General features: G+C 45.8%; 2 protein-coding genes across 5 annotated transcripts; one reads left to right on the top strand and one right to left on the bottom strand.

Annotated features, from left to right (window-relative positions):
- Window positions 1–4,747: 4,747 nt before the first annotated feature.
- Window positions 4,748–10,160, bottom strand: RPL6 (ribosomal protein L6). 3 transcript variants are annotated; one of them, XM_036277137.1, is made up of 7 exons: window positions 10,136–10,160; window positions 8,948–9,205; window positions 8,745–8,843; window positions 7,283–7,426; window positions 6,870–6,918; window positions 5,651–5,835; window positions 4,748–4,932 (listed from the first exon to the last, which is right to left on the bottom strand). In XM_036277137.1, the coding sequence occupies exons 2-7, from the start codon at window positions 9,203–9,205 to the stop codon at window positions 4,780–4,782; spliced, it is 888 nt and encodes a 295-aa protein (XP_036133030.1). In that variant the 5' UTR covers window positions 10,136–10,160; the 3' UTR covers window positions 4,748–4,779. The 3 variants fall into 3 exon arrangements, with proteins under 3 accessions (XP_036133030.1, XP_036133032.1, XP_036133031.1); XM_036277139.1 differs by lacking the exon at window positions 10,136–10,160 and adding an exon at window positions 10,042–10,059; XM_036277138.1 differs by lacking the exon at window positions 10,136–10,160 and adding an exon at window positions 9,960–9,976.
- Window positions 10,161–14,540: 4,380 nt separating this feature from the next.
- PTPN11 (protein tyrosine phosphatase non-receptor type 11) lies at window positions 14,541–79,564 on the top strand. Of its 2 annotated transcripts, none has more exons than XM_036276476.1 (16): window positions 14,541–14,754; window positions 31,331–31,453; window positions 37,289–37,483; window positions 40,070–40,262; window positions 44,067–44,183; window positions 44,858–44,971; window positions 54,578–54,674; window positions 58,646–58,725; window positions 58,840–58,998; window positions 62,831–62,962; window positions 67,222–67,376; window positions 68,255–68,322; window positions 69,759–69,910; window positions 72,768–72,880; window positions 74,606–74,705; window positions 75,638–79,564. In XM_036276476.1, exons 1-15 carry the CDS (start codon window positions 14,741–14,743, stop codon window positions 74,673–74,675), a joined length of 1,782 nt encoding a protein of 593 aa, XP_036132369.1. In that variant the 5' UTR covers window positions 14,541–14,740; the 3' UTR covers window positions 74,676–74,705; window positions 75,638–79,564. The 2 variants fall into 2 exon arrangements, with proteins under 2 accessions (XP_036132369.1, XP_036132368.1); XM_036276475.1 differs by having other exon boundaries at window positions 14,586–14,754; window positions 67,210–67,376.
- The last annotated feature ends 42,332 nt before the right edge of the window (window positions 79,565–121,896 follow it).

Genomic DNA, 121,896 nt, shown 5'->3' with positions numbered 1-121,896 from the left:
AGGGAGACCGTCTCCTTGGAGCTTTTGAATTACCATAACTAAGAGAAAAGGCTCCACGTTGATGAAAAGCCTCAAGAAGGCGGCATTAAGAGCTTCTCTCCACGGGGAAATCAGCACCAAGGAGCTTCGAAAGCTGCCTTGTTCTTCCGCACCCCCTTGTGGGCATAAGGGGACTTGCTGCACCAGAATTTCCAGTTCGAATTTGCAAATTTGCAAACACTGCGGGGCTGCAAAAACATGTTAAGAATCAGAAAACTCTGCCGGGCTGGTGTTGCTCAGTGGATTGAGCGTGGTTCCATGGACTGAGGGGTCCCTGTTCAATAGCCGGTCAGGGCACGTGCCTGGGTTTCAGGCTTGTTCCCCAGTGGGGGGCGTGCAGGAGGCAACCTAATGATGTTTCTCTCACACTGATGTTTCCATCTCTCTCTCTAGAAAATCAGTAAAAACATTTAAAAAAAAAGAAAGAAAGAAAAGAATCGAAAAACTCCACAAAGAATAAGTGGGCAAAAGACAATCGTGGAGTTTGCACCAGAGGAAAAAGCAAACACTGTTTTCATTCATTCAACACTTACTGTGCCTACTTTGTGCAAACTGACAGTTCAACTCCTAGGAGACAGGCAGCTTCCCTGCTTCAAGAAGCTTAGGATGGGGAAGTGACTTAAAGCAACTGATTCCAAAGGGGATGAAAAGTCCCGGGACCTGGTCTGAAAAGTGGGGAACATTCCCAGAGGATGTCACATTTAATGCTGGTAACGGAGGTATATGAGTTAGCTAAACAAACATGGGGATGGTGGGGGAAATTTAGTAACCAAAAGAAAAGCATTTACATGAAATACAGTGTGGGTGGTGCTCAAATCATGGACTACCTGGGTTTGGGTCTCAGTTCCTCTGTGTGTTACCTCGGAAAAGTTATTTGAACCCAGGATGGCGAAGGCTGGGGTAAACACGTCTGTTGCTGGTGGCACTTTAAGTCAGCATGATCTTTTTGGTAGGGCATGTTGGCTACACATATGCAAAAGCCATGAAAGGACTATGCCTTTTGGTCCATCATTCCACTCCTAGATATTTACCTATGGAAACCTTTCAACCAACAAGGAGTTATTAAATTCTACTCTCTTCTGGGCTCTTATAACTGAGTCATAGCTCCTATCCTCAAGAAGCTTAAAATTCTAATAGGGGAGAAGACAAATAATCAGGATATTATGCTGCAGTGCATAAATTCTGTGATGGGGACTTTCAGAGCAGAGGCACCTGATTCATGCTTGGGGGACCAGGAGCTTAAGGGCAGTTTTAACTGGGGGTGATTTTACCTACAAGGAGACATTTGGCATTGTCTGAAGATTATTTTTATCATCTAGACTGGCGATTGGGTGCCACTGGCATCTAGTGGGTAGAGGCCACGGATGCTGCTAAACATCCTACAATGCACAGAACAGCAAACCACCCTCCCAACAAAAATTTGTCCAGCCCCACATGTCAATAGAGCTGATGCAAAGGGATGATTGAAGTCAGTCAAGTGGAGGAAGGACAGTAGCAGAGAGGAACATCCCAGGCCTTTTGCATGTGCAAATTCAACTGGTGAGAGAGAAAAGTATGGATTCAAGACCAGAGTAATAACAAATCATATTTGTTACTATGTGTTAGTGATGCTCTTGGCTGTCCACATCCACTTACCACAACCCAAGAGGGTAGGCACTAATGTTATCCCATTTTATGGATGGGGTCATAAAGGCACAGAATGAAGATCTCACAGGTAGGTGGAGGCAGAGCTGAGATCTGAACCCAGGGAAGATAGTTCTGAAGCCAGTCCTTTGAACCACACAGCAGTACCGGAAGCTGCCCTTTCTAGCTGAAGAGTTGGAGGGCAGATTGGCGTTGGGGTGTATGTGCATTGAAAGTAGCTTGTAGATCGGCCCTGGCCGGTTTGGCTCAGCGGTTAGAGCGTCGACCTGCGGTCCGGAGAGACCCGGGTTCGGTTCCCGCTAAGGGCACGTACTTCGGTTGCAGTTTGTCCCCGGCCCTGGTTGGTCGTGCGGGTGGCAGCCACTCGATGTGTCCCTTCACGTCGATGTTTCTCTCTCTCTCTCCCTCCCACTCTATCTGTACAAAATATGGAAAAATATCCTCAGGTGAGGATAAAAAAAAAAAAAAAAAAAAAAAAAAAAAAAAAGAAAGTAGCTTGTAGATCGGATAAACCACAAAACCTTATCTTTCTGTATATCCATCTGCCAAGTGACAGGTGCTTGCACTGACCTGAGCATGGTTTTCCCGCTCCTGGGTAAGCTCCCTAGAAGTCAAATGATCATTACTGTTTAGTTAACACAGTCACATGGTGGGGAAGGGAGATGAGTGGATAGGCGTGGAGGGCGGTTCTACAGAGCATACAGCACAAACGAGTTTTGAAGCAGAAACAGTCCAATTTGAGAAATTAAAAGGGGCATAGTGGAAGAGTAGGCTGGAGACATGGGCCTTGTGACCATGATAATTTGGAACAGAAACTGTGATAAGGAGCCACTAAAAGGCCATAGTTGGAAGTGATGTTTGGACTTGTTTCAAAAATGCATCAGCCCAAAGAGGGGACATCTGTAATACTTGCAACAGTGAATTAAAAAAAAAAAGCATCAGCCCAGTCAGTGTGGCTCAGTGGATTGAGCATCGCCCCTGGACTGAGGGGTCCCAGTTCGATTGCCAGTCAGGGCACATGCCTGGGTTTCAGGCACATGTCTCTCGCTCTCACAATGATGCTTCTCTAAGAAATCAGTAAAGACATATTTTTTTAAAAAAGCATCAGCCCTGGCTAGGTGGCTCAGTTGGTTGGACCATTGTCCTGTACACCAAAATGTTGTGGGTTCAACCCGTCAGGGAGCATATGGGAGGTAACTGGTTGGTTTCTCTCACTTGATTCTCTCTCCCTTCTTCTCTAAAATCAATTTAAAAAGATCTTCATGAGAATTAAAAAAAAAAAATCCACCAGAGCCTATCACTATATACCTATCGGAATGGCCAGAATATAAAAAAGGAAACGTGGGGATATAATGTACAGCATTATGACTGTAGTTTATTCTCACACAAGAGAGATGAAAACAAATGTCCACACAAAAACCTGTATGCAGCTGTTTAGTGGCTTTATTCATAAGCTCCAATAATTGTAGGCGGCCAATGTCTTTTGATGAGTGAATTTTAGAATAGTAACACATTGATACAATGGCATACTGATTGACAATAAGAAGCCCCACTGAACCATGAACATGAACAAATCTCAAAGATGTTATGCTAAGATTTAACATGTTGTACGATGCTCTGGAAAAGGCAGGAACAAAACTGCTGACAGTGGTCGCCTGGAGTGGGAGCTGACTTCAGGAGCATACAAATACTGTGAGATGTCATTTATGTATGTGGAACATAACAAAATGACAAATCAAACAAACCAAACAGGAAAGGATTGATAAACACCGAGAACAAGTCGATGGCATCAAAGGGGTGGGTGGAAACATTTGTTTAAAAGAGCAAACCTTGCCTGGCAGTGGTGCTCGGAAAACTATGGATGTCACGAGACTGCACACTAAACATCATGACATTTCACCAGATGTAAATATGTATCAGTAAAACAAACTTCAAAATGAAAACCTATCAGCCTTTTTTCTTTCTTTCGTTTATTATTTTTATCCTCACCCGAGGACATTTTTCCATTTTTTGTTCAGGTAGAGTAGGAGGGAGAAAAACAGAGAGAGAGGAGAGAGAGAGAGAGAAGAGAGAGAGAGAGAGAAACATTGACGTGAAAGGGACACATCGAGTGGTTGCCACCCGCACGACTGACCAGGGCTGGGGACAAACTGCAACCGAGGTACGTGCCCTTCGTGGGAACCGAACCCGGATCTCTCTGGACCACAGGCCGACGCTCTAACCACTGAGCCAAACCAGCCAGGGCCTATCAGCCTTTTTTCACTTCTCTGTCGCACAAAACCTGACGTTGATGACCCATTGTTCAGGGAGCCTGTGGGGAGAGGCACTCTTCTCGAGTATAAAGTTATAACCTTTATAGGGCAGTTTGGCATTTTGACAAGAAATTCAAATGCCTAAATCCTGTAATTTGGCAACAAAATCCTCCTTACCTACTTGACTGTGTACACTTAATGCTCTTTACTACAGTTTATAATTACAAATTATAGAAACCTAAATATCCAGACTAGAATGCCACACAGTAGTCCTTACCGTCTGGTTTTCCACGGTTCTAGGAACCCAGGTCTTGGACCACATCCCCCATGGACAAGATGGGGCAGGGGGACTACTGTACTATGTAGCAGTCAAGATGGACACTAGTGACCTATAAATCTATAACAGTATATATAATATAACAGGATTTTGGTTAGGAAAAGGGAGGGTAACTAGACTCACTTGCTGTGTATGCTTCAATAAACTAGCAAGTGATTCTGGGTGGGGCTGAGAATTTGGTGGGGAAGAAATGGATGTCAAGTCATCGAATGAGGTTAAGTGTGTGACCCGAAGAGACATTTTTCATCCATGTGCATTTCAGTGCTAACTTGTTCAGTGATGACAGGGAAATGCTAACTTATACTGGTAGGTGCTACGTGAGAGCTGAGAAGCCAGACCCCAAGGAGGCTAAGAACGCTGCCCACGCCGCTGAGTTCCCGCCGCTGTTTCCGCCCCTCCAGACCCACTGCTCCGGCTGCTGAGTCAAACCATATATCCAGCCAGATGAGAAAAAAGACACAAAGGAAACAATAGATCAGTTATTTAATTAGGTTCTTTGTAAGAAATTTAGAACACCATTTTGTGAGGATAAAGCCCATTTGTGAGAGCAAACACAGAGCGTAGGTAGCCCTGCAGCTGAGGAACAGCTTTGATTTTTGGCAGAATTTGCGAGTCCACGGCTTTCTGGTCAACCTTGCGCTGCTCTGTAATCTCGTATTTCTAAAGAAGAGAAAAAGAACAAACAAACACGTAAAAGTAGGGCACAAATACCAAGCTCCCGGATTGGATTAACCATCTCAAGCACCCCATATCTCGGGGATGTTTAGAAGGCAATTTTGGCATCGCTTTCCTCGGAGGGCTGGAAAGTATAACCTGTTCTTTTTTTTTTTTAATCCTCACCCGAGGACATTTTTTCCATTTTTTTGTTCAGAGAGTGGGAGGGAGAGAGAGAAAGGGAAACATCGACGTGAAAGGGACACACTGAGTGGTTGCCACCCGCATGACCCAACCAGGGCTGGGGACAAACTACAACTGAGGTACGTGCCCTTAGTGGGAACCGAACCCGGGTCTCTCTGGACCACAGGCCAATGCTCTAATCGCTGAGCCAAACTGGCCAGGGCTAACCTATTCTTAACAAAATAGCATCTCTTATCTTTTTGTCCACTGCAACCGCACATCAGAAACACACAGGATGAATTCACAACAGAACAGTGTCATTAACTCGGAGTTCTGCCCAAACTTCAGGATTCTGAGCTGAGCTCCTACTTGCCCTTAAGAACTGTTGTCAGCAGAATCGGAAACAATATTATTCTCCAGATATTCCTCATTATTTACAACTTTTATTTGTCTTCTTTTTGTTCAACAACTTAACCTTGTGTATTTTCACCGAGCTGGGGACACAGGGCTATCCAAGGCAAAGGCAGAAGTAGCAGCTTACCTCTTTTTCTGTGTCGAAGATCTCACCCTCCTGGTGCCTGGGCTTGCGTAGCTTCTTCTTCTTAAAGTAAGCATCAGTGAGATGTTTGGGGATTTTCACACCACTGATATCAATTTTGGTGGAGGTGGCAATGACAAATTTCTGATGTGTTCTACGCAGAGGAACTCGATTAAGGGACAGAGGTCCTAAGGGGAGAAAATCAAAATAATGAGGGAAAGGGGAAGCAAAGATAGAAGAACTGACTTTGGATTTGGTGAAATCAGGTGAGTTGAATTTCTAATGTATCTCTGGATCTGAAGAAATTCCAGACTGCTCTTATTTTTTGGAGAGTGGGGGTGGGGAGAGAGAAAGAGACACATTGATTGGTAGCCTCCCACATGACCTCAACCAGGGCTGGTGATGGAACTTGCTACCCAGGTATGTGCCCTTGACCGGGAATCGAAACGAGACCTTTGCTCCGAGGGCTGACGCTCTAACCACTGAACCTAACCGGCCAGGGGCTAGACTACTCTTTCTACTGACAGCATTAAGACTTTTTCACTGTCTTCGAAGCTGCAGATCACTGTGAAGACCCTGACTGGCAAGACCATCACCCTCAAGGTTGAGCCCAGTGACACAGCTGAGAACATCCAAGCTAAAATCCAAGATGAGGAGGGCATTCTACTTGACCAGCAGCGGTTGGATTCTTGCGGGCACACAGCTGGAGGATGGCCGCACTTTCTCAGACCACAGCATCCAGAAAGAATCCACCCTGCACTTGGTGCTTGGTCTGCAGAGCAGCACGGAGCAGGCCTTTGCCAGCTCACCCTGAAGCACAACTGGGACAAGACGATCTGCCGCAGGTGCTACATCCACCTGCCACCCTGCCAACTGCTCCCAGTGTGGCCACACCAACAACCTGCGCCCCAAGAAGTTTCCCTTACCCATTCAGGAACTCCATTCTATCGCCAAGTGGCAGACCAATTACAAGTTTTGGAAAGGATGCATTCCTTGGGGCTAGTAGCCAACCATTCTGCATTTTAGGTGACAGTCACTTGATAATATGTTGCCACATAAAATGTAAATACATGCTTCCTTAGAACTCGTGTATATAAGGCAATGAAATGGGGCTCAGCGTCTCATGGCACTAAAACTTCCTTGTAGGTGGCAGTGAAAGTGTACACTGCCAGCATTTAAAAAGACACATTTCAGAGAATATAAAATCCAAGGGTTTTCTTACCAGTCACAAGTAGCAAGCCACTGCTCAGCTGCTTCAGGAAAATCACCCTCTGTAAATTAAATAGATAACACTAGATGTTTCTGCAATTAGAAACTAGGTTCTGAGTTAATCAAATCTCACAGGTTTCTAAATTTGGTCAAGGAAAGGTCTACGTATGTACACACGAAGCGGTTCTGGAAGCAACTGTACCAAAGCCTAACAGGCGGCGCTAGGACCGGAGCCGTACTCTGTGTGCTCGTTCTCTTTTTAAAAAAATGAGCAGCCATCACTTTCCACAGTATAAAATTAATATCCTTTCACTCAGTAATTCCACCCCTGCAAATCTAATAGAAGAAAGTAACTCAAATACATAAGTAAAGAAACCCCAGCATGCACGCACACTACGACCCAGCACCTCAGGCACCTGTGCTCACCTTGCCTCTGTGGCGCCCAGTGAGGACGATCAGAATGGTCCCGGGAGTGATGCTGGTCCGCAATTTTCTCACGTGCTGACTGAAGGGTTTCTTGCCATGGCTCAGCAGCTTCCGAGGCACATCTTCAGTAGGATAGTATCTAGGCTGGAGAGAACCCACACGTCCAACTTTATTTAAATAAGCTAATCAGGTTGGTAGAGCTGACTGTCAGCGAAACCTTTGCTATAACTCTTTTACTTATTTGAAATGCTTTATTTACATAACTGCATTTTCATTTTCAAGATTTTTAATTTGGAAGAGATTGACAGTTTTTTTTATCCTTTGTGTAAGAAACAGGGAGGAATCCATTTAATTGAAGCTTCGTGTTCAAGCCAAGACAGAGAGCAATGAGCAAGTTACATTTGCAAACTTGAGTTTTGCACATTCCAAATGAGGAATGGCTTATTTTCCAATTCAAATTAAATGTGTTCACACCTGGCCCATTAACACAATTCCTCCCATTTTATCCACAAAGGAAAACAATTGGTACAAAACCAGACGGTTTAGACCAGGACTGCCCGTTCAATTATAAAAATAAGACCCCACGCAAATACTATTAAGAATATAAGTAAATCACAACAACCTATTTATAACTAGGCTGTATCATTTTAGTAGACAGTTTTGCTTTTACCACAGACAATAACACCTGACAGAAAAACCAGCCACAAAATTTGTAACAAAGAATAAAAAAAAGAAGGAATCAAAGTGTCACTTCCCTTTCTGGCGCAGTGATCTTCAACTGTGAAGAGTGTAATAAATCTGGGGATATTTCTACAGTGGAAATTACAGAGCAAACTTTAAAAGGCTGGGTCTTGCCCTGGCCGGTGCTCAGTGGTTAGAGCATCGGCCGGCAGACCAGAGTCCCAGGTCCGGTTCCGCTAAGGGCATGTACCTCGGTTGCAGTTTGTCCCCAGCCCCAGTTGGGGTCGGGGTCGTGCGGGTGGCAACCAGATGTCTCTCACATCGATGTTTCTCTCTCTCTCTCTCTCTCCCCCTTCAGCTCTATCTAAAGGTAAATGCAAGAAAATGTCCTCAGGTGAGGATTAAAAATAATAATAGAATAAATAAAATAAAAGGCTGGGTCTTGTACATGGTATAGAGGAGCCAAGAAACATTGCTGTAGTGGCTCAGTATTCTGCAGGCAGGCCTGGCACTGAGTGTCCTAGGTTCTATTCTTTAACTCTCACAACCACTCTGTGTGACAAACCTTTGTTTTACAAGCGAACTAAAGCACAGAATAGTAACTCTACTTAATACCAAACACTACACGATAAAGTCAAGTTGCAAACCCAGAACCCGTTTTCCTCCATGAGTAATTCTCTGGTCAACCTAAACTTCTGAAAACTGAGCACACATTAAAAGCCTAACAGTATTCAAGCTTCAATTAAACACTCAAGTTCCAGTGTCCTCCTCCAAAGCTTACCATTTTGCGAAGTTTAACCACTCGGGTACCACCATTCTTGTCGCCACCAACTGGTTTTGTGACAGTAGCAAGAACTTTCTCCTTCTTTTTCTTTTCAATCTATCAGGACACAAATGTAACCAAGAGTCAGAGGCAGACACAAACTTCTAAGGTTAAAAAGTAATGTACATAATTAATGGCCAGTGGTTCCCCTCATCCCTTACCCTGGATTTAGCTGCGGAATACTTCCTCTTGTACATGGCCTTTCGGGAATACATAGCCGACCGGGAATACCTGCCAATTCCTCTGACTAGGACAGGGTTTCGGCTGCAGTGGGGCTTCCCCTTCTTAGGGGTCTTGGCCTTGAGGTTACCCTTCTTAACCTTGCCACCAGCATCAGCCTTCTGAGCTCCAGGTTTCTTCTCCTTAGTATCAGGTTTCTTCTCCTTAGTATCCGGCTTCTCAGGTTTTTCCCCCGCCATCTAACAATACAATTTTTAAAAAGCCATTCACCAATTATCCTGAAACAAGACGATCTAAACTGTACAAGGACGGGTTCCCAGACGACGTGCCCACCCTCTCCAAGTAACTATAACATCCTTGACATCCCTTCTCTTAAGATACAGGTTCTGAACCCCAAACACGTGCAACCATCTCAGAATGGTTAATTTTGGGGGCTGTCTTCCCAATACACTAGCCTTTTAAGGATGTGAAGGTAGCTTAGTCTTTAGGTGCCTGCTAAATATTTAGTGGTCAAAAGCCCCTATTTCATTATTCCTAGTTTGCGAACTATACATCTTAGACACAGCCTTAAAAAACCTCCACAGCTTAGCCGCAGCGAGGAAGAAATTAGGAACCTTTTGCTTCCCGGGCTTTTGCTATTAGTACACTACCGATGGTCTCAAGAAATCAGCTTAGGAAGCGAGCACATATACACAAATAGCCCGAACTCTGGCCAGATTTAAAAGAGCCAAAGCCCAAGAGGCGACTTCCGTCGCGGACGTGGAGAGACGGGAAAGGAGCATTGGGCCTCAGCCCCAAATCCCAACGTGACACTAGCTCAGTGGCGCCTTTTGGATGCCAGACCCTGGATTCCGTAGCGCGCGCCACTGCCCTAGGGCCTACTCCCTGCAGGCCCATTAGCCTGCTACGGATCCCCGGAGGCTCCCCGTTCCCCCAGCTCAGGAGGGTGGCGAGCAGCCGGAGACCTGGAGCCTCTACGGCATTCCACCTCACCCTCTTCGTGCCCCACTGCAAACCCGAGCGAGACAAATAAGGCGTCCAGGAGGTGTCTTAGTTGGCCCCGGGCATGTCTGACCCTTGCAGGTGTCGACTTGATACCCTCCTGGTTCGGATGGCGAAGGATTGGGGTCCTGAAATCAAGTGTTGCAAAAGAGTGCCGCCATTCTTACCTTGCAAGATGGGAAAAAGAACTAAGGTCCTGGCTTCCGGTCTATGAGCAATCACGGAAGGGGTCGAGTCTCACTTCCTTCCGGGTCCAGGACATCATGGGAAATGTAGTTTTCCTTGCTTTGAAAGAACTAGATTGCTGTTTGGAGAGCTGTTTTCCTAATAAGAGGTGAAGGCAAAGAACTTGTCTGAAACTGTTTCATGTTATAGACCAATAAAATTCTCACAAAATAAAGTTTCAACCTAAAAAAATAATAATAAAATTTAAACCTTTTATTTTGCTTAGTGAGGACATTACAGAGCACTGCCATTATCAATATCAAGGAATAGATGAAGAATCTAATCCTCAAGTAAATTGAAATCTTTTCTGTGCAAGGTTAGCCGGGAACCTTCCATGGACATTTTCTCCACAGTTGGCTTAATGCCTACATCACCTATTCAGACTATAGATTGTGCTCAATGACAGGGGGTTAGAAAAGCTAGAATTTCAAATGAATAAAATATATTCTTGCGCTCAAAGAATACAAGGGAAAAAGATAAAATGAATAATTATAAGTTCTTTCTTCTGGGAAATTTAGGATTGTTTTGTGGTGTTTTGTTTGTTTGTTTAAGATCTGGAAGAGTAAGTACAAATTTGGTCCTGGCTAGGCAGCTCAGTTGGTCAGTGTTGTCCTGACCTGCCAAGGGTGCGGTTGGATCCGGTCAGGGCCCACACAAGAGGCAACCAATGAAAGCATTAATAAGTGGAACAAGAATCAATGTTTTTCTCTCTCTTCCTTCCTCTCTCTCTCTCTCTCTAAAAAAAAAATCAAATTAAAAAATGCAAATTTGGCAGATTAAAGTGGCAATTAAAACAAAGTGGCAGGTCAGCAGCTTTGTTTAACTTTCTGAGCAAAGCATCTTCTAGAACCACCTATTCCAGAAAATGTATAAGAATAAATGAAGCGCACAGTTGATTTATTGAGCCCCTTAAAAATTCTGATCATCTTAGCCCTGGCCAGTTTGGCTCAGCGGTTAGAGCGTCGGCCTGCGGTCCGGAGAGACCCGGGTTCGGTTCCCACTAAGGGCACGTACTTCGGTTGCAGTTTGTCCCTGGCCCTGGTTGGTCGTGCGGGTGGCAGCCACTTGATGTGTCCCTTCATGTTGATGTTTCTCTTTCTCTCTCTCTTCCTCTCTCTCCCTCCCACTCTATCTGTACAAAAAATGGAAAAATGTCCTCGGGTGAGGATAAAAAAAAAAAAATTCTGACCCTCTTAGACTTTCACATTGTAAATGCCCCAAAATATTTGTTAAATGACCTACTATTGAGATAGTATAAAGACCTCCCTCTTCTGTTATGCTGTGGTATTGCAAAACTCAATGTTCATTCATTGGGCAAAATATAATCAATATACTGTATTAGTTATAAACATTAAGCACCTGGTTGTGCCATATAAAAAACGCTCTTAAATCTGTGCAGTGTTTGCCCAGCTGGTGTGGCTCAGTGGTTGAACGACAACTCATGCACCAAGAGGTCGCCGGTTTGATTCCTGGTCAGGGCACATGCCCAGGTTGTGGGCCCGATCCCCAGTAGGGGTATGCAGGAGGCAGCCAATCTGATGTTCCCTCTCATCAATGTTTCTATCTCTCTCTCTCCCTTACTCTCTCTCTCTAATCAATAAAGAAAAAAAATTAGCCCTGGTTGGTAGAGTGTTGGCCCGAGGATCAATGAGTCGCGAGTTTGATTTGGGTCAAGGGCACATACCTCGGTTGTGGTTAGTCCCCGGTCCTGATTGGGGTCCTGCGGGAGGCAACCAGTCGATGTGACTCTCTTGAGTTGATGTTTCTCTTTCTCTCCCTCTTTTCCTCTCTCTCCCTCCCACTCTATCTGAACAAAAATGGAAAAATAGCCTCCGGTGAGGATTAAAAAAGAAAATTAAAAAAAAAATTTATACAGTGCCTTATTAATTATAAGACAGACATTTTTGCAGACATTAAATCATTTTAAGTCTCAATGAAGCGTCCCTGTGAAGTAGAAATTTAAGATGAAAAAGCCGAGGCTCAATTTCAATAAATGACTTCTCCAAGGTCACACATTCACTTACATTAAATCATGTCTCTTTGTGCCACAAAAAGACAGAAAACCTGTAGGCAGTTGTGCTGTAGGAACTTAACTCTTGTTTTTGTAAATTAGCCTATGGTTAAATTGGTTTTGTTGTATGTTATTTTGCTTAAAGTCACAGTTTCCAAGAACTTACCTAAGACATTAGGTAAGAACTTACCATACTTTACAAACACTAACCCTTTTATTCTTTGCAACCTACCCTATGGGGTAGGTAGTGTTTTGATTAATCTATTTTATAGAGAAGGACACTGAGACATGGAGTTAAGTGACTTACCTATGCCTCCCAGGCTGAGCTTTGAGGATCAGTAACTTAACCCTCATATGATACTGAGTGTTAGAGTTTATACTGGGGAGTGTTTGGTTCTAAGCTGGAAGTGTGTTGGGGACCATGTAACCTGGACTGAGAGAGTCATGGAAGGTTTCCTATCTCAGAGAACTTGACTTCTAGTCTGAGACCTGACGCATAAACTAGAGTTCATGGAGAGGAGGGGTCAGGAATGAACTCTCCAGGGAGTGGAACAGATTGTTTAAAGGTCCTGAGTTGGGAGAGGAAGTGAGTTATTCAGCATGACTGGGTCAAAGAGAATGGGATGAGTGGTGGGGAGAGGCCAGGCTGGTGAAGTGAGCAGGGACCAGACCAGGTGGTTGTTAAACATTTTTTAAAAATTTATCTTTATTGTTGAAAGCATTACAGATGTCTGCCTCTCCCCCCCCCCCCATTGATCCCCTCCAACCTGCTCTCCCCACCCCCAATTTTTTTTAATTCATTTTAAAAGCAATGAGAAGGCTTTGAAGTATTCAATGTAGGGAGTGACTAGATTTGTGTTTTAGATTACTCTGGCTATTCTGTGGAGAATGGACGGGAAAGGGCAAGCCTGCGGGCCTGAGATCAATTAGGATGTTGTTTGAGTCATCTAGGTGGCCAGAATTTAGGGAGAGTGAAAAGAGAAACAGGTTGGGTGACTTCTTGTTGAATGCCTATTACCTAGGTTAAATGTGCATATTAAAGACAATTTTTAAAATTTTATTTATTTGATTTTAGAGAGAGAAACGTTGATTTAATGTTCCACTGATTTATGCATTCATTGGTTGCTTCTTGTGTGTTGTCTGATTGTGATTGAACCCCACAACCTTGGTGTATCTGGACAATGCTCCAACCAAATGAGCAACCCAGCCAGGGCAAAGACAATTTTTGTAAGCACATCGATGCTGAAGAAGTTAGCACACTGTGATAGTTCTTTGTACAGGAGTGAGATGGGGAGCACTGAGGGAAAAAGCGAGGATTTTGGAGCAACCTAATGTGGGTTGACTTCACTTACTAGATTTGTGGCCTTTGATGTGTCATGGGCATAAGTAACACCTCTACCATCTTGCTCTGGTCTGAACCATTCTCATCTCCAGCCTGGAATACTACAGTATTCTAGTATTCTGAAGTGGTCTCTCTGTTACTGGTCTTGCCTTCCGGATCTGGTTCCTCACAGAGTCCCCAAAATAACACTTTAGAAACAGAGATTATATTCCTCTTTTGCTCAAATCTTTCAGTGGCTCTCCATTTCACTATTTATTTTTTAATTACACTTATTGGGGTGATGTTGCTTAATAAGATTACATAGGTTTCAAGTGCACATTCCTAGGATACATGATCTGTATATTGCATTGTGTGCCCACCACCCAAAGTCAAATCATCTTGTCACCACACAGTTGACCCCTTTACCCTTTAGTACCCACCCATCTCCTCTCCCTCTGGTAACCACCACTTTGTGTCTAAGAGTTTTTGTTTTTCTTGTGTGTTTGTTGCTCTCAGTGTTATGTTTTATTTTGCTGCTCTCAGTTTTAGATCCCAGGCCTAGTTCTAAGCATTTTGCATATTTAATCCTCGTAATAATCTTATGAATAACATTTCTACCTGTACTTTACAGAAATGAAGGACACTAAGGCTCGGCGAAATTAAGCAACTTTTCCCGAGGTTATCCAGCTCCGTACAGGGCGGCGGTCTGCGGGATGAAATGAATGAATTCGGTTCGGCCGTCAGCGCAGGGATGGCCGTCGGCGCGGTGGAGCGGAAGCCCCCGGCTCGGGGGCGCGCGGACGACACTGGGCGCGCAGCGCACGCCCTGCAGCCGGCGTCCGGAGGAGGACGTGACGGTGCTTCGGAAACTGCCAGGCTGCGGCTCCCCGGAGCCACCAAACTGCCATTATCACCAGGCGCCACTTGGTACCCGGCGGACTGGAAGCAGGATGTGGCGGCGGGTGTCGCGCGGCGTGACGTCACGCCAGCGCCGGCGGCGAAGGGCGGGGGAAGGGGAGGAGCGAACTGGGCTTGGGGGGCGGCTGCACAGTCTCCGGGATCCCCAGGCCTGGAGGGGGGTCTGCGCGCGGCCGGCTGGCTCTGCCCCCCGTCCGGTCCCGAGCGGGCCTCCCTCGGGCCATCCCGATGGTGACCGGGCCCAGCGGAGCCTGAGCAAGGAGCCGGTCCGTCGCGGAGCCGGCGGACGGGAGGAACATGACATCGCGGAGGTGAGGAGCCCCGAGGGGCCCCGCGCGGGCCTCGGCCCGTCCCCCGCCGCGCTCGGTCAGCCCCGCCCGGGACGGGGCGCCCCGATCGGGCTTCGCTCGCTCGTCCGGGGTCGGGGGGAATGCTTCCTCCCAACCTCCTCGCTCTCCCCGGACCGGGGCCGGGCCCCTCCGCGCCCCCACCCCTCGGGTCCCCATTCATTTCCTGCCTCCCCGAGTTCCGGCTCCCGCAGCCCTGGGGATGCCGGTCAGGACCGGGGCAGGTAGAGCCGCCGCGGGACCCGCGGACGTCAGCGGCCCGTCCCGGCGCCGCATTCCTGACCCATTGCCTCATGAGAATTGCCTCATGGTGATTCCGAAATAACCCCGCTCGCTCCGGGAAGCCGCTGGGCCCGGGACGCCGCGGGGAAGAGGAGCGAGCTGCGCAGGGCCGGGCCCCCGACGGTGGAGCTGCTCCAGGTCACTGCCTCTCGCGCCGGGTTGGGGGCTTCGCTCAGGATCCCTGACCCCTTTGTGGGCGTCTGTGCATCACCCCCTCCCCTCGTGCCAGAAATGGAAAAACTGACTGTATCGGCAGCTATTAGAAGTATTTCCTTCCTCCGTGATCTTCGCTTTTGAAAGATGGGAGGGAAGGGAGCGGTATCGCCAGTTCTTTAATCCTTCACCATAACTTTAAAAGTCAGGTAACATTAAACACCCCCTTCTCCCCCCGTTTTACGGATGTGGAAACTGAGGCTCAGACGTTCCATGCTAGTAAATGACAGGATCTGAGTCAGAAGGAGGATTAGTGAATTAATGAGATCCTTTGAAAGTTCAGGGTAATACTAATAGCTAATATTGGTTAAACTGTTACTGCAAGCCAGACACATCTAATCTTCACCATAACCCTACGAGCTAGTACTATTATGCCCTTTTCAAAGATGAGTAAACTGAGTTTCAGAAGTTAGGCAAGGTGCCTAAGGTCATTCAACCAGTAAGTGGTGGAGCCAGAATCCCTACTGTTAATCACCATGTTGCTCTTCTTATTTTATAACTGTTGCTAGTCATTTTTAAGCCTTAATTTCGTTGTTAAGTAGTAGTGTGACCTGTTGTTTTCAGATGGTGATCCTGCTATTTTGTATCCCCACTCTTTTATATACAATTCATATATAAGACTCTTTGTTTACTCTTGATTGTCCCGGTATGATCAGTGTCTTAGACATTTGAAAAACTGATCAGTGTCTTAGACATTTGAAAAACTGTTTCAAGTTCTTGGGGTTATTTGTTTTTGTTTTTTTTTTATCCTCACCCGAGGATATTTTTCCATTTTTTGTACAGATAGAGTGGGAGGGAGAGAGAGGAAGGGAGAGAGAGAGAGAAACGACGTGAAGGGACACATCGAGTGGCTGCCACCCGCGCGACCAACCAGGGCCGGGGACAAACTGCAACCAAAGTACGTGCCCTTAGCGGGAACCGAACCCGGGTCTCTCCGGACCGCAGGCCGACACTCTAACCGCTGAGCCAAACTGGCCAGGGCCTTGGGGTTATTTGAATGAGAGACTTTTCAAAATATTAGGAATGCCTTCTCAAAATACACCTGCACTTTATTCATTGGTGGATATGGAACGAAAACTGGAAACTTAGGAAGTAACTTGGACAGGTCTGTTGGCAAGTGCTTACAGAACTGGGTAGTATATAACTGCATTTCAATAGAACAGTGTATAGCCTCATGTTAATTCTTAAGGGAGCTTTTAAATAAAGCAGTTGTCTATTCTTTAATCTGTCAAATAGTCATTGAGCCTTTTGTTCCTTGTGTCTGCCCTTCCAGACAAGTAAGGATCTGCTTCTTTAGGAGACAAAAGACTGGGGGCTGGGGGTGGGGAAGGGGCAGGGTAGTAATAGACCCTACATTGTCCAGCTTGTTAGTCTAGAAGCAGGGAAGTGTGGTTATAGCCAAAGTAGTAAGTGATAAAGATGACAGTTTGAAATGCAGTAATTCCTCCTCTCTTCCTGCCAACCCTATTATAAAAAAAGAAGTCTGCCATCTGAAAAAGCAGATTATGAACATAACACATAACTGGGAATAATTTTTTTTCAGATTATAGATCTGTTTTATTATTTTTTTCATGAATTCTTGCCCGAAGATATGTTTTACTGATTTTATTACTTATTATTTATTTATTTAATTCTCACCTGAGGACATTTTTCCATTTTTTGTTCAGATAGAGTGGGAGGGAGGGAGAGAGAGAGAGAGAGAGAAACATTGATGTGAAAGGGACACATGAGTGGTTGCCACCCACATGACCCAACCAGGGCCGGGGACAAACTGCAACCGAGGTACATGCCCTTAGCAGGAACCGAACCCGGGTCTCTGTACCGCAGGCCGACGCTCTAACCGCTGAGCCAAACCTCCCAGGGCTGTTTTACTGATTTTAGAGAGAGAGGAAGTGGGCAGAGGGAAAGAGAGACATCAATCAGTTACCTCCCATATGTGTCCCCACTAGGGATCAAACCTGAAACCTAGGTATGTATCTGACCAGGAATTGAACCGGCCACCTTTTGCTCCAACCAACTGAGCCACACTGGCCAGGGCCTGTTTTAATATTTTTATCCAGCTTTATTGATCTATAAATGACATGCAATAAATTGTATGTACTTAAGTGTACAATTTGGTATGTTTTGACATATGTATACACTTGTGAAACCATCACCACAATCAAGATAATGAACGTATCCATCACTGCTTGAGATGGTTCTCGTGTTCTTTATAATCCCTTCCTCTTTGGCAACCACTGTTCTGCTTTGTGTCCCTATACATTTGTTTGCATTTCCTAGAATTTTATATTAATCGAATATTGTATCTGGCTTTTTATAATCAGCATTATTATTATTATGTAGGGATTTATCCACGTTGTAGTATGTGTCAAACAGTTTATTACTTAATTTTATCCCTTAGTAATATTCCATTGTATGGATGTGCTGAAAGTTGTTTTTGTACCCACCTGTTGATGGACATCTGGGTTGTTTCCTGAGTTTGGCTATAAGCAGTAAAACCGCTCTGATGGTTCATGTACAAGAGTTTGTATGGACATATGCTTTCATTTTTCTTCGGTGAACACCTATCAGTGGTATGGCTGGATCATATAGTAGCTGTATATTTAACTTTTCCAGAAATTGCCAAACTGCTTAAAGGAGTTATACCATTTACATGCCCACCAGCAGTATACATGAGTTATAATTTTTCCACATACTCTTAGCACTTGGTTTTATCGCATTTTAAATTTGAGCCATTTTAGTGGGTGTGTCATGGTATTTCATTGTCGTTTTAATTTGTATTTTCCTTGGTGACTAATCATGCTGATCATCTTTTCATGTGCTTATTTCTGTCTGTCTGTCTTCTTTGGTGACATGTTTAGTTGATCAAATATTTTCCCTCTTTTTTATTTAGTTGTTTGTTTTCTTAGTATTGAGATTTGAGAGTTCTTTATTCTGGCTACAAGTCCTTTATCAGAATTTCACATATTTTTCTCTTAGTCTGTGGCTTGTCTTTTCATTTTTTTTTTTTAATATCCTCACTAGAGGACATTTTTGCATTATCTTCAGATAGAGTGGGAGGGAGAGAGGGAGGAAGAGAGAGAGAGAGAAACATTGACGTGAGAGAGACACATCGAGTGGTTGCCACCCACACGACCCCAACTGGCGCTGGGGACAAACCGTAACCGAGGTATGTGCCCTTAGTGGAAACCGAACCCAGGACTCTCTGGTTCGTGGGCCGATGCTCCAACTGCTGAGCCAAACTGGCCAGGGCTATCTTTTCATTTTTTAAAATAGTGTCTTTTAGCCCTTGCCGGTTTGGCTATGTGGTTAGAGTGTCGGCCCGAGGACCAATGAGTCACGAGTTCGATTCCAGTCAAGGGCACGTACCTCGGATGCTGTTCATCCCCAGCCCTGGTCGGATTGTACTGGAGGCAACCAGTCGATGTGGCTCTATCACTTCGATGTTTCTCTGTCTCTCTCTCTCTCCCTTTCTCCCTCTCTATCTGATGATAAATAGAAAAATATCCTCGGGTGAGGAATAAAACAAAAACAAACAAATAAAAACAACAACAACAGTGTCTTTTGAAGAATAGAGGTTTTTAATTTGGATGAAGTTCTGTGTATCATTAAAAAAAAAAGGATAATGTTTTTGGTGTCATTTCTAAAGAACCTTTGCTTAACCCAAAGTCTCAAATGTTTTCTACAAGTGTTATAGTTTTAGGTTTCCAATCCACTTTGAGTTAATTTTTGTATATGGTATGAGGTATGGATACATGTTCTCTTTGTGGCATATGGATATCCAGTTGTTCCAGCACCACTTGTTTTTTTATTTATTGATTTTTTTTTTCAGAGAGAGAGAGATAAACATCGATTTATTGTTCCACATATTTATGCATTCATTGGATGCTTCTTGTAAGTGCCCTGACCAGGAATCAAACCCACAACTTTGGTGTATCGGGACGACACTCTAACCAACTGAGCTACCCGACCAGGGCTAAGTTCCAGCACCATTTGTTGAAAAAACTGTCCGTCTTTATTGAACTTGTACCTTTATTGAAAACCAGTTGTCCATTTATATGTGGGTCTATTTCTGGACTCCATTCTGTTACATTGATATGTTTGTCTGTTCTTATGCTAATACCACATGGTCTTGATTATTGTAGCTTTATAACAAGTCTTGAAATCAGATAGTGTTAGTCTTCCAACCTCATTCTTCTTTTTCAAATTATTTTTAACCTCAGTATTCATTCATTCATTCAACAAGTAGTTATTCAGCCAGGCAGGATAAAGCAGTAAGATGGGCAAAGATCGCTGTTCTTACCACTGCGAGAAAGAGCAGACAAACAGGTGAATAAACAAGATATTTTTAGGTAGCAAATAATAACTGCTGAGAGGGGAAAGAAGAAACCAGAAATGGGGAGAATGTGGTTAGTTTTGATTAGGGCTTTAGGAAAAGTCTCTGAAGAGATGATCACATGAGCTGACTCCTGAATGACAGGGATTATTCAGAATTTTATTTTGCTTAATTATTAAAATAATTGTTTTTGATGCATGTGTTTAGAGTTTAGATTCAGTAATGAGCATGTCAGTATATCCAGTGTACTGATAACTTTCAACATCAGAGGCACAGAGAGGAATGCACTGAGAAATTCAGCGATATTTCCCCAGATAATTTGGTGGTGGTAGTTCTGAATTTAGATTTTGAGATTGCTTGTCTGCCCTACTCCGCCTTGTTCGGCTGACAACACTGGCTGCATTTTCCATCTGCATTTTCCGTCTTCCTTCGCTACATCCTTTACGTTTGCTTTCGTTCCTCTGAAAGATAACGTCTGATGATGAGCTGAGAGGAGCAGACGTTTAGCTTGCTCTGAGACTCTTGGCTTTGGGTTTATCTATTGCAGGTCAAGTACAATTTGTCCCAGCCTGTCCCTGGTGGCCATGTTTGTTTATCTCCTATGGGAGTAAATAAACTTGCCTTGCTGAAAAAGAACAGTTCTATGTCTTCCCAGTTGCAACTGGATGTCTTTATTAATGTCACGTCCCGACGTAAGCTCAGGTTTTTGGCCAGAGCTGCTCCAGTGCAGGGGCCTCTGCTAAGATTACTTGCCCTTCCCGCACATGGTCACTGTGGAGACTGCTAGTGAGTCCGGCAAGATCCTGGGAAAGCAGAGCCAGCTCCTGTTTGTACTTGTTACTCTACAGAACAATAGAGGACACTGTGCTTATTCCTCTTTCCCTTTGGGAAACACAGACAGCACTTGCCATTCAGTGCTGACCGTTTTAAGGAAAGGAAAGACAAATAAGGAAAGGAAAGGCTGATAGGAAAGACGTGGATTCATCTGGAGGATGGTGTTGGAGGAGAGCTCTAGGGATGCAGGACGGCTGTCCCTGGGATGGGTCCTAGAACAAATGAAGCCTGAAATATTGCTGGAGGCAAAAATGGCAGAACTGAATCTGTCCTACAACACCAGAAGGCAGGTTCTTTGGAAAAGACAGCAATGCTGGGAAAAATAGAAGGCAGCAGGAAGGGAGGAAGACCAAATGAAAGAAGCCATGGGCATGATTCTCCAGGAGTTGAGGAGGTCTATTGAAGACAGGACCTTGGGGACAGCACTCATTCACAACAAGGTGGCCAAGAGTCTGGCCGACTCGAGGGCATGGAATACACAAAGGCAAATACTGGTGTTTGGCAGGTTCTATGCAAACTGTATAAGGCAACCAAGGTTTTTTTCTTTCTTTTTTATTCCTCACCCTGAGGATATTTTTCTATTTATTATCAGATAGAGTGGGAGGGAGGGAGTGAGTGAGAGGGAGGGAGAGAGAGAGAGAGAGAAACATTGATGCGAGAGAGACACATTGATTGGTTGCCTCCCAAACGACCCCACCAGGGCCAGGGATCAAACCTGCAACCATGGTATGTGCCTTGACTGGATCGAACTCGTGACCCTCTGGTCCACAGGCCAGTGCTCTAACCTCTGAGCCAAACTGGCCAGGGCCATTACAGAGTTTTGGAGGGTTGTGTGCATTTAGCATACTTGTATGTACTACAGGCCCTGGCAACAATGAAATATGAAAGCTACAATTCATTTTGCAAAGACGATTGGATGTAGAGCGGGAGACAGCCTTTGTACACCAGCCTCAAATGAGTTTAATGAAGGCAGCACCCAACTGAAATAAAAATTTATCAATATAGAATATACTGTTTAGAATACACTTGCTTGTATCTGGTATACACATACATACACACTGTCTATATCTGTTTGTACACACATGCATATACACACACATGTTTATTTTAAAGATAATGGACTACAGCCCTGGCCGGTTTGGCTCAGCGGTTAGAGCGTCCGCCTGCGGTCCGGAGAGACCCGGGTTCGGTTCCCGCTAGGGGTATGTACCTCGGTTTCAGTTTGTCCTCGGCCCTGGTTGGTTGTGCGGGTGGCGGCCACTCGATGTGTCCCTTCCACATCGATGTTTCCCTCTCTCTCTCTTTCTCTCTCTCCCTCCCACTCTATCTGTACAAAAAAATGGAAAAATGTCCTCGGGTGAGGATAAAAAAATAAATAAATAAAGATAATGGACTACAGATCCAAGTCTGTCATCTCAATGACCCACTCTAATGAGACATGGATCCATTCATTCAAGTACTATTTATTGTGTGGTTACTAAGTGCCAGGCACTGCTAGGTCTTGGGTGTCTCAGGTTTTAGGAAACAGCAGGTGAGGAAGTGCTGAGGTGGGGAAAGTTCTTGGGGTGCTTGAAGAACATAGGGGAGCACACGCAGGAGCTATGAGACAGGACACAGGTGGGGACTAGACCACACGGGCTTTTTGGGGGGGGGGTGTACGTGCCCTTGGCGGGAACCAAACCTGGGACTCTCTGGTCTGCAGGCCAATGCTCCAACCACTGAGCCAAACCGGCCAAGGCTACACAGGGGCTTTTGAGGTCCTCAGTATCCTGTGGACCAGAGAGTGAAGTGGGGATTGTATTTTAAGAGCAATCATAGAAGGATGTGATCAAGAAGGATGTGATCAAGGGAGCAGCATGAGCCGATCTATTTAAAAAGGTCCCTCTGGCTGATGTGAAGGGATTGCAGGAGGCAGGAGTGGACTTAAGCAGAGAAGCGAGAGAGAGGCCTTGAACTCGGGTAGAAGCCGTTCGTGGAAAGACTTGGAGGCAGCTTCCCTTTATTGCCTTGTCAACAGGGCAGAGATGCTGACCAGTGAAACTCCAGAGAAGGTAATGATTTGTAAAGACGTAGCTGTCCACTGCCATGAGAAAGCTGCCTTAACAACTTTTTCCCCAGCCTCTGTTACTTAGAATGCTTTTCCCTATCGACTGCCCCTTCTTCATGACTTACCCTTTTCCTGTAGAATATTAAATTTTAATTAGAAAAGAGGAAAATTCTTATAATCTGCAGAAAGTACTGAACTCTCAACTTCCTCCCCAAGGACAAAGATAGTGACTTTTCTGGAGTTGCGAATAAGAAAGATATATAGCCCTGGCTGGTTTGGCTCAGCGGTTAGAGCTTCGGCCTGTGGTCCAGAGAGACCCGGGTTTGGTTCCTGCTAAGGGCATGTACCACGGTTGCAGTTTGTCCCCGGCCCTGGTTGGGATGTGCGGGTGGCAACCACTCGATGTGTCCCTTTCACGTCGATGTTTCTCTCTCTCTCTCTCTCTCTCTCCCTCCCACTCTATCTGAACAAAAAGTGGAAAAAATGTCCTCGGGTGAGGAAAAAAAAAAGAATCACTTTATATTTAGACAAGAAACTGAAATTAGACTTTGGATCTCTAGTTCAAACTCCTTTCTAGGCATAGCAACCTTGAGAATAAGTTCCTGAAATTACTGGCCTGCTTGACTGTTTCCCCACATCGCTGGGGGCAGGGAGGCATAGATAGAACAAAATATTCAGCATCATTGTGTTTTCTTTTTGGTTCATCAGCATTTTTTTAAAAAGACTCACTTGACATAAATTAGTTCCTAGCCTCAGAGAGTTAAGCCTTTGCAGAATCTGCATTCACTAATGAGGGAATTTGATTTCTGGTGTGATTTCCTGGCAAATAGTTAGGGTTTATAAACTTGCAGGCAGGGATTCTGTCTCCTGTTTCTTCAAACTCACTCAGCACAGGTCTCCTGTTTTAGACGTTTTGTTTAGACATTGATTTGAGGCTCTGTTTCATAAGTGGTGGTGGTGTGTGTGTTTTCAACCCTTTCTATGAGCTGGGTGGTACTCACCTGGACCATGTTATGACCTGAGATCCTTACTGATAACAGAGTGAGCCCCGAGCATGACCGCCTAGAAGGAATTGCGCGGGGCTGGCAGGTTTGCAGACAGGACCCAGCGCGAGGAGGAGGCTCTTCCTCCCCTCTCCCCCTCTGTGTGCTTTTTTCTCCATGCCTCACCTTTCCGTATTTTAGCCTCCTTGGTTTTTCTTCACTCCCCACAGATTCATTCATTCAACACCCATGCATCTAGTGCCCACTGTATACAGGGGGAGGATTGGACATTTATGTTTCATCCTATCTGGACACACTGTATTAATCACCTTGTTGAGAAACTCAAATGGAGTCATGCTCATTTGCCTTTCCCTCTCCTTTCAGGTGATTCCGGTGCATTTACATAACTTTTCTTTGTAGACTAAGCTCTATGGTTTGCATTCACACGAGGTGGGAGATGGGGGGGCCTTAGAGATGGGTGGCCTTAGTACCCAACATTACAAGTGTTTATAATGCTTGAGGCAGCCCTATAATATAATATTCATTCTGTTAACGCCACTGTTGTTTACGCTCACGACATCCTCTGGGGTTGAACGAACTGCTCCTTATTAAGTGACAAGCATACTGCAAGTCGCGAAACTGTCAGTGATGGGACACAAATATTAAACATAATTGGGAAAGAGTTTTTGATAATTACAAATGTTTCTTGCAAACAATATCTAAGGAAGGAACCCTGGCCAGTTTGGCTCAGCAGTTGAGCATGGGCCTGCGGGCCAGAGAGTCCCGGGTTCGGTTCCTGCTAGGGGCAAGTACCACAAAAAATAAAATAAAAAATCTAAGGAAGGAGAGTTTACAATATATCAAAGTTCGAGTAGAAAGGTTATGGAATAGAACTTTTAATTTCTAATTCTATGCCCATTAAATAATGTAAGGACAGCCTCTGAAGCCGCGAAGTTATGTTGATGAGAAGGTGGCGCAACATAAATGGTACCTATGTCAGAATGGCCTATGTGAAACTGACCTAATGATGCAGGGGAAGAATCTATCCTGCATATCTTCCACCAAAATTAATAGTGATAACACAGTGATAACGAATGTTTATTAAGCCCTTACTCTGTCCAGCCTTTGTGCTAAGTGCTGGTTACTGAGTTTCCCCTGTAAACATCACTCACCTCTGTTCACGCTTAATAACATGATAGGTATAATTATACGTTGTAAATGAAATACTATAGTTTATTTAATCAAGGGGTAGAGAGACCACCACCTGCCTTATCTCCTGTTGCCCATCTACCTGATGGGTGTAAGTGGTGGTTGGTTACCTAGCCTCACCTTCAGCAATTATTATTTCTAGTACTCAGTCAATTCTTACTCAGTTGGTGGTGCTGAGGACAATATTTTCCCCTATCTGTGTGCTACTAACTACAGTAATTTAAAAAAAAAAGATTTTAGAGAGAGAGAAGGAGAGTGGGGGAGAGGAAAAAAAGAAACAGAGATTTGTTGTTCCACTTACGTATGTAGTCATTGGTTGATTCTTGTATGTGCCCTGGCTGGGGCTTGAACCCGCAACCTTGGCGTGTGGGGATGGCACTCTGACCATCTCAGCTACCCGGCTGGGGCCTAACTGCAGTAATTTTAATGTGAATTTCCAAAGTGAATGTCTAAGGCATCTGTGCAAAAACCAGAAACTTGTCCTAAAGCCTCCTCCTGCATTTGGAATCACCAAATTTTGATATTTTAACTGAGAAGAGGGCCTTTGCCAGCTGACATCTGTGCCTCCTCCTGACCGTGCAGGAGTCCGCCTGTGACACCACCTACGAGGTCAGATGGGGAACTGTGTGGATGTGGGACAGAGCTCTGATGGGACTCACCCCACAGCTGCCCTCTTCCTTCCCTTCCAGCCACAAATATTTATTAAGGAATAATGTGTTGCCTGGCCGGTGTGGCTCAGTGGTTGAGCATCAACCCATGCACCAAGAGGTCACTGGTTCGATTCCTGATCAGGGCACATGCCCCCAGGCTGGGGGCCCAATCCCTAGTGGGGGGCATGCAGGAGGCTGCCAGTTGATGTTCTCTCTCATTGATGTTTCTGTCTCTCTCACTCTCCCTTCCTTTCTCTCTAAAATCAATAAAGGAAAAAAAAAGGAATAATGTGTTGACTCCTTTGTTAGGGGCTGGAGGTACACATCGGGGAGAAAGAGATAGCTTCTCTGCCCTCCCGGGGCTCCCTGTCGAGCCTGTGACCTGGCTGTTGTAGGAACGTGTGATTGGACCCCTGTTGGTATCACCCAGGGGGAGCTTGTGGCGCATTGAGAAGGTGGGATAGGGGTGGGAGTGGGGGTCTGAAGGTGGAGGAAAGGAGGTGCCAAGGCCACGAGTGGCGCATTCGAGGAAAGCAGAGAGGTCACCAGAACCAGAGAGTCAAGTAGGGGCAGACCTTGCGGGTCCCGTTAACATCTGTGACTTTATTGTATTTTTTCCTGATGAAAAATGAAATCTCTAGTTCCCTTAGGTGAAACTTCATAGGCTGGTTCTGTACTAAGCATTTTATGTGTATGTACTTATTTCCATTTCACCACAGTGCTATGAATTAAGTTTTTCTAAGCATAGCCAGAAATCCAGAAGCTGTGAAGGAAAAATCTGCTCAATTGAATCACGCCCAGGTAAATTTCCATGGGGAGAAAGATACCACAGAGTAACAAGGGGATAAACCTAAGGCAGATATTTACCACACTTTTAATAAAGGATCATTTTCTGGTTATAGCAAGAGCTCCTGTAAATCAATACAAAAAAAAAAAATAATCAAATAGAAACTGAGCAATGACAAACTGGCAACTCACGGAAAAGGGGGGACCGTGGGCTGCAAACATGAGAAAGTGCTTAGTCTCACATAGAAACGCAAATGAGAATGGTACTATTTTCCGTGAAGCAGAATAGACGAAGATGACAAAGTTTGGTAATATATGTAGTATTGGTAAAAGTGAGAGAAAACAGGGACTTTCACAGTTAATTTGTGGAAGTCGAAACTGATGTCTTCATTTGAGTGCAGTTTGGCAAATTTGTCAAAGTAAAAAAACAAAAAAACAAAAGTCTTCACAAAGCAGTTTTATTTCTAAAAATTTAGTTTATTAATATACTTGTAAAAGTGTGTACAGATTATTGTAAAGGATGTGTTCTGCTGTGTTATTTGTAATAAAAACCTAGAAATAATATCAATGTCCTAGAATAGGGATTAAGTTATGGATGGTGTATTCATACAATGGAATATTATATAGCTATTAAAAAGAATGTACTGGTACAGAAGGATCTTTAAGTTGTAGTAACACAAGTGGACATGGAGGCCGTAGTATGTTTGCAAACATGCACATGTAGATAGATAAGTATGTATATGTGTATGCATGAGACATTTCTCTTTTTTTAAGTTTTTATTGATTTTTCTAGGGAGAGAGAAAGGGAGAGATAGAGATAGAAACATCGATGAGACAGAGAAACATGGATTAGCCACCTCCTGCACGCCCCCCTCCAGGGATCAAGCCTGCAACCTGGGCCTGTGCCCTGACCTGGAATCGAACTGGGACCTTTCAGTCCATAGGACGACACTCAATCCTCTGAGCCACAACAGCCAGGCTCATGAGAAATTTCTTTAAGATTAAGAAACTGCTAACTGTAGTTACTTCTGAAGAGTGCAACTGGGTACCTAAGAGAAGCTGGGGCTATTTCTTTGAATTTCATACCTATCTGGGCTATTATAATAAATGAATTAAAAAGATTTTAGAAAGTTTGTTTTTTGTTTCCCACAAGATCTGAAAGGACACTGGACTCTAAAAAATTAGAGAAGCCTGAAATAGCTGGCTGAGATAGGGAAAGATGCAAAGGAATGGAAGTTAGGATAACTAAATAAAAAGATCTTGATGGGAGCCATAAATATTGCACTTTAGGCTGCTGTCACAGTGGTGAGGTGGAGGACAAACCTGAGGAATTCTTTTAGAACCTATTTTAATTGATGAGAGAGAGAGAGACAGAGAGAGAGACATCGATCTGTTGCTTCCTGCATGCTCTGACTGGGGACCGGGGATTGAACCTGCAACCTGGGTATGTGCCCTGACTGGGAATTGAACACCCCCACTCCCACCCAAGCAAGCACTAATCTACTCTCTGTCTCTATGAACTTGCGTATTCTAGACATTTCACATCAGTAGAATCATATAATGTGGCCTCTTGTGTCTGGCTTCTTTTATTGAGCATGATTTTGAGGTTCATCCAAATTGTAGCATTTATCAGTACTTCATGCCTTTTAATGGCTGAATAATGTTCTAGTGTTTGGATTCTCATCGTATTCTTAAAATGAACCTAAGAACTATCATTTCCATTTCACAGAGGAGGAATCTGAGGGGGAAAGAACTTGCTCGGTCACAGAACTAGTGAGTGGTGGAGCTCAGATGTGCACCTGAGTGGGTGTGACCCGCCCTAATCCCAGAGCTGTAGGATCGCCATGTCCTTACGGTGTGATTTATGACAGCTGTTCACCCTGTGCTGCTTCCTTCTTTGTTGTAAAACACTGTGATTGGGCTGATACTTGTTGAGCAGTCTCTTAAATTTCATTTGATTGTCAGTACCAGGACTCTGCCTTTAATATTGACTTCTGTTCTTGGGAGCATCGAATGAGCCTGGAGAGGTCCAGGATATTGGACTTTAGAAATTACTCTTGTTACCATAAATCTCGGTGACTTTTGGAGCCCATGAAGGAAATCTTGCTGGAAATTAGGAATATTTTGAAGCAGATGCTATTCGAACTATTTGAAAGGAAGTTGTAGACTTGATACGTTATTACTCCAAAATTCTTGTGTGCATTTCCTTGAAACAAGGGCACTCACACACATAATCACTCTCATCAAAATCAGGTAAATTTATGTTAGCCCGGCCAGTGTGGCTCAGTGGTTGAGCGTCGACCCCATGCAACTAGAGGTCGCCGGTTTGGTTCCGGGTCAGGGCACATGCCCAGGTTGTGGGCCAAATCCCCAGTGGGGGGCATGCAGGAGGGGGCCAGTTGATGTTCTCTCTCATCGATGTTTCTTTCTCTCTCTCTCCCTCTCTAAAATCAGTAAAGAAAAAAATAAAAAAGATTTACGTTAAACAGTACTATCATTTAATTCCTATTCCCCTCTCAAATTTTTTCTGTAACGTCCTTTATAGCAAAAGACAAAAGAAACAACAAAAAACCCTTCTTTTCCCTTTGTCTCCCTTCCCCCTGCTCCATGATATAGTCCAGAAAGAACCATGCCTGCAGTCTGGATAGTTCTTTGACCATTTTTGAAGAGTACATGCCAGTTAGAATAGTGTCATTCATATAGGATTTATTTGATGTTTTTCATAATTAGATTAGATAATGCATTTTTGTCAGGATTTATCACAGAAATGACACTGTTCTGAGTGTGTGGTGTCAGGAGGTGTATAGTGTCATAACTGGTGCTATTAACTTTTACCAGTTGATTACCATAGTTACTACCAGGTTCTCTACTGTGAAGTTCATTAGTGTATTTTACTTATTCATTAACATGTAATCAATTAGTAAGCATTTTGTGGAGATTGCAGTAAATATTCTGTCCCTCCTGAAATGTTCACCATTAGTTTTAACATCCATTGATGATTCATGCCTCAACTGTTATTATTATGGTTGCCAATGGTAATTTTTTATTATTCTTTCTATATATATTGTATGTGATTTTTAGAGAGAGAGGAAGGAGAGGGAGAGAGAGAGAGAAACAATGATGTGAGAGAGAAACATTGATCAGTTGCCGCCCATATGCACCCTGACCAGGGACCAAACCTGCAACCTGAGCATGTGCCCTGACCAGGAATCAAACTGGTGACCTTTTGGTGCATGGAAGGATGCTTCAACCAACTGAACCACACTGGCCAGGGCATAGTTTAACTTTTTAAAAAATTTTTATTTCTCATCTGAGGATTTTTCCATATATCATCAGACAGAGAGAGAGAGAGAGAAAGAGAAAGGCAGAGAGAAACATCGATGTGATAGAGCCACATCCACTGGTTGCCTCCTGCATGACCTGACCAGGGCCGGGGACGAACTGCAACCGAAGTACATGCCCTTGACTGGAATCGAACCTGCGACTCATTGGTTCACGCTCCATCACTGAGCCAAACTGGCCAGGGCGCATTTTAACCATTTTTAAGTCTATAGCTCTGTGGCAGTAAGTACATTCACATCACCACCATACATCTCCAGAACTTCTTCATCTTCCCAAACTGAAACTGTCCCTGTTAAACACTAACCCCCATTTCTCCTATCCCCCAACCCCTGGTCACCACCAGTCCATTTTCTGTCTCAGTGAATTTGACTATTCTGGGTACCTCATATAAAGTATAATCATACGGTATTTGTCCTTCTATGACTGGTGCATTTCACTTAGCATAATGTCTGCAGGCTTCATCATGTGGCTGGTGACAGGATTTCCTTCCTTTTTAAGGCTAAATAAGATTCCGTTGGTGTGCATAACCACATTCTGTTTATTCGTTCATCTGTCGGACACTTGGGTTGCTCCTACTTTTTAGCTTTTGTGAATGATGCCGGTATAAACATGGGTGTGAGACACTATTTGAGTCCCTGCTATCAGTTCTTGTGGGTATATGCACAGGAGTAGAATCTCTGGATCATATGGTAACTCTACGATTAATTTTTTGATGAACCTTAGTTAGTTTTTAAAAACTGATATCTGTGTGGACTCTTGGTCTCCCATTTTATTTGAAGGGTTAGAATCTGTTAATATCACTATTTTCAGGTACCAGTGGTCTCTAATTTGGCCAGTGGGAGGCCCTTCAAGCCTGCCCCTGTGTCATTTTGACATGTCCGCATTGGAGCTCTTCCTTACTGTGGCACAGTCAGATGTCGCAGGCTCACCTTACTTTTACTGCCCCAGCCCTGGCATTACCTGTTTCTTCAAGGAGCCCCATTCTTTTTACTGGAGAACTGTGGGTGCTGGGTGTGCTGAGTGCTACTGGGGTGTCATTGCTTCCTTTCAGAAGAGAGAGCTAGGAAAACATGTATGTATGTGTACGTGTATACACATATATTCACAGAAACATACATCTGTATTTCTACATTTCTACATATATCTCCACATGTATATCAAATTCTAGTGTTTGCATCGATACCTTCAATTCCCATCTGACACCATAGGGTTTCTTCTGGCTCTCTCCCTTTCCAACAGCGAGGAACCCGGCTCCCGTTGTCTTCAGTATGTTTACTTATTTATTAAGTAATTATCTATTTATTTACTTACTTATCTGTTCAATGCCACTCTGTGTGTTCAGTCTCCTGACCATGTGGACTGTCGTTTGGGGCTTGGCCCACCTAGTGACTGGCTTAATACCCATGTCCCCAGCTCCACCTACAGTGCTAGCAGGATCCCAGGCCCCGACCAAGGGGAAGTTGAGGGGGCAGTGACCAAGAAGAGGGGGAAAGTTCAGGGAAGGTTTGATTTGTATTATTATTATTATTTTTTTAATTTTCAAAAATGTTTTTATTGATCTTTAGAGAGGGAAGAAGGGAGGAGGAGAGAGAGAAACATCAATGAGAGAGAACATTGATTGGCTGCCTCCTGCATGCTCACTACTGGGGATTGAGCCTGAAACCTGGGCTTATGCCCTGACCAGGAATCGAACCAGCGACCTCCCGGTACATGGGTCAGCTACTGAGCCATACTAGCCGGGCTGATTTGTGTTTTCATTAGCTGCTCTGCTCCTAGGCATTTCAGCTGTGATGGTGTGGGCACGTGCTCATAGACTCCTTTGTTGTTCATCGCTGTCTCTCTCTCTCTCTCTCTCAAGATGGTTTCACCCAAATATCACTGGCGTGGAGGCCGAAAACCTACTGTTGACAAGAGGAGTTGATGGCAGTTTTTTGGCAAGGCCCAGTAAAAGTAACCCTGGAGACTTTACGCTTTCTGTTAGGTAAGTGGGAAGAAAAAGAGAGACTCCAAGAAGAGAGACTCCTGAGCGTGTTCTCCAGGTAGGAAATGTGAAAACCGCACCTGGACAACTCGCTGCCCTTGTGCAGAGCTTGAAGGCCTGCCTGTTGCCCTGTGCCTGGTGAGGCCTGGCCCACAGGTCAGATCTCACTCAAGCCCGGCTGTGGGGCTCAGGGTGAGGCCTCCTGAGAGTGAGAAACTTGGGAATTTGGCAGAAGGGGGGTGACGGTGGGCATTTCTTGTCCCCAGAGAGACCACCGAGGATGAGTTGGAGGATTCACCAGTGCTTGATTCCACTCACCCTGAACCTGGCGCTCTGCATTTTCCCTTCCCTTCCCTTGATCTCTTAGTGGTAAAAATACGTCTAAAGAGTTTCTTTTCATTTGTCTTTTTTTTTTTTTTATCCTCACCTGAGGATATTTTTGCATTTATCTTCAGATAGAGCAGGAGGAAGAGAGAGAGAAATATCGACATGAGAGAGACACATCGACTGGCTGCCACCCACACCACCCCAACCAGGGCCGGGGACACACTGCAACCGAGGTACGTGCCCTTAGCGGAAACTGAACCCGGGAAACCGAACCCGGGACTCTCTGGTTCGCAGGCCGATGCTCTAACCGCTGAGCAGCCAAACCGGCCAGGGCTCATTTGTCTTTTTAAGAAATAGAACATCACTGAGGAAGTTGTGGTCCTGTGCGTTCCCCTGCCCAGTCCCATTCCCCTCCCCTTTACCCCAGAGGAAACCGCCGTCGAGGGGCTGGCGTATGTCCTTCCTGACTGTGTTTTTATCCTTGTACTGCGTTTGTGCTCTGTGCGAACAAGATCTAGTTGGTGTGTATTTTTAGACTTCACACCCATGGCTTTATAACATATGTATTATCTGCAACTTTCTTGAACATTTTTAAAAATACTGGTACCTGTAGATCTCATTATTAATTTTAATGGCTCTGTAATATTTGGTGTGAACACATTACAGTTTATTTAGTCCCCTACTGTTACATATTGGGTTGTTTTTAGTTAAAAATTTTTTTTTTGAATGGCATGGCCAGCATCCTGTTACATGTCTCTTTGAGTAGGTGTAGGAGAATTTTGGTAGAAATTGACTTTCTCAAATACTTATTCTCTCTACTTGAGCTCATTCCAGGAGTTAGAACTGGACTCCTTTATGAATTTGATTGTATTATTATTTCAAATAAAGAAGTTAGTAAGATGTGTTCTTGAGGATTCATTTAGGATCCCTTTGGGATTTGGGAGGTCCCTTTTCAGTGTAGATTAGTTTCTTGTTTTTTTTCCTCTTGATTGATTTTAGAGAGCGAGATAGAAACATTGATGAAAGAGAAAATTGATTGGCTGCCTCCTCCATGTCCCCTACTGGGGATTGGGCCCACAACTTGGGCATGTGCCTTGACTGGGAATCGAACCGGTGACCTCTTGGTGCCATGGGTCGACGCTCAACCACTGAGCCATACCAGCCGGGCTAGATTAGTTTTTTAAAGCGCCTCTAACATTGGCTTTTACTTCCGTTTTACAATATGGAATGGGTGGCAGTCCTCTGGGCTTGTCCCAGCATTGACTTCTAACCTAAAGTGACATTTGATTTGAAAGAGTTTGGATGGAGATTATATAATAATAACGATGATGATGACAATAGCAAACGTTATTGAGGACTTGACATATTCCAAGCTGTTGAGCTAAGCACTCTATCCACATCATTTTATTTAACTTTCCTAATGACCTATGAATCAGTACCACTGTTCTCCTCATGTCACAGGTTAGTAAGCTGAGACACAGAGTTAAGTTAGTGAGCTAGTCTCATAACTAGTAGCAGCAGACCCCACACTACAGAATTAGTGTGTTTTTTCCCCTCCACTTTTTTATTTATTTATTTATTTATTTTTTACTTTATTTTTTTTAATTTTTTTTTATCCTCACCTGAGGACATTTTTCTATTTTTTGTTCAGGTAGAGTGGGAGGGGGAGAGAGGAAGAGAGGGAGAAACATCGATGTGAAAGGGACACATCGAGTGGCTGCCACCCGCACGACCAACCAGGGCCGGGGACAAACTGCAACCGAGGTACATGCCCTTAGCGGGAACCGAACCCGGGTCTCTCGGGACCGCAGGCCGACGCTCTAACCGCTGAGCCAAACCGGCCAGGGCTCCCCTCCACTTTTTATTTTGAGAAATTTCAGACCTACTGACTAGTTCATAGATGAAAACCGTGAGCACCCACATTACCGTTACCTGCTAACATTTTGCCTTGTTTGCTCTTTCTCTTTATGAGCGTCTGTGTGTATTACACACCTTTTCCCCCTTGAACCTTTTGAAAATAAGTTGTAGACATCAGGGCATTGCTTTTTACCTCCAAATTCTTAAGAGTGTGTGTCCTAGGAACCAGGACATTGTGGATAACTATGAGGTCATTATTACATATGAGAAATTGTAACATTGACTCAGTGATGTCATCTCATATATAGTCCATACTCAAATTTCCCTTACTATTTTAAAAAAGGCTTTTGAAGCCATCCCGTTATTTCCCCTCTGGAGACACATAGTATCTGTTTGCTCCATCTTTTGGTGTTTGTGCTCCCGAGTGTCCTTGCCTCTGGGCCCTCACAGTAGACGGAGCTGGGAAATAAATATTTACATATTTAAAACCAAGTGTTCATACTGATAGTTCCAGCTCAACCCAGCTTCCTCACCTTTTCCCATCCCATGCTGGTGTTTCTCCTCTGCAGCGAGAACCCTGCTCCACAGCGGCATCAATGTGACCTCATTCGCCCAGTCCTGTGATACAGTAGATTCAGAATGACTCTACCACTATCATTTCTAATTGCAAACCCATTAAGGGAAGTTCATGGTTTCTTTGGAGTCTTTTTGTTCTTAAAAATTTTTTTTTTTTTTAAATTTTATTTTTGGCATTTATCTTCAGACAGAGTGGGAGGGAGAGAGGGGGGAAGAGAGAAAGAAACATTGGTGTGACAGAGACACATCGACTGGTTGCCACCCACACGACCCCAGCTGGGGCCAGGGACAAACTGCAACCAAGGTACATGCCCTTAGCGGGAACCGAACCCGGGTCTCTCTGGTCTGCAGGCCGACGCTCTAACCGCTGAGCTAAACCGGCCAGGGCTCTTTTTGTTCTTAGAATAGATCCCATTAAGAGTATATAATAAGTACTGTGTTCAAAGTTATAGGAATTCGTTTTCTGTGTAGTTGAACTTACTACAAAGTGAGATTCATTTCTTTCATTTTGCATTCAGTTTTTTTGTTATGTGTTCAGTTTTTTTTAATCCTCACCCAAGGATATCTTTCTGTTTATCTTCAGATAGAGTGAGAAGGAGGGAGAGAGAGAGAAACATTGATGTGAGAGGGACACTTTGTCTGGTTGTCTCCTGCACAACTCATTGGTCCGTGGACCGACGCTCTACTGCTGAGCCAAACCGGCCAGGGCTGTGTTCATTTCTTTTTATCTTTGTCGATTTAATTTTAGTTTTTCAATGTGTGAAACATTGACAAGATTTAGGGTCAAACGATATAAAAAGGTATATTCTGTGAAATCTCAGTCTTATCCTTTACCCCTTGCACCTTGTTCCCATCCATCCCTGTAAGTAGCCATTCCGATTAATTTCTGGTTTATGCTTCTGTGTTTTTTTTAATACCTGAAGCAGAGCATTACATACATTTTTTTGTAGTTTACTTTTTTCATTTACTGAAATCCTTTAGTGCTTGCTCTCTCATTTTAATCAACTGCATAGCATATACCTTTATACAATTTCCTGCAGAGGGGAATTGGTTTCCAACATTTTACAGTGCTACCTAATGCCACAGTGAATATAATAATCTTTTGCCTATGCTTTGTGCTTTCGGAAGTTTATCTTCAGGGTGAGTGTCAGGGAGTGAGATGACTGGGGCAGAGAGGTGTTACAGCTTTTCCCAATTCCCCTCCGTGGTGACCGCACCTTTGGCGCGCCCACCGGCAGTGCATGGGGTGCTTTGCCGCAGTGTCAGTAGTTGAATGTGGTCAAGTTGTTCATTTTCAGCAGCATGATAGGTGAGAAGTACAATCTCAGTGAATTTTCACTTTCAGTCCTCTGATGATTGAAGCTGAACATCATTTGATAAGTTCGAAGGCCACTTGTATATCTTTTTTGTGTGAAGTGTCTTAGAACCGGTCCTTTTAACAGCTGCAACACTGCCAAGTTTCACTTTTTATGTTTCCTTATATTTTTGCTATACGTTCTAGACACTGTCGTACAAATGCATGTGTCTGTGCACACGTGCACACGTGACATGTTCATTATTCTGGTTCTCTGCAGGCCATCTGACCTTTCTGTTATGTGCCCGTTCTGAAAAATTGATGGTTACATTGCCTTGTATTCAGTTAGCCACAGAAGATCCTCCTTTTTGAATTTTCAGAAAAAAATACAGAAATATACAAAAATGTATGTACAGTCACTGATGTTGCATTTATCATAAGCCAGTCATTTTTTCCTTCAAAATAAGATATAAAATAAAGTGAAATTTCCCTTTACTCATCACCTATGGTCCTGCTTTCCCTTTTGCCCCAGAAGCAGCTAATAGCATGAGTTTCTGTCTAGTTTATACAAAAGTACATCTATTTATAATATAATATGTAAATCATAGATTTATAATAATAAAATATACACATATGTTTGTATCATGAATAGTACGTAGTATGACTTGTGTGTGTTTGTAAATTCTCACAGTGGTACACACTAAGCATGTCGTTCTGCATTGTGCTGCTTTCATATAGTGTCGTGTCTCTGAAGCCCTTCGGTGTTGGTGTATGTCCACCTAGTCCATACCTGAATGTCTTTGTGTGTGGCATTAAATAAAGGCGAGCAGTGGAAAGCTCAGGTGTTAAAACAGAGTCAGGTGTAGCTGGAGGAGAGTGACCCGAAGTGCCTTTTTTACCCACTGGAAAAGGTTTTCACCAAAAATTAGAAGTAGATATTGTTAGTAACATTAGGGAATGATTTTGCTTATTTTCCTTAGTCCCGTTTTTCTTTTTCATTGGTAGAATTGTGCTTTTATTTTCCAGAGGCTTCATCACTGATGCTACAGGGTCAGACTAAAAATAAATACGGGTCCACCTAGGTGATAATTGGGTGTCCTAAAGATGTATTTAGAAGTTCAGAAAACCACAGATGGCCTAGGCTAACTAAAATACCGAGTTTTACTCACTTTTGGCTAATGTTATGTCAACTCAGTGGAATAACATAGTAAATCTAATCTGGAAACTGTCAATTATATGTCTTGAAAATGATTTTTTTATATTTCTTTTTTTAAATTGATATTTTAGAGAGAGAGGAAGGAAGAGAGAGATAGAAACATCGATGTGAGAGAAAAACATCAATTGGCTGCCTTCAGCATGCCCCCCACCGGGGATTTGGCCCACAGCCTGGGCATGTGCCCTGGCCGGGAATCAAATCAGGACCTCTCGGTGCATGGGTCGATGCTCAACCACTGAGCCACACTGGCCGAGCTGTTTAACTTTTAATCATATGTATCTTGATTAATGATGAGAAAAATTGTTGGCACTTAAAATATGCAATTTGATAGATCAGACTTTCAAAGTAGAAGTTGTACAAGGGCAGAAACTAATAAACAGAGCCCTGTGTGTTGAAATGATGGACTGTGTGGTCATTTCACTCAGGCATTTCTTATAGGGTAAGTGTAAACTCGGTCCTTGGGTTTGTTTGAATGTTCAGGTGCAACCCGATAATGAATATGAGATTTATTTTTACTAGTATAGTGCTTTATTTGTGTTCCCCTCTTTCTAATGGACTATTTTAGGAGAAATGGAGCTGTCACTCACATCAAGATTCAGAACACTGGTGATTACTATGACCTGTATGGAGGGGAGAAGTTTGCCACTTTGGCTGAGTTGGTTCAGTATTACATGGAACATCATGGGCAATTAAAAGAGAAGAATGGAGATGTTATTGAGCTCAAATATCCTCTGAACTGTGCAGATCCTACCTCTGAAAGGTCAGTGACATTTTAGTAACTACATAGTCTCTGCCTCTTTCCTGTGCCATAAGTGTTATGTGAATGCATTTGTGGGGGTTTGGCTTGTACCTGTTTCTCTAGCTGCAATCTGTATTTAAAATTTCAAAATTTCAATTACAGTCGATATTCAATATTATATTAGTTCCAGGTGTACAGCCTCATGATTAGACATTTATATAACTTATGAAGTGATCCCCTGATAAGTCTTGCATCCACCTGACACCATATATAGTTGTTACAGTATTATTGACTGCATTCCCTAAGCTGTACTTTACACTCCCATGATTCTTTTGTAACTGTTAATTTGTACATCTTTTTTTTTTTTTTTTTTATCCTCACTCGAGGATATTTTTCCATTTTTTTGTACAGATAGAGTGGGAGGGAGAGAGAGAGAGAAACATCGACGTGAAGGGACACATCGAGTGGCTGCCACCCGTATGACCAACCAGGGCCGGGGACAAACTGCAACCGAGGTACATGCCCTTAGTGGGAACCGAACCCGGGTCTCTCTGGACCACAGGCGGATGCTCTAACCGCTGAGCCAAACTGACCAGGGCTGTACATCTTTTTTTAAAATGTTTTTATTGCTTTTAGAGAGAGAGGAAGGGAGATGGGGAGAGAGAGAGCAACATCCATGTGAGAAAGAAACATCGATGGACCTCCTGCTGCACGCCCCCTACGGGGGATCTAGCCCACAACCCGGGCATGTGCCCGGAGCGGGAATTAAACTGGTGACCTTTTGGTGCATGGGACGATGCTCAACCAACTGAGCCCCACCAGTGAGGGCCAATTTGTACATCTTAATCCCTTCGCCTTTTTCACCCCAAACTGCAGCTTTTAAAGTTTTATTAAAGTAAGAATAATAGGATCAGATTATTCTCAGAGTGCCCTTTCCTTGCAGAGGTTTCCATTGGTGTTGCTTACACTCATTCTTGGGGTCTCAGGCTATTCCTGTATATTCTTTTTTTTTTAATTCTCACTAGAGGATTTTTTTTTTTTCTTCATTTATCGTCCTATGGAGTGGGAGGGGAGGAGGGAGAGAGAGAGAGAGAGAGAGAAACACCGATGTGAGAGAGACACATTGACTGGTTGCCTCCCGCTTGACCCCGACCAGGGCCGGGGACAGAACCACAACCGAGGTATGTGCCCTTGACCAGAATCAAACCTGCGACTCATTGGCCCTCAGGCCGACGTTCTAACTGCTGAGCCAAACCGGCCAGGGCTCCTGTATAGTCTTAGTTTGTGCCGTAATTTTAAGATTATTGAACTTCAGCTGATAATCTTGGAGAGTTATGAGAGGAGAACAAATGATAATGGCGACATCAAAGTCGCAGCAGTTCTCGGTAGTAGCTCCTAAGCAGTTATTCAGCAGAGCCACCAACAGATGTCAGTTTAAGCTCAGAAGTGGGAACGCTGAGCACTCGAATGGTCTGATTTTCAACAGCTCCTTTCTGTTACACCCACAAATGTGTGAGAATGACCTTGCTTAGCAGTAATTGTGTTATTTCAGAGCTCTTTCCCCCATCACTGTGTTGGAACTGAGCTGATGTTAGCTGGGGCTTGGCTTAATTTGTATTGATTTCATTGGCTTTCTGCATTCCCAGTCTCCTCTGACTCATTACAAATTCAGGGTCTCTTAATTAGGTTTCTGTAGTTTGTATCTTCAGGTAATTTTCTTCAACCTGCACCTCTATTGCAGTGCTATTATATGCTGATAATTTGTTTCTCCAGCTACCCCTGTAGCTTTAAGTAAAAGGCTGCCTGCCAACTCTGTGCATTTGATTTCCAAATTTTCCTCTGTTCATCCTGTAGTGATGAGCATCATCTGCCAGGAGAGTACTTGTTTTATAACCAAGATCTTGAGGGAAAAAGCCACCTCATTAACATGACTATGTTAAGATTTTTTTATAGTATCTTGAAATCTGTCCTTGGACGGCTTACATCAGGACTCTGGCGTACTGGTTAAGAGTGCAGATTGCTGGGCCCCATTCAGTAGTGTATTAGTATCTCTGGTTGTGCACAATGGGAATTCACATTTTCAGCAAAATCCCTCACCTCTACTCTTAGTCTTACATGCATTAAAGTTTGAAATGATAACCCAGCATACAGGCCAAAGATGTTGATAGCAGACTTGTCCACGTATGAGTTAGAAATATGGAAAAATTTGAAATGCTTGAATTAATTTATAATGAAGATCTTTTTTGCATCCTGTCCACATGCCAGGGCAAGGACAAGCATTTAGATCATTCTCTGTCTCTACCATAGCTTTCTACTATAATTTCTTTACGTGGCTGTGATTAAATAGTTAGAGGCAAGATTGAGGATATTTGTTTCCAAATGACTGGGGGCTCATTTAAGAAGTTTAGTGGTCATTCTTGACATCTTTGTCATTCTTCCCGTCTGCTTGGGTTGCAAATTCTGGCTTACACGGTATCGCTCAATCTCTTGGAGGATTGTGCTTGTTTTGCGATTGCGTTTAGGAAAGCTGACTATATATGGTAGTTTTGTGAAAGAGTGTTGTATCCCACGGCAAAACTCAATTTATTTTCATTTTTAAAAATCTAGGTGGTTTCACGGACACCTCTCTGGGAAAGAAGCAGAGAAGTTATTAACCGAGAAAGGAAAACACGGCAGCTTCCTGGTACGAGAGAGCCAGAGCCACCCTGGAGATTTTGTTCTCTCTGTCCGAACTGGTGATGACAAGGGGGAGAGCAATGACGGCAAGTCCAAAGTGACCCACGTCATGATCCGCTGTCAGGTAAAGACTCAGTTGAACTTGGGTCTGGCAAAATGTCGTCTTTGGGTGATTTTTCTGCTTGGAGAGGACAGACACCGTGACTTCCAAAGTCAGATTTTCTTATTTTTCTTCAAAGTCAGATTTTCTTTGCTCACTTGGCCAAGGACTTCTACAGTTTTCGTAATTATGATCGTTTCATCGTTTCAGAACTTTATTAAATTATTTCTTTCCAGTCTCTCGTTGGTGGATTAAGTCATGCCTCTGCATCACCTCCTGCCCTGCAGTGTCTGATCTGTTTCTGCTTGATTGTAGTTGGAGTTGGCTTCAGTCTTGTCTCCAAAATAATGGTCTCAGCTCCTCCTCAGGATTGTCCCAGTCGAGCCTTCATATTACAGAGTTCCTGCATTAAGGATGGGGGAATTGAACTTACTGTGTGTTTTTTTTATCCTTATTTGAGGATATATTTATTGATTTTAGAGAGAGAGGCAGGGCAAGAGAGAGAGAGAAACATGGATGTGAAAGAGAAACATCAATCAGTTCCTCCTGTATGTGCCCTGACCAGGAATTAAACCCACAGCCTTTTGGTGTGTGGGACGACGCTCCAAACAACTGACCCACCCGGCCAAGGCTGAACTCCCTGTTTCTTATTTTTAGTGTGGTGATGGGACCAAGGTGGGTGATTCTTGGTTGACTATGTCAAACTTTGTTCCTAAATAGAAACTCTTTATTTACTGTTGCTTTAGTTTTTAAATTTTTTTTCCTCACCCGAGGACATTTTTTCCCCCTGCATTTATCTTCAGATAGAGCGGGAGGGAGAGAGGGAGGAAGAGAGAGAGAGAAACATTGATGTGAGAGAGACACATTGACTGGTTGCCACCCACATGACCTCAACCAGGGCAGGGACAAACTGCGGGAACCCAACCCAGGCCTCTCTGGTCTGTGGGCCAACGCTCTAACCGCTAAGCTAAACTGGCCAGGGCTTGCTTAGTTTTTGAATTAGATTTACAAAACATCTCTGTTGAGAAATAATCCATACACCATACTATTTACCCTTTTAGAGTGGACCATTTAGTGGTTTTTAGAATATTCACGAATTATTCAACCACCAACACTATTGAATCTCAGAACATTTTCATCACCAGGATGTGTTCATCACCTGTGTTCATTACCAGTCACTCCTCGTTTTTCCCTCTCCGCCCAGCTCTTGGCAACCGCGAGTCTTTTTGTTTCTGTGTATTTGCCTATTTTAGATATTTCATATAGATAAGTTATATAATGTGTGGCCTTGTTTGTCTGGTTTCTTTTACTTAGCATAAGATTTTCTTTTTTTAAAATTCTCACCTGAGGATATTTTTCCATTGATTTTTATCAGATAGAGTGGGAAGGAGGGAAGGAGGGAGAGAGAAACACTGATGTGAGAGAAACACATCAGTTGGTTGTCTCCCACACAGCTCTGGAGCCAGGGATCAAACCCACAGTTGAGGTATGTGCCCTTGGCTGGGAATTGAACCCACAACTCCTTGGTCTGTAGGCCGGTGCTGTAACTGCTGAGCCAACCTGGCCAGGCTAGCATAACATTTTCAAAGTTTATCTATGTTATAGCGCTTATCATTAAGCTCTTTGTATTGTCAAATATTCTATTGTATGGATATATATCATACAATGGGATATCCATTAAAAAATGATGGGCTTTTGGGCTATTGTGAATAATGCTGCTATGAACATTTGTGTACACGTTTTTGCAATATTTTCAATTTGATGAGACAACATGCTCATATTTTCTTTTAATTTGTGAAGTGTGTTTTCCTTTAGCTCTTTGGACATATTTGTATTAGCCAATTTAAAGTCTGTGTCTGGGCTTTCTAAGAACAGCTTCTATTGAGTGCTCTTTTCATCCTGTGTATGGGCCATACTTCCCTATTTCTTTGCATGTCTCATACTTTTTGTTGGTAACTAGACATTTTAAATAATATAGCGACTCTGGAAATCAGATGCCCTTCTTTCCCAGGGCTTTTGTTGTTACTTTTTATTGTTGTTGTACTTGTCGCTGTCTGTATGTTTAGTGACTATTAGACCAACTCTGTAAAGTCTGACTTCTTTTTCATGTACAACCACTGAAGCCTTTGGTTAGTCTATTGGTTAGTTAATGATTGGATAGATATTTCCTTACATGCCTTGAACCATTAAGTCTCCCAGCCTTTGCCAAAGGGGTGTGTGTGTGTGTGTGTGTCGGTTGGCATGACTAATTAAAAAAATTTTTTTTTTCTTTATTGATTCTAGAGGGAGAGGATGGGAGAGAGAGAGAGAGGTAGAAACATCAGTGAGAGAGAACATCAATTGGCTGCCTCCTGCATGCCCCCCACTGGGGATTGGGCCCACAACCTGGGCATGTGCTCTGACCGGGAATCAAACTGGTGACCTCTTGGTGCTTGGGTCGACACTCAGCCACTGAGCCACACTGGCCAGGCTGTTGGCATGATTTTAACATTCTGGCAGCTTAAAGCTCTGCCTTAGCTTTCCTTTCCTGCTTATGCAGAACTTTAAGGTCAGCTAAAGGTGAAGATTGGGGCCTTCTCATATTTTTCTTGAACTTCACACAGTCCTGCATATGCACATGGTTTTTTAGATTCTCAAGAATATGTTGGAGGTTTTCAGAGCTCCCTGTGGTCATTGCCTAGGTTTCCTTTTTACGTTTTTGGTCAGTCTCTTATTTGCCCTAACTGGTATTGCCACCTCAGGCAGCCACAATATTAGATAGTTGCTGCTGATTGTTTTCCAGCAGATACCCTGAAGACAGGCTGAGTGAACTCTGAGTCAATCAAATAAAGACAAGCTCTGAAAACAGGACTTTTCCAGGGAGCTGCCAAAAAGGCCAAATAATGATAATTCTCTGGGGATAGGTCTCTCTCGAGAGGTTCAAATCCATTCTGTCCCCTCTATTTGTGCTAAATCGCTTGTTTTCATAGTTACTGTGATCACGAGGCTGCTGGTTTTCAAAGCTACCGAGGAGCTGGGGAGAGATGGGTGGGAATAGGGCGAGTTAAAATGCCACAGTTTGTTGCTCTTACCAAGATCCAATAATTTTTCTTGAATAAAATACTCCTTGGACTGTTGAAAGTTCTTTAATTGTCAGAGTTCTGAAAAAGTTGATGACAGTTTTTGCCAGTGTTCTTGCTGCTTTTATGGAAGAATATATTTTCAGAGGTCTTTACTTTGTCATTATGAAAGTTTTATTTTTAAATAAAAGACTGTACCCAAATATCTTCATGTATATTCTTTCTAGGGTTTTGTATTTTCTGAGTTTAACTGTGTTCTTGTTGTTTCCCTTAAATAGTCTATTTGGATCTCCTTGTTAGAAAAAGTTTCCTGGTCCCTGTTTATAATTTTCATTAGAAGATGAAAGTAAAGAAACATATATTGGGCTTCAGTGCTGCCTTACCAACCTTGGAGTTTGTTGTGTTTCAGAGAGAAATAGTTATTATCTTCTAGTCAGGAGCCTTATGTGTTGTCGCTTGGCCTAAGGTATAAGTAGAGAATAAAGAATACTATTTTTCTATTTTTTTTAAAAGCTGTTTATGAAGGAGAAACTTTCCTGTGGCCTAGTTGATGTTGGATACTTATTCATTGCTTTTCACACCCCACAGTGAACCCTTGGGTTGGTCATTCCATTTTTATCATCCTCGTAGTGTCCTTTCCATGGTGTCCTTACCACAGCCACCTGATCTTTCCGTTCCTGGGCATGGTGGGGAGTTCATCTCTGCACTTACGTCTGGAAACAGTCCTTTAACACAGAGGTAATAAACATCATTTTTTTTGTGTTGGAAGGAACTGAAATATGATGTTGGCGGAGGAGAACGGTTCGACTCTTTGACAGATCTCGTGGAGCATTATAAGAAGAATCCTATGGTGGAAACATTGGGCACAGTTCTACAGCTCAAGCAGGTGAGCGATTAGAAAGCTAAAGCTCCATCTCCTTATAGCATTGAAAAAAACCCAATATAGGATATTCCAAATATTCAGGAATAGAATAGTGTCATGAACCTCTGTGTGCCCATCACCCAGCTTCAGTTATGATCACCACATCAAATCCTACTTCATTTATCCCTCCACTCACTGTCCTCCTCCTGTGGTATTTGGGAAAATATTTCAGATGTCACATTATTCCCATGACTGTCTCCATATGTATCTCTAAACGGCTTTCAGAGTTTTTAAAGCAAGTATTCACCAAGTTGTCATTGTAGGTGCACCTTTGGTGATCATACTCATTTTGGAGTTATTGCTATTTCCAAGCTCACTCTTATCACTTAGTGGCAAATTATATTATCTGTCTAATATTGTGGTCTGTTTTATAAAGAAAAAATGATTAAATTTATACCAGCAGAGTAAAGTGTATGTGGAGATTGGAGAAAGATTTTTTTTCCTGACAGAACAGAAGAGAAAGTGAAACTTGATTTGAAAATGTTTATTGAGAGTTACAGGTCCTGTGAACTTCCTGTCCTTGCCTTCACGAATACCAAAACAGACGGCTCGTTTGTTACTGCTTTTGTTTTGTTTTGCATTAACATTTTTTTCTGTAATACTTTTTTTATTTCACACCGATGGCTGGATTTGATTAGCCCCTCAACACAACTCGCATCAATGCTGCTGAAATAGAGAGCCGGGTTCGAGAACTAAGCAAATTAGCTGAGACCACAGATAAAGTCAAACAAGGCTTTTGGGAAGAATTTGAGGTAAGTCATTAAAAACAATTTTTTTTTTACATGAGTTACTAAATCCTAATTTTAATAGATGAGAAGTTGGTCTCGTGTTTGCACTGGGATCTGAAAGACTTGAATCTGTGTCCTAGTTGGGCCATTGATTGACATGGAATGAGTTGCGGAGGGGCCTCTTTGAGATAGAAGGGCACTGTGTTCTGGGGAAGGGACTTGGCAGTTGGTGTGAAATGGATGAGCCAGTAGCTCCATTTGGCTTTTTGGTTTGCTGGCAGAAACCCAGATACACAAAAGGACCTAACTCCTTTGAAAGATTTCCAGCTCTGGCTGGGGGCTTCAGAAAGAATCTGTAGCCTTAGTGCAGTGAGTAAGTAAAAGAAATGTGTGCTGGCTTTGCTTTGCGTGTTGACATTTATAACGTTGGAAAGTTAAGTAAACTGATTCTTTCTTGAAACCAGCTCGGGTAGGAGAACGTTCCCCAGTGGGGATGTGCAGTGTGCTCTGGTGTGTCATCGTTATCTCGCCCTCTCTCTGTGCATCCACTCGACAGAAAGCTTCCCCAGAAACAAGGGTTGTGCCATAGTCACCTTCGCTGTTGTCCCTGGCATGTGTCACAGTGCCTGGCACACACGGAAACTCTCTAAATGGTCCGTTATTCCATAGGATGTTAGAATTTACATATATTTGTGGAATGGTCAAATGAAGTCATTTTAGCCGCAGTGTGGCTCAGATGGTTGAGTGTCATCCTGTGCACCAAAAGGTCGCTGATTTGATTCCCGGTCAGGGCACATCCCCAGGCTGTGGGCTCAATCCCTGGTTGGGGTGCGTGCAGGGGGCCACTGATCAATGTTTCTCTCACAGCGATGTTTCTCTCTTTCTCTCTCAAATCAATAAAAACATATTAAAAACAAACAAGCACAATACACACCCATACCAACCCCACATAACACTTATTCACTGGGGTTATTTTTCCTCATCACTTTAAAGCTTGTTTTCCTCAGTAATCTGGTTTGTTTTTAAAGCCCAGCCTTCTTCCTGTCGCTCAGGCCATTCCCCTCTGTCGTGCTCTGAGGCTGTTTTCAGTTTGCACAGGACCCGGCCATTTCACTGACAGCCCCCAGATGTCCTGATTCCACGGCCGCTCAGCCAGCTGACGTGTCTCCAGGAGGGGCTCGTGCCTGTCTTCACGCCCACAGTCCCGCTTGATTTCTTTAAAGTGATCACAGCCTGCCCAGGGGAGCTGTAAATTCTCCTTCGAGATGGTCAGGTTTTATGGAAACGACGTTCACTGCACCCCAAAGCTGTGTCTAGAATAATCGTTCTTTCTGGTGATCTCTGGTGGACGTCTTCCCCTTGGTGTCTGAGCAGTGCCACACTGAACCGCAGTCCCCAGCCGGGCTGCAGCTTAGACTCCAGGTTGGCAGTGGGAGCTGTATCCAGGACTTTCCATCTCGGCCTGGGCTCCCAGCAGCTCACAGAAGGGCTGCTCCATTCCTGTGGGCGGAGCACTGCAGTGGTGGAGGTTTAATCCAAAAGCTTCATTCTGGAAACATTCCTTTGTTTCCTTTGGACTGTCCCCCCCCCCCCCCCATTCTCTGCCCCTCCAGTGTCACGTTTTTCTCTTTAGACTTGTTTTTATTTGCTGGCTCTTCTTGGCATTTTTACAGAGAACTTAAGAACCCAAGGTGCTTTCACGTCTCTGCTTCACCTTTTCCTTTTGCCTCGGACCGACCTTGCTTCTCGCTGCGCCTGCCGTCCGCCTGCTCATCGGATGGGCTTGGGCCGGGCCCTCCATTTCTTAGCTCCTTCCTTTAACCTTGGAAGGTGACTTCTCCCCATGTGCTGAAATTACGTTCTCAAAAGACACCAGTGGCTCTCTCACTGTGATACAAAGAGTCTGTTCTCCAGCCTCTTTCTTCCTGGCGCTGCTCTTAAGACAGCTGTCCAGCTCCTCATGCCCCGTTCTCTTGGTTACTCTGATCCGCAGCAGCACGCCCCTGGTTCACTTTTCTTCCCCTCCCTTGTGCCCCTTCGGCTGTTTGTTGCCTTTTTTCCTCTCAACCAGCCAATTCTGGTGGTTCTCCAAGATGTGGTCTGGGCCTGTCCTCATCTTCAAGTGTGTTTTTCTTTGGGGAGCGTATCTAGTCTCATCGTTTTCTGATTCTCCCTGGGTATGTGTTGCTTTCAGCTCTGGTTTTGCCTTCTGGCTTGTACCTTCTGCATTTCTTCTTGGCTGTCATATCTCTGCAAACTCGAGCATTCGGAACAGGACCTGTTATTTTCCCCTTCAAGCCAAATACCTCCTTTGACTTCTGTGTCTGTGGTGGTGGTGGTGCTGCTTATTCTTTGGCCGGTTGGCCGGAAGCCTCAGAGCATCCCTTACCTCCTTTTTCTTCTTCCTCCCACCCTCGCTGTCTCCAGGCTCTGATGATTTCCCTTTCTGGTCTTAGGCAGCGGTTCTCAACCTTCCTCACGCCTCGACCCTTTCATACAGGTCCTCATGTTCTGGTGACCCCCAACCATAAAATTATTTTGGTTGCTACTTCATAACTGTAATTTTGCTACTGTTATGTCTTAGGCGACCCCTGTGAAAGGGTCGTCCGACCCCCAAAGGGGTTGTGATCCACAGGTTCCTCTTAGAGGAAGGAAAGAAACAAGCCTTTATTTTCTACTTGGTGCCGCATCTTGGGCTCAGGAAGTCATCTCATTGCATCCTCCGATCTTGTGGGGTAGGTAGAGCAATCCCAGGATGCTCCGAGAGATCAAGGTGCCTGCCCAGGACTGCCCAGGTGGGCACCAGCAGAGACAGGAGTCTCACCACCTGCGAGGGGTGCAGGCTCTCATCACCTGGAAGACATGAGCTGCTCTTTACTTGACCTCTGACCCTCCACTCACCCTTCATGCTAATCCACTCTGTTTCTCCTGTTACTCTCCTGCTCAGAAACCTTCAGTGGCTCCCTATTTCCCACTAGAGATACAGCATTTTCATTTTGGAGACGAAGAAACCGAAGGCCAGAAGCGAGGTTGTCCCTGGTTGTATGACTGGCAGATGGTTGGGTGCGGTTTGAACTTCGGGACTTCTGATTCCAAGTCCATTACACCGCACTCCTTCCACGCGGCCGTTGAACATCTTCTGCCCAGTTCTCAAGCCCTCCATAGTTTTACTTACTCTCTCCACCTAACGGCATTTCCCACCACGTGCTGGCACACAGGGTCCAGGCTCGTCGGCCAGTCTCCCTCCCGCTCTCACGAACTCCAGCCTCTTAGCCGCCTTTACTGACATCCTTCAACTTGTGGGATGGCTTCCTTTCGTAATTGCATCTAAGTTCTTCACCTGCTCCTTCCAGAAACCCCACACGACATAAGTAATCCCATACTTAATGATAGATTTGTCTTGTACTGCTTGCTGCTGTTTCCTGGTCACAACCTGTTCCCCTCCAGGGACCATGCCTTTTGATTTGCTTTTCTGCCTGTACTCCGCCTGTGGGAGGGAGGAGGTGACTTGGCTTCCAACAGGCACACGGAGGGACTGAATTGCGGGTTGGTTTTGCTTTTGATCAGTTGCACGTTCTCTGGTGACGAGTCTCCAGTTGCCCTTTCATTCCTGGACAGAGCTGCCGCTAGTCAACTGCAGAGAAACGGTGACTGGCCGTGTAGTGGGTGGCTTTCACCCACCGTGGTGGCCGGTCACACTGCAGAGAAGTGGCAGTGTTCCTGTGCATAGAGACAGATGCCAAAGGAAGACAGAAGTGTATTCAGATCAGGGAGAGGGCTTGGTTTGGAGCCCGCCCAGGTGGTTACCGCTGTCTCACTAAATATTCGGGCATCCAGACCCGAGAGGCCATCTGTCTGATAGCCCTTCTGAGCTCCCTCTCCTTCAGGAGGCCACAGCCACGGGTGGGGTGGGGGAGGGTTAGTAGGAGCTTTAACATTTTTATGTATTGTCAATTTATGTATAAAAACCTTTTATTGACATTTTCAAGCACCCAGAAGTAGAGAAGATAGCATGAGCCTCTTTTTTCTCAACACCCAGCTTTAACCATGGTCAGTGTTTATTAACCGCATTTCCTATCTCCAGGCCCTCCGCACCCCTGGCTATACACCCTCGTAGCTTTGCTTTTAAAGTAAGGTAACTGCAGCTGGTCCGTCCTTAGAGGTTAGTGGTGTTACTTTCCCGCAACCAGGCGCCTTGTGCCTGTTGCTCAGAGAGTGCAGGAGTCATGGGCACGGGGGTGCGTGGGGGTGCGTGGGGATGCCCGGCTCTGCCATTCTGTCTGCTGCCTGCTCGTCTCTCCCGATCCTGTTCCTCCACTCGTGCTCATGACATTCTGGTCAAGAGCCAGGCTGGTTTTCATTCAGGGCTTTGGAAGCCTGTGGGGGGTCTCTCTTTGGTCATAGCGGCGACTGGGGAGGCTGCCGTTGGCATTTTGGCTAGCAGGGGTCCAGGGGTGGGGGCAGAGCCGCAAATGTGAGGGATGGCTCTGCACAGTGAATACTTGTCCCATCCTGTCAGCTGTACTGCTGGGATCTCGGGATCTCGGGACCAGGGGAGTGACTTTTTCTTGATGCCTCTTACAGTTTAGTAGTTTCATGCAATCCCTTTGGCTCCAGATCTGCTTTGACTCAGGCAGTAGGGACTGGAACTAGCCTCGGGCCCTTTCCGAGGGCTCAGCGTTTGGTGCAAACCCTTGAGCTGTGTTGCTGGGGAAAATGGAGAGGCTTGAGCCTGTGTCCCGGCTTTCCACAGGTCTTTTTGCTCCTGTCCCAGCCTTATCACTGATGGAGACACAGTGACATTCAGCTGACAGGTCCTTCTCAGCTTTTGGTGCCCCGGGGGCTGCTGGTGAGAAGGAGGCGGTGGAAGATAAACCAGAAAGGAATGTAGCCTCCTGGGGGCAGGGTTTGCTGGACTTTCTTCTGCCTCGTCCAGCCATCAGCCTGATGCTGCGGAGGAAGCGCCCTTAGCAGGTGGTCGCTGATTATCTCCGTGCTGTTTGGGAGCCTCTGAGGGCAGAGCGTGGCAAGGCACAACTTCTGAGTTCTTATTGTCAGCCTCACTCTAGATGGATGGCAGCCTTTCTCTGCGGGAAATGAAATGTGTTCAGGCAGCTCGGGCCCCGGGCACAGATGAGAATGGGCTAATGGGCACCGAGGAAGGAGCTGGGGGAGACACACTGGCAGTCATTATTAATCGGTGACAGCTGCCAGCCGCAGGCACTTAGCTCCTGACTGCTGCTTGGGAAAGGGGCTCTGTGCCTGTCCTTTCTGGAAGATTCCAGGGCCGAAAGGCCTATCTCAACTTGTGTGCTGTTCAACTCCCAAATCCGTGTGGAAGGGGGAATTGGGAACTTAATGCAGGATGAGGGAAGCTTCTGGCTGACCTGGAACTCTGAATTTAGTCTGGCTAAGTGTTTCTTTGTGTGTGAGGTGTTGTTTGGTGGTACCCCCATCACAGTAAATAAATAAGATGCAGTTAGCAAATGAGAAAGGTGTTCTTTTTATTTATTTTTTTTCTATCCTTACCTGAGGATATTTTTTTTGTTCTTTTTTTTTTTTTTTTTTTTTTTTTAGACAGAGTAGGAGGGACAGGGAGAGAGAGAGAGAGAGAGAGAGAGAGAGAGAGAGAGAGAGAGAGAGAGAAACATCAATGTGAGAGAGACACATCGACTGGTTGCCTCCCGTACAACCCTGACCAGGGCTGGGGATTGAACCCGCCACTAAGGTACGTGCCCTTGACCGGGAATTGAATCTGCGACTCTTTGGTCCAAGGGCCGATGCTGTTAACCACTGGGCCAAACCGGCCAGGGCAGAGAAAGGTGTTCTTTTTGTACCCTTATCCAACCTTTTGCCGAGGCTCGGAGGAGGTCTGGGTGTAGTGCTAACACATCTTTAACATCTGCCTCTGATACCTGGCACTGTCCCATTTCCACAAAGCACATTTAAAAAAAAATTTTTTTTTTTCTTATCCTCACTCGAGGACGTTTTGCATTTATCTTCAGGTAGAGCGGGAGGGGAGAGGGAGGAAGAGAGAGAGAAACATCCATGTGAGAGACACATCAAGTGGTTGCCACCCACACGACCCCAACCGGGGCCGGGGACAAACTGCAGCTGAAGTACGTGCCCTTAGCGGGAACTGAACCTGGGACTCTCTGGTCCGCGGGCCGACGCTCCAACTGCTGAGCCAAATTGGCCAGGGCCAGAAAACACATTTTGAATGCCTACTGTGTGCCTGAGTCTGTGTAGGTTGTAGGCATAGCAAGGTAGTCCCCACTCTGTGGAGGAGACAGATTGGAAAAACACAAGTGGGATTCAGTTGACAAGTATACTCATGGAAAGTGTTAGCCAAAGTGGTTTCTAGTGCTTGACGTGACTGACACCATCTTAAAAAGCAAGTTGCTCTCAGTGATCACCAGTTCACCCTGGGAGGGGTGGGCCCATGTCCCCTGAAAGGATAGATAAGTAGGCCCATTGCATTATATGCTGCCTTGTCATATACAGCAGCTCTTAACAAGCACCTGCCGCTTGGCTGCAGGCCGCCTGTATTCCTGGATATACATATAGATCTATGTCATGTCCACATCCCCTTTCTGGTGGGCACCGTCTTGCTGCTGCCCTAGATTCTTCTTCTGTCCCTAAGTTGCCTTAATAAACTGTTTAATTCTGGAGTTGCCAGCCTCTTTCTGTGGTCTCTCGGCCTCTTCTTGCTTTGAAAGTCGGTTCTAGTACACCTCGAGAAATTTTCCCAGCAGGAAGGGTACTGCAGACAGCGCAGAGAAATTATTTGAGGTGGGTTTCAAAAAAATAAACGTAGCTGTGCACAGGTGCTCAAGGCAGAGAAAGGGGGTTCCAGACAGAGGGTTAGCATGTACAAGAGCATGAAAGCCCGAAGAAATATGGCGAGTCCCAGGCCCTCATGCACATCTTAGTGTGGCCGGAGCAGAGGGAGTGCGTCCCGGACTTCTCCGGGCATTGGAATCCCTTGGGAATCGTGTTGCAGTGCAGATTTTGAGTGCGTAGACCTGGGGCAGGACCTGAGACTTTGTCTAAGTAGCTCCCAGGTGCTGCTGCTGCTGCTGGTCTGCTGATCACCCAGGGAGCAGCTGGCTCAGAGCTCCTGGAACTAGTAATTGAACAGCAAAGCCAGCCTCTGCTCGTGTGCTTCCTGGTGAGCCAGGCCCGTGTCTGCACTTCACAGAGTGATCTCATTTAACTTTCTCGCCGGCCCTCTGGGGTAGGTAATGAGGGTTGTCCTCAACTTTACATCTGAGGAAACTGAGGCATAGGCGGGCTAGTAACTTGGCAAAGCAGAGGCTGAGGTTAGAGGCAGGCTACCGTGAGCTCAGAAGAGAAGGCCTCGTGAGTTATTCTGAAAAGTTTGGACTTGATCTTGAAAGCAGAGGGAGAAATTGACTACAGGGAGGGCCTGGATGAAATGCACCTTTTGTGGCAATTGCTCTGGCCATGCGCCCTCCACAAGTGGTGTCACGTGTAGTTTGTTTCCTGAGTGAGCAATGGCTTTGCTTTACTGTCAAGTTCATTTAACTTTTGTGATGTTGTTTTCTTTGTTGATTTTTTAATAAAACACGTTTTTAAAATTGATTTTAGAGAGAGTGGAAGGGAGAGAGAGAAACATTGGCTGGCTGGCTGCCTCCTGCACGCCCCCTTTTGGGGATCTAGCCCACAACCTGGGTGTGTGCCCTGACTGGGAATCAAACTGGTGACTTTTTGGTGCAGGGGATGATGCCCAACCAACTGAGCCACACCGGCTTCTTTGTTGATTTTTGAGTAATTGAGTCAGTTCATAGGGTTTGGACTTTTTGAACTTCACCTTAATGTCTAAAAATCCAGATCGAACCTCCTTCCTAATAACACAGTAATCTCAGCAAATGTTGCTCAGTAAGACTGGCTCACAGTTCAGAGGAAATGCCAGCTGGGAGAAGGCAAGTGGCTTTAATTAATTAATCTGCACACACTGAAACAGTTCGAATGACCATTTCATTGTCATTGTATTTTACTTCCACCCGGTTCTAGGTAGCTAAACACTTTTGTTGTCATCGGTGTGTCAAGACCGAACATTGCATTTTGAACTGAGAGTCAAATAGCAATTTAAATTCCCGACTTTCGTACCTGTCTGTGAAATTCAGATAAATGAAATGGAAAGAACAGGGCTGCTGTGTTGTGAAATACTGATTCTGTCACTTCTGGTAGAAATCTTTAAGAGGTAACCATTGTAGCATTTATTTATGTTATGTATAAATTAGTTATGTATGTGTGTGTGTATATATATACATATATATATCTATATATTTTTTTTCCATTTAGTCTGCTTTTCACTTTCTTGATTTGCCCATTTGTGATTTCCCGTTACAGATTAGGCTCCTTTGGAACCAATGGTCCCTTGTAGACCAGTTTTGTTTGTAATTCTGAAAATGAAACCTAGCCCTTGAAAATGCTTCAACCTGGCTTGTCCTCCTTCCTGTTTCTGCAGCTGGTCCTTCTCTCCTCTTTCCCACATCCCCTCTTCCGATGGGGCCAGTCCCACGGTGGCTGCCTGCTGTAGTCCCTTCTTTCCCCGACGGCACCCCCCCTTTCCCTGCAGAGGCCCCTTCCCGACCACTTGCCCTGGAATCCAGCTTCTGTTGTTCACTCTGGCTGGGAGGCCACGGCGGGGCAGTGTCAGTGTAGGTGCGGACTGGCTGCCCCGGCTTCAAGCCCTGCTCACAAAGCCTGCGTGCCCACGGCCCAGTCCCCAGACCACTTCTGTCCTCTGCTGTCTAAATTTGACAGCTGGCGTATGTCGGGCTTGCTCTGAATTAAACAGTGGTAAAAGGAGGTAGATCATAAACTCCTCAAGAACATGGCTCACATCTGTTATTCATATACTGTGTACCAGTACCCACTGGCTTTCCTTCTTTTAAAAAAATTAAATGTACTGGGGTAACATTGGTTAATAACCTGAATTTCAGGCCTACAATTTTATAATACACCATCTGTATACTCTGTTGTGTGCTCACCACCCAAGTCTAGCTTCCTATCTTCATGTATTTGGTCCTCTTTACCCTCTTCATCCTCCACCTGGCTTTGATTCTTAGTAATTATTATTTTAAAAGGCTTCTCTTTTTATAAATATTTATTCATTGTCCAAAAAAAAAAAAAGTAAAAACATGGGGGGAGGGTAGGAGAAAAGGCCTTCATAACCCCACTAACCTGAAAAAGAACCCCATTACTTTTGGGGTGTAGCTCCTTCTACCACATCTTAAGCACGCGCGCAGACACGGCTGACGTCACACACTGTTTTGCGTGTTGGAGCTTCTTTTCACTTAACACTTATTCTGATCGTTTCCCAAGGCACGAAGTAGTCTCCTAGACCATCTTTTAGATGGCGGTAGGCGGTTCTGTCGCACGGATGAGCGGTAGCGTTCTCTAGGCAGCTGCTTCCTGCCGGGCACCGACGTTGCTGCTGATGTTTTTGCCACCGTGGGCACGTGAACACGCGCACACTCTTACAGCTCTTGCGCGGGGCCGTGAGCCTTTCCGAGGAAAAGTCCTTAAAGCAGAAACCGAGCCAGGCCTTTTTTTAAAAGCTTTTGGTGCATAATAACGTTTGCTTTCGTTTCTCCCTAGACACTACAACAACAGGAGTGCAAACTTCTCTATAGCCGAAAGGAGGGCCAGAGGCAAGAAAATAAAAACAAAAATAGATATAAAAACATCCTGCCCTGTAAGTATCAACATTCTGCTCAGTCATAGTCACTCTCGGAGATTTCGATTCTCAGCAGATCCAAGGTCTTAGCCTCTTTTAATTGTGAGCAGTTTCCAAAATAATCAACCGTGACAGGGACTGATGGCCTCATTCACCGAGTTCCTGCGATGCTCATTACTGAGTAAAATTGCCACTCGGAGGTTCTGAGTGGGGTGGTTTTTCTCTTTTAATTAACTTTGTTTGCCTAAGAGTGATCATCTCTGGGTTGGCTATCTCCCAGTGTCAGACCACACCAGGAGCCAACTGCAGGGGTCCCAGGCTTGCGTCCTGGCTCACGGGGGTCTTTCTGAGGCGCTGTTCCCTCATCCGGGGAACAGACAGGCCCCTCCCGAGGGCTCTTCCACCTGTTCTGCTCCATGATGCCCTGAGCTCAAGTGACTGGAGGTTCGGGTACGTGCCTGCACCTGGCTCAGGAGTGCCTCCCTCAACACCCAGATGCTGCCAGGTGGAGCCCAAGGTGAACCAAGGGGAAAGAGAGGCCCAGAAGGATATAGACCTCGGACGAGGATCCCAGAAATGGCTCTCAGCAGCCCGCACAGCTTCTCCCTTCTGAGGGCTGACTGTGCCGGGCTCTCTGCGTCCCCTCTCACTTACCCAGACCACATGCACACAGAGCAGGTGCTCTTACTGTCCCAATTTACGGACCATTTTATGAAGGTCGCAGGTAGGAGCGAAGGGGGGAACTGGTATTAGAGCCCCCAAAGTCACTGCTCCGAGCACCATGCTCTAGTGTGCGGGGCTCCAGAGTGGGCTAGGTCGGGCAGTCCACCGTGGCAAAGGGGAGGACCATTTAGGACTCCTCTTGCTTTCTGTCCTTTATTTTTATTTATTTATTTATTTATTTTTTTCATCCTCACCCGAGGATATTTTTCCATTTTTTGTACAGAGAATGGGAGGGACAGAGAGGAAGGGAGAGAGAGAGAAACATCGACGTGAAGAGACACATCGAGTGGCTGCCATCCGCACAACCAACCAGGGCCGGGGACAAACTGCAACCGAAGTACATGCCCTTAACGGGAACCGAACCCGGGTCTCTCCGGACCGCAGGCCGACGCTCTAACCGCTGAGCCAAACTGGCCAGGGCCTGTCCTTTATTTTTAAAAGGAAAAGAAAAATTGAAATCTGGTATACAGATTGTTGGCAGTGCATACATGTTTCCCCAACTTAAAAGGAAGGCTTGTTTGCCATGGCCGGTTTGGCTCAGCAGTTAGAGTGTCGGCCTGCGGACCCAAGGGTCGTGGGTTCGATTTCAGTCAAGGGTACATACCTGGGTTGCAGGTTCGATCCCTGGCACCAGTCGGGGTTGTGCAGGAGGCAGCCAGTCGATGTGTCTCTCTATCATCGATGTTTCTCTCTCTCTGTCGACCTCCCTTCCCCTCCCTTCCACTCTGTCTAGAAGATTAATGGAAAAATATCCTCGGGTGAGGATTAACAAAAAAAGGAGGCTTGTTTGTATGTATAATTGTATATGTGGGTATGTATTTCAGTGTTCAGACACTTTGTTTTTCAAGTTTATCAGGATGCGTGGTTAAATTCGGAGAGCATTGCTCTAATGTCTCACCAGGTCAGAGCCATTTTGTCCGATACTGCAGACCCATTGTGTGTATGTGTGTAGCATAGCGTTTTTCTTTCCATATACATCTGTACACAGACATGGTATATATGCATATCACATCCGTATGGATTATTGTAATGTGTGCAGGTCAGGATGGGAGAGTGCGGAGGCATTTATAGTGCTGAGGAAAGGCAATGAGGAGTTTGCAGAGAATCACTTTGAGCCACAGCATGGTCCTGATGACCTTGGGGAAGACTCATGCTTTTTATGTCTAAGTTTTTATTTCTGCTCAGAAGGTCTAATGGTGCTCATTAGTAAGATGTAGGGATGTAGCCCTGGCCCATGTAGCTCAGTTGGTTGGAGCATCATCCCATGCTCCAAAGGGTTGTGGGTTTGATTTCCCTGTCAGGGCACATACCCAGGTTGTAGGTTTGATCCCTGGTTGGGATGCATAGGGGAAGCAACCGATCGATGTTTCTCCCTCACATCTATGTTTCTCTCTCCCTCTCCCTTCCTCTCTCTCTGAAATCAATACAAGAAAAAAAAAAAGATGTAGGGATGTAGGAAAAGATGAAGGGAACAATGGTGTACAGTATCTAAATAGAATATGACTGCCCTTTCCTCCCTTAAAGATCTCAATTAGCCCTGGCCAGTTTGTCTCAGCGGTTAGAGCGTTGGCCTGCGGTCCGGAGAGACTCGGGTTCGGTTCCCGCTAAGGGCACGTACCTCGGTTGCAGTTTGTCCCCGGCCCTGGTTGGGTCGTGTGGGTGGCAGCCACTCGATGTGTCTCTTTCACGTCGATGTTTCTCTCTCTCTCTCTGTTCCTCTCTCTCCCTCCCACTCCATCTGAACAAAATATCCAAAAATGTCCTCGGGTGAGGACTAAAAAAAAAAAATAAGATCTCAATTAGACATTTCCTCTGATTAACATCTTGTTTCTTTAAACTTGGGGAGTCTGAGACAAAAGAACAGTATTTAAAAAAAAATGTTTTGTTTTTTTTAGAGGGAGAGAGAAAGAGAAACATCAGTGTGAGGGAGAAACATCGATCAGCTGCCTCCTGCACACCCTGTACCGAGGATTGAGCCCACAACCCGGGCATGTGCCCTGACTGGGAATGGAACCAGGACCTCTCAGTCCATGGGACGGTGCTCAATCCTCTGAGCCACACCAGCCGGGCAGTATTTTTAGAAAGAGAGGATGGGAGAGAGAGATAGAAACATCGATGTGAGAGAGAAACATCAATCAGCTGCCTCCTGCATATCCCCTACCGGGGATCAAGCCTAAAACCTAGGCATGTGCCCTTGCCGGGAATAGAACCAGGACCTCTGAGTCCATGGGACGATGCTCAATCCACTGAGGGACACCAGCTTGGTGAGAATATTATTTTTAAGACATACAACTATGTTACTAATTTCCATAGTAAAATGTGATGCTTGGGTAGAGCAGTCAGGTTTGGGTACCACTTGTACAGAGTTTGGTCAGTTGATACATCAGAGTCTTGTCCTCTAGATACTGTATTTCATTCTGCTTTGTTTAAAAAGCCCTTTTTCTTATGGGAAGTTTCAAATGAATTCAGAAGAGTAGACAGAATTGTTGAAAGAGCCCACCTGTGCCCGTCACTCAGCCCCAGTAATTGTCAGCTCGTGCCCCTTGTCTCACTTGTGCTTTGTCTGCTTTGCTTCTCTCTCCAACTTCTTTTGGAAGCAGATCTCAGACATTGTGTCATTTACCTGTACTTTTATTCTTACTTTTTAAAAAAGAAAACGCAACTTTAAAAAAAGGTTTTATTTTTTATTTTTATTTTTTTATCCTCACCCGAGGACATTTTTCCATTTTTTGTTCAGGTAGAGTGGGATGGAGAGAGAGGAACAGAGAGAGAGAGAGAAACATCGATGTGAAAGGGACACATCGAGTGGCTGCCACCCGCACAACTGACCAGGGCCGGGGACAAACTGCAACCGAGGTACGTGCCCTTAGCGGGAACCGAACCCGGGTCTCTCAGGACCGCAGGCCGACGCTCTAACCGCTGAGCCAAACCGGCCAGGGCTAAAAAAAGGTTTTAGATTCATAAGAAGTTATAAAACTATATATAAGGTTCTCATGTACCCTTACCTCGCTTCTCCCAATGATACTATCCTGTATGTCCATAGTACATTGTCCATAGTACATTAAAAAGGGCTTTTTAAACTTTATTCTTCTCAAAGAAAGCATCCTATGGTGGTCAGGTTATTGTGCTTACTAAGGGTTTCATTTTTTATGTGGTTTTATCATTAAATGAACACAACTCTGACTATCTTGAGGATGAACTGATTTGAACAGATTTGTCCTGATGAGGTCGAGTATTTGTGTGACTGCGGTGTCTTTTTCTTCCAGTTGACCACACCAGGGTTGTTCTACATGACGGTGATCCCAATGAGCCTGTTTCCGATTACATCAATGCAAATATTATCATGGTAAACTTCGCTCTTCACAGTGTCTTCTGACCATACATGTTTTTTATTTAAATCCTTTCTTGTGTCCTGAAAGCAACTTTGAAATATTTGACGGTTTTCTTCCTAAATTTCTAGCCTGAATTTGAAACCAAGTGCAACAATTCAAAGCCCAAAAAGAGTTATATCGCCACACAAGGCTGTCTGCAAAATACTGTAAATGACTTTTGGCGGATGGTATTTCAAGAGAATTCCCGAGTGATTGTCATGACAACGAAAGAAGTGGAGAGAGGAAAGGTATATTACATATTCTTCTGATAGAATATTTAAAAATTATTGCTCATGTCAGGTTGACCATGTTAAGAATTGAATAAACAGGTTAAGCTTAAGCTAACGGATCCTCTAGAAAAAGGATGTTGAAGAAATTTGATGATGACATGCCTTGGTGTAGTTTTCTTATCTGTGGATTTATGTTTGTTTTTTCAAATTTGGACAATGTTTATTATTTCTTCAGATATGTACTCCACCTCATCCTGTCCTGGAACTCCAGCTACGCACATATTTCTCTTGTTTTGCTTCTGTGTTTCATTTTGGATAGTTTCTTTCTCTACATGTTTTTAAGTTCATCTTTTTTTCTGCAGTGTATAGTCTGTTCGTCCTGTTTGGTGTATTTTTCCTTCAGACATTGTCCTTTTCATCTCCAGGTGTTTGATTACAGCCTTTTTACTATGTTTTCATGTGTATCATTCTCTAACCTTTGAATGTGTAGAACAATTTATAACAACTGTTTTAATGTCCTTGTTACTAATCCTGTTACGTGTGCCGATTCATTTTCCCAGTTTTCCAGTTGTTTAAGGTGGGAGGGTACATCCAGCCCTGTTACTCCATTGTTCCCAGAAGTAGTGGTCAAACAGGGGGTGTGAGAAGGCCTGTCTAGTACTTGCAGGTGATTAGAGCACTAATAAATCAACAGTGATTTCACTGATCTTATAAGTGTACTGTGTGTGACTTTTAGGCATTTGAAAATTAATTTGAATTATCTGAACAATATATTCATATGAGTATTCAAGTTAAGATTAAAGTTGCCTTTGTCACCATCTCTCGTCCACCCATTTTAGTCCCCTCCTCCAACATAAACCCTGTTTGATGTGTATTCTCCTATACTCTCTTCTTGGCGTTTACATATGTACATGTATTAAAGGCATTGCTGTAGACACTGCATACCTACATTTACATATATATGTCTGTACATACATGTACGTACCTATATAAGTATATAGCACTAGTTTCTGAAAAATACTGTATGAAAAATTGCATCTTGGTATTTTTTTCCCACTACATACATGTTCTAACTTCTGTTACTACATGTTGTCTATCTCTTAGTAATTGCATGATACTTCATGGTATGTATGTATCATCATTTATGTAACCATTATGCACTGGGCACGTAAGTGTTTCAGTTTTTGCTTTTATAAACAGTGCTGAAGTGAGCAGTCTTGTTCTTGCTTTTGTGTCTGTGTGGCCAGTGTTTCTCTGGGATAGATGTCAAGTGCTAGGTCACAGGGTGTGGGTGTTGTAATAAATCTGTGTAGGTTCTGCCAAGTTGCCTTCCGGAGTGGCTGTCCCAGTGCGCACCCCCCAGCTGCAGAGACCTAGTAGCCATCTCTCCACACTCTGCACGACACTCCAGGTGTTAGAAATGGTAGCATCTGCCCTTATAGAGAAGGAGACAGATCTCACTGAGTGATAGCTCTGTGTGTATCCCAAAGTGAGTCTGTCCACATAGGTTTCTTAATATGGAAAAATTCTGTGTTTTTGTTTGTGTTCTAGGCAAAGTACATTTTTAGATATACTTGAATCGGTTTATATAAAAGTTGCATGGAATGCAGCGGTCATACTTATAAGTTAAACCTAAGACAGGTAGGTGCTTTTGGATTTGAGCCCTCCTGTTGTAATTTTCTCATAGTTGTGAGGGGCAGTGTGATTTGATAAGATCTTCACTGTTGTACTGGTGGTTGATATGCTTCTGAATGCCTCTGAGGCCTGATCTAGTCATCGTGAAACAGGTGTCCTGTGGTAACATTAGTTCTTGAATTAATGGATGAGTTAAACGTCTTCATAGTTTCCGCTTCAGGTGAGTGTCCCCTGCCTTAAGTATGGAAAGGAGGCCGAACCCCCTGTCCCGAGAGTTGTCCGATGATGGTCATAGGAGGACACCTGTTTCTCAGAGGACTCGGGGGCTGTGAAGACAGGAATCAGGATTGGTCTCTCAGAAGAGCTGCCAGAAGCTCCTAGAACAGACAGATACTGGGCCAGGTCGCTCTGTCCCCTCCTCGCCGCCTCATCCCAGTCTGTGCCTGCCTTCCCATTCTTCCTCTTCGCTCTGTGGGTGGAGAGGGTGACTGGGGCTTTCATTCTCTCCACAGGCCTTCCGACACCCTGCTCTCTCAGCTCATCCCTTCTCGCCGCCCACGTAGAGTAAGACCAGACCGGATTCCTTTTGATCCCTGGGCTTCAGTTTAAAAACTAAAGCATTAGACCTCACGGTTTAGAATTTGACATCAGAGCTGGGAAAAGTGGGAGGCCAGCCACAGTGTTTTACAGCTGTTTTACAGCTGAAATGCTGTCAGAGTTGTGATTTGATTGTGTGTTCTCTTGAGTGACAGCAGTCCTCGGAACTGACAAGCTAGTAACAGCCTTGAGTACAATTAATATTAAAAGTGTTGATTGGGGGAAAAATTGTATCAAGTCTGTCACAGGGTATTTGGATCTATAAAACACTGGAGGGAAAGCTGAATTCAAAATAATAAAAAATAAAAGACCCCAAGCTGTGCGCAGCAAAAATGTCGCGCCACCCATTAGACTCTTCTGTTGAACTGTGCTCCTGCCGTCTTTTCAATTGACCGTTGACCGTGGGGCTAGTCAGCAGCTGCCTTTTCATTTCTATTTTTATAACTGGGAATTTCTCCATCTTTCTATTATGCAAGGACATTTTTTTTATTTGTCTGGTCGTGGAAAGGGAGTGGTGTCGGTGACCACACCCAGAAAAAAACCAAAACATAAAATCAGTCTTTGCCCAGGACACGTCAGCACATCTATACAGACGCATCGCTCACCGAGCGGCACGTCTTCCTCTTTGGCAGAAAGTGATTTTCTTGGTGCCGTGTTTCCCGTCTGCCTGCGGGGAAGCCAGCAGCCCTGGCAGGCTGGGCGCTCGCAGGCCCCCGGTTAAGCGGCGGGACGCGCAGTAGGTAGCAGACGGATCTGGATATAGAAAAAGCAGCTGGTTCGAAACCCCGTCGGCTGCCTTTCTGAGCTGGAGGTATTCACACTTGGGTTAGATAAGGCACGGAGCCCTCCTACGCTGGGGTGGAAAGGAACCAGACGGGCTGGCTGGTGGGGCGCCCATCCACCTCCAGAGTCCTCGCTTGCCTCCCCTGCGGAGCGACCGGCAGATCTCCAGGCTTCATAGCTCAGTGGGTGCTAGGCGGCACCCTCACCTAGTCATTCCCTCTCGCTGCATCTTTGGTTCTTTAGAATGAAATAAACACGCCCTGGCCTGTTTGGCTCAGTGGTTAGAGTTTCGGCCAGTAGACCCAAGGGTCAAGGGTTCAATTCTTGGTCAAGGGCAAGTACCTGGGTTGCAGGTTTGGTCCCCAGCCCCGGTCGGGGTCATGTGGGAGGCAACCAATCAATGTGTCTCTTGCACACCCATGTTACTCTCTCTGTCTCTTTCTCTGTCTCTCTCTTTCTTCTCTCTCCTCTCTACCTTCCTTCCACTCTCTCTAATAAACAATGGAAAAATATACTTGGGTGAGGATTAACCAAAAAAAAAGATAACAATTAAACAAGCATTGACTTTCCTTTGACCTGCGTGTTGGATTGGACAACTCCGCACAGGTGGCCTTTTCTTCCCCTTCTCCCTGGTTCTCCGAGCACCTGCTTCCTATCCGAGCTCTCCTTCCCTTTTCTGTGGACGTCAACAGTTAAGTGTTAGGCAACAGTTAAGTGTTAGGCCACTCTCCACGTTAGGGGTCGTTAAGCGAGACTTGAACGTTGCTTTCTGCTGGTTTAGGCTTTTCTTTCAGAGTTCACAGAGATTAACCGTCTTGTTTCTGATCCCTTCCAGAGTAAATGTGTCAAATACTGGCCTGATGAGTATGCTCTGAAAGAGTACGGGGTCATGCGTGTTAGGAATGTCAAGGAAAGTGCTGCTCACGACTACACGTTAAGAGAACTTAAACTTTCAAAGGTTGGACAAGTAAGTATATTGTCGTATTTTAGAGTTTCCAGTAGCAGTGTATGGTATGCAGCAACCCAGGGTCATGCATACATCCATTCACCCCTTTGTTCGCTCATTGATTCAGTAGCCATTTATTGGGTGCCTTCTGTGTGCCAGGTACCCTTGAGGCATTGCTGGTACACTGCACACAAGACACACCACCTGTACCTCACAGAGCCAGGGAGACAGAAGGTTAAAAAGTAAATGACCAACTCACCTCTCTGAGGGAGTATCACTAGAGTTGAGAACTAAAGGTAGAGGAGCTGGGCATCCAGAGAGTCAGAAGAAGAGGATCCCAGGCACAGGGAGCAGCAAGTGCAAAGGCCCTGAGGCCTATTTAGTGATCAAATTCCATAGCACCAGATCTTAACTGCATGTAGTTCAGGTTTGTCTCTGGGACAACTAACTTTACAAAGCATGGTTAGATTTGGATTCATTTAATTGTATGGTTAAGAGAGGGGCTTTCTTATTCAAGGCCTTTGGGGACACAAAGGTAAATGAAACAGACTTTGTCTTCAAGGAATTGCGATCACATAGCAGCAAGGAGCCACACACCCTAATAGCCGTGCTCCAGAGCAGGCTCGGGCATCCCACTCGGCTGAAGTACTGTGGCTTCCTTCCAGTGAGGGCACCAGGGAGCCAGTCTCAGAAGAGGTCGGGCCCTTAGGATGGGCATCCCATGGAGGAAAAGGGCCTTCTAGACGGAGGTGTCATTGTGAGCCCGGTACTGAAGTGCAGACCATGGGGAAGTGGGATTTATGGGGAATGTAGGGGATAGACTTGTGTTGAGATAGCTTGGGACCAAGTCGGGATGAGTCTTACCACCATGTTGACAAATGTGAACTTTATTTATCAGTTGCTATAGAACCTGTGACGGTTCTCGACCCAGGTGAACATGCACAGATTCAAGTGCCAGGAGGGTGCTGACAGTGGGGGGCAGTAGGGAGAGGGGCTGGGATGGGGTGATCCTGATGGCCGGGAGGCCTGTTCAGAGGCCTCTGCCATGGTCTAGGTCTGATGGCCTCCTCTTCGCGCATCCCAAAGACTCCAGCAGTTTTGTTTGTTTTTCACTTCTTCCTGTCTTTGGGAATGTACTTTTTGTTAAAATGCCAGAGAAAACTCTGGAAGAAAAGCCATGGATGTGAGAGATGCCTTGGCGTGAAGTCCGCAGGGTGAGGGGATAGTTTGGCTATTACTGGAGGGGAGGGAGCGATTTAAAGACATCTTACTGCCCTGGCTGGTTTTCTCAGTGGTTAGAGCCTCGGCCTGCAGACCAGAGAGTCCCGGGTTCAGTGTCCGCTAAGGGCATGTACCTTGGTTGTAGTTTGTCCCCGGCCCAGGTTGGGGTCGTGTGGGTGGCAACCACTCGATGTGTCTCTCTCACATCAGTGTTTCTCTCTCTTTCTTCCTCCCACTCTGCCTGAAGATAAATGCAAAAATCTCCTCAGGTGAGGATAAATAAATAAAGAAAGAAAGAAAGAAAGACATCTTACTTATGGTTCTGAGCCCGAGTGGACAGGGGAGCTGTGGCAAAGTCAGAAAAGCTGGAAGATGTATAGATGGTAGGGCAGGAACTGTGTGGGTAGGAGGTCGCCGAGAGGTGGCAGGGGCGATGGACGTAGAGGGGAGGTTACCGGGGAGTAAGATGTGATGGCGCGATTTGGTAATGGTGTGAACAGGGGTGAGAGTGGTGTTAAACGTGATGGGTAGTGTGGATTTGAGGAGGGAAGGAGGACCAAGAAGAACTTTCTGGACACGCGAAGGTTGGGATACCTTTGCGATATCAAAGGGCAGATGCCCGGGTGGCAGGGATGGAGATTGGATGAGGAGGGGAGATGGGATCCAGAACATTGTGGATGGATAGGTTTTGATCAATAGAGGGTAGTGCTCCTGAGACAACGGGAGGGACAGAGAACGGGTCCCCAGTGCAGGTGGGGGAGCTGGAATGGATTTCCTCTGCATGCTGTATCAGCATGAGGAGGCCATCAGTGGATACTCAAAGGGAATAAGAAGAAACGAAATATTGGAGGAAAGTGGGGAAAGTATGAAACAGTAATTGTGTAGAAAGGTCAAGAAATCCAGTTAATTCCTGGGCAGTGCTGAGTGCCCAGGCGAGGTCGCAGACACGAGTAGTTAGTGATACCGTCACCAGGTTGTGTGATTTTTCTCCAGGGACACTACTCTTCCTCCTGTACAAACAGAGAAAGCGGGTGGTTGGGTGTGTCCAGGCTGGGGCTCTCCCTGGGGTCACAGTGCGGGGAAATGGTGGTGTGTGGAGAGTGACTGTCGGGAGAGTGTTGCAATCTGAGCGGGATGAGGGGAGCGGGGGCTGCAGGGTACAGTGAGCTGGACGCCTCCGAGGTTGTGGTTTAGGGTGGGGTGCTGGGACTTCTTATGTCAGTGGGGGTGCAGTTCTGCTGCTGGGAGAGAGTGGAGGTTCAAACTACCTCAGAGACAGAGAGCTGGAAAAATGTAGCTGTCAAGCAGAAATGTGAGAGATTTAGAGGACATCGGACAAAGATTCCGGATGGGGTTTTTTTCCATTTTAGTGATAAACTCTCCATCTTCTTGTTACCAGGTAGATTCTTCTTCAGTTTTAGTGATAAACTGTCCACCTTCTTTTTTCATATTTATTCCTCACCCGAGGATACCTTTCTGTTTATTTTCAGATAGAATGGGAGGGGGGGGGGGGGAGAGAGAGAGAGAGTGAGAGAGAGAGAGAGACAGAGAGAAACATCGACATGATAGAGCCACATCAACTGGCTTCCTCCCGCACAACCCAACCAGGGTCAGGGACAAACTGCCACTGAGGTACGTGCCTTTGGCTGGATTCAAACCCGTGACTCATTGGTCTGCGGGCTGACGCTCTAACCACTGAGCAAAACTGGCCAGGGCTCCACCTTCTTGTTATGAGAGGTTTTCGAGTAGCAGGTATGGGGCATGTTGGCGTTTGGGTTACTGGATTGCACCTGCTGCAGGTGACACGGGACCCGTCATTGCTCCAGAATTGCTGGTCACATATTTTCTGCCTTTCTAGAACACATTACATGATCTCATTTAAACCTTCTAATTGCCTGGGAAGAAGGAGTTGGGTCAGAGACCTCAGTGACGAAGGAGCATGGATGGGCAGTGGGCTGGGTCTCTGTCATTTCCCGACTGTCCTTCCTGTGACTGTTGCCCCTTGAGTTTTAACTCACCAATAATCCAGAAAATTTTTTTTTTGTGATGTCAGCAAATTAAATGCACATAATTCAAGCAAAGATCTTAATTGTGGTTCAGATTCCTCAGCTGTCCTAAAGGTCAGTGGTTGTGGACACTGGTCTAGTTACTGTCCTTGTTTTAAAGTCCCCCTTTAAATTGTCACTTAGCTTGGATCGTCTCCAGATATATAGGAAGAAGATGTAACGAAGAATAGTGCTGCTCAGTAACCTGACCTGAGCAGGTGGACCCTGCATGTGATGCTTTTGGGTCTTTGCAGTCTTGAGATCATGGTTGGCCTTTATTATTGATCACTGTCCTCAGAGTGGCCCGTGTGCTGAGTCTCCTCCCATCTGCAGAGCAGTGGCTGTGTGTTTAATTCTCACCGTGGTATTGTGTGAGAAAGATTATTATTCCTATTTGCAAAGGAAGCGATTGAGGCCCAGAGATGTCCAGGCGCTGCAGTAGTGTGCATGCTGGGATTTGGGCCTAAATCCAGCCATCTGATTGCAAAGCCTGGCTTCTTACCTACTCTACTCAACAGGAATTTCAAACATCATGCTATTATAATAAAACTGTGTGGCTAGGGGAGGGGAGGAGGTCTGGGTACAAAAGGACAAAGAGGAACGCGTGACTTGAGGGAATTACCTGTTTTCTGATTTGGTGGGAGCAGAGCCCCAGGTCCCAGAAGCCTCAGTTGCCTCCTGGGTTGAGCTGCACATGGATGAAGAGGGTTGGGGACGGTGCCCGCTGCTGATAATTGAGAGGGCTGATTCGATGGGAGTTTCCTGGAGGACAGTTTGCCACACCAGACATCTGGGTTCCATGGCAGAGGCAAAGAGTTGCCTCCAGGACTGCTCAACCAGACCCCAAGGAGGAGATAGCGGGGAAACCGAAAAGTCCCTTTAAATGGAGTGGGAGGGGCTTCTGCGCCAGCCAGCTCCTTTGATCACGTAGGATCTCCGAAGATCGAAACCAGGCAGTGCCTCAGTCCCTTGATTTATTTAATTCTTTTCTGGTTTTTCTTGGCTCTACTCCAGGGGAATACGGAGAGAACGGTCTGGCAATACCACTTTCGGACCTGGCCGGACCACGGAGTGCCCAGTGACCCTGGGGGCGTGCTGGACTTCCTGGAGGAGGTGCACCATAAGCAGGAGAACATCATGGATGCGGGGCCAGTGGTGGTTCACTGCAGGTGACCAGCCCCCCCACCCCCCAGTCCACAGCCTGTCCCATCTCCTGATGCCCAGGGCCTCTTGTTACCTACCCACCCCAGCTCTCTAACTGTGGGAAAAATTTAATCTCTGAGGCATGCATAAACTGCATTAAGGGACACTTTGACCCCAAAGTATATTCTCGTAGCTGCTACAGGACTGCTGGGTACTGGGGGTGGCAGGACGGGGTGGGGAACACCAGTCCTTATTCCTAAGGAACCCCTAATCTGGTAACGTTTGCCTGGTTTTCTTTTTTAATAGAGTAATTTAGAGTTCATCTCTTTTATTGTGATGCTATTCTCTTCCAGAAATGAGATCTATTTTTTTCCCCAACAATACACTTGTTTGCTTCAAAAGATTAGGACAGCTGCCCACCTTGGCCTCTGGAAGCTGGTTCTGTGGCCTTCGCCCCCCAATTTGCAGGGGGCTGGTGGCCAAGTTTGGGTTTCAGAATTATACTGGGGAAAGCTTGGTTTCCTAAGTCTCATTCATGTGTTGAGCAAGTAGATGTGTGTGAAACTTTACTGAGTTTTTTAAAAGAGACCGCTTATTGAGCTCACAACAACCCTATGTGGTGTGTACTTTTATCCCTTTTTCACAGATGAGAAAACTAAGGATCAGGGAGGTTAAGAGCCTTTGCCCCAGGCACACTGTGCTGGAGAAGCTGGGCTCCCAGTGCAGGTTGGACGGACTCCAGAGCCCTGTGCTCTTAGCAAATATATTTTCCAATATAAATAGACAGTCTTATAAATACTCCCAAGAGCATATATTGGTTCTGTTAATATTAATAGCTTGGTTTTGAGTATCAAACCCCCATGAATGACTTCATTGTCATTGCTTTTTGTCCTTCTGCCCACAGTGCTGGAATTGGCCGGACAGGGACTTTCATTGTGATTGATATCCTTATTGACATCATCAGAGAGAAAGGTAGGTCATCTGGAGGGCAAGAAGCTACAGTTCCTCTTTTTAGTTTATGGACAGCAAGTGCTAGTGAAAACAGCCTGGGGAAGAAAATTTGAATGTTAAAAATTTTCACAAAAATCTGGGCTGAGGACCAATTTTCAATATATTTACCAGAGAACAGAAGTGATGCTGTTTGAGCTTTTGGCATAAAATGAAGCCCAGGACCTGTGGATCCCACTGCTGTGGCCTTTTGCTGAGAGTGCAGTGGTGGTCCCTACCCAGCCACCATTCCTTGCTGACAGGGTGCTGGAGAGTGGGGGAACCCTTCCTCCGACGCTTTATCATGTAATCGTCTGGGATCACTGGTATTGATCAGAGAAGGCCAGTGCTGTAGCCCTTGGAACATGTTTGGTCAGAACATCAAACACTAAATTGTTTATGGCTGAGCCCGCTAAATGTACATAAACCTCTTGACCCTGGCTCTGCCTTTTCTCTCTTTTTTTTTTTTCTTGAATGTGAGGGAGCTTAGTTTTAATTTTATTTTGGTTACAGATGTTTCTCCTTTTTTACCCCATTGACACCCTCCTCCCCATCCCCCCCACCCCGTCCCCGGCTTTGTTGTCCATGTCCATCGGTTATGCGTACATGCCTAAAAGTTCTGTGGTTTATCTCTTCCCTCCCCCACCACCTCCTCTTCTGAGAGTTGTCAGTATGTACCCTACTTCCACGTCTCTGGGTCTACCCTATTCCTCAGACTGTTATGTTCATTATAAGTGAGATCATGTGGTATTTGTCTTTTTCTGCTTGGCTTGTTTTGCTTAGGATAATACTTTCCAGGTCCCTCCATGTTGTCTCAGAGGATAAGAGAGCTTTCTTTCTTACAGCTGCATAGTACTCCATTGTGTATATGTACCACAGCTTTTTTATCCATTTGTCTACTGATGGACACTTGGGCTGTTTCCAGATCTCAGCTATTGTAGATAGTGCTGCTATGAACATGGGGGTACATATATTATTTCTGGTTGGTGTTTCAGGCTTCTTAGGGTATATTCCTAGAAGTGGGATCACTGGGTCAAATGGAAGTTCAATTTTTAATTTTTTTGAGGTAACACCATATTGTTTTCCATAGTGGCTGCACCAGTCTGCATTCCCACCAGCAGTGTACTAGAGTCCCCTTTTCTCCACACCCTCGCCAGCACTTGTTTGATGATTTGTTGATGGCAGCCATTCTGACAGGTGTGAGGTGATACCTCATTGTTGTTTTAATTTGCATCTCTCTGATGACTAGTGATGTTGAGCATTTCTTCATATGTCTCTTGGCCATTTGTATGTCCTGTTTAGAGAGGTGTCTATTCAGCTCCTCTGCCCATTTATTAATTGGGTTCTTTGTCTTCCCTTTGTTGAGTTGTATGAGTACTCTATTGCCTTTTCTCTTGACGCTTCGTGTGCTTGCTTTGTAGGCGTCGACTGCGACATTGATGTTCCCAAAACGATTCAGATGGTGCGATCTCAGAGATCAGGGATGGTCCAGACAGAGGCCCAGTACCGGTTCATCTACATGGCTGTTCAGCATTATATCGAAACACTACAGCGCAGGATTGAAGAAGAGCAGGTACTCAGCCTGGACCGGCCGGCGTGTGGCTTTCCATTTCCTGTCCCGGGCACTTGGCAAATGCTCTCCTGTTGATCAGGACAGGCTCTGATAGGCGACTGTCCTTATTTGGGAATAAAGTCCCCGACCAGGAAGGGTGAGGAGCTTAGGGAGGGCACCGTGCTGCCCCCGGCCTGCAGCTTGGGGAAGAGCCACACGGGAAGGGGAGGTTTCCCAGGCTCACACGGCACGCTTAGAACGCAACGCCTTGAAGTTTCCAGCTCGTTCCAGTTTAATCCAGGCCATATTTATCCTGAGTCCATCTCTTAAACAAATGCTTTACTCTTAATAGCAGACGGTGGTTTGAACCACCAATTTGGTCGAGTTGGAAACGGTGAAATTTCAGTTTTAATAAGCATGCATAATGAAGACTGTGGCGCTGGCGCCTTTCCATCTGAGGCTATTCATGACAGACACAAAGCCGAGTTAATTAAGAATACGCTGAGACGAGGGAAATGAGGAGACTGCTTTTTTGGGGAGCTGTGCTTGGCTCCCTCCCCTCCCCCACCCCAGCCCTGTTGCTATGCTCAAAATGGGAACTAAGCTCTTTTCGAAATGGGACCTGCCACCTTACTGAACCATTTCTAGCCTAGGAGAACAAAGCTGGGTCAGCCAGAGGTAGTTAATTAGTTTGGTAGGTTCTCAGTTCATACCAGAATACTCCCTAGGTTGTTTTATTGTAGAAAAACATCTTCAGAAACAGTGTATGTATAGAAATGGAAGGTCAAATAATTAACAAGCTACTGGTTTTGAATTTCTGTGCTTTGAATCTGTTATTGTAAGTACTATGAAACATTTGGATGGTGCCCGGCCGGTGTGGCTCAGTGGTTGAGCGTCGACCCACGCACCAAGAGGTTGTGGGTTTGATTCCCAGTCAGGGCACATGCCCAGGTTGTGGGCCCGATCCCTAGTGGGGGGCATGCAGGAGGCAGCCACTCGATGTTCTCTCTCATTGATGTTTCTCTCTCTCACACCCTCTCCCTTCCTCTCTCTCTAAAAATCAATAAAGGAAAAAAAAAAAAAAGAAACATTTAGATGGGTACTGTAGGTTATTGTATATGCATCTTTCAGTTATACTTTATTTGGGCCAGGAAGAGTTAAAGTGTAAAGTCGCCCCAAGAGAAGGACTCCAGTAAACACAGTGCAGCACTGGGTGCAGACTGGAAACTGGAAACGTTTTGAAGCACACAGTGTAGTCTTGGGGGAGAGCTCTATTTCATTCAGACACTTTGTTTTTTCCCTTGTTTTGGAGAATTTCGGGGCTTGCCTTCCCAGCTTTCATAACCCTTCAGATCATCTAATGCCCAAATATGGTCCCTCTGACCCTAAATCTGAGGTTATAATTTAGATTTATGAACTAAACAAAAATCTGTCATCCTTTTTTTTTGGGGGGGGGGAGAAATACACAGAAGCACAACATGTTCTGTAATAATGTAAGTATTATGGAACATAGAATATAGAAACTGAATGTCCCCGATAATCCCACCCCAAGAGAGCTTGGATGTGTTGATTCATTGATTTGTTCATTTAGCCAGTGCCTTTCTGGTCCATACATGCTGGCTGTGCTGAGCCAGTAACTAGTTTATGGCTTATATTTTAAAAACATGTTTCGGCTTAGATCATTTATTTAAAATAATGGGATCCTGTAATATGTAGTTTTTTGCATTATATTGTTTGGTTCATTGTAGGAACTTTCTGCCTGATTTCATGGTAAAGTAAGAAGTACTTTCCGTTAGCACAAGGTTAAAGGCAGACTTAAAAACATTAAACCCATCAGACTTTTAAATTAAACAAAAGAACAAAACTCACCTAGGATAATTGATTACATTGAAATGCAGGCATTTCCAAAATCATGAAGCTTTAGGAAACCTTGGCAGCGAAAGAGTTTGCTGAAGAGGGCTAGACGAGAGAAGGAGAGCGAGCCCCGGTGGGGAGCGGCGGGGAGCGGCGGAGGAAGTGGAGAAAGAGACAGCCGGGAGGGAGGCCGCAGCCGAGGTGGGAATCCAGGGGGCATGCAAACGAAGCAAGATTGAGAGCATTCTCGAGTTTTCAATAAGCGGTTCTTCTCACGCTCTGTCTGCCGTTTCGAAGTAGAGTTCTTTGTTAACTTCCATTTACAGTATTAAAGTTTTAAATTGTATGCGGAATTCCCTTCGCACAGCTTTCCTGACTGTTAACGTTCTAACACAATTTATTATTCATTCACATCGCCCTCAGCTCCCTAGGCGAATTCTAACTAGACTCCTACCAAATGTCTCTGCGGTGGAGACGAAGTACATTCTACTGGTTTTCTTCGCCACTCCCCCACCCCCCAGAGTAGCTGGAGCCAAAAATAAAGTTTTAAAGGTGTTAGGGTCTCTTTCGGGGTGGGGTGTCGGGGAAGACACGACAGAGTGTATTATTTCTGGTAAGAGCACCGCCTTCTTTGCCTGTGTGCCATTTTCACGTGGATGGCGCGAATCTGTTGGGGAACTCTTTCCCCAACTGTTTACCCGAAAATCATGACACGTGGTGCCAGTGACCTGTGAAATGATTGGACGCTGATGTGGCAGAGACAGTGCACCGCCTCTCAGCTCGGAAACAGGTCCACTTGGTTCACTCCCGCAAGTTGTCAGTGTGTGGCTGTGCCCTTGATTGTCTAGTTCCAAGTGCTTTTCAGCCATGTGGTGCATTGATGTTGAGGAGGTGGGTTCCATAAGAGTTGGTCCATGTTTTAGTATTCAGAGTCCAACTGCTTCTCTCTCTGAAATGCATTTTTGGCCTTTGTATCCCCTTCAGAAAGGCACGTGTCCTCACATGTGCAATCTTCCCCTTTCAGAAAAGCAAGAGGAAAGGTCACGAGTACACAAATATTAAGTATTCCCTCACGGACCAGACGAGTGGAGACCAGAGCCCCCTCCCGCCTTGTACCCCAACACCGTCCTGTGCAGAGTAAGTAGTAATGAAGGAAATTCTTTTCACCTGAACCTAGTTCTAGAGCAACGCTTCAAGCACTGCCCGTCTTTGTAGCACACACCGTTCGTGGAGCTGTTGGCCGACCAGTTCGGGAGTGTACCAGTGGCTAAGTGTTAACCTACCTACACTGCAGGCTGATTGCTGCACCAGCCTGGAGTATATGGCGTCAGAAGGATCATCAGTTGGGGATCTCTAAGAAGAATCTAATTTTTCTTTCCATGGCATGGGATTTGCTGCAGAGGTGGATCCCCTTTTGATGTATTAAGATTGTTTGCTAAGTGAAAGTGAGTACATTGACCACGAATGTGTTAACACAGTCCACACTCAACAGATATCTACTTCAGGGTTTAACCAGGAGTCAGCAAACTACAGCCCCAGGCCAAATCCTGGCCATGGGCTATTTATATACAGCTGGAGAATGGTTTTTAGAGGGCTATCAAACCACACACACACACACACCCCAAGAATAATACATGACAGACTCTGTATGGTTTGCAGAGACTAAATTATTTACCCTGTGGTTCTTTATAGAAAAACTTTGCCGACTCCTTGTTTGAACTAAAACGTGTTAGGAAAACATGGGTTGCATTGATTATGTGAATGGCAGTTGTTAAGTTATTTTCTGTATACTCTACTCATTCTCTGGTATAACATTTGCTCCCCCTCACCACCCAAGAGTTGTCTCTCTCTGTGCTTCTGATGTGAATTTTGAAATTTATGCTGACTTTAGTACCCTCTATAAACAGTTTAGATCACATAGGTGAGGCTTGTATTTATATTTGCTTTCTATTTAACATGGAAATGAAATTGCACAGCAAAAGTATGCTGTCCCCATGCTGCCTCACCCTCTGCCTGCCTGTGCCCTTCCCGGCGGGCCGACAGGGAGCGCGGGTATCTTCAAGCGCCATCTGCAGTAATCCTCTGTGGAACCAGCACGTCAGGACTCTGAGCCCGTGCCAGAGACTTTCCCCCGTGTCAGCCCTGTAGACTCGTCTCTGACGACTCCCTCGTCACCAGTGCCTGCCTGTGACTAACGGCCTCTCTGTCCCCCTGTTCCCATCATTCCCTTGTGGGGCACAGACCCAGGACACCCTGGGCCCTGAGCCCTTCTGCTTGTTTTGTCTTGCCCCTTGGGCTGGTGTCCAGAGCTGCTGGGCTCTGTGTCCTGATGGCCTGCTCTGCTCTCCTTCCCGGCTCAGCAGACAGAGCCTGGGTTCTGACGCATGGGCGTCCGTCCCAGGGCCCTGCACCCCCGACCGAGCTTCATGTTCGGTGTTCCCCTGAACATAGCCAGTTTGGGGTCTGACTGCTCTTCCACGTCCCCGTCTCGGGACTCTTGCCCACTCCTGTCGTGCTTGAGACGAGAAGCATTCCTTCTGTGTGAGCACGTCCCACCCTCTTTCAAGGCCCGGCTGAGGCCTCGCTGTGCGGGCCTTCCTTGCTCTGCCCGCCTGGAAAACAGCTCACTTTGGCCTCCAGACCCCTGAGAGCAGAGGGGCTCGAGGCTCGCGGTTCCCTTGAACTGCACGATGACACTGCTGTATGTGTGTGTCTGATCCTGTCCGGAATCCGGCTCCTGGGGGCAGGACCATGCCTGCACCATAGCCGGTCCCCAGAGAAGGTGCTGTGTGCCTCACCAGTGTCACGTAAGCTGAAACAGCACGGCCGCATCTCTGCCAACGTCTCTGGCTTTCTTTTCAGGATGAGAGAAGACAATGCTCGAGTCTATGAAAACGTGGGTCTGCTGCAGCAGCAGAAAAGCTTCAGATGAGAAGACCCGCTGAGACTTCAGCACAGACAGGTATTTAACAGAAGGGCTGTATCGGTTCATTGTTGATAGCCTTTGGAGCACTTTGAAGCAGGCGGATAATTTGTTCCAGCAGCATGTATCACAGTCGGGTTATACAAGTCAGTCTCCTTTTTCCCAAGCTGGATTTATTTTAGATTTCATTAAGCATTAAAACCAAATGCAGAATGAATGCTGTGAAGGGCAGGGTTAGCACTTACTGTAGAGAAATGGTTGCTATTGGTGATGGGCGCCAGATATGATCGTTCCGGCAATTTGTATTCGAGTCGGTTCATCCAAGGATGATCTGTAGGGATCTGGGAAACATGCAGCGTGGATGGTTGGAGTCCGGATGCTTCAGTTCTCATCCCAGCTGGCCTCTGGCTGGGTGACATAGGGCGCTGGACGGCTGGGGCCTCCGACTGGCTCCACTCCATGTCCCTTCAGCTCTGGTGCTGGAAATTCATCTCCCTTGTCCATCTTCTGCCGGTCAGCACCGTTTTAGACAGTGATCTCTCTCTCTCTATTTTTTTATCCTCACCCAAGTACATTTTTCCATTTTTTGTTCAGATAGAGTGGGAGGGAGAGAGAGGAAGAGAGAGAGAGAAACATCGACGTGAAAGGGACACATCGAGTAGTTGCCACCTGCACAACCCAACCAGGGCCAGGGACAAACTGCAACTGAGGTACGTGCCCTTAGCGGGAACCGAACCCGGATCTCTCTGGACTGCAGGCCAACACTCTAACCACTGAGCCAAACCGGCCAGGGCTGTGATGTATGTTCTAATGATAAGTTAGAAACTCATAATTTCAGTATTTTATGTTAAAATTCTCATTTCAATGAGTAGTATATTTAAAAGCTTTAAATCTGCGTTTTAAGTAGTTTAATGCCTTGCCAGACTTTTAGAAATGTGCTCCTTCAAAATTCTCAATTATTTCTTCCCCAGATGTGGACTTCACCTGTTCCCATGAAAAGATCAAGAACAGGTGCAAGAAAGTTTATGTGAAGAATGAACTTGAACCTCGAAGGCTTGTGTTGTGGTCGACTCCCTTTTGATGAGCAGAATCTGAAACCATTTGAAGACCACTGTATTCTAACTCAACAGCACCCTATTTCCAATTACTCATTTCCTCAGACAAGAAATCATCTCTACAATGTAGACAGTGTTATATTTTATAGAGTTTTATTTTAAATCGAGGACTCCGTTAAATTGTGCTCTATACTTTGCAGATAGTGGTGATTTGAATCCTAGTTATTGGCCTTTTTCTTTCTTTTTATAACCTTAACCAATTTAGTTCTTTCCTCTCTTTGTGGGGAGTGATAGGACACTTGTTAGAGGAAAACTGGGGAAAATTAAGTGACAATATCCTGTAGTAGTGAGAACAGTTTAGTTTATTATCATTTATCCAGTAGGGGGTAATCCATTTTGATGGCTTCTTTCTTTGGCTAAATGATAATTAGGCCAGTGCCCCAGACTGTCAGAAGTTGACTCTTCCTTTGCATTGCCACTAAAAAATCATGGGGGAAAAATCATGGGAATTTAGGATAAAAAGGCATGCTTTTTTCTTAGCGGATGACCAGTGACCATTCAGCCTGCTGTGGTGGGGAAATGTTTGCCGTATTGTCATTTGAGTATTGTCTTGTATTTGGGAAAAATGCGCCTGTGGACATCCAGTGTTTTGGTTTTCAGTTGTTGCTGACAAATCACCCCAAAACATGGCGGCTTAAGGTGATTATTTGTTCCTCACTGTTCTTCAGTCCGCACTGGGCCCAGCCGAGCTGTTCTGCTCATGCTGGTGTCACCTGCTGGTTGGCAGGCTGGCTGACACACTGGGTGGCCGAGCCCTCTCTCTGCACATGATCCTCGGGTCTCTGCTTCTCTCTGTGATCTTGCCACGTGGCCTCGCCAGCAGGTCACTGGGCCTCTTACATGGCAGCTCAGAGCTCCCAAGAGTATAAGGCAGTAGTGGCCAGGCCTTCTTACGACTTACACCCAGAACTGTCACAGCGTCACTTCTGCTCCCTGCTGATTCGAGCAAGTCATAGGCCCAACCGAGATTCAGGAAGAGGGGACTACACCGGGACAAGAAGTGGAGGTGTGGTTCACTGGGGGTCCCCAGGGTAACAGACCGTCAGAACCAGTGCCAAGGAGAAAGCTATTGTTAGCAGAAATAGAGGCTGCAGTGGCTGACCTTGGGGAGCTGAAGCCGTCTGTGATGGCGGGTGGACGCTGGGGGTCGGGCTGGGAAAGGGCCTTGCAGAAGCGCCCGGCCCCAGTTCTGCGAGCTCAGCATCTTTCTGAACCATCGCTTAGGAAAACTGGTCTCGAGAGGACAGACGTGTCTAGGGGGACAGAGCATTTGAAAGCACCAACCCCATCACCACGGCCCCCACAGAGGGAGGCGAGTGGGTGCTTTCTTCACGCACCGGTTCCACTCGGGCCTCCACGCATGCGTGTGGTCCTAACGGGCTGCTCATTGGATTGAATCAGCAGTAAGATTTGCTCAAGTGCTACCTGAAGTGCCTTCTCCAGAAAACGCCCCTCGTCGCCCCGTGTGTTGGCTCGTCCGGTGAGTGTTTCAGTTAGTCTCATGGGTTGACCTTGTGAAGGTGATAAGCGCTCCGGCAGCGTGGCCATTCAGGCATGGTCTCCTGTCTGGAATCCCCTTGCTTTTGCTCCAGAGAGGAAGGGCTAGATCCAGCCCTGGTAGCAGTTCCCTTCTGATGTCTTTACCTCCCTTGACCCTGATCCTTTGGGGCGAGTGATGGCTGCCATTTTCACAAAGTGTATAGTGTTCCCCCCACACAACCCCCCTCCCCAGTCCATTGAACTTAGCATTGCTTCAGAGCACAGGTGTGGTCTGAAGGTGATTACCGTGTAAGAGGAACGTAAATGACTACTATCTCCTTGTCAAGCCTGTAAAGAGATTCAAGTTCAGTGTCTGCAACAAGGATCTGGAATCCTGTTCTTTCTATCACTTATTGAATGGTTCTCCTTTTTGCCTCGATTTCATGGAAATGTCTTGACTTTGGACTTTGGGGGCAAAGTCTTTCACCAGCATACAAGGGTCTGACTGTATAAATAAACCCGCTGCATTAAGTCTCTGCCTGGAGCTTCGGATCGGTTGTTTTTGCGCTCGGAACAGGAAACACCGGATCTTGGCTAGCTCTCAGCGTTACAGGACATTGATTTCATTTAGATTTCCCTCCACGAAGTCAGTCAGCTATCATGTTAGGTCAGTTTAAGCCAAGATAAGATTATGATTGTCCCTAGGTTGCTAAGGTTTGTTGTGTGTTTGATAAAAGGGGATTGCAGGTTCTCAAGATGAGATTTCACTCTTCGGGGTGGAATCAGGCAGGTGAAGATGGGGGGAGCTCGAGGTGCGGGTTCAAAAAATAGTGGAAATGGAAGTTCCAAAAAGGTGGTTTTGGAGGAAGTCAAAGGGCCCAGGGCCAGAGCTGTCAGTGATAGTTGGATCAGATTGCCCGGGAAATCGGTGTGGTAGTTACCTGTACACGGTTGGCTCCTAGGTTACTGGTAGATCTAAAGTTTGCACAATATCCCATAGCTGGTTGAGTATTTTAAAATTATATGCCTAGGGTTTTATATTTGGGGTGAAGAAATTATATGGCATGGGTTTTTTAAAAACGCCAAATTTCAGTTTTAATAACTTTTATATATATATATTAAAAAAGACACTTCATATCCGGTGTGTGGCCCTCCTGAAAATTATGGTCATCTAGTCCATTGAAATCCATGACTTTTCAAATGTGGTTAAATGGGGTTGAGAAAACAGATGTATGACTTGGTGTTTTGCATTCTCGAAGTAGCCCAGTTGCTTTGGAAAAGCCAAGAAAATCATCAGCATTGTTTTTAGGTTTTTTTTTTTTTTTACTGGGGATTTTAAGAATAAGGTAAGGTCTTGGGTTATTGCTAGTTCAGGGGAATGTGGAAAGGTATGCAGTTGTGAAGTGCTTTGTTGTAGCTCATTAATCCACGAGGAGAACTTAGACTGTAGACATAAATCCAAACCCATAAGGTGCGGTTTTCCGGATGATGTTGGGGGAATGATGTTTTATATAGCAAGCACACGGCCTCCCTGACTCCACGATACTTTCTTAGGATCTGTATTAGTTCTCCATTTTGTTGAAATCTTTTACCTCCTCTTCCTCTGGAAAAATAAGTTCCAATATATAGTTTATTGTATCTTCTGTTATTAAAACGTGCGTTCTTTTTTTCCACCGGGCAGTTCACACAAGGCAAACATATTAAACACTTGGTTTTAGTGTGGTGTATAACGTTGCTGTATATCAAACTGATTTTTCCAAGTTTTCATCCTAAACCTCAAATCATGTAATTAATAATTCGTCTGTTTTATTTATGACCTAATTGTGATTCTTTTATTAATAAAAGCTAATGGAAAAGGATCCTTTATTAAGCTGATGACTAGACGTACATTTAATTTTCCTGCAGTATATGAAGCATTGTATCAGAGTATTAAAAGATATGTAATATTTTATTGATAAATCTATCCTTTAAAAGGAATACATTTTAGGATGTCATCATTTTGATGTGAATCATGTAAATGTTGATAATATGCACTGTTTATTATACATTTAGTGTTTTCAAGAGATTCACTTAATTGCCTTTTTTTGCCCACGTACATTATGTAGTCTATTTGCAGTTGTTTTTAAAAAGTGACATTAAATGAATAGTTTATGTAGAGAAACATTAGTGGATGTTAATTGTCTCCCCACCTGTATTTATGGGTGTTAGTTCAACTGCTTTGCTAGTTGCGAAGCCGTATTATCAGAATACAAAGTGTATTTGTAAACTATATGGGAACTAAAAATTAGGAATAAAACCATTTTCTTATATTATGGCATTGTCATTTACTTCGTCAGACATGTCCAGGAAACACTGGGATTGTAGGTCTCACTCAGCCTGGTACACTGGCAACGTGCCGACCGCGGCTCTAGCTAGGCGGAGAGTCGGAGTACAGAACGAACGAGTCGGCTCCTCTGGACTTATTGAGTGCCTCCTCTGGGAATGGCTCAGGGAGGCAGAAGGGGAATTCTTTTCTTTTTTAAAAAATTTTTTTTTTCTTTATTGATTTTAGAGAGAGAGAGGACGTGAGGAGAGAGAGATGGCAACATCGATGCGAGAGAACATTGACTGGCCACCTCCTGCGTGACCCCCACTAGGGATTTGGCTCACACCCTGGGCATGTGCCCTGCCTGGGAATCGAACCGGTGACCTCTTGGGGCAGGGTTGATGCTCAACCACTGAGCCACACCAGCGGACCAGAAGGGGAATTCTTTTTGGAAGAACTTATGAGTAAGTAATGAATAAAAAGTATGTAAAAAAAACCATACAGGACATGGTCACACACAGCACTGAATGTCAGTAGTATTGGGATGCGCAGTAAAGATACAAGGGAGGCTTGTAGGAGGAGTGGATTACGCTCTATCGGCCGTCAGCTCTTCCCTTTAGAGTAGGTTCAGCCCACATCCAAACACGGTCGTTTGCTGCTTCTGACAGCACTGCATTCACATCGGCAGAAAGAAATCGTCACTAAAACAGGTAGCGATCGGTTTTCCATTGAGAGTCTCGGGGTATCATTTACACCGTGAAACCCTATTGCATGCCTCTCAGTCTCAGCTGAGTAACTTAATACATCTAATCAGATGCAGCCAATTTAGTTGTCTAGACCATCACCGATCCATTCAGAGAAGATGGAGCACCTTCGAAATGCTGGGCACTGCGCCTGTGCTGGGCATCGGGGAAAAGCAGTGACCGGGGTGGCCGTCATTGTGGTAGTGATGTTCTTAGGGGCACTTGTGCCAGATAGAAGGCAGTCAGTTGTACTTAGGTCAAAGCAGGAAAGACGGGAATTAGACTATTCCCAATGGGATCAGGGTTCTCAAGGGGGCTGAAGGTGTGTCTCACGGGGGAACAACTTTCCACAGGTGGGCGATGTCTGCTGGGTTTTCACATCATGATATGGTGGTGTTGATTCTCTGGGGTTTCAGAAGAGGTGCTGTATATACATTGTTGACCTGGAGATGCCTGTTCCCCATCATCCTGAAATCCTGGGTTGTACGTCAGAGGGCAGAACCTGCTCTTTCTGTAGTTCCTACTCATAGGAAAATCCCCAAGAAAATGTATGGGTCGAAGACAAAGAATCCCCGTGACAAATCAATTGTGGACAGAAAGCTCAGGGCTTATTCAACTTGGTCGTCTCGTAGATGAAAAGCTTCTGAAGAAAGCACCTACTTATTATTATTATTATTATTTTTTTTTTTATCCTCACCCGAGGATATTTTCCATTTTTTTTTTTGTACAGATAGAGTGGGAGGGAGAGAGAGAGGAAGGGAGAGAGAGAGAAACATCGACGTGAAGGGACACATCGAGTGGCTGCCACCTGCACAACCAACCAGGGCCGGGGACAAACTGCAACCGAAGTACGTGCCCTTAGCGGGAACCGAACCCGGGTCTCTCCGGACCGCAGGCCGACGCTCTAACCGCTGAGCCAAACCGGCCAGGGCGAAAGCGCCTACTTATTATTGGATCACATTACATGTATGTTTTGCATCGACTCATTCGCTGTGGGGTGCAGTGAGAAGGGACTGTGACCTCGAGTGAGTGCTTTCATTGAAAATGATTCCCCCCCCCTGGAACTAGCTGGAATTCCAAACATTGAATTTGCAAAAATGGTCATGAGCTCAAAACAGATTTTCTATTTTATCAGTAGCACCTGTTACCAGTGAGTTGATATAGTTATTTTTTTAAATATGTATTTTTTAAATTGATTTTAGAGAGAGAGGAAGGAAGAGGGAGAGAGAAATAGAAACAACAATGAGATGTTTCTTGCACGCCCCCCACTGGGGATCGAGCCCGCAACCTGGGCACGTGCCCTGACCCAGACTCGAACTGGCAACCTCTTGGTCTTTGGGATGACACTCCACCAATTGAGCCACACCGGCCGGCCTTCATATCATTTTGAGGTCAGACATTTAATATATAGCTATTACAATAAGGGTTATAAGAGTAATACAATACTGCAAAACCTGGGCAGTTTATAGACAAAAGAATTGTCTTTGTTACTGACTTGTCATCTGTATGTGGTAAGACCACCCTTACACTGGGCTGGAAAGAATTTAGGGTTCAGAGTCTCTTCCTTTCAGCAAAGATTAAATCCCCACTAGGGGCCAGGCACTGGGAAAGAAAGTTCCTGCCTTTGAGCAGCTCAGTGTAGTCGGGAGACAGAGGTAAATACAGAGAGTTATAATTCGATTGGAGTGGAAAATAAGGGTATGAATTGAAATTGATGGTAACGGAGAGGTGTGAATTAGAAGGGAGTTAGAATTCAGCTGTGGGGGTCACTTGAGCTTATTCTTGACCAGTGGGGAACCTGTGTGTGCATGTGCGAGCACATGTGTGGAAAGAGAAACTGTCCTTTCATTGTCTTGTGGGTTCAGTTCAGTCAAGACCAGTTTCTTCATCTCTTTCTAGAAATGAACACACAAGGCAAATAGCTGTTTCTGTGTTCAACTCATCTCTGAACGGTGGAGAATAATTCTCTTGACCATGATCGATGCTGATGGCCTTCCCAGCACTCTTGAAAACATCTCGCAACAAAATACAGTGCATATGTTAGTGTTTTCCATGGTCTGTGCATCCATCCACTCTTATTTTTTTTTTTTTAATCCTCATCCGAGGACATTTTTCCATTTTTTGTACAGACAGAGTGGGAGGGAGAGAGAGGGAAACATCGATGTGAAAGGGACACATCGAGTGGCTGCCACCCGCACGACCAACCAGGGCCGGGGACAAACTGCAACCGAGGTACATGCCCTTAGCGGGAACCAAACCCGGGTCTCTCTGGACCGCAGGTGGACGCTCTAACCGCTGAGCCAAACCGGCCAGGGCCATCCACTCTATTTTTAACCATTCTGTTGGCGATGAAGTTTGTGGACAAAATTCACAATTTTGAGTAGCCTAGGCCGGTTTTCTGGGACTTCAGAGTAGAATTTGAGTGCACTTTATGGTTTGGAATGAGCCATTTTATTCTGAATGCAATCATTACGGAGATCTCATTTTTCCAGGGAAAAATCAAATCCATGTAGTAGGGCAAAGGATTTCCCCCCCTGCATCGTGTTTTCACATAAATTCACAAAGTCAACAGAGTTAACTTGCAACGTGGTTTTACGATGAATACATTTCCTTTATTAAGAAAGATAACATCAGCCCTGGCCGGTTTGGCTCAGCGGTTAGAGCGTTGGCCTGCGGTCCGGAGAGACCCGGGTTCGGTTCCCGCTAGGGGCGCGTACCTCGGTTGCAGTTTGTCCCCGGCCCTGGTCGGTTGTGTGGGTGGCAGCCACTCGATGTGTTCCTTTCGCATCGATGTTTCTCTCTCTCTCTCTGTTCCTCTCTCTCCCTCCCACTCTACCTGAACAAAAAATGGAAAAATGTCCTCGGGTGAGGATTAAAAAAAAAAAGAAAGATCAGCCCAGCCGGTGCAGCTCTGGATCCAGTGTCACCCTATGGACTGAGGTCCCGGTTCGATTCCCAGTCAAGGCACATGCCCAGGTTTTGGGCTAATTGATGTTTCTATTTCTCTCTCTAAAAATAAAATCAATAAAAGCAAATTTTTAAAAAAATTATAAAAGAAAACATTATATCCAATCACGATTATTTTACTAAAAATTTTTTATTTTTAATACTCACCCAAGGACATTTTTTTCATTGATTTTTCAGATAGAGTGGAAGGGAGGTAGAGAGAGAGAGAAACATCAATGTGAGAGAGGCACATTGACTGGTTGCCTCCCGCATGACCCCAACCAGGCCAGGGATGGAACTGCAACCGAGGTACGTGCCCTTGACCGGAATTGACCCCGCGCCTTTGGTTCCCAGTCTGACGCTCTAACTGCTGAGCCAAACCTGCCGGGGCTCAATCACAACTATTTTAGGAAATTCACGTGGTCTAAGCCCCTGAGTGTAGTAGCCCGGCAGAATATTTCTGACGGGTATTTGAATATGGCCTCCTGACTCGGTCTTATGTGCTTTACTTTATTCTTAACTTTCTTATTGTGGTAAAATAGATGAAACATCCGGCTGGTCACGTGAACCACGTTTAAGTGGACAGTTCCGTGGTGTCAGCTCCATTCACACGGTCGTGCAACCAACAACACCATCCATGTCTGGATCTGTGTCATCATCACGATGAAAAAAAACCCTTATCAATGAACCCATTTTCCTTTGTTTTTAAAGTTTTCCCCTTAGGCTTCAGGCTCTTCTGAATTTTAAAACAGCGTGTGTGTTTTTTGAAGACATACACATTTGCTTAGAACAAAATGTGAAAGGTTCAAAACAGCAAACACTGGGAACTCTCTCCTCCCTGCTGTGTGGCGTTTCTCCTTATACCCCAAGGGTCACAGCGACTGTGAACGCGTATCCCTCCCCGTACAAGGGCTGGTTCCAAGGGCTTCACATTTGTTCCCCAAGCAGGTAATGCCGAATCGTCCCCAGTGAGGCTGAACCTGGTTATGTCTCTGTCAGCCGGTCTCCCACACCTTTATCACATGATCATGTCACACTGTCACCCTTGCGGGTCTGACGGGTGAAAAATGATAGTTCGACGTAATGAATCTTGCATTTCTCTTAAAAGCGAGGCCGAGCATCTTCTTCGTTGCTCTGTTTATGCCTTTCTGGGAACTGTCGCTTGGCGTTTTCTTTTTCTGTTACACCTGGATGTCTTGTGTTGAGTTTAGGAATGAAGATATTCATCCTCTACGACTGATGGACGTGACTGGAAGGACTAAGGGACCAGGATTGGATGTGTACAATGCTCCTCGTCAGATGCGTGTGGGTTCCGTCTGTGAGTGAGCTGTGGCTTCGGCCTTGCTGGGATTGTGACCCGCAGTGGGAATGAGGCCAGGCTGGGAACCGCCTTGTCAGCACCCCAGGGTGCCGAAGCCGCCGCGTGAGACCAGTCATGATTACACTGACTGGTGAGTTGAGAATTACTTCGGATTTTTTTTCCCTCCTAGATTGAAAGTGCCGAACAGCATGCATGCATTCCACCGCTTTTTCATGAGTGATGACTCAGGCACTGGACAAGGTGCTGTGGGGGATACAGGACATGTCTCTCTCCTGATCCCTGTCTCAAAGGACCTCATGGCCCATTTAGGGAAAGGAGACACACAAGCTGAATACAAGATGGGGTAAAACTGCTATGCACGCGGCCTGGATCAAGGCTCAGAGGATGAGAAAATGATAACACACCATTGACTAAATGACGGTTACGTGCCAAATGTTCTTGGAGGGTTTATACAGATTATTGCTTCTATTTGTTCTTTATTAATTTTAGAGAGAGAGGAAGGGAGAGGGAGAGAGATAGAAACATCGATGAGAGAGAACACTGATTGGCCGCCTCCTGCACGTCCCACACTGGGGATCAGGCTCACAACCTGGGCATGTGCCCTGACCAGGAATCAAACCGGAGACCTCTTGGTGCATGGGTCGCCGCTCAGCCAGTGAGCCACAGTGGCCGGGCCATACAGACTACTTCTAAACCTGCAAGGGAGGGAGCCTCCCCTGTCTGTCTCGCTCACTGCCAGGTACCTGGGTCAGTAACAAATGCTTATAACAAATGAATACAGACTTGCTCTTTTACAGTTCTGGAGGTCAGAAATCTGAACTGAGTTTCACTGAGCTGAAGTCAAGGAGGCTCTAGGGGAATTGATTCCCTTGGCTTTTCTGGTTCTAGAAATTTCTCACATTCTTTGCAACCCCTACTTCCCACCACTTCCTCCATCTTCAAGGCCAGCAAAGGCTGGTCAAGTCTGACATTTCTCTAACACACCTATCTGACACTCCGGCCTCCACTTTCACAATTAAGGACCCTGATGAGTATATTGGGTCCACCCAGTGAATCCAGGATCATCTCCCCTTCTCAAGATCCTTAATTAATTAGTTAATTAAGGATCGTGAGATGGCAAGATGTGCCCTGACCAGGAATCGAACCGGCGACCTATTGGTGCATGGGTCGATGCTCAACCACGGAGCCACACTGGCCGGGCTCAAGATCCTTAGTTTAATCACACCTGCAAATTCCCCTTTGCCAGGTAAAGTGCCGTGTTAATAGGTTGCAGGGATTAGGATGTCAACATCTGGGGGGGGGGGGTCGCATTATCCTGCCTTCTACGCACCTTTAGGCCTCAAGGACACAAGGATGGAGGACCCTTTACCCCAACTTCCCATTGGCCCAACTCATCTGCAGGCCAGAGGGCCAAGGTGTTCAGGTGCTATAGTCCATAGGGCAGAGGATGGATCTGGGGTGGGGGCAGGGCAAATAAAGAATAACAAGCCCACTAGAGCCTTCCACTCAAGGTGCCTGTCTATGGACCAGCACCATCATCACCTGGGACTGTTGGAAACGCAGTCTCGGGCCCACTGAGACCCACTGTGTCAGAATCTGCATTCTCTGCACGTTCCCCAGAGGATGCATAGGCACATCTGTAGTTTGGGACAAGCTGCATTGGAGGATCTCCGTCCATGTGGAGATCAAGTTTGCTGGAAATCAGATCCAAGCTGGGCTAGTTCATGTCTGCAGACACAGATTTGAGACTCCCTCGGCGTGACAACAGTAGCCATGAAGAGTAAGAAAAATCCGAAGACTGGATCTCAGAGAACCAGGGAGGCGCCACTACATTCTGTCTTGAAAACAGCTTCAGATATTCTTAGGCACCACACCTACCTAAACCGAGTTTGTGAAACCCCGAGCATATGTTAGATCCATCCAATGATGAAAAGAGAAGGCGGAAAAAAAACAAAAAATTGAAGCTAACTCTAAAATTAACGTCTGTTCAGGAGGTGACAGATGTCTGGGTCTTCATAGATTTCTAGACTCGTAAAAATTTTTTTTGCCCTCTTTATTCATATGTCTGATGGGTGCTTTTGATATTACTGTTATTTTTCCCCCTGCATACTAAAATTAATTTCCTTCTTTCTAAAGGGTTGATTCCCTCAAGTGCTACTTTGTGTGAAGGCTTTAGAAAATGTTTAACAAGGGTTTCAGTTATGGACAAAAACTCCTCTGTCCCAGCCATACAAATGGTCCTCCAGCTGTGCTCTATTGTGAGTTGATTCATCGTGTTGAAAACCTTTTCCGCATTTGAAAACGGACTGAAATCCTTGCTTAGGACCATATAAATTTCTATCTTTAGATTTAAGAATAAACCATCAGGTTTCTGCTAAGGGTAAGTTAAAATATATGTTTTAGTTCAAAGTGTTAAATATGTCTGAGATTAAAAAAATTGGTTTTCTTTATTGATTTTAGAGAGAGAGGAAGAAAGGAAGAGATAGAAACATAGATGAGAGAGAACATCAATTGGCTGCCTCCTGCATGCCTCTCTTGGGGATCTGGCCCACAACCTGGGCATGTGCCCTGACTGGGAATCGAACTGGCGACCTGTTGGTGCATGGGTCCATGCTCAACCACTGAGCCACACCTGCCAGGCAATATGTTTGAGTTTTATAGGCTCCAGCAGAAATGGAACATTCTGTTCTAGTCATGTAGATTGAGTGCAAACATCAGGGCTTTGGAACCCCACAGGCTTGGGTTCATTTTTTGGGTTTGCCACTTACTAGCTGCGTGACCTTGGACAAGTCAGTGAAGGCCTGTGATTCTCAGATTCCCCTTTAGGAAAATGGAGGTAGGCACCTGGCTTGCTGTGAAGGGTTGTTGAGAAGTTTGGCAGTGAATGACCTAGCACATAGTAGGTGCTCAATAATCACCTATATTCTTCCTCTAGGGCTCAGGAATGTCTTACAGGCCTTTGTCATAAACTGTTCCTATGTTGCATGAATTTACCGGTTAATGGCATGTAGCAGGGAAGATAGGAATAAAATTCAGAGATTTCATTAGAGTTTACAGCCCTTCTTAGAGGTAATTGTTGAGCCAAAAAAAAAAAAAAAAAATTTTACTTTCTTTTACAATTACTGTTGGAAATCTTCAACTAGCTTCCCTCCCTGGCATGGAATGCAAAACAATTGAAACACACTTGGAAAGTGCAGACTTTTTTTACTCGCTAGTGGCTTTTAATCTTGGGAACAGAAATAGGCTGACCGTGTTCTCTGCTTGGGATCATTGGGAAATGGCTTCCATTTGGGAAGGGGCTGATTTGAAAGAGGTGACAATGGGGGAAGGCTGAGAATAAAAACCTGCGCACGAGCCTTGCCTGCGTGACTCGGAGAACAATTTCAGCTTTTGGAGGCTCGGTTTTCTTCCTGAAGAATGGGCTGACCATCATATATATTCTGCCTGTACAGCTTGAGGATTCAATGAAGCCCCACCCTCATGCCCCTCCACAGAAGATGGATGGGATCAATGGTGTGTTCCATACGCTGCAACACAGCACAGGAAAAGGACCAGACACATCAACAGGGAAGAGTCATGCAAACGAAGGGACAAATATATCGTGGACGTATATGAACAGCCCTGGCCAGGTAGCTCAGTGGGTTAGAGCATCATCCTGATAGGCCAAGGTTGTGGGTTCAATCCCTGGTCAGGACACCTACAAGAATCAACCAATGAATGCATAAATAAACACAACAACAAATCGATGTTTCTCCTTTCCTCTCTGTTCAAAATAAATAAATAAAATTGAAAAAGGATACCTCAGTCGGTGTGGCTCAGTGGTTGAGCATCGACCCATGCACCAAGAGGTTGCCAGTTTGATTCCCAGTCAGGGCACATGCCCAGGTTGTGGGCCTATTCTCAGGGGAGGGGGGGGGGCATGCAGGCAGCAGCCAATCAATGTTCTCTTTCATCGATTTTTCTATCTCTAAAATCAATAAAGAAAAAGAAATAAAAAATTAAGAATATGAACAGAACAAGCTAATTTATTTTGCATGTTCAGCACCATGCAAAAAGAAATAACACATACAATGTTTGGAGACAAAGATGGTTTGTAGTAACACCATAGAGGAAAGCTTGGGACTGGCAACCCCCACTTTCCAGATAGTTATTCCTTTGGCATGAGGAAGGGGAGAGGATGAATAAGGGAAGAGCAGGGCACATGGTTCTCCAATGCCTTCAAAAATGCTTATTTTGGCCAAGTTTTTCCCATGAGAATAATTTGTATGTCTTATTCTATAAGATAACATTTACATTATAGGATTATATGTCCCATACAGTTTCATGGATTTTCAAGCACTTTATAATGTGTGTCTATAAGAAGATTATATGTCCCATATATTCCCTTGAACATTTGAAACATTTAGGAGGAGACAGTAGAGACGAACGGGGAGAATGGACGTGGCAATGTCCTTGCAAACAGCGCGTTGCCGGAGTCCGCTGCACCTGCTACGTTACCGCTGATGCAGTGAGAGTGGAGGCAGGCACCGCGCCAGGGGCTTGGCGTGAGTCCTCTTACTACATCCACACACCCAGCAGACCAGGTCTTATGATCGTCGTTCTGCAGCCGAGTAGATGGAGGCAGTTAGCCAACACACATCGACCGAGCGCGTAGTACCTGCCAGGCGCCGCACTGTTCCACCTGCATCGTTTTATTTCCTCTTCGGGCGGTTCTGGGAACCGCGCTGAAAACACAACTTTAAACCAGGCTTGGCAAACATTTTCTGAATAGGGCCGGGTAGTAGAAACGTCACACTTTGTGGGCCCGACGCTCTTTGTGGCGACGGCTCCATCTCAGCCGGAGGTAACGCATAATGAAGCAGGGGAGCTGCGTGCCAACGAAACCTCATGTTTGGGCACCGATATGTTCATCGCATTTAAGTTTCACATGTCACAGGGTATTGCCTCTTTTGATGTTTTTTTTTTTTCCAACCATTTAAAAATGTAAAATTTGGCCCGGCCAGTGTGGTTTAGTGGTTGAACGTCAACCCATGAACCAAGAGGTCGCAGGTTCGATTCCCGGTCAGGGCACATGCCCAGGTTATGGGCTCGATCCCCAGTGGGGGGCATGCAGGAGGCGGCCATTCGATGTTCTCTTTCATTGATGTTCTATCTCTCTCTTCTTTCCTCTCTTTCCAAAATCAATAAAGAAAAAATATTTTTAAAAAAATGTCAAATTTTTCTTAGCTCACAGGTTATATAAAAAAACAGGCAGGTCTCGGGCTGTGAGGAGTGGGGCTGCAGGGCCCAGGGCCGGGGTTCCTCACCGCGGGAGGGGGTGCCCAGGTAGAAAGCAGGGAGGAGGGAATGAACCGGGTGAAGGGGACACGTCTACGTGGTGGGGAGACGAGACGTGGGGTGCTAAGCGCACAGCGCCACGTGCAGAGGACGTGTGATCGGAGGGCACACTGGAAGCGTATTTCGCGTTCGTGACCTATGTCCCCTGGTGAAGCAGAGAAAGGAAGAATGGATGAAGACCCGTGTGACAGACAGTTCGCGACTGCCTATTTCTTTGTTTTCATGAGAAATTGAGGTTTTTAAACGTTAAGAACCTAACTATATGGAATTAAAACCACAAAAACTAAAAGTCATGGGAAAAACAAGCAGGCACGCAAGAAAAATAGACTACGTTGTGGCTCGCACAACAAACGGTGAGATGGCTTGGCTCTGATGGAAGAAAAGCCCACTCGGACCCGGCTGGGAGCTGACCTCAGGAACGCTGTCCGTTCTCCTAACCTGAGGACAAGGGGGACCACCTGACATCATGGAAAGATTAACAACCTGATTATTGGAACACTGGACCCGAGACTGACTCACTGGGGACCAGCCCCTGCAGGCCTCGGCCACGTTCCTCCTCCTCGCCTGTAACCATTTTACCCACTTGTCTCTTCTTTGTTTTTGTTTTTTTTTTTATCCTCACCCGAGGATATTTTTCCATTTTTTGTACAGATAGAGTGGGAGGGAGAGAGAGAGAGAAACATCGATGTGAAGGGACACATCGAGTGGCTGCCACCCACACGACCAACCAGGGCTGGGGACAAACTGCAACCGAAGTACGTGCCCTTAGCGGGAACCGAACCCGGGTCTCTCCAGACCGCAGGCCAATGCTCTAACCACTGAGCCAAACTGGCCAGGGCACTTGTTTCTTCTTTTTCCCGCCTTCTCAGGTAGTCATTGTTTCTCTACCTTTAAAATTTTTTTTCTTTATTTTTACTGATTTTAGAGAGAGAGGAAGAGAGAGAGAGAAACATCAATGAGAGAGAACATCGATTGGCTGCCTCCTGCACGCCCCCCACTCGGGATGGGCCCACAACCTGGGCACGTGTCCTGATTGGGAATCGAACCGGCGACCTCTTGGTGCATGGGTCGATGCTCAACCACTGAGCCATACAGGCCGGGCTGTTTTTCTATCTTTTAAAAGCAGCTGGCAGCCCTGGCCAGTTTGGCTCAGCGGTTAGAGTGTCGGCCTGTGGTCCAGAGAGACCCGGGTTCGGTTCCCGCTAAGGGCACGTACTTCGGTTGCAGTTTGTCCCCGGCCCTGGTTGGTCGTGTGGGTGGCAGCCACTCGATGTGTCCCTTCACATCGATGTTTCTCACTCTCTCTCCCTTCCTCTCTCTCCCTCCCACTCTATCTGTACAAAAAATGGAAAGGTGTCCTCGGGTGAGGATAAAAAATAAAAAAATAAAATAAATAAATAAATAAATAAATAAAAGCAGCTGGCAATGGAGGGGAGGCAGAACAGATTTTACAAGATAACCCACTCCTCTCCCGTATGCCAGAAACATTGGAATAAACACTCATGTAAGACTAAAACAGAACAAAACAAAAAACAGGCAGTGGGCTGGAGGTGGCCCCTGGGCTATGGTTTGCCAAGCGTGGTTTCGACCGTCGGTTCTTGGGGGCAGGAACCTTATCGACTTTGCTCAGCGCTGTGCACTCGGCTTCTAGTACACCAGTGCTCAGTACACGTCTGATGGATGAATGAGCGAACATAAGCTGACATCTCAGAAGTCCTGTGATGATGATGCGTTCACTTTAGGCCACAACCCTGGACGCAGCTAGGTGAGCATTTCTCTAGGAGACTGTATAACGCTGTTGGGGTTACAGGTGGAGACTGGGGTTGTCCCCGGCGAACCAGGATGCATAGTTATTCCAATGTTTCCCACCAGGGAGACGATTCTGCACCATAGTGACAGCAGGACATTGGCCTCTGTGTGCATGTCCGTGCACGCGCGCACGCGTGTGTTTGCACATATACATGTGTGAGTGTTGAATCAAGTTACTGACTTCTCCCCACGAGTTGTAATTTGAAAGATTTCAAGACTGCAAAGTACTTGCAAGAATAGCGGACGGACACTGAACACTCACATACTTGTCACCCCCATGGAGACATTTTTGACATTGTGTCATGTTTATTCTATATATCTATGCATGTGTCTATCATTATTTTCCCTAACAATCAGATGCAGACAGCATGACACTACCCTTGAGTACTACCGTCCTGAGAACAGAGACATCCATCTTCAGAATCACAATACGATATTCGCAATCAGGAAATTTAACATTGATTATCTATCATACAGTCAATATTTTAATTTCCCCAATTGTCCCACAAATGGCTTTTACAGCTGTGTGATTTTTTTTTTTTTTTTGGAACCAGAATCCGATCGAAGATCATGCGTGGCATTTCGCAGCCCTTTGAATTCAGTCTCCCGGAAGCCAGTGCAGCTCCCTGACCTCTTTCTGTCTCGCATGACGTTGGTATTCGAAAAACACAGGCCACTTGTTTTGTACAAACTGTCCATTCAGATTTGTTTGATTGCTTCCTGTGATTAGATTCAGGTTAAACATTTTTGGCAAAAATATTATATGGGTGATGCGTCATCGGTGGGTCCCATCAGAGGCACAAGGTGTCATTTGTCCCGTTATCGACGATGTTAATTAACCTTGATCATGTGGTTAAGAGAAATGGCACTCAGAACAAGAAATCACTGAAGAGTGTAAACAGGAAAAGACAAACAGGTGCACAGGGTCCTGTCTAGCGGACACAGGTTGCCCAGTTTCCAAGTTATTACAGGTTTAAGGGTGACTGCATTCAGCCAAGGAAACAGCTCACCGCTCCTTGCTCCGTGGCTATATGTATGCAAAGCAGCGTCCTTGCTGTAGATTTATTGATTGGGTTACTGCCCATGATTTGGTGGTTCGGGAGGGCTGCTGGGGTGCGGCAAATTTCACCCTGGCGGTTGCATTAGTTTTCACATCGTGTAGCTACAGAAATAGAGGACACGGTCAGCCTCCCCTCCTTTCCAAGGGCAGCAGTTTGGTCATGTGTCACTCTGTTCCAGGCCCACCTATTGCTCACCCGGTGATGACAACAGTCCCCTAATGATCCCTTCAACATCTGTCCTGCCTGCTTTCTTACTGCAGTCCATTCTCCATAAAACAGCCTCAGGGAATTTTTCAAAATTCAGATCAGATTAGCAACACTCTCTTTCTTGAAACTTTGCCTATTGTCCTTAGAATAAATGTCTAAATACTTACTCTGGCCTACCCTGGATGGTCTGCCTCTTACCTTTCACTCAGACTTCATTTTCTTCGACCCCGTGGTCTCTGAACCTCAGCCACAATGGCTTCTTTCTGTTTCACCAAAATGCTTTCTGCCTCGGGGCCTTTGCATCTGCTTTACTATTCTTCCGCCTGAGACAAACTTCTTTCATTCTCCCACTGAGGTAACTACCTGTATTGCATGCTCACTGGAGACTGGTCTCATTTCGGGTATTACTGGATCCAGAGGCTCCAATCAAGTCAGTAGGGATCTATCTCTTGACTCAGTGTTGGCTTTACGTAGGCTATTTCTTTCCTCATTATGGCAAGATGGCTGCCAATATCACCAGACTTACACCCTACCCCCTCAGCAACTCCTTTAAAAAGGGAGCAACTTTTTCCTAATAGTTCTTAGAGAATTATGAGATTGGCTTGAATTCAATCACCACAGGTCACACGCCCATTCCCCAGCCAGGAACGGAGGCCTGGGTTGCGACTGCCCCTTAGAAGTGGGGATGTGTCGGCCTCTCCCAAGCTTCATGGACTCAGAGTGGGGGAGGGTTCCCCAAAGGAAAACAGTCCTGTTACTAGAAAAAGGAGAGTAGATACCGGGCAGCCAAATGAAAAGTGTCCATTACTGACTCTTGTGAGGACGTAAGAGATAATGGTTGAAGCACCCCAGCCCATTGTTCTGGAAGATAAAAGGCATAGTGTAAACAAAAGTAAGAAAATAACAAAATGAATGTCAGCATTATTTGATGTGATACTGGGATGTGCACGATGAAGGAGCTAGGGAGCTTGGAGGTCTCAAGTTTGGAGTCTGGTTACTACGAGGATTGTCTACCTTAAATCAAGAATTTTGTGGGGAAGGGCTGGATGGGAGGAGGCAGCAGGTAGGTTGATCCTTAGAGTTTCTGTGTGTGGGGTGTGTGTGTGTGCGTGTGCGTGTGTGTGTGGTGCAGATGGTGGGCGCTTAGATGACATTCGTTTCGATTCCCTATGTCTTTAAGGCATGGCACCCAGCCCCTGAAAGAGGAGAAATGATTGGCCCACCCTCCCTCAGCGACAAACCCCATCTCCTGGTATCACTCCCCCAGCCTGGTGTTATTTTTTACTTTACTGTGTCTGTAACTTTTCCTTTATCTTGAGGAAAGCACACTGGAATGATTTTTGAAAACCAAAGGAGAACATTGCAGGCATTTTTAGTGGCAAAAGCAATTGAGTTTCCCCGAAGCTAACTGCAACCCTGATTGAAAATTGCGGTGGTCACCACCCCTGGGGCGGCTGCGAAAGCCTTCACTTTTAGGGTTGTCTTTTTCAAAAATGCAATTTGCTGAAGGTGAAATACTTGAGGCTCCTGCCAATCATTTGGTGTAATGGTCACTGACTGCTTCTTGGGGGTTTACGGAATTGTATAGAAGATTTCCCTCGCACCCCTGGGCTTTCCAAGTCAGATGCTTAATGCTGAGAGCCCATTAAACAGAGCTGCACTGAGACTCTCCAGCTGGGCGAGGAATGGCCTCTGCATTGATCTGCTTGCTGGGCAGGCTGTTCCTTCCTCTGGGCCCCGCAGTAGAGGGGAAACCAGAGTGGAACACAGTGTCTGGTACCCAGCATGATTTTACATGATTTCTTATTTATTGATTTGAGAGAGCGAGAGAGAAACATTGATTTGTTGTTCCTTGTATTTATGCATTAATTGGTTGATTCTTCTATGTGCCCTGACTGGGGATTGAACCCACAACCTTGGTGTATAGGGATGATGCTCTAACCCCTGGGTTACTCAGCCAGGGTCTAGTTATTCATTTATAACCATAGCAACTCTATCACTTCTATAGTGCGTATTAATTCCGGGCCCTTTCCCAAAGATTTTATTTTATACAAATAACTCTTAAATTTTTTTTTTCTTTATTGATTTTAGAGAGAGGAAGAGAGAGGGAGAGAGAGATAGAAACATCGATGAGAGAGAACATCAACTGGTCACCTCCTGCATGCCCCCCACTGGGGATTGGGCCTATAACCTGGGCATGTGCTCTGACCATGAATCGAACTGGTGACCTCCTGGTGAATGGGTTGATGCTCAACCACTGAGCCACACCAGCCGGGCATGAACAACTCTTTTAATTCTCTTAAGATAGTATTATTATTTCTACTTTATAGATGAGAAAATTAAATCACAGAGAAGTTAAAGTAATTGCCTAAGGTCACACAGCTAGTAGGTACCAGAGGTGGGATTTGAACCCAGGAAGTCGGCTCCAGAGCCATTCTATTTTGCTGATGCATGCTATAATGTTTCCTTTTACAATGTATTTGAGAGAAAAAAAAAAAGGGAGGGGGGAGAACTAAATGAGAGTCCCTTTAAAGCAAAACATTAAATAAATAATAAGGCATGCATGATGTGGGTACGGCGAAATGGCGACCCCAGCTCTGGATAACTAAAACTCGGGAAATTCTAGACATCTAGAAACTTCGAATTCTCCAAATGAGGGCAACGCCTGCAGTAGGCACGGAAAGAAGCTGGGCGGGGGCCCTGAACCCGGAGCCACAGCACTGGTCACTAAAGAAACTGCTTGTTTAGAAGGAGAAGTGTGTCCTTCCATGGCCACGGAGCCTGTGACCTCCTTTAAGGGCGCCTGGCCTTCTGGCCTCCTTCGCTGAGGTGCTGGCTGCCTCCCCGAGGGCCCTCAGTCAGCAGGTGGTTAATGTACTGTCTGCGGAGTGAGCGTGGGGTGTGCCGGCGGACCTTCGGCCAGAGTAATCAATGGACCTTGTGCGCAGTCCAGTCTACGTCCTGTCCCCTGTGGCGGCAGGACGAGATGGAGAGCCTGCAGGCGGCAGCGGGGACAGCTGTGGTCTGCTCGCCTTGCCTCTGTTTTATCCCAGCTCCCTCCGCTTTGCAAACAAACCCTCACTCTAATCCTTGCCTAACCCCGACCCTAACCTTGACCTTCATCTAACCTGAATCCATATCCTAATCTTAACTCTAATTCTAACCCCAGCTCTTCCCCAGCCCTCATCTTTGCCCTAAACATAACCCTTATCCCAACACACTCACCCTGAACACTCAGCCTAAACCTGCCCGAACCCTCTGTATCTCTCCTTTATTTACCTTATTCCCCCAGCTTTGTTGAGGTAAATGGACAAAAAGGGTATATATTAAGGTGTACTCCGTGATGCTTTGATATGCATGCACTGTGACATGATGACTACAATCATCACACCCACCACCTCACATGGTTACCATTTTCATCCACTCGTTTATTTACTTATTTATTTATTTTTTCACCCATATTTATTGAGCACCTACTATATCAACGAGGGTTCCAGCAGGAAAGAGAAGGTATATTTTGACTAAGTAGTTGAGGAGTCTATTATTTTTTTCTTTAAAAAAAAAAAATGTTTTACTTTATTGATTTTAGATAGAGAGAAAGGGAGAGGGAGGGAGAGAGAGAGAGAGAGAAACATCGATGAGAGAGAACATTGATTGGCTGCCTCCTGCATGCCCCCCCACTGGGGATTTAGCCCACAACCTGGGCATGTTGCCCTGACCAGCAACCTCTTGGTGCATGGGTCGACGCTCAACCACTGAGCCACACTAGCTGGGTGAGGAGTCATTATTAAAAAGACTTTATAATGATGTGGATGTGATCAACGTAACTAAGGGGTATATTGAGGCACCGAGGGGTTAGCACAGGGATTAGTTAACCACCGCTGGGGCTAAGAGAAGGAATGGAGTTGGGGTCCCAGTGACAGGTGGTGCTGTGGAGGAGGGGCTGGTGATAGGAACTCTTGCTAAGTCAGGTGGTCCTGGTGGTTATCAGAGCCGGGAGGAGTCGGGAAGGAAGTATCCTGACTCCTTCTCCCATCTGCCCTCCTGGCCCCTCCTAACTCTTGGTCCCCACCCTCCATCCCCAATTACCCCATGCCAGCCGACTCAGGGCAAACTGTGCATCAAGACCCACTGAGTGACAGAAAAAGCTTGTGCCTTCCGCTCCAGCCTGCACCCTGAAACATCTCAAACAAAACCAAGAAATCACCAAAGCACTTGATTCTCTGTCTTTTGTAAATATTTCTATCTCAGCCCCTAAAAGTGATCTCACTGAATGGATGAATAACAATCTAGAGAGAGGACTGAGGAAATTTACATCATTCAAATGAGATCCTTTATTATGCAAAGGCTGGGGAAGAAGCAGGGGGACAGAGCGGGGAGCTGAGCTGTGATGCGGACCAACCACCTCCTCAGCCTCCCCCCCACCTCCCCCCCAAACCCCCGGGCAATGGTGAGGTTTCAGTTTGGGTCCAGATGGCCAAGTCTTCATATTTTATCTTGATGGGTCTTGAGCTGTGAGCTGATCCAGGAAGGAGAAAAGAGCAAGATGGCTTCGCAGCCGAGGGTCCCCGCAGGGGTTAACAGTTGAGGGCCATTTGCAGTCAGCACCCCCAGCCGCTGGGGCAATAAGTTCTCGGTTGAAGGGGGATCTGGTTGGCCCATGAAACTGAGGTTTGATGAACTTAAAATACATGCCCAACATCTCATGGACAAAAATAGCAGAGACAGGATTTAAATCCAGGCCTGTCTGATGCCAGCATTTCCCCCTTTCCATGCCCCTCATCCTTTTTTTATTTATATTACAAGTTTTTTCCTTTTTCCTTTATTGATTTCAGAGAGAGACGAAGGGAGAGGGAGAGAAAGAGATAGAAACCTCTATGAGAGAGAACATCGATTGGCTGCCTCCTGCATGCCCCCCACTGGGGATCGGGCCCACAACCTGGGCATGTGCCCTGACTGGGAATTGAACCAGTGACCTCTGGGTGCATGGGCTGATGCTCAACCACTGAGCCACACTGGCCAGACCCTTTGTTTTTTTAAACCACTAGTCTATACTGCTTAATAAAAAGCAAACAGCAAAGGAGTTTATTACTACTGGGACAGAGGGACTAAAAGAGAAAAAGATTCAACGATTTATCAATCCGAGGCTTGACAGCCTGGGGGGCTGGATATATGATGTCGTCCCCGACAAATGGGCAAGTTGGATGTGGGGCCGCCGGAGGGAGGAGAGCCGGCGAATTCAAGACTGACCAAGCTGCCTGTGCCAGAGACTGCTAGGATGAAAATTTGCGTCCAGGGAAAGATGACAAAACCACCATTTCTTGAACTCTCTGAGATGGCAAAGAGCCAGGAAAGATAGCCCTGCATTTGTGTGGAGCGCTGCATGATGGGAAATGCCATTAACACTTGGAAAAGATGAAATGCGGCCAGGGAGATGAGAGAACATTGCCCTTTCTTCCAGGGACTGTGAGGACTCTGGCTTGTCCCCGGAGAGAGGTAGCAGTGGAAGGCAGCTTCACAGTTCATGACAAAACAGAACAAGCCCACAATGAGGAAGCTGGAGGCCTGAATTCCAGCCCCAGCGTCGCATTGACGAACGTGCTGTGCATCCTTGAGCAAGCCACTCACCCTCTCTGAGCCTTGATGAGAATGAGTCACGGTGAGTAAAGTGAATTCTGCCTTACAGAAGCCGCACATGATATAGAGCGAAATCTGAGAGGTATGCATGTGTTCTAACGATCTCCAGGATTGCATCATTTTGTCATAAGTTACACTTTGTTTGCCCAATAAACTCTTAGGAAGAGTATTATTTCCACCTAGAAAAATGTTTCTTCTTCAGCGGCTTCTAAGAAGTCCTCTCAATCTGCCCACTGTTCCTCCCCTTTTGAAAGGGCATTAGGTAAAAGAGAGACTTCACTTTCCTCTTTACATCACGCCCGGCTGCTATTGCCAGATGCTCTGACTTCGGAAGTCCAGATTCTCAAAATAGGAGATTCTTTTTGGTCTAAGGGCCAGCGCTCTAACTGCTGAGCCGAACTGGCCAGGGCTGCCCTGAACTATTTTATTTCTTTATTGATTTTTAGAGAGAGAGGAAGGGAAAGAGAGAGACAGAAACATTGATGAGAGAGAACATCGATTGGCCGTCTCCTGCATGTCCCCCACTGGGGATTGGGCCCAGAACCTGGGCATGTGCCCTGACCGGGAATCGAACTGGTGACCGCTTGGTGCATGGGTGGACCCTCAACCACTGAGCCACACCGGCCAGGTTGCCCTGAACTATTTTCAATAGAGAGGTCCGAAAAAGCGTGTCTGAGTGACATGAAATGACAGGGAATGTTTGTTGATTGACTTGATGATGTTACGCTGATTTCCAGCTTGATTATGGCAGCAGTGGAAAAGCTGGTAGCTGGTAATCAATGGGAATTACGTGAGATTTCTTCTACAGACATTTTAACATGTCCTGGCTTCCTTTTTCTGTGCTGGATTTTACCACGTGTTTTGGAAGAAGTGACCCAAATGGCAGAGTCACCCATCGTTTGTGATGGGGCTGAACATTCCTCTGCATTGGCTCCTATTCCTCCCCAGGGCTCCCCAGGCAGCAGAAAGAGAGACCCTGACAGTCCTGTCCCTGGCTCCGTCTGTGACCTTGTCCCCGTGCTCAGCTGCTGGGAGTCTCCGCAGTCTCATTAATGTTGGAGAAGCACTTTGGGTCTCTGGCTGAAAGACACCAGGAAAGGCAGGGCGTAATTATCTCAGTTTTCTCCTGTCTTTGGCGCGCAGAAAGGCCATCAGAGGCGGCCCGAACCTGCTCCATCAGGCAGGAGAGGTTGCGGCTAATGGAGGGCCGAGGGGGCTGGCAGAGGCTGAGAGAGAGGCGGAGGCTGGGGAGAAAGAGGGGTAGTCAGTCTCTTGGTCTCTGGCGGAGGACAGGTCATCTGCTGGTCAGTCCCCTCCTGTGCCTGTAACCCATCACGTTCCAGTGGCATCAGCTTTTTAGGGGCCATTCTGGTCAGGCCCATTTATTTGCCTTTTCCATATCAGAACATGGTTCTGTGACTCCCCACCCCTGCCCTGGGGCCTCCGAGAGGCTTCCTGGGTGCTCAGCAGAGTCACCAACAGAGATGGACATGGGTGGTAGCAGATGGTGACAACAATAGCTTTGAATGACTGTGCATCAGCTCACGACTCCTCACCAGCTCCCCTGGCAGTGACTGTTCCCATTTTACAGACGAGGGAACTGAGGCTCTGTGAGGCTAAGTGAGGTGTGTAAGAAAGTGGATGAGCTGAGATTTGAACTCAGCACTATCTGCATTCAGCTTCATCAGTTGCTTCTACTTTAAAAATATATCCAGAGGCCCTGCCGGTTAGCTCAGTTGGTTAGAGCGATGTCCTGATACACCAAGGTTGCAGGTTCGATCCCTGGTCAGGGCACATACAAGAATCAACCAATGAATGCGTAAATAAGTGGAACAACAAATCGATGTTTCTCTCTCTCTTTTTCTCTCCCTCTTTCTAAATCAATAAAAACATAAACAAAAATATATCCAAATTCTGCCCACTTTTTCCCACCCCTGCTGCTATACCTGGTCCAGCCACTGTCACGTCTCACCTGGACTATTGCAGTTGCTTCTTCTCTGGTCTCCCTGATTACATCCTCCCCACTACTCTCCACCCTCCAGTCTGTTCTCAATCTAGCAGCCCAACGGTGCTAAATTCCTCCTCTGCTCAAAACTCTCCTTAGCACGTAAAAGCCCAAATCCTCACCCTGGCTTACAAGCCCCATGTGTTCCCATTTTGTCCTCATCTCCTGCCATTTGTCCCCTCACTCACTGCATTTAAGTCACACGGGCCTTCTTGCTACTCCTCAATTGTACCAGGCAGGCTCCTACCTCAGGGCCTTTGCACTAGTGGGCTGTTCCTGCTGCCTAGAATACTCTTCCTCCAATAGCCACATAGGCTTGTTTCAAGTCTTTGCTCAGAAGTCACCTCTTTGATTTTTCTCTGACAACCCTTTTTAAAATTGCAGTTTCCCCCCTGATTCTTTCCTCGTTTTTTCTTTCTCCCTAGTCGACTCATTATCCAACATTCTCTACTGCTTACTTATTTTGTTGTGGTTCACCCTTGTGCACTGGATGTCAGCTCCACAAAAGCAGGCTGTTTTATCCGTCATGTTCGCTGCTGCACTGCCAGCAAGAACAATGCCTGGTACATAGTAGGTGCTCACTACATACTTGTTGACTGACCGGCTCTACGGCTATCGTTCTGTCCATCACACACTCTGCCTTCCTGGACTGCCTTCTTATCTATTAGAATTCCACAGCCTGGCCAGCACTTGCTATAATCAGACATTTCAGTTTTCTCCAATGTGTGGGTATAAAATTGTGGTACCTCATTGGGGTTTTCTTTCTTTCTTTTTTTTTTTTTTTTTTTTTTTTTTTTTTTATCCTCACCCGAGGATATTTTTTCTTTTTTGTACAGATAGAGTGGGAGGGAGAGAGAGGAAGGGAGAGAGAGAGAAACATCGACGTGAAGGGACACATCGAGTGGCTGCCACCCGCACGACCAACCAGGGCCGGGGACAAACTGCAACCGAAGTACGTGCCCTTAGCGGGAACCGAACCTGGGTCTCTCCGGACCGCAGGCCGACGCTCTAACCGCTGAGCCAAACTGGCCAGGGCTCTTTTTTTTTTTTTTATCCTCACCTGAGGACATTTTTCCATTTTGCTGTTCAGATAGAGTGGAAGGGAGAGAGAGAGAAATATCAACGTGAAAGGGACACATCGAGTGACTGCCACCCGCACAACCCAACCAGGGCCGGGGACACACTGCACCTGAGGTACGTGCCCTTAGCGGGAACCAAACCCGGGTCTCTCAGGACCGCAGGCCAACGCTCTAACCTCTGAGCCAAACTGGCCAGGGCTCTTTTTTTTTTAATCCTCACCTGAAGACATTGACTGGTTGCTACCCACATAACCCCAACCGGGGCCGGGGATGAACCGCATCCAAGGTATGTGGTCTTGGCTGGAATCGAACCCGGGACTCGCTGGTCCATAGGCCGACGCTCTAACTGCTGAACCACACCTGCCGAGGTCATTGGGGTTTTCACGTGCACATCTTGATATGCCTGGGCACTCAGGTGTTGTCATGTCTAAGGGACAGTGGGTCTGTGTTCCTCTCTGGCTGGAAGTTAGCACTCCAAAGTAGACCATCTCCTGGCATTTCCTGAGAACATGAGAAATGGGTCCTGGTTTGGGGTTATAATAAGACCAGTGACTCATGTAAAACAAAAGTTAGCATCTGCTCTGCACACCAGGTTTAATATTTAGGGATCATTTAAACTCAAGGAAAAGGCAGAGTTATTAATAAACAGTTGAGGGGAAGTGTGAAGAGCGCATACGAGAATCTTCAATTAAAACGCGACTGTCGTTAGCATCCCGAATAAGACCCTGCTTAGCATTTCTCTTCTACTCATTTGCAAATTAAGAGATGTATTGTTTTAAAAATAATTAAGTCTAATTTTGCATGTTTGGGAGATGGCTCTCCACTGGCTGAAGAATCTTTATTTATTTGCAATGCTCTGAATACATACTAATCTCCATGGCTGAGCCGTGTTCGCTGCTGCCTTCTCCCACACTCCCCCAAGAGAAGCTGGCGGCACTAGAGAAGTGATGTCCTGGGTCCTCGGGAATTATATTTGGGGTCCTCTGTGGAGCCTAGAAGTCCTTCATTTACAGCAGGGATCTTAACAACCATGGAGTCCAGTTTTCTTCCATTGACATGTCAGGAAACAGAGGCCCAGAGAGGTGAAGCGACTTGTCTAAGGACACACAGCAAGTCAGTGGCAGAACTGCAATTAGAATTCAGGCGTCCTTCAACGCCCGCGGTTGCATTTCCCACCAAATCTGTGTGTCCCACATTTCAGTCACGCTTTCAACATATCCACATACCACCTGTACTATTGTTTACTTCATTTCCCCACCCCCTCAAATCGATTCGCTTTCAAAGATACAAAGACGTTTCTTTCATTGGAGCGCACAAGTGTAAAGGAAAAATCTTATTACTCACCCAAATAGAAAGTAAACAAAAAAGTAAGAGAAGGCAAGGAAACAACGTAATGAAACTCTAGGAAGGCAACTGTGGTTGGTAAGACAGTGACTCATGTAAAGCAAAAGTTAACATTTGCTCTGCACATTGGGTTGAGTATTTTGGGATATTTAAGGATATTTAGGTTCTGGGGCTGAGACCTGCTCTCTCTTTGTTAAAAGGAGACAATAGCGAGTGGAGAGAGGTGTTCAGAACCCGAGACTTTCTCTTGGTCGTAATTAGGAAGGGGAAGGGATGGGCTTCTCTCAAGGTGAATATGTACCGTCTCAAGAATCACCACACTCCACTTTAGATGATTGGACAGGGAGAGCTTCCCTTTCTATTCTTTTTTCCCTCCCTCCTTTGCAGCTAGGTGAGGCCCTGGAGTAATGATGTATAGGGCAGTGGGGTGTCAGATAGTGGCTTTCAGGAACCTTCTTTAAAAGATGACTATGGGGCCCGGCTGGTGTGGCTCAGTGGTTGAGCATCGACCTATGCACCAAGAGGTGGCTGGTTCGATTCCCGGTCAAAACACATGCCCAGGTTGTGAGCCAAATCCCTAGTGGGGGGCATGCAGGAGGCAGCCAATCCATGTTCTCTCTCATCCATGTTTTCATCTCTCCCTCTCCCTTTCTCTCTCTCTAAAATCAATAAAGAAAAAAAAAAGATGACTATTGGGTTCTTTGTCTTAATTTCATCTCTTCCACTTTCCTGTTGGTTGGAATTTGGATGGGATGGCTGGAATTAGGCAGCCATATGGATAATGGGGTGACCATGAGAATGGAGTCTACAGATAGAAGGAGCCTGGCTCCCTGAACCTCTTATTATTATTATTTTGTAAAAGAAATAAGCTTCCAACTTGTTAAAGTTCCTGTTTGTTGGGTCTTTGCTGTTCACAGCCAAAGTTCATTCTAATACAAAGGGTGAACAAGTGAACTCTGGATTAGAAATGAGAAGACCTGAGTTCTAGTCCCGTTTCCCCAACTCACCTTGCACATGAATTTGCAGATGAAAAGAGAAATAGTCCCTGCTTTGCAGTCCCCAGCACCCATTCTAAGCTTCCAATGAGGTTCGCCTCTTGGGAATTCTCAGTTCTGCTCCGAGCTCTGTGTGCTTCTATTCCAAGGAAGGAGAAGGGTGGGGGCTGGTTTCTGCCTGAATTTATCTCAGGTGTTACCCTGTCGAGTAGGCGATCGATGGAGGTATAAATGGGACTGAGAGGTGTGAGCGCATTCGGTGGTGGAGGGATAGCAGTCCTTGATAACTGCTAAATAGCATCACACAGGGAGCATGTCTGTCCTGAAACCACTGGACTTCTTCCTCTGAACTACACCAAGTTAGTTTCCATGGAAGTGCAAACAGCCCATTCCCCCGCTTGCCCTCACCACATCCTCAGCAGCTGCACAGTTGTTATGTATTTTAAATAAAGCATTTAAAACCTCTCAGAATTTAGCAACAATCACCATGGATACTCATCACTGAAATCCTTTGTTACCATGGCAACATTCCACCCTTCCTCCCTCTCCCCCCTCACTTCATCTTGCCTGTTTACCCTGAGACTGACATATTGGTTATGGTGAGTGATAGGAAAAAAATTTGAGAGGAACTTCCAAGGGTACAGAAGCATGAAATATCTTGCCAGAAAACAGGTATTTTTTCCATTATCGTAATAAGTATGTTTCACTCTCCTCTTTTTTATCAAAGATAGATGACTATTATTACAGGGGGAAGAGGAAGATCAGTGATGGATTAAAGCTCAAACAATCCCTTTTGTCATATCCCGGAGGCGATTTTTAACAGGCATTCTTGCTGCACCGACAACGGGATCGGTAGCAATTCAGGAGTAGTGAACTGTTGGTACCACTTGACCCACTTTGTGCAGTTCTCAAACCCTTTAGAAGGAACAAACACTTTGCAGAGAGATTCCCAGCAGCCTCTATGGAACGGCAAGAAATGGGAGAGAGGCGTGTGCCCCATGTCAGGTGAGTGGTGATGGAAGCAATCACCGTGACACGGAACAATCTTTGGCAGCATTTACAAGTGACAAGTAGGACATGTTGCACATTTACAGTTCAGAGAAATAACAGTGAGCAAACTGAACAAGATACACTTGATCCCCACTGATTGTAGGCATGAGTCTGAAAGTGTCTGAAAGTATTATGAATCCCCATAAGCAAGATTGCAGAACCTGGGGATTCTGAACTCCTTTTGGGTCAATGACCTTTTTAAGAATCCGAGAATGCCTTGGACCATCTCCCCGGAAAATTCCCCAGGCAGACAACATCTTGCACATACTTCTAGGAGACTCTTTAGTCCCTTGATGTCCAATCAAGGATCACCCCTCTCTACAGAGCTCCATCAACTTCAGGTTTAAAGCATGATGTTCATTTAGTTCAATCTTGGTCATTAAGTTTTTTGATTTTGTTAAAAAACCCAAACCCCAAAACGTGTTCAGAGACTTCAGATAGAGGGCTTGTTTGCTGTGTGTTCCTCCCACTAGAATGGAAGCTCCATGAGGGCAAGGGGTTTTGGGTGGTTCTGTTTACTGTCTGTATCTCCAGAACCTAGAACAGTATCTGTCTGAGTAGTAACTACTCATTGTTTCCCCAATGAGGGAATTATTGAACAGCATGTCCGAATGCAAAGGGTTATTACTAGAATTGTGACTTTGTATGGGAAGCGTCCACGGTATCACTTGTGGTTTAGACCATTTATTCACATTGTTGTACAGTGCGCCACTCCATTGCCTAACTATCCCAAACTGCAGTCACCCATTCCTCTGTTGGCAGGCATTTGGGTTGTTTGCAGTTTATTTGTTTTGTCTTGATTTTTTACATTTATGACTAGTATCACCTGGAACATTCTCACATGTGTCTTTTAGTGAAGAGATGGACACTTTTCTCTTTGGAATATGCCTAGGGCTGGAGTTGCTGGATTAGAGTGTATATGTCAGCTTCGTTCTAATAGATGTTGCCAGTTTCCCAATGTGGCTGTACCAATTTGCACCCCTCTTCAGATAATTCTGCATGTCTCTTCATTTCTACATCTACTATACCATTCCATGACCCCATATTTCCAGTGAAGCCACGTGTGGACATAATCACCCCATTTCTGACCCCCCCCCCCAGTGCAGTTTTTTTCTTGGTTGTGACCCATTTCATCTCTGCCCATATGATTTAGCTTTCTTTCCACCAGTTGCCTCCCAAACACTGAATGCTATGTCTGTTGAATACATGAGTGACTGATTCAAATCTCCTGGAATAAATCCCAAATGTTTGTTCTCCCATTTTTATTTTTGGGCCATGTGTCAAGAGAAAAACTCTGAGCCATTAAAACATGAATTAAAAGCACATTGCAAAAAAACTGTTAGAAACAATAAACAAATACAGTTAATGCAATCCCCATCAAAATCCCAATGTCACCTTTTAAAGAAATAGAACAACAAAAAAATCAGATTTGTATGGAACCACAAAAGACCCTGAATAGCCAAAGCAATCCTGAGAAAAAAAGAATGAAACTGGAGGTATTACACTGCCTGACTTCAAATTACACTACAGAGCTACGATAATAAAAACAGCATGGCATTGGCAGAAAAACAGGCACACAGACCAATGGAATAGAATGGAGAGCCCAGATATAAAACCACATGTTTATGGGCAAATAATTTTTGACAAAGGAGCCAAAAGTACACAAGGGAGAAAAGAAAGCTTCTTCAATAAATGGTGCTGAGAAAACTGGAAAGCCATGTGCAAAAGGATGAAACTAGATTACAGTTTATACCCATGTACAAAAATAATTTCAAAGTTGATCAAAGACCTAAATATAACATCTGAAACAATGAATTACATAGAAGAAAACATAAATACTTAATTTATGGACCTTGGTCAGAGAACATTTTATGAATTTGACCCAAAGGCAAGGGAAGTAAAGATAAAAATAAATGAATGGTACTATATCAAACTAAAAAGCTTCTGCACAGCAAAAGAAACTGGTAACAAAACAAAAAGGCAACCCATCAAATGGGATAAGATATTTGCAAACAACAGCTTCGACATGGGGTTAATATCCAAAATATATAAAGAACTCGTACAACTGAACACCAAACAAATAATCCAATTGAAAAATGTACAACCTGGCCGGTTTGGCTCAGCGGTTTGAACGTTGGCCTGTTGTCCAGAGAGACCCAGGTTCGATTCCCTCTAAGGGCACGTACTTCGGTTGCAGTTTGTCCCCAGCCCTGGTTGGGTCGTGCGGGAGGCAGCCACTCCATGTGTCCCTTTCACATCGATGTTTCTCTCTCTCCCTTCCTCTCTCTCCCGCCCACTCTATCTGAACAAAAAATAGGGTCTCAGGTGAGAATAAAAAATTTTAGAAGAGTGCAGAGGATCTGATTGGACACTTCTCCCAAGTAGACATGCAAATGGCCAAAAGATATATGAAAAGATGCTCAACTTCATTAGCTATTAGGGAAATGCAAATCAAAACGACAACGAGATTTCCCTTCACACCTGTTAGCATGTTTCAAATTCATTTGTCCTAGGCCCCAGCAGGTTTTGATCTTGTCTTCAAAGACCATGAAAGTTGAAGGAAAAACAGAACCCTACTGACAGCCCAGCATGGGGAAAACCCTGGGTCAGGTGCACAAGAGCTCATCGAATTGAATCAAATTCCACCATAATACCAGCATCCTCTTCCTCCAATTCTGCTCAGGGAATAGCGTCTTCATCCACATGGTCCTTAAAGCCAGAGACTTAGGACCTATCCTTGACAGCTCCCTCTCCCTCATCCCCACATCCGATGAATCACTGAGCCCTGCAGTTCCTACTTCCAAATTTATGTCAAAATGTCCCACTTCTCTCCACCCTCACTACCAGTATCCTGGTCCAAACCTCAGCCATCTCCTGCCTGGACCACGGCCAGGAGGCTCCGAGCTGGACTCGTGCTTCTGTTTCTGTTATCTACAGTCTATTCTCCACCCAAAACCAGAGCTTTGACATCACTCTGCTGAAAATCCTTCAATGACTTCTTGTAGCAGATGTCTGGGTGTCCTGCTCATATCCCCCAGGCACACACCCCTTCTAGGGACTCTGACAGCTTCCAACAGTCACACTTAAGACTCAGCCTGAGGGCTTTTATCTGGCCATTTACAGAGCAGGCTAGACTTGTCAGGAGTTAGAGCCCCCTCCTCCCACAGCTTGTCTCAACCAGCGACTGATGATGGTTGGAGGGCTAATACCCCGGATCCCTCGCCCCTTGGTTGGGGATTGCATTGAGGGGAGTTTGGGCCCTGTTGCCCAAAGGTAAGCTGCTTAGTGATATGCTCTCTACTTGCTTCCCCCTCCTCTACCAGTGCTTCCTGAGATCACCACCCCCCAATTATTTGCACTGACACCTTTGTCTCAGGGTGTAAGGTCATCAGGAGGACATGACCACTGGTTGACCCTCAAGCTGGACCTAGACACTCAGAGGCTCCTCCCCCATCCCTGCCCTTAGAATGTCTACTCTGTCCATCATCTTACAGCTGGAGCCCTTCCAAGGACACGGCCTCGAAAGCGCAATGTGTTGTTGAGACCATCTGGATGGTATACGTGACTGAACCCGTCTGTGTCCCCTCCGCTGGCCTGGAGGACACTGTAGCACACAGACGAAAGTCCTCCCTCAAGTCACCCAGCAAGCCTTCAGTGAGAGCCCACAAAGGCTGTCCTTACTGAACACGGGATGTCTCTAAAGAGAAAAGCTGTCTTCCAGACTGGCCTGACCGTGACTACTGCCCTGCAAGGAGGCACCTGTGCCGAGATGCAAACGGCGCATTGTGTGTCCACACCTGCTGAGCCGGCTGAGGCACCACCTGTATTCAGTCGTGCACGGACACAGGTGAGCCCCCAGAGAGAGACGGCCCCCAGCCCAGGGGACTTCAGAAATCAGTGGCTCAGATCACGGGGCTCTTGGTGAAAAAAAATTGTTACTCATTTTGAGAATCATTATCTTAATCTGTGTTTTCACTTACCTGTGCCTACCCTGTGGCTGCGGCATCTACCTCCGGTGCAGCCAGACAGGGCCACAGAAGCCACCTCCACACTAACAGAAGCTCGTGCCCGCCTCCCCGGGCACACAGAGGAAGGGGCGCTAAGATCCTGAGAGCCGGTGCAGAGGGCGGAGAGTTGGAGGGGTCACGGAGAGGACGCGACAGCAGGTTTACCCTCACACTGGCCCGTGCCAATCAGAGGCTCCTGACCCTCCCCTGCGCTTGGCATGTCCCGTTCCGCCCACCATCCCACAGCCCGAGCCACTGCAAAGACGCAGCGCTGTTGAGAGACCATCTGTTCCATGTACATGGCTGAACCCAGCTGATGCCTCTGGAGAAACTTGGAAGATTCTGGCTGGCTGGGCAGAGACCCGCTTGTCTGGTGGCACCCAAGACAAGGCTCAGATGTGGGCTCTCTCGCTTATGAAAACCACCTCTCACTAGCCTGGAATGGCCTGTCCTTCTGCCCTCCAAGTGCAGACCCCCCCCATCTGGTCTACCACGCAGGTGTAGTCGGGTCCCTGTCTGCTGCCTCCTTCAATGTTCCGGCTCCTCAGACACACTGAGATTTTGTGGCCACAGGGCCTTCGACCTGCTTCTCTGTCCTGGTTTCATTTATGGGCCGTGTCCCCAGAAGAGCCTTCCCTCGCTCCTCAGTCTGACTCAGCACCCCATGGTACCCACTCTGCCAGTGCCCACATTCCTTCCCAAATTGTGAGCCTCTCTGAGGATAACTCGGTCTCATTCACGACTGTATGCCCAGAGCCAGGTTCACAGACATGCACAATAACTATGAATTAAATGAATGAATGAAGTGTTATTCTTATCCCAGTTTCACAGATGAGGAAGCTGATGTTCAGAGGGGCTGAACCATTTACTCAGCGTCACGCATCTGGAAAATGAAAAGGTCTGGACTCAAACCCAGCGCTGTTTCTTCAGTAGAAGTCTGGGGGTGAAATTGCTGAGGCCCGTGGTAAGGGCACCTTTAACTTTATAAGGGCCTGCAAGCTGTTTTCCAAAGTCATTGTCGCATTTTGCATTCCCACCAGCAACATCTGAGAGTTCCAGTTGCTTTATGTCCTCACCAACACTTGATGTTGTCGGCCTTTTTCATTTTAACCATTCTAGCGGGAGTGTTGTGATAGCTCACTGTGGTTTTAATTTGTATTTCCCTAATGATTAATGTTTTGAATATCTTTTTCTTGGGCTTATTGGCCTTTTACACAGCCCTTTTAGTGGAGTATCTTTTTTTGTTTTTTGTAAAAACAAACAAATACCTAATTTGCGGGGAAAAGAAATGGTACAGTTATGGGGCAGGATAGAAGCAAAGTGTGAGATGGGAGAGATGAGACCAGGCCAGTTTGGGGAATGGAAGGAGAAAGGGGAGTTATGAAATTAAAAAATTAGAAGTTGCCTGGCCGGTGTGGCTCCATGGGTGATCGTCGACCCCTGCACCAGGAGGTTGCCGGTTCGATTCCTGGTTAGAGCACATGCCCAGGTTGTGGGCCAGTCCTCAGTGGGGGCACGCAGGAGGTGGCCAGTCGATGTTCTCTCTCATTGATGTGTGTCTCTCCCTCTCCCTCTCCCTCTCCCTTCCTCTCTCTATAATCAATAACGAAAAAAAGAAGTTGAAGGAGGGAAATGTAAAGATTATTATGGTAGGAAGACTTGTCCACGGCTGCACCTCCAGCATGGACCCTGCCTGCCACATAGGAAATACCCTCTAAATATTTATTGAACAAATAATAGCAGCCTTACAACATTTTATTATTTGTCCAATGACTGCCCTCCCTTCCTTCCTTCCACCTTCATTTCCTTCAGTATTGGAGAGTATATCCCACATGCATAGACTAGGCATGAGTAGGGTGGCCGAATATCGGGTAGGCGCTACAGACTGCTATTTTGTGTCCCCCCACCAATCTATAGGTGGAAACCCTAATCCCCAGTGTGATGGTATTTGGAGGGGGGCTTTGTGAAGGTGATTAGCTTAGATTAGGACATGAAAGTGGGGTCTTCATGATGACATTAGTGTCCCTGTAAGAAGAGGAAGAGACATGAGATCTGTGTGTGTGTGTGTGTGTGCGCGCGCGCGTGCACAGGCGTGCAAGCGCACAAAGACCATGTGAGTATATGACCAGGACGAGGGCCCTCATCAGGATCTCGACCCTATTGGCACTTTGATCTCAGACTTCCAGCCTCCAGAACTGGGAGAAATAAATCCTGTTGTCTAAGTCGCCTGGTTTATGGTATTTTGTTAGAGCAGCAGAACCGACTGAGACAGCAGGGCAGCGTGAAGAATTCAGGTGCCATGGACTCATCCTTCAGGAACTCAGAGTCCTGCTCACCTCCTAGGACTGAGCTACAGGCTTAAAGGGGCCTGTCACCCAGTTGTCTACCACTTTATGAACAGATCAAGAAAATGAGGCATGTGTCCTTACAATGGAATATTATGCAGCCATAAAAAGGAAGAAAATACTGACACCTGCTACAACATGAAAGAACCTTGAAGACATGAGGCTAAGTAAAAGAAGCCAGACATGAAGGACCACATATGTTGTATGATTCCACCCACAGGAACTGTTCAGAATAGGTAAACCCGGAGACAGAAAGTAGATCAGTGGTTGCCAGGGGCTGGGAGGAGAAGGGACAGAGTTGCTGCCTAATGGGTATAGGTTTCCTTTTTGGGTGGTAAAAATGTTTCGGAACTAGATGGTGGTGATGGTTGCACAACATTAGGGCAATCGAAAGCTTTAAAATGGCTAATTTTATGCTAGGTGAATTTTACCTAAAAAAAATGTGCCTGTAAACAAACAAACATACAAAAAGATTCCTTCTGGGGATTATTCTAGTCAATAATGCCAGAAACCTTTGCAGCTGGTGCCCAGTTCCATGCTTCACCTGGGGCTGCCACCGTGGCCCACCCCGTTCCGGGGCACCTTTCCCATGGTATTTATTCTTCTGGAGTGGCGCCCCCTAGAGTGAGGACGCGTGGCCGCTCTGCCTTTGGGTCAGAAGGCGGACTCATCTGTGGGAACATCAGTGACAGTTCAAGCCTGGGGCTTTCTTCTCTCTCCAAAAGGCCCAGGAATCCCAGCATTGGCCCTAATGATCCTCACCCCAATTAGGACAGCAGCTTAGAGGCTGGCGCACAGGTGCCTGCAGGTGGCGGGTGAGAGTCCCTGGACAGCCCTGAGGACGGCTCCAGGGCTCTTTACAGAACCTCTCAACCAGCGTCGTTGGGCTGGTTCAAGGGGCAGAGTGAGGAGTGCTTTGATTGCATTGAGCCGGGGATGCTGGCTTCCCAATTACTGGGCATTTAGAGTTATTTGATGTGGGAAAAACCTCTGCCCAGCTGAACTACCTCCACGCTGCAGCGGGAACAGAGAACAGAGGCTCAGCGCTAAGATAAACCCCATGCCAGGGTGGCCTCTGTCCCTTTTGGTGTTAGCGATTTCCTCCTGGGCACTGATGGGCCAGGATGCATTTAAAAATGGTCACCAGTATCTGAGAGTCATTTAGGGGCAATCATGCTAAAAAAAGAAGCAACTTTATGGAGGGGCGATTTATGAGCAACGATGTACTCATTTTAAGTGGAAAGTTTGACAGATGTATGAACCTGTGTAACCTTCTGTAAAGATACAGACTACTTCTATCACCCCAGAAACCTTTCTCATATCCCTTTGCCATTTATCACCACCTCTTCAGCCAGAGACAACCACTGACTGACCTGCTTTCTATCCTTATAGAATTCCATTTAAATGGAATCATACAATACATAACATTTTCTCTCTGGCTTTTGTAAAAGCTCAGCCTGATGTTTTTGATATTCATCCATGTTGTTGTGTGTATCAGTAGGTCATTCCCTTTTCATTGCTAAATAGTATTCCATTATATGGATATACCACAGTTTGTTTATCTATGCACATATTGATGGATATTTGGGGCACTTTCACTTTGAGGCTTTTATAAATAACGTTGCTGTGTGCAAGTCTTTGTATGGATATATGTTTCTATTCCTCTTGGGTAGATGACTAGGAGTGGAATTGCTGGGTCATATGATAACTGTATGTTGAGCTTTATAAGAAATTACCAAACTCTCCTCCAGATTCATTGTACCATTTTGCATTCCCACCAGCAGTTCCATTTACTCCCTATCCTCACAAACCCTTGATCTTGTCAGTCTTATTAGCTTTAGCCATTCTGGGAGGTGTGTAGGGATATCTCCTTAGGTTTAATTTCACTTCCCTAATGATTGATGCTGTTGAACACTTTTCATGTGCTTATTGGCCATTCCTATAGCTTCTTTTGGGAATTGTCTGTTCAAATATTTTGCCTGCAGTTTAATTGGATTATTTGCTTATTATTGAATTATAAGATCATATATTCCAAAGGCAAGGGATAAAGTTATTCAAGATTTTCAGTGTAGTGGAAGGGGTTCCCTTTCCCTCTGGGGTCTGGCTAGGATAACAGAGAGGGAGTCTTTGGTGAAGTGGCTGTGGTAGAGAAAGAGACAAAGTGGACTTTAGCATAAAACCTCAAACTTTAGTAGTCATGAGAATCACCTGGAGAACCACAGGTCCCTGGCAGCCCCATCCCAGAGTGTCTGATTTAGCAGGTCTGGAATGGGGTCTGAGAATCTGCCTTTCTAACAAGCTCCCAGGTGATGCTGGTATCAGCTGCTGGTCTATGGGCCACACTTGGAGTAACATCTTCAGGATGCTGGAGGCTGAAATTAGACCCCAGTGAGGATCTCTCACTCCTTCCCTCTTCTTCAATTTGTAGCCTCTGAAGCTCCTCCCTCTTCCTCTGCCCACCCACCCACCCCTCCCTGAAATGGGATGATTGACAACCCACATTGTCCACCTGGAGAGGACTGAAGGGCTCCAGGGGCCCAAGGAAACATCAAGGAGCAGAGCTTTACCCCGACCTCCGAGGTTGCCCTGAAAATTGACAACAGAAGTCAATTAAGTTGGTTGCATTTGGCCTGAATATGTGTGTGTGTCTCTCTCTCTTTTTCTTTTGGAGGGAGGGGTTGTCTCCACTGTGTTTTAAATTCTTTGGAATTAGTTGTCAACATCTATAAATTGACAATAATGTAGGATCATTTTTATGGCTAATGGTTGCAACCCAACTCTTCTAAAGCTTCCATGTGAAAGGTACAATCATGCTCATTAAAAAGACTATTAGTGAATTTGGTGCCTGACTTTCAGATCTATAAATACATTTGGGCATAATGAGACCTGGAGAGACACGAAGACCCTATGCGGAGTGGGAGTGTGTATATGTAAGTGTGTGTGTGCATAAGCACGCATTTCCTCTTATGTGTGTGTTTATTCAGCCAAAAAGTCTGCACAACCCTAATTGGAAACCTAACAGTAAAGACACTTTGATTATGCAAGCAGCTGGCAAGAGAGTTTACAAACTACAAAGAGTAAAATATAAATAAAGAGGCTAAAAAAAAAAAAAAAAGAAGAAGAAGAAAAAGAAACGGAAAGGAGAGAAACTCCTACAGTGCCTGTAACTAGGGGTGGATGAAATAAGAAGCATTTTGATTTCAGTCAACGCTTTAGACTTTTTCAGAGTGCTTAAATGAGAAAAATAAGGAGGTGGAGTGAGTGTGGGAGAGGGTACTGCCAATTTAGGTGAAGCTAAAAATTTAAAGTCTTGTGAAGCAATCCCAACATATTGGCATGGGGTGCTATTAATAAAAACGCTCCTTCCAGAAAGACCGTTTGGTACAAACCCCTTTTCCCCTTTCTGCTTTTCCTTACCGTGCCAAGGTACTTGGGGCTTGACGGCTGGCTTCACATTTCAGTTTTGCTCTTTATTAGCTGTGTGACCTTGGCCACTTTACTAGCCTTTTCTGAGCCTCAGTTTCCTTATCTGTAAAATGGGGATAAGGACAGCTATTTCTTGGGGAAACTGGAGAAAATTCAGCATCAGGCCTTAGGCCACACTGGTCTCCAGGGGCCCAGGATCTTACATATAAGGGAAGTGAGCCTCATGGAAACTGGCCAATCAGAGGAAACACCTGTTTAAAGAACCTGCTGCTGGGCTGGGTGTGGCTCGGTGGTTGAGTATTGACCCATGCACCAAGCAATCGCCAGTTCGATTCCCAGTCAGGGCACATGCCCAGGTTGTGGGCCAAATCCCCAGTGTGGGGCATGCTGGAGGCGGCCAATCTATGTTCTCTCTCGATGTTTCTCTCTCTCTCTCCCTTCCTCTCTTTCTAAAAATCAATAAAGAAAAACATTTTTTAAAGAGCCCCTTGCTTGTGAGCTCCAGCCTCCAGGAAAGTGGGCTGTGACCCCAACTTTCTATTTTTCAATGAGTTACTGAAAAACCCTCACATTTGTGATCTCTGAATTTTTAAGTGTTGGCAATTAACTCACATTCTTCTAAAACATCGACCAAACCAGACAGAACATAGTCTGCAGGTGGCCCCCGTCCTCTGGTGACATCACTTGCCTTCAAGAGGAAAAAGGGGGGATGATTCCCACACTGTTCCGGTCCATTTCACCTTGGGGAGGGTGTCATGCTGAACGCAGGCAGACAATCATGAGCTACCATTACTGAGCACCTACTATGTGCCAGACGCTGTTCTCAGCGCCGCTCTCATTTACTACTTCCAACAGTGACTATTTCCTTTGGGTCGCAAAGGGGTTGGTTACATACACTGGCTGAAAGTCCACTGTAGGCACTTGAAGCCACTGATGAAAAACCCTGCACGTGTGAGCTGGCAGTGTCTCCAAAGCCTAGAGACGGAGGTTGACTCCCCAGGCCTCCCACCCGCGATTTTCCTTTGAGGACTCTTAGAAGGCGGGAAAAGCGGCCCAGTGGAGGGACAGCAGGTGCAAATCGCGCGGGGGCAACTCTGTGTCAGGATCCGCAAACCGTGAATGAATGCGTGGGGGAGGGAGGAACGTGAGGCTGCGTTCTGCCCGCGGAGAAACTCCGCCGCCCCGGAGACAACTTTTCTCGGGCTGCGGCGGTGGAGGAGGGAGAGGGGAGGCGGTCCTCCTAACCCGTGAGCTCCGCTCGTTAACCCCTTACAGCTTCCCCTGTCGGCTGCTCCCATATTTAAGGGCAGAGCGCGCGCACGTGTGTGCGTGTCTGTGCGGGGGTTGGGGATCGAGGGTCACGCGCAGGTGGTTCTGCTGCGCTGGTGGCGGCGGTCGCAGAGGCGACACGGCTGGAGGCGGCGGAGGAGGGGTAGCGGGCCCACCGTCGCTGCGGTCGGGTAAGGTAGGCACCCGGCCGGCCGGGGCTGCGGGGAAGGGGACGGGCCGCAGGTGCTGCCTCCCGAGCGGCTGCCTGCTCTGGGAGGGAGTTGCGGGGGGTTATCTGGGACCCGGAGGCGGACGCTGGCCGCTGGCCGCTGGCCCGGGAATGGGCTGCTGGAGCCGAGGATGCGCTAGGACTGGGGGTGGGGCGACCACGGAACTGGACCGCTGCGGGGAGAGGGCGCAGGGCGCGCGGGATCCGACCGGGTTTCGGGGGGCGGGGCCCGGCAAGGCTGTGAGCGTGGCGCCGGCGTGGGGAAAACAGGTGGTCCCCGGGTGCGAGGGGTCCCTGGGGCCCAGCGGCCTGTGCCCGCAGCACTTCCCCAGGCTGGCAGGGGCATAGCCACAGGGTGTTGGGTGTGCGCCTTCTCTGGGCGGTCCCAGGGGTTGCCTGATGCCAGCTGCCCCCACCCCCTGTTAGGCTCTGATCAAGGAGTAGGAAGAGGGGAGACTCAGAGAGTGCTGGAATCTGGACTCGTAAGAGACAGTGGGCATCTGCTCAGGGTGCGTCAGATTTTTACCTCCATCCCTACTTCCCACCCCAGGGCATTTCACCTTCCAGGAATTGTAGTCTCCATAACCTCTCGGGGTGGGGATGGGGGTGGGGCTGGGGCTGGGGGATGGTCTGCCTGGCCTCACCCATTGGAAAGATCCTTTTTACTTTAACCATCTAAACCAGCGGTTGCAAACTCAGGTGCATACAAGGACCAGCAGATGAATAATGATCCTAGCTTTTACCTGGTGCCAGCCTTGTGCCAGGATCTGTCTAAAGCACTTTCCACATATTTGTTATTTAATCCTCCCCACATCAGGTTGCTACTTGTAAATCACTCCCATTTCACAGATAGGGAAACTGAGGCACAGTAAGGTAAAAGTCACTTGCCCCAAATCATGAAGAGAAAGTGCCAAGTCAGGCTGGAAACCTAGGCAGGGCGGTTCCAGAGTCCACACCCTTAACCACTGTGCTGAGCAGATGGACTGGGGCGCCCACTGCAGCCCCCTGGGAGACCACCGCGGCCAGGCAGGCTTGCGCCCGGTGTGGCCAGATCGCCCATTTCTTGGGAAGCCAGAAATGGAGACATTTATGTAAAATCACCATTAGGTTTGGCAGTTCATTTAGATTTAAAAATACCTTTTATAATAAAAAGTTTCAAACATACACACACCAAAAAACAAACAAACAAACAAAAACCCAGGGAAACAAGTTTTAATAAAATTAAAAAAAATTTAAGACTATTGTATGATTCAAATAAAATACATTTGATGGCCACCTCTGTCTACACACCTCTGGCTGTTCACTGCCCTGGTCTAAACCCTGGCTATTTAAACTGTGGTTCTGGTCCAGCAGTATCGGCCTCACTGGGGAGCTGGTTAGAAAAGCTGACCCTCAGGCCTCGCCCCAGACCTACTGAATTGGACTCTGAATTTTAATGAGAGCCCCAGCTGACCCACACACATAGTGAAGTTTGGGAAACACTGTTCTAGGCCTTTTTGCCTAGACTCGGTTCATCAGTCTGTTTTCTGATAGGTCCTCCTGCCTCCAGGGCCACACTCTTCTCTTGAGTGATGGTACTCAGAGTTCTCTTGACAGCCTAATGCTCAGATCTGGCCCCAGACAATTCGGTGGAGGGAAGGATTTTCTTTGGAATTGCTTGGTTACATTAGACAGTACACAGACAGTATTCACATTGGTTTTACCCTGTTCAGGGCCCTGAGCTGTGTCCTTTCTTGTAAATCTTACAGGATTGTTTTGAAGGTGAAATGAGGACCTCTAAGTAAGAGCACTTAGTCAGGACTCTTCCAGTTAAAAGAGATAACTTCAACCGACTTAGGCAAAACATACAACAAATACAGAAAAAGGGGCTTCCTAGCTTGACGGCTCAGAAAATGGGGAGGATTTCTGGTATGGCTGGATCCAGGGCCTCAGACAATGTAATTGCAACTTGATCTCTCTCTTAATCTCTCTCTCAGGGGGCAGTAGAGGCCAGGGGGGCTGGCTCACCTGGACTAAATGGTTTGAGATTGGGAATAGGTGGTGTTTACCCCCAAAAGTGGAAATAAATGCTTGGCAGGAGAGATCAGATTTACATAGTTGGGAACCATGTTTATCATCATTTTTTTGTATTTTGGTCTGATTTTCCCTTACTAAACCTCAAGTTCCTTGAGAGCTGTGGCTCTGTCCTCCTCTTCTTTGCATCCCCGCATGTCAGAGGTTCTGCCTTTCACACGATGATGCTCAGCAAGTCCTGAATCAAATGCAATGGACGCAAATAGCGATTCACGCTCTTAGACAGCAGCCTCCGGCAACAAACCTCTCTCCTCTGAATTACAGTGGAAGTCACTGTTCTCAAGCTTGTAGTATGAAGAGCATCACAGACTCTGACGTTGGCCGCCTTTGTTTCTCTCACCCTCCATTCAAAGTCATTTGTCCCTTTGCAGGTGCCAAGCAGCTAGGAAAATGGGCCCAGCATGAGATCATTTCAAACTGTGTCGCATTTTATTATGCAAAGGTAACAGGGTTTTTCTCGGTGTGACCCCCACTGTCATGGCTGTCTGTGATTGTTACCTCAAACCATGGAGGAAAACAGAAGCTTTCAAAAGTGTGTGTCAATCAAAGGGAGCTGCTCATTCCCCATTTTGTTAGGGGCCACGATTCTTTAGAGAAACAAAACTGTAAGTGCCAGTAGCTAATGAGTCTTAAAAAAGCAAAAACAACCCAGCTGGTGTGGCTCAGTGGGTTGAGCGGCATCGCATGGACTGAGAGTTCCCAGTTTGATTCCTGGTCAGGGCACATGCCGGGTTACGGGCTCAATCCCAGTAGGGGGGTGGCAGCCGATCAATGTTTCTCCCTTTCTCTTCTAAAAAAAATCAATGAAAAAAAAAAGCAAAAACAAACCCAAAAGTCCCATGGGCCGAGGGGGGGGGGAGTGTCCAAAAACAAAACCCAAAAACCCTAACATCAAACAAACAAGCCAAAACAACAAAAATCAGAATAAAGAGAAATCTGAAATAATCTACAGAAGTCCTTTGGAGGTAGAATGCTTGGAACTGGATTTCTGTGCTTGTGGTCTGACCTGAAAGGGAGGGAGAGAGAGGAGTATAAACATAGTCTGAGAGGGACTAAAAAATATGTCTCCTATGAATCCCATCATTAGGGATCTTGATGGGTTCAATAAGCTGCTGCTGCCTTTTGTTTTTTTTCAAAGCAAATGTATCAGCCATTCACATTTTAGTCTGAACTAGCCACTTTCTGCCAGCTAGGAGCTGCAAACTCAACAGCTTACGGCATCCAGAAAAATAGAAGAGTGGAGGGTACATGACATGAACCCAGGTGACAGACTGTTTATGGTTTGTTAGGATGATGATAACATGATGTGAGCATTAAAGGTGAAGGAAGACCCATATACATCCCTTCTCTCTCTCCCTCCCTCCTTCTCTGATTTTTTTTGTCTTTCTATCTGTCTTTGCCTCTGTCTGCCTCTCAATCTCCATTTTGATCTCTGTCTTTCTCTATCTCTCCTTGTCCATGTCTCTGCTCCTCTCTATTTCTTTCTGGACTTAACATTAAATTCTCTCTCTCTCTCTCTCTCTCTCTCTCTCTCTCTCTCTCTCTCTCGGACATTTTTCCATCTATCCTCAGATAGGAGGGAGGGAGGGAGGGAGGGAGGGAGGGAGGGAGGAAGAGAGAGAGGGAGGGAGGGAGAGAGAGAGAAAGAAACATTGATTGGTCACCTCCTGCATGATCCCAACCAGGACCAAGGGTCGAACCGCAACCAAGGTATGTACCCTTGGTGGGAATCGAAACTGCGACTCTTTGGTCCATGGGCTGATGCTCTAACTACTGAGCCAAATTGGCCAGGGCTCTCTCTTTCTCTTCCTCTCTCTGTCTCTTTCTGCCTCCCCTGCCCACTCCACCATCTTTCCCATTTCCCCTGCCCTTCTTTAATTTTCTATGACTTCAGGAAAGTAGTGCCCTCCAGACGAGGCATTTTAAACCAAGGACTCCGCTGACATGCTTTTCATATTTTGTATAGGAGTTAGCTGGTTTGCACATTGATATAGATTAGTCAAAATGGCCTTTTTATTAGCAAATTTGTGCAGGTTGGTTTGCAAGAAGTGAGATGTGACAAAATTATTAAATTCCTACACTCATGGATTGGGAAGGTAAATTGTAGAAGCATGATCTCCCATAGGAGCTACATTGACATTCAGAATGAACTTGCCTTAATTACGCATCCACTGCATTACATGTCGGCTTTGAGAGGAACATTGAAATCCAAGATCTTGGTGAGCGCCCTAATAGGCAGGAAGGGTGGTAATTAAATTAGGCAAAAATTGTTCCTTGGTTTCTTCCTACAAGTGTTCTTACCTTGGGGAATATTAGGAAGAGGAAATGTTTTGCAGCGTCTTGACAAATTCAGATGATCCGCCTTTATGGAAATGAGCAGGTCCACAGAGAACTGAACGTGTGTTTTTTGGGGAAAAAAAAAACAACCATAGGTAGGTGGGGAAGTTTTAAGATTTTCCTCCCTCCCTTTTCCTTTAAAAAATTTTTTTTTCTTTTTTTTGATTTTAGAGAGAGAGGAAGGGAGAGGGAGAGAGAGAGAGAAACATCAATGGGAGAGAACATCAATTGGCTGCCTCCTGCATGCCCCCACCTGGGGATGAGGCCACAACCTGGGAATCAAACTGGCAACCTCTTGGTACATGGGTTGATGCTCAACCTCTGAGCCACACTGGCCGGGCCCTCCCTTTTCCTTTTTGTTTAGCTTCTCTTCCCTCTATAATTCACTGGTTCTCAACCTTCCTAATGCCGTGACCCTTTAATACAGTTCCTCATGTTGTGGTGACCCCCAACCATAAAATTATTTTCGTTGCTACTTCATAATTGTAATTTTGCTACTGTTATGAATCGTGATCGGAAATATGTGTTTTCCGATGGTCTTAGGCGACCCCTGTGAAAGGGTCGTTCGACCCCCAAAGGGGTCACGACCCACAGGTTGAGAACTGCTGCTTTAGCCAGACTCGCCAAGAAACAGGACCCAAATAAACCAAATCAGAAATGAAAGAGGAGAAGTAACAACTGACACCACAGAAATACATAAGATTGTTAAAAAAAATATTGTGAACAGTTATACACCAACAAATTGGACAATTTAGGCTAGATGGACAACTTTATAGAATCACATAGTCTCCCAAAACTGAACCAGGAAGAGACAGAAAACTTGAACAGACCAATAACAGCTAAGGAAATTAAAGATGTAATAAATAAACTCTCAGCAAACAAAAGCCCAAGTCCGGACGGCTTCACATTACTGAACATTCAAAGAAGAACTAACACCCATTCTCCCGAAACTATTCCAAAAAATTCCGGAAGAAGGAAAACTTCTAAATTCTTTTTATGAGTTCAGCATAATTCTAATTCCAAACACTACAAAGAAAGAAAACTACAGGCCAATATCCCTGATGAACACAGATGCCCAAATCCTCAACCAAATATTAGCACATTGGATCCA

This window comes from Molossus molossus, unplaced genomic scaffold, assembly GCF_014108415.1.
Source record: "Molossus molossus isolate mMolMol1 unplaced genomic scaffold, mMolMol1.p scaffold_m16_p_22, whole genome shotgun sequence".
Classification (NCBI taxonomy): domain Eukaryota; kingdom Metazoa; phylum Chordata; class Mammalia; order Chiroptera; family Molossidae; genus Molossus; species Molossus molossus.
Note: the sequence above shows the minus strand (reverse complement) of the source record. Positions and strands in the feature narration are given on the sequence as shown.

Bases quoted from the DNA above. Each gene is read 5' to 3' on its own strand.
- RPL6 (XM_036277137.1), bottom strand. From the start codon at position 9,205: ATGGCGGGGGAAAAACCTGAGAAGCCGGATACTAAGGAGAAGAAACCT. The intron at 8,844-8,947 runs GTAAGGGATGAG...GTGTCCTGATAG, and splicing joins ATTCCGCAGCTAAATCCAGG to ATTGAAAAGAAAAAGAAGGA. The intron at 5,836-6,869 runs GTAAGAAAACCC...TTCTCCCCTTAG, and splicing joins TGGCTTGCTACTTGTGACTG to GACCTCTGTCCCTTAATCGA.
- PTPN11 (XM_036276475.1), top strand. The intron at 68,323-69,758 runs GTAGGTCATCTG...CTTGCTTTGTAG, and splicing joins TGACATCATCAGAGAGAAAG to GCGTCGACTGCGACATTGAT. The intron at 69,911-72,767 runs GTACTCAGCCTG...TTCCCCTTTCAG, and splicing joins GCAGGATTGAAGAAGAGCAG to AAAAGCAAGAGGAAAGGTCA.